Genomic DNA, 144,179 nt, shown 5'->3' with positions numbered 1-144,179 from the left:
CACTGAAGAATTGATGCTTTTGAACTGTGGTGTTGGAGATTACTCTTGAGAGTCCCTTGGACTGCAAGGAGATCCAACTAGTCCATTCTAAAGGAAATCAGTGCTGAATATTCATTGGAAGGACTGATGCTGAAGCTGAAACTCTAGCATTTTGGCCACCTGATGTGAAGAACTGACTCGTTGGAAAAGACCCTGATGCTGGGAAAGATTGAAGGCAGGAGGAGAGGGGACAACAGAGGATGATATGGCTGGATGGCGTCACCAACTCAATGGACATGAGTTGGGTAAACTCCAGGAGTTGGTCATGGATAGGGAGGCCTGGTGTGCTGCAGTCCATGGGGTCGCAAAGAGTCAGACACAACTGAGTGACTGAACTGAATTGATATATATGGAAAAGAAATGGAGTGTTTCATATATATATATATATATAATATACATGATATACATATATGTATGTAATATATGGATATATATGTATGTAGATATGGATATATATATCCAGATAAAGATAGTTCTAGGCTGAGGACCTGAGCCATTGAGGTATTAATACAGTCTCACTCTATAGTCAAAATGAAGATTCTTTCTTACTGCTGCTGCTGCTACTGCAAAGTCGTTTCAGTCATGTCCGACTCTGTGCCACCCCATAGATGGCAGCCCAACAGGCTCCCCCGTCCCTGGGATTTTCCAGGCAAGAACACTGAAGTGGGTTCTTTCTTACTAACCTAACCCTAATTAAGTACTGCTGATGATGCTTACAGCCTCAAATTCTCCTCCTGGTGCTGTGCTGTGCTTAGTTGCTCAATTCTATTGACTCTTTGTGACCCCATGGACTATAGCCCACCAAGCTCTTCTGTCCATGGGGATTCTCCAGGCAAGAAAACTGGAGTGGGTTGCCATGCCCACCTCCAGGGGATCTTCCCAATCCAGTGATAGAACCCAGCTCTCCCACGTTGCAGGTGAATTCTTTACCATCTGAGCCACCAGGGAAGCCAGTACTTGTCTCCAAATGCCTGTCCCTGTGCACATATCTTCTCAGCCCAGCATTGTGGTGAAGAAGAATATTATGGTGCTTTCTCAGAGTATTTCTCTTAGGAACCTAGGCATGCCCAAGCCCTGCCCTACCAATCTCCCTTACTTGAATACTACTCTCCTACTGTGGTAATCAACTGTCAAATCCTAACTGAAAAAAAAAATCATAGTGTGTCTTTATTAACATATCTACATATTCCTAATAACTCTCAGTATAGGTTCCAACAAATGCTATATCAAAGAACAAAACTTTGTCCTTTATATTTAAACTCCTGGGACCAGTTTGGTCAGGCTACAAGCAAGAAAGCATAAAGCAACCATATATTGAGAGTGAGATGACTTGGACTCCAGAGGATTCTCAAGTGAATATATATACCCTGGCAAATGGAACAAAACACAGAAAGAGAGAAAAGGAGAGAGAAACAACTTTTAACATTCAGTGACTATGCCTACCAATAAAAGTAATCTAATAATTCTGAAATACTTTTTGTTTTCATGTCTCTTTACTGAATTATAATCTACATATTATGAAATTCACTCATTGTAAGTATATAGTTAAAACAATTTTTAGTAAATTACACAGTAATGCAAACATCATCACAATATAATTGCAAAACAACTGCATCACTCCATGAAGTTCTCTCATGTCCATTTGCAACTTATCCCTGCTCCCACTCCCAGCTCTGGGCAGCCTCTGATCATCTTCGGTCTCTTCAGTTTTCCTTTTTCTAGAAATTTTATACAAATGGAATTATACAATATACAGTGTTTTCTATCTGGCTTCTTCCAATTTAGCACAATGTTTCAACATTTATCCATGTTGTATGTAGCAATAGTTTGATCCTTTTTTATTGTTGATTAGCATACTGTTGTACAGATATACCAATTGGTGGAGACTTACATTGCTTCCAGCTTTTGCTATTATGGATAATGCTATATAGACATTCACATACAAGTCGATGGGGATATATGTTTTTCTTCCTCGTGGATAGAGATCTAGGAGTAGGCCCAGCTGCTGCTGGGGTAGTTGCCAGAACCAGTGGCGGAATCCTAAGAGCCTTTCCCCACCTTCCCAACTGGCTCCTTTATTTCCTCTTCAGGGAAGCGCTGCCTCCCTTTGCACTTGAACCCTGGCAGGTGGAAGCAGCTTGTCTTGAACTGGACTCTGTCTTCCGCAGCACGTGTGGGGTTTGACAGACCAGCCCTAGAGCCACCACACCCTAACGGGGGCAAAGCCATCGTCACCAGAGCAGGGCAAATGCCGTGGCAGGTCGGTCCACAGAGCGCAGGAACGCAGGGCCAAGTCCCTGCCCCGGCACGCGCTCTGCCAGCACCAGCTACTGGTCAGACACCAGGTCTGCTGCTTGTGCAGGGCGCCTGCTGAGATGACAGCCCCCGTAAACAGTTACCAGGAGGCCGCTGAGAGTGACACCCTTCTCACAACCCCGCAGAGGTGACCCGGTTTCACAGGGCAGCGTTGTTTTCTTGGAAAGGTGGCATTTATGACAATGTGACGTGGTGGCCTTTGGATTCTGCCAGAGACAGCTGGGGAGAGACACTGCTGACCCCCCAGGGGTGGAGTCTGATTTCTGCCGCTCATGAAGGTCTCCTGGCAACTGGCTTTCAAGAAGAAGAACCTCAGAAATGCTGTCACTTGAGAGACAGAGGCGGTCGGACTGGGCCATCACGTGCCTGCTGACTTCCTCTGGGGTCAGAGACCATCACCAGGTCCAGCAGACGAATGGTCAGAGCGCCCCAGACCTCCGCCCTCGCCTCTGCAGACTAGCAGGTGGTCCGTGACGTAGATCAGACACAAATTTTGTGTGTATTTCAACTCGCTGCTTCCTATCCCCACTGCGGTGTGGGGGGGGGGGGCTTGATTCAGAGGACAAGTCTCCTGAGAGCAGGGGCTGGCTTAGTCAGCCTCATGCTCCTCACTGACCCGGCGCCTGGCACTCAGCATCCTCTCCCTAGATGCTGGGTTTCGAATAAATGCCCTATCAGATAGAACCCAGAAAGTCTACACAGCTAGATCCCCTGTTCATCCCAGGCCGTCGCTGATCCATATGCTTGCCTTTCTGGCAGCTTCCCTTCAGCCTGCTGACCTCGGTGTGGGGGACACTGGCGGGCTGCCTGCACCGTGCAGCGTTGTCCCCAGCTCCTGTCCTCCCAGTTCGTTCTGTCACGGCACCCTCTACTGTGAGTGTCTGTGTCTCATGGCCCCTGGCACAGGCTTAGGAACAAAATCTGTGCCCAGTAAATATGAGGGGCGGAAGCGAGTGCAAACAACTTAAATTTCAGGAAAGATGGGAAAATGCCGCACTTCACAGATTCCTTCTGCATGCCAGATATATGAAGGGCAGCAGAGTGAGCCACCCCAAAATATATCACTTTGGCATAAAGATTACTTTGAACTGCAGGCAGTTGAGAAGAGGATATAAGAAAAGCTCTCCGTTCGCTCAGTATTTACCTAAAAGTAGGACCGAAGTTCAGAAAGGTGTCCCTTTACCCTTCTCTACCAGAAAGGACTGAAGTTAATCACTGAAAATACCTCTAGACCCTTACCAGCTCAGAGATGGCACCAGAGGAATCTACTTAACAAATTTTACTAACAAGACTTTGTCTTTCATAGGTTCCCACTCTATATTTGCCTTCCCACAATTTGCTGGTGTAGAAATTTAAAGTCCTTTTCCTTTTTTTTTTTTTTTTGCCACTTCTCAAAGTGTGTTGTTCTTTTGTTAAGATGCCACAGACACTAAGTTGTAATCATCCCCTTGAGTTACCCATCACTGGTGCTCCCACATGTATGTGCAATGCATGTTACTAATTAACTTGTTTCTCAAAAAAAAAAAAAAAGAAAGAAAGAAAGAAAAGAAATCTAGGAGTAGAATTGCTGACTTATATGATAAGTACATGATTAACTTTTAAGGAAATTCCAAACTACTTTCCAAAGTGGCTGTGCCATTTTATATACCCACCAGAAATTTTTCCACATCTTGGACAATGCTTGATATTATCAACTTTTGTGACTGAAGTCATCCTAGTAGACATGATGTGGTATCTTTTTGTGATTTTAATTTGAATCTCCATACTAATTATGTTCAATATCTTGCGTTAATTATTTGAATATAATATTTGGTGAAAGGACTATTCAAATATTTGGCCAACTTCAAATTGGATTGTCTATCCTCTTAGTATTGATTTGTAAGAGTTCTTTATATGTTCTGAATATTTCCTTTATTGGATATATAATTTGCAAATATTGTCTCCAGTCTGTGGATCTTCATTTTACTGTTTGTATTTTGATAAGATTTTGGAAGAAAATTTATGATGTTCAATTTATTGTGTTCTTTTATGGATTGTGCTTTTGGTGTTGTCATACCAAAGAAATCTTTACAAAATTTTTTCTCCTATGTTTTCTTCTAGAAAGTTTATCATTTTAGATCTTATGTTTAGGTCTCTGATTCATTTTCAGTTAATTTTTGCCTATGATATAAGATAAGAGTATAGTTCACGAATATCCAGTTGTCCGAGCATCATTAATTTAGAAGACTATGCTTTACTGCATTGACTTGCTCTGGCACTTAGTTGGAGATCAGTTGACCATAGAAGTAAATTTATTTGGAGACTCTCTATTCTGATTCATCTGTCTATAAATCTAACCTCATATTAACACCAAACTGTCTTATTTACTTTAGCTTTATCATGAAATTTAAAATCATGTAGTATACAAAAGAACAAACGAACCATTTTTCCAAAAATTATTTTGGCTACTAATTCCACATATATTTTAGGATAATTTTATTTCTACAAAAAAAGTTTCATTGCATCCACAGATTAGCTTGAGAAAGACTTGAAATCTTAAGAAGATTGAATCTTCCAATCTATGCACATGGTATACCTCTCCCTTTATTTAATTCTCATTTAATTTCTTTTAGCAATGTAGTTTTCAGTGTATGTCTTGCACCCCTTTTGTTAAACTTATCTTAAATATTTTATTCTATGTGAATTTTAAAACCAGCCTGCTAACTTACACAAAATAATGCTGGTGTTTTTGAATCACAATTACGTTGAATATGTACATTGATTTAAAGATAATTACATCTTAAAAATGAGTCAACTAATACATAAAGATGCAATAAATTTTATTTATTTAGAACTTTAATTTCTTCAAGAAATATTTTGTAATTTTTTATTGAGGAGTAGTATATCTCTTATTACACTTACTAAGTATTTGTTGCTTTTTCAATGCTATGCTGCTGCTGCTAAGTTGCTTCAGTCATGTCCGACTCTGTGTGACCCCATAGACGGCAGCCCACCAGGCTCCCCTGTCCCTGGGATTCTTCCAGCCAGAACGCTGGAGTGGGTTGCCATTTCCTTCTCCGATGCATGAAAGTGAAAAGTGAGGGTCGTGTCTGACCCTCAGCGACCCCATGGACTGCAGCCTTCCAGGCTCCTCCATCCACGGGATTTTCCAGTCAGTGCTATAGTAATGTTTAAATTATTTTCGTTTTCTAGTTTCTTATTGTTAACGTATAGAAAAAGCATTAATTTTTATATGTTGGCTTTGTTTCTAACAATCTTGCAAAATTCCTTACTAATTCTTAAAGTAGGCTTATAGATTCATTTGGATTCTCTTTATTATAGCAAAGTATATAATTTTGTCACCTATGAATAATAATAGTATTACTTTTTCCTTTCTAATTTGTATGCTATTTTTTCATCTTGCCTTATTTCACTGGCTAGGACCTGCAAGAAAACGAATAGAAATGAGAGTGAAAATCCTTGTCTTAATCATGGTCTTGAGGGAATGCTCTTAGTCTCTTACCATCTAGAACAATTTTGTCTGTACCTCCTGACCAATTAGCTAAGTCATTTACTATTGCTCATGAGTCCATGTGTATCCATACCTTCTCTCTCCATGAAAAATGGATGATGTACCACTCAAAGCTCTACCTATTGAGAGGCTTTCCCCTACCCTACAAAACTGGTTTTCATTTTCTCATCACATGAACATCACAAGGTGACCCGTTGTGAATCAAGTTCAGATCTTTTTCTTCTTTGTTAGCTGGTCATACGAAACACTCCACCAGGTCAAAGGTGTGAGCTAAGGGAGCAGGAACAGTGCAACAGTGGTGAATAACATAGGAGTGAGAGACAGATGTTCTTTCAGGTTTTTAGGTCTGCTTCAGACTGATTATGGATGTATGTATCATTTCCACTGTTGGGATGAATTCATGCTAGTCCTAGCTGCAGTCTTATGACTGTATTTCAAAAAGATAATATGGAAATAAAAAAGATGGGAATCTGTATGTTGAAAAGGACCTCACTGTGCTGAACTTGGAAAACTGGTCATCTCCAAATCCTGTCTTAGTAAAACTTTTAGACATTAAAAATAAAGAAAAATCTGGACTCCATGCTTAAAGTCAACGTTCTTACAAAGGACAGAAAATCCAGCTGTCATGAGACTTCTCTACGGCAACAAAAGTGAAGAAAGAGTGGAGTGACACACACATGAAGATCACGGATAAAATGTGGGGACGTCCCAGGTAGTGCAGTGGCTAAGGCTCCATGCTCTCGGCGCAGGAGCCCCAGGTCCCAGCCCTGCTCAGGGAGCTGCATCCCACCTGCCACATCAAGGATCCCCTGTTCTGCAACTAAGACCAGGCACAGCCACATAAGTAAATAGAATAAATATAGTTTTAAATGTAAAAAAACAATAAATAAATAAAATGTGAACCAAGGAACTTTTTTTATAGCCTATCAAGTTGTCCTTTCAACATGAAGCTATAGGAAAACAGTTTAAAATATGTGCAAACTCAGGGAATACTGTATGCTCAATCTTTTCTTGAGGGGTTTACTAAAGGACTGCTGCTGCTAAGTCGCTCAGTCGTGTCCGACTCTGTGTGACCCCATAGATGGCAGCCCACCAGGCTCCCCCAGCCCTGGGATCCTCAAGGCAAGAATACTGGAGTGGGTTGCCTTTTCCTTCTTCAATGCATGAAAGTAAAAAGTGAAAGTGAAGTCGCCCAGTCATGTACGACTTCTAGCGACTCCATGGACTGCAGCCTACCAGGCTCCTCTGTCCATGGGATTTGCCAGGCAAGAGTACTAGAGTGGATTGCCATTGCCCTCTCCTTACTAAAGGACAACCTTTACTAAACCAAGATATAATTAAGGAAACATCAGTAAAAAGACTCATTATAAGATTCAATACATTTAATTATAGCTCTAACCCTAAAACAAACTGCTGACTGGGTGTAAGAATAGTATGTAAAAACATGTTATTACAAAGTAGAACTAACACCATTTTTAGAATAAGAAGAGAAGGAAGAGAGAAGGAAGAGGGAAAGTAGAATATGCTCATTTATTGCAATATAGACAATAGGTAGAATTCAAAGGATTCTGCATAGCTGATGAATCAAAGAGTAGAAATCTCAATAAAGGATCCCAAAGAGATTATATATAGTCTCAGTGTAAGGTCTTCTCTATCATAATTTTGTTGTTGTTGTTGTCATTCAGTTGCTCAGTCGTGTCTAACTCTGCACCCCATGGACTGCAGCACACCAGGCTTCCCTGTTCTTCACCATCTCCTGGAGCTTGCTCAAACTCATGTCCATTGAGTCAGTGATGTTATCCAATCATCTCACCCTCTGTTGTCCCCTTCTCCTCCTGCCTTCAATTTTTCCCATTATCAGGGTCTTTTCCAATGAGTTAATTCCTTGCATTAGGAGGCCAAAGTATTGCAGTTTCAGCTTCAGCATCAGTTCTTCCAATGAATATTCAGGGTTGATTCCCTTTAGGATTGATTGGTTTGATATCCTTGCTATCATAACTCATATTTCTTAAATACCTAAAGAAATAAACTTAGTAAATACAAAGAAATAAGGAATAATAATAAGGATATACATATATATTACATATGCATATAAATATATGTGTTGTAGCTTAATTTCTATAAAAGGAAACTCAGGAAAGATACACTTAAAAAAAATAAAAGTGGCTACTTATTGGGAGTGGTTGGGAATGGGGCTGAAGGGGTGGGAATTAGAGTGAAACATCTCCAAGTATGTCTTTTATGTAGTTTTGATATTTGAAACATTAAAATGTTTTACGTGTTTAAAACTAATGTAGATAAAAGAATCAAGCCCTAAAATTCCTACAGACAGAAACAAACAAAAAACTATGTATTACTGCTGCTGCTGCTGCTAAGTCACTTCAGTCATGTCCGACTCTGTGATCCCATAGATGGCAGCCCACCAGGCTCCTCCGTCCCTGGGATCCTCCTGGCAAGAACACTGGAGTGGATTGCCATTTCCTTCTCCAAAGAATGAAAGTGAAAAGTGAAAGTGAAGTCGCTCAGTCATGTCTGACTCCTAGTGACCCCATGGACTACAGCCTTCCAGGCTCCTCCGTCCATGGGATTTTCCAGGCAGGAGTACTGGAGTGGGGTGCCATTGCCTTCTCTGATGTATCAGTAATAAGAATTAATTCAAGAAACTTCTGAACATAACACTCTGAACATCTTTATGGAAATTTAGTTTAAGGACTGAAAAATTGCAAAGCAATCTGGAACTTAGTACATTTGTAGTTGATAGTGGTATTGGTCATGTGCGTGTACCGTAAGATAGAGAATGTGATAAATATATTGGGTTCTCATTGCGGGAGAAGAGAAATAAATACGGAACAAGAGAAGATGTGAAAGAACTCAGCACTGTTGGATATGAAATATCATTTATATATATATGTATACACACACACACACACAAACACATATATATTCCATAAGTATAGGCATCGAAGAAATGACAAGTGAGATGCAATGACTAGTACCCACTTTACTAACAGGAACCAGGTTTCTGAGAAATGACTGAGTCCAAGTCTGGGACAGAAAAAGTGACCCATTGAACCAAAATCAAAGATATGGTCAGACTGATCAGGACATGTCAAAAGTATACACAATTGGCTTCAGGGGTCTGGATTGGCCAAATCTAGGACAATCTGAGCACCAAAGAGAATAATGATGTAATATATTATGCCACATGGAATAAAAAGAGAAGCTATGAATCCACATTAATACTAAACAAAAGTGGTAGTTAGGAGGACAAGATCTTTTTTACTGAAGAAAACATCTAATATACATAGAAAGAATGGAGGAAAAATTGTGATTGTATAGCCATCAGTGTAAAATTCTTTCAGGCAATGATGCTGAAACTAGTGGGTAAAATATTGAAATGTCTAATTTTCAAAATGCCACCACTCAACTAATTTATTAATTATAATATATACATGCTCGTTGCTTATACTGGATGCTTGATTGATAGTATGTTTATCAACTTTATTCATTGTCTCCCTTCCCTAACTTACTTCCTTACTTCCCTACTGTTTTTTGGGAATCAGTTCCCAAAGATACTGCTGCTGCTAAGTCGCTTCAGTCGTGTCTGACTCTGTGTGACCCCACAGACGACAGCCCACCAGGCTCCCCCATCCATGGGATTCTCCAGGCAAGAACACTGGAGTGGGTTGCCATTTCCTTCTCCAATGCATGAAAATGAAAAGTGAAAGTGAAGTCACTCAGTGGTGTCCAACTCTTTGCGACTCCATGGTCTGCAGCCTTCCAGGCTCCTCTGTCCATGAGAGTTTCCAGGTAGGAGTACTGGAGTGGGTTGCCATTGCCTTATCCGCCCAAAGATACTACTTGTACCCAAATCATTTTGTCAAGATCTGTTTCTGGGACAATCCCAAATTAAAACATTTTCATCCATTCACCCACTCATTCACAAGCATTTATTGAGCACTTATATAGTGTTAGGGTTTCCCTGGTGGTGCAGAGGTTAAAGTGACACTGAGCTGCTCGGGTGGTACTAGTGGTAAAGAACCTGCCTGCCAATACAGGAGATGTGGAATTGCTCCTGGGGTTGGGAAGATCCCCTGGAGGAGGACATGGCAACTCCAGTATTTTTGCCTGGATAATCCCATGGACAGAGGAACCTGGTGGGCTACAGTCCATAGGATTGCACAGAGCTGGACATGACCGAAGCAACCTAGCACAAGCATGAGGCACTGACCCAACTCCTGAGCAACACACTGTATCTTAAATCATTACAATATCATCAGTTTTATAGATGAAAATTTGAAGTGTAAAGACGATAAGCAACTGGCCCCAAATCACACAACCAGGACTAAGTACTGCAAGGGAACAGGGGCAGAGCAGGCCGGCTGAGGCTTTCAGAAGCCTTGTTTGAACTGAACAGTATGGAAAAGGAGGGACAAGGAGCTTTCTGTTCAGGTAACAATTTAAGAATATTCTTCTTATAATACTTTTAGGAAGCAATGAATAAAAAGTGAAGACTGGAAAATTGAGAAAACATTTCAATGAAACATATTCTTGAAATTCTAAAAATTTATCTTTGTCTTCTGGGAAAGCAGACACACACACACACACACACCTGGATTTACACCCTAGCTCTATGAGGTTTTAGGCATGGAACATCAACATGTTACTTATTTTAAGCTCAATTATCTAATCCATGAAATGTATAATATCAAATATTGTCAGAATTATTATGATTTATTTAAGAAACTAGCATTTAATGGGTGCACAAATGAAATTTGTGGAAATAAATTCATTTCAGCAACTTTGCATTAAGTACTGAAATAACAGTTGCAATCAGTATCATGCTTAGCAGGAATTATTAGGTTGGTACAAAAGTAATTGCAGTTATGCTTTGCTGAACTTTGCTGTTTGATATTGGAATACATTCTTAAATAAATGTGGTTATACTTAGATCATTTTAATGCACATTTCTTGCTTTATGCTTTTTTGCTGATGACTTATTACTTGTTGTGTATTATATATGTATTTTAGACTTGGGAAATGTTGTTAGACAAAAAGCAAATTTGAGCAATTTTCTTATGTGAGTTCAAAATGGGTTGTAGAGCAGCAGAGACAATTTGCAACATCAACAACACATTTGGCCCAGAAACTGCTAACGAATATACAGTGCAGTGGTGGTTCAAGAAGTTTTGCAAAGTAGGTAAGGCCCTCAAAAATGAGGAGCACAGCAGCCTGCCATCAGAAGTTGACAACAACCAGTTGAGAGGATCATCAAAGCTGATCCTCTTACAACTAACTACAAGAGAAGTTGCTGAAGAACTCAATGTCAACCATTCTAAGGACATTCGGCATTTGAAGTAAATTGAAAAGGTGAAAAAGCTTGATAAATGGGTGTCTCATGAGCTGACTGGAAATCAAAAAAAGTCATCCTTTTGAAGTGTTGTTTTCTCTTATTCTATGCAACGAGAGTTTCTCAATTGGATTGTGAAGTGCGATGAAAAGTGGATTTTATATGACAGTGGTGACCAGCTCAGTAGTTGGAGTGAGAAGAAGCTCCAAAGCACTTTCTAATGCCAAAAAAATGTGGGGTTTTTGCAACCCAAAATGGTCATGGTCACTGCTTAGTGGTCTGCTGCTGGTCTAATGAACCACATCTTTCTGAATCCTGGTGAAGCCATTAGGCCTGAGAAGAATGCTCAGCAAATTAATGAGGTGCATGGAATACTGCAATGCCTGCAGCCAGCATTGGTCAACAGAAAAGGCCTAATTCTGCATGACCAATGCCCAACTGCATGTCACACAACCAACATTTCAAAGTTTGAATGAATCAGGCTATGACATTTTGCCTCATCCTCTATATTCACCTGACCTCTCTCCGACTAGTTCTTCAAACATCTTGACAACTTTTGGTAGGCAAAATGCTTCCACAACCAGCAGGAGGCAGAAAATGCTTTCCAAGAGTTTGTTAACTCTCAAAGCATGGATTTTTATGATACAGGAATAAGTTTATTTCTTGTTTGCAAAAGTGTTTGTAATGGTTCCTATTTTGTTGTGGTTCCTCATTGTAATGGTTCCTATTTTGATTACTATAATAAAGATGCATTTGAGCATATTTACAATAATTTAAATTACATACTGAAACTGCAATTACGTTTGTACTAATCTAATAAAAAAGCGATATAAAATATTTCATGTCATGAATAATATCTATATTACTCTTATAAAACTTTGTCTTTTTATAAGGATGGTTTACTGTCACAAAACAAAACTAGAAACAACAAAAAGAAGGCAAGTTTTATTTCAAGCAATACCAAAAAAAAATCCATTTTATCATTTTTATCATTTTGGTAATTTTGTATTCTGTTGTTAGTGTCAAGCAAGAATAAAAAAACATTGCTTATCAATTACAAACTATATTCATGATTCTTACCTTGCTACATATTTTTAGTTGAGGTTCTCCCCAGTAAGTACAGTTGTCTGCACTATTTTTAATAACAAAGATTTTATTTAACCAGTGTTTTCCTTTGATATAAAAAATTATTAGAGTTCCTGTAAGAATCTTTTTTGGGGGGAGGGTGTTAGTTCTAAAAGGTCTTGTAGGTCTTCATAGAACTGTTCAACTTCAGCTTCTTCAGCATTACTGGTTGGGCCATAGACTTGGATTACTGTGATATTGAATGGTTTGCCTTGGAAACGAACAGAGATCATTCTGTGGTTTATGAGATTGGATACAAGTACTGCATTTCAGACTCTTTTGTTGACCATGATGGCTACTCCATTTCTTCTGAGGGATTCCTGCCCGCAGTAGTAGATATAATGGTCATCTGAGTTAAATTCACCCATTCTAGTCCATTTTAGTTTGCTGATTCCTAGAATGTTGATGTTCACTCTTGCCATCTCTTGTTTGACCACTTCCAGTTTGCCTTGATTCATGGACCTGACATTCCAGGTTCCTATGCAATATTGCTCTTTACAGCATTGGACCTTGCTTCTATCACCAGTCACATCCACAGCTGGGTATTGCTTTTGCTTTGGCTCCATGCCTTCATTCTCTCTGGAGTTATTTCTCCAGTGATCTCCAGTAGCGTGTTGGGCACCTACTGACCTGGGGAGTTCCTCTCTCAGTATCCTATCATTTTGCCTTTTCATACTGTTCATGGGGTTCTCAAGGCAAGAATTCTGAAGTGGTTTGCCATTTTCTTCTCCAGTGGACCACATTCTTTCAGGCCTCTTCACCATGACCCGCCTGTCTTGGGTGGCCCCACAGGCATGGCTTAGTTTCATTGCATTAGACAATGCTGTGGTCCTAGTGTGATTAGATTGACTAGTTTTCTGTGATTATGGTTTCAATGTGTCTGCCCTCTGATGCCCTCTTGCAACACCCACTGTCTTACTTGGGTTTCTCTTACCTTGGACGAGTCCAAGTATCTCCTCACCGCCACCCCTCCTGACCTTGAACGTGGAATAGGTCCTCTAGGCCCTCCTGCGCCTGAGCAGCCACCACTCCTTGGATGCAGGGTTGCCCCTCCCGGCTGCTGTCCCTGGTCTCCGACGTGGGGTAGCTCCTCTCCGCTGCTCCGGCGCTGTCACAGCCTGACACTCTCGGCCACCACTTCTGACCTTGGATGTGGGGTAGCTCCTCTTGGCTTCTGCCCCTGACCGTGGACATGGGGTAATTCCTCTTGGCCGCTGCCCCTCGGAGAGGGGGTCCTCTCCGCTTCTGCCCGTGACCTCGGGTGGAGTAGCTCCTCTCAGCCACGCTATGGGCGCCAGTCGCAGCCACCAGCGCTATGGACATTGTGTTGTTCGAAGAGGGTGTTTGCTATGACCAGTGCATTTTCTTAGCAAAACTCTATTAGTCTTTGCCCTGCTTCATTCCGTATTCCAAGGTAAAATTTGCCTGTTACTCCAGGTTTTTCTTGACTTCCTATTTTTGCATTCCAGTCCCCTATAATGAAAAGGACATCTTTTTTTTATTAATAATAACTTTTTCCAGTCCCCACAGGACTGGAAAAGGTCAGTTTTCATTCCAATCCCAAAGAAAGGCAATGTCAAAGGATGCTCAAACCAGTGCATTTCCGCTTCTGTTAGGTCCATACTATTTCTGTCCTTTATCGAACCCATCTTTGCATGAAATGTTCCCTTGGTATCTCTAATTTTCTTGAATAGATTTCTAGTCTTTCCCATTCTGTTGTTTTCCTCTATTTCTTTGCATTGATTGCTGAGGAAGGCTTTCATATCTCTTCTTGCTATTCTTTGGAACTCTGCATTCAGATGCTTATATCTTTCCTTTACTCCTTTGCTTTTTGCTTCTCTTCTTTTCACAGCTATTTGTAAGGCTTCCCCAGACAGCCATTTTGCTTTTTTGCATTTCTTTTTCATGGGGATGGTCTTGATCCCTGTCTCCTGTACAATGTCACAAACCTCCCTCCATAGTTCATCAGGCACTCTATCTATCAGATCTAGTCCCTTAAATCTGGACATGGAACAACAGACTGGTTCCAAATAGGAAAAGCAGTACGTCAAGGCTATATATTGTCACCCTGCTTATTTAACTTATATGCAGAGTACATCATGAGAAATGCTGGACTGGAAGAAACACAAGCTGGAAACAAGATTGCCGGGAGAAATATCAATAACTGCAGATATGCAGATGAAATCACCCTTATGGCGGAAAGTGAAGAGAAACTCAAAAGCCTCTTGATGAAAGTGAAAGTGGAGAGTGAAAAAGTTGGCTTAAAGCTCAACATTCAGAAAACGAAGATCATGGCATCTGGTCTCATCACTTCATGGGAAATAGATGGGGATACAGTGGAAACAGTGTCAGACTTTATTTTTGGGGACTCCAAGATCACTGCAGATGGTGACTGCAGCCATGAAATTAAAAGACACTTACTCCTTGGAAGAAAAGTTATGAACAACCTAGATAGCATATTCAAAAGCAGAGACATAACTTTGCCAACAAAGGTACATCTAGTCAAGGCTATGGTTTTTCCAGTGGTTATGTATGGATGTGACAGTTGGACTGTGAAGAAGGCTGAGCACCGAAGAACTGATGCTTTTGAACTGTGGTGTTGGAGAAGACTCTTGAGAGTCCCTTGGACTGCAAGGAGATCCAACCAGTCCATTCTAAAGGAGATCAGCCCTGGGATTTCTTTGGAAGGAATGATGCTAAAGCTGAAACTCCAGTACTTTGGCCACCTCATGCGAAAAGTTGACTCATTGGAAAAGACTCTGATGCTGGGAGGGATTGGGGGCAGGAGGAGAAGGGGATGACAGAGGATGAGATGGCTGGATGGCATCACTGACTCAATGGACGTGAGTCTGAGTGAACTCCGGGAGTTGGTGATGGACAGGGAGGCCTGGTGTGCTGCGATTCATGGGGTCGCAAAGAGTTGGACACGACTGAGCAACTGAACGGAACTTTAAGAATCAGCATGATATATCTTATAAATGGCATTAAAGATAAAATTCAGCATGAATGCAGCAATCACCATTCGATCAAACTCTTTTCCAGCTACTCTCCAGTTGGGTGAGGCAGTAAAAAGACTGAAATGACGACACTCAAAGCATGATTTAATGACTTCCAGGTCCTTGCCTGAATGACTTCTTAAGTAGTCTTAGCTATATCTGCAGTTAGGGAAAATTAGTGGTTGATTAACTTACAGATTAAGAGAATTGTGTAACTTGGGATGTCCCTGGTGGTCTGGTGGCTGGGAATCTGAGCTCTCAGTACAGGCTGCCCTGGTCAGGGAACGCACATATGGTCACAGAGACCCTGCATGCAGCAACTGAAGATGGAAGAGTTGAGAGCTGCAAGTAAGACCTGATATCAGATAAATTTAAAAAAGAATTTTGTAGGTTATCTTGTTCACTATCTTATTTTTGTACGTAATATTAAGGTTCTGAAAGTTTAAAGACATATATTTTTGCTTACGTAGTTGCTGGAGTTCACAAGTTAAAACATCTTACAATAAATTTGCCTGATTTTTCTGTCCCTGCTATATTGTAGTCTATGCCCCAAACAGTAACGCTGAAGAAGCTGAAGTTGAACAGTTCTATGAAGACCTACAAGACCTTTTAGAGCTAATACCCCCAAAAGATGTCCTTTTCATTATAGGGGACTGGAATGCAAAAGTAGGAAGTCAAGAAACACCTGGAGAAACAGGCAAATTTGGCCTTGGAATGTGAAATGAAGCAGGGCAAAGAGTAATAAGAGTTTTGCCAAGAAAATGTACTGGTCATAGCAAACATCCTCTTCCAACAACACAAGAGAAGACTCTACACATGGATATCACCAGATGGTCAACACTGAAATCAGATTGATTATATTCTTTGTAGCCAAAGATGAAGAAGCTCTATACAGTCAACAAAAACAAAACCAGGAGCAAACTGTGGCTCAGATCATGAACTCCTTATTACCAGATTCAGACTTACATTGAAGAAAGTAGGGAAAACCTCTAGACCATTCAGGTATGACCTAAATCAAATCCCTTATGATTATACAGTGGAAGTGAGAAATAGATTTAAGGGCTTAGATCTGATAGAGCGCCTGATGAACTATGGAATGAGGTTTGTGACATTGTACAAGAGTCAGGGATCAAGACCATCCCCATGGAAAAGAAATGCAAAAAAGCAAAATGGCTGTCTGGGAGGCCTTACAAATAGCTGTGAAAAGAAGAGAAGCAAAAAGCAAAGGAGAAAAGGAAAGATATAAGCATCTGAATGCAGAGTTCCAAAGAATAGCAAGAAGAGATAAGAAAGCCTTCTTCAGCAATCAATGCAAAGAAATAGAGGAAAACAACAGAATGGGAAAGACTAGAAATCTCTCCGAGAAAATTAGAGATACCAAGGGAACATTTCATGCAAAGATGGGCTCGATAAAGGACAGAAATGGTATGGACCTAACAGAAGCAGAAGATATTAAGAAGAGGTGGCAAGAATACACAGAAGAACTGTACAAAAAAGATCTTCATGACCCAGATAATCACGATGGTGTGGTCACTCATCTAGAGCCAGACAACCTGGAATGTGAAGTCAAGTGGGCCTTAGAAAGCATCACTACGAACAAAGCTAGTGGAGGTGATGAAATTCCAGTTGAGTTATTTCAAAATGAAAGATGATGCTGTGAAAGTGCTGCACTCAATATGCCATTAAATTTGGAAAACTCAGCAGTGGCCACAGGACTGGAAAAGGTCAGTTTTCATTCCAATCCCAAAGAAAGGCAATGCAAAAGAATGCTCAAACTACCACACAATTGCACTCATCTCACACGCTAGTAAAGTAATTCTCAAAATTCTCCAAGCCAGGCTTCAGCAATACGTGAACCGTGTACTTCCTGATGTTCAAGCTGGTTTTAGAAAAGGCAGAGGACCTAGAAATCAAATTGCCAACATCCGCTGGATCATGGAAAAAGCAAGAGAGTTCCAGAAAAATATTTCTTTCTGCTTTATTGACTATGCCAAATCCTTTGACTGTGTGGATCACAATAAACTGTGGAAAATTCTGAAAGAGATGGCAATACCAGACCACCTGAGCTGCCTCTTGAGAAATCTGTATGCAGGTCAGGAAGCAACAGTTAGAACTGGACATGGAACAACAGACTGGTTTCAAATAGGAAAAGGAGTACATCAAGGCTGTATCTTGTCACCCTGCTTATTTAACTTCTATGCAGAGTACATCATGAGAAATGCTGGACTGGAAGAAACACAAGCTGGAATCAAGATTGTTGGGAGAAATATGAATAACTGCAGACATGCAGATGATACCACCCTTATGGCAGAAAGTGAAGAGGAACTCAAAAGCCTCTTGATGAAAGTGAAAGTGGAGAGTGAAAAAGTTGGCTGAAAGCTCAACATTCAGAAGACGAAGATCATGGCATCTGGTCCCATCACTTCATGGGAAATAGATGGGGAAACAGTGGAAAGAGTGTCAGTTTATTTTTTGGGCTTTAAAATCACTGCAGATGGTGACTGCAGCCATGAAATTAAAAAGACACTTACTCCTTGTAAGAAAAGTTATGACCAACCTAGATAGCATATTCAAAAGCAGAGACATTACTTTGCTGACTAAGGTCTGTCTAGTCAAGGCTATGGTTTTTCCAGTGGTCATGTATGGATGTGAGAGTTGGACTGTGAAGAAGGCTGAGAGCCGAAGAATTGACGCTTTTGAACTGTGGTGTTGGAGAAGACTCTTGAGAGTTCCTTGGACTGCAAGGAGATCAGCCCTGGGATTTCTTTGGAAGGAATGATGCTAAAGCTGAAACTCCAGTACTTTGGCCACCTCATGTGAAGAGTTGACTCATTGGAAAAGACTTTGATGCGGGAGGGATTGGGGGCAGGAGGAGAAGGGGACGACATAGGATGAGATGGCTGGATGGCATCACTGACTTGATTGGATGTGAGTCGGAGCAAACTCTGGGAGTTGCTGATGGACAGGGAGGCCTGGCGTGCTGTGATTCATGGGGTCACAAAGAGTCGGACACGACTGAGTGATGGAACTGAACTGAACTAAGTTGTACAGTCCGATAGCTTGTATCTGTGCTTGACACAACAGAAAGTAAAATATGCAAAGATACACTACTTTACCATATATTAGCTCATTCATTCAAACCCTTTTTGAGGACGTGCCAAGTTTCAGCTACTGAGATAGACACTGGGAACAAAAAGGACGCCAAAGGCACTCTCCACTCTCCAGGAATTTGAGTGGAGATAGCACAGCACAGATGTGAAAAATAACATGACAGGAAGAACTGGTGTGAGTACCAATCCCACCGAAAAAGGTAGAGAGGCTTCTCAGAGGAGGTTCTTGGACTTGTCTACAAGAACAAACTGCAGGCAAAATGGCTCCAAATGATTTTCTAGTTTGTATCACTTTAGGAAGTATCCATGAGGGGAGTGGAAGGAAATAGGACTAGGAGGCAGGCCCTGTCTCCAGTAGGCCTTGTTCTTGGAGTCTGAACTCTTTTCAGAAGGCTATGACGAGCCACTGATATATTAAAGCAAGGGAGCAATAAGATTCACGTTTCTTTAAAAAAACATCCTATCTACATGTATATGTATGGCTGAACCCCTTTGCTATCCATCTGAAACTATCACACATTGTGTGCTATGTATAGCTAATTGGCTATACTTCAATATAAAATAAAAGATAAAAAAAAATTCCATGATGAGGAGCTTTTTTCCCATGCAGGCAAGTACTGTATCAGCATTGTGTTAGGGCTACAATAATAGTAAGATAATATGTCCCTGCCCTTCTAACCCTTCTGAAGCTTATATCCTGATTGAAGTAAGAAACACTAAGGTTCTAAATTACGGTAGCAGCCGCCGAAGGAATTGGATGTTATAATAATAATAATGATATTATTATTGAATGAATAATGAATAACAATAACAGTGACTGCTACCATTTATTGAGTACTTCCCATATGCTAGGCACGAACACTTCACAGGTACTGTCCCTGTTCACTTTCCACAGTAGCTTGGTGAGGCTACTATCATTTTTCTTGCTTCACTGATAAGGAAAGAGAGAGATTAATGGAATATTTAATTAAAGTCTTTATATTTGGTAGGTGACAGTACTGGGATTTCCATGGAATAATAAAAAGCTCAACTTCACTGAGCTTACTAGGCACGGCCGGCTGCGACCAGCGCACAAAGAGCGGCAGAGAGGAGCTACCTCACGTGAGGTCAGGGGCAGAAGCTGGGAGGACCCCATGCCTGAAAGGTGCCGGCCAAGAGGAGTTACCCCACGTTCGAGGTCAGGGGCAGCAGCCGAGAGTGCCAGGCTGCGACGGTGCAGGAAGGCCAAGAGGAGCTACCCAAGTCCAAGGTCAGGGGCGGTGGCCAAGAGGAGCTACTCCACCTCTGAGGTCAGGGGCAGCTGGGAGGAGCCACCCCGCATCCAAAGTAAGGGGTGGCGGCCGGGAGGAGCAATCCCACGTCCAAGGAGTGGTGGCTGCTGGGTGCAGGAGGGCCTAGAGGAGCTATCCCACACTGAAGGTCAGGAAGGGCGGCGGTGAGGAGATACCCTTCCTCCAAGGTAAGGAGCACTGGCTGCGCTTTGCTGGGGCAGCCATGAAGTGATACCCCATGCCCAACGTAAGAGAAACCCAAGTAAGATGGTAGGTGTTGCAAGAGGGCATCAAAGGGCAGACACACTGAAACCATACTCACAGAAAACTAGTCAATCTAATCACACGAGGACCACTGCCTTGTCTAACTCAGTGAAACTAAGCCATGCCCGCGGGGCAACCCAAGACGGGCAGGTCATGGTGAAGAGGTCGGACAGAATGTGGTCCACTGGACAAGGGAATGGCAAACCACTTCAGTATTCTTGCCTTGAGAACCCCATGAACAGTATGAAAAGGCAAAATGAAGGATACTGAGAGAGGAACTCCCCAGGTCAGTAGGTGCCCAACATGCTACTGGAGATCACTAGAGAAATAACTCCAGAGAGAATGAAGGCATGGAGCCAAAGCAAAAACAATACCCAGCTGTGGATGTGACTGGTGATAGAAGCAAGGTCCAATGCTGTAAAGAGCAATATTGCATAGGAACCTGGAATGTCAGGTCCATGAATCAAGGCAAATTGGAAGTGGTCAAACAAGAGATGGCAAGAGTGAACATCAACATTCTAGGAATTAGCAAACTAAAATGGACTGGAATGGGTAAATTTAACTCAGATGACCATTATATCTACTACTGTGGGCAGGAATCCCTCAGAAGAAATGGAATAGCCATCATGGTCAACAAGAGTCCAAAATGCAGTACTTGGATCCAATCTCAAAAACCACAGAATGATCAAACCATTCAATATCACAGTAATCCAAGACTATGCCCCAACCAGTAATGCTGAAGAAGCTGAAGTTGAACAGTTCTATGAAGACCTACAAGGCCTTTTAGAGCTAATACCCCCCAAAGATGTCCTTTTCATTATAGGGGACTGGAATGCAAAAGTAGGAAGTCAAGAAACACCTGGAGAAACAGGCAAATTTGGCCTTGGAATGTGGAATGAAGCAGGGCAAAGACTAATAGAGTTTTCCCAAGAAAATGCACTGGTCATAGCAAACACCCTCTTCCAACAACACAAGAGAACACTCTACACATGGACATCACCAGACGGTCAACACCGAAATCAGATTGATTATATTCTTTGCAGCCAAAGATGGAGAAGCTCTATACAGTCAACAAAAACAAGACCAGGAGCTGACTGTGGCTCAGATCATGAACTCCTTATTACCAGATTCAGACTTAAATTGAAGAAAGTAGGGAAAACTGCTAGACCATTCAGGTATGACCTAAATCAAATCCCTTATGATTACACAGTGGAAGTGAGAAATAGATTTAAGGGCCTAGATCTGATAGATAGAGTGCCTGATGAACTATGGAATGAGGTTCGTGACATTGTAGAGGAAACAGGGATCAAGACCATCCCCACGGAAGAGAAATGCAAAAAAGCAAAATGGATCTCTGGGAGGCCTTACAAATAGCTATGAAAAGAAGAGAGGCAAAAAACAAAGGAGAAAAGCAAAGATATAGCCATCTGAATACAGAGTTCCAAAGAATAGCAAGAAGAGATAAGAAAGCCTTCTTCAGCAATCAATGCAAAGAAATAGAGGAAAAGAACAGAATGGGAAAGACTAGAGATCTCTTTAAGAAAATTACAGATAGCAAGGGAACATTTCATGCAAAGATGGGCTCAATAAAGGACAGAAATGGTATGGACCTAACAGAAGCAGAAGATATTAAGAGGTGGCAAGAATACACAGAAGAAGTGTACGAAAAAGATCTTCACGACCTGGAAGAAGCACAAGCTGGAATTAAGATTGCCAGGAGAAATATCAATAACTGCAGATATGCAGATGACACCACCCTTATGGCAGAAAGTAAAGAGAAACTCAAAAGCCTTTTGATGAAAGTGAAAGAGGAGAGTGAAAAAGTTGGCTTAAAGCTCAACATTCAGAAGACGAAGGTCATGGCATCTGGTCCCATCACTTCATGGGAAATAGATGGGGAAACAGTGGAAATAGTGTCAGACTTATTTTTCTGGGTTCCAAAATCACTGCAGATGGTGACTGCAGCCATGAAATTAAAAGATGCTTACTCCTTGGAAGAAAAGTTATGACCAACCTAGATAGCATATTCAAAAGTAGAGACATTACTTTGCCGACTAAGATTTGTCTAGTCAAGGCTATGGTTTTTCCAGCGGTCATGTATGGATGTGAGAGTTGGACTGTGATGAAGGCTGAGCGCTGAAGAATTGACGCTTTTGAACTGTGGTGTTGGAGAAGATTCTTGAGTCCCTTAGACTGCAAGGTGATCCAACCAATCCATTCTGAAGGAGATCAGCCCTGGGATTTCTTTGGAAGAATGATGCTAAAGCTGAAACTCCAGTACTTTGGCCACCTTATGTGAAGAGTTGACTCATTGGAGAAGACTCTGATGCTGGGAGGGATTGGGGGCAGGAGGAGAAGAGGACGACAGACGATGAGATGGCTGGATGGCATCACTGACTTGATGGATGTGAGTCTGAGTGAACTCTGGGAGTTGGTGATGGACAGGGAGGCCTGGCATGCTGGGATTCATGGGGTGGCAAAGAGTCAGAACCGACTGAGCGACTGAACTGAACTTACTTAACTTATACTACGTACCCACTCATTCTAGGTGCTTTTCTGTATATTAACATTTAATTGTCATTACAACCCCATCTTATAGATGAGAGGCCCAAATCAGAGAGGGTTTTATGATTGTAGTCAGCTATTTTGCAGTTATTAATAAATTGTGAGCCTATGCTATGCTAATTCACTTTGCTATGCTAATTCTAAAACCAATGCGTTAAGGCACATATAACTTTGCCTGCTAATTGCCTGCAGAGTGAGGAAGAGGAAGTCTAAGATTACTAATATTATGATTGGGACTACCACAGATGTTGGAGTCATCAGTCAAGTCAGGGAATGTAGGATGATTTGGTTTCATTTAACCCTAACTACAGATGCCTATATATATTCAGCTGCTTCCTTGATTTCTTCATTTGGATATAAGGATACAAAGTCAGCTGCAGTGAAAGGTATCTAGAGTAACCATGTCTTATTACAGGGTGAGGAACTGTCTCACACCAAATTTCACACTGGTATACAAGCTGTGACTCAGAAAATCCTTGGGGCCCATCCTATTGCTTGAGCTCACAACCCTACCACACTCCATCAGAAATGGACAGAGAGAAAGGAGCATCTCACTTCTTTTACAGTATGATCTTGAAGTGGCTCACATCATTTCTGCTCACATCCCATTAGCCAGCACAGTGACATGGCTACACCTAGAGAGTTTATTATAGGAAACCATGGATCTGGCCAGGTGTTCTACTATCATGGATGGAGAAGAGAATGCACTTTAGAGGCTGACTAGCAATCACTCTGTACTACAGACATACAGGCATCTCAAATTTAACATTTTAAAAAACCAATTCCTGCTTATTCTTCCAAAACCCTCTTTCCTACACAATTATCCACATCTCAGTGAATGACGGAAAATAGGGCACAGTCAGCAGTTTGATTTCAGATGTGAATGAATTTGAGGTGAATGTAGGACATTCAGTACAAATTTCCAATAAGCAGTTGAAGATACATATCTGAAGTTTCTGAGTGAGGTCAGTGTCCAAGATTCAGACTCGGATTTCTGACTGACACAAGTGATCCCTGGTGGCTCATTCAGTCAAGAATCTGCCCGCAATGCAGAGGACCTGGGTTCGATCCCTGGGTCAGGAAGATCCCTGGAAAAAGGAATGGCAACCCACTCTAGTATTCTTGCCTGGAGAATTCCATGGACAGAGGAGTCAGGTGGGCTACAATCCATGGGGTTGCACAGAGTTGGACACAACTGAGCAAGCACTCATGCTCGCACACAGAATATACATGAACAAGTTTTGTGAGCAACTGTGTAAAAATGTTGCGCCAAGAGAATCAAAAGCAGAGAAGACTAGCATTCTGTAAAGATTTGAGGAGTGATCTAAGACACAGGAGAAGAGGATGGAGGTCTCAGTGTGATGGAATCAAGGGAGCAGTTTCCAGTAGATTAGCAATGTGGAAGGCTGCAAAGAGGTCAGATACCATGAAAATTGAAAAGCTACTTTTAAATGTGGTTATTAGGCCATACTGACATAAATACAAGCAATATATATAGTAAAATGGGAGCAAATACTACATTTCAGTAGTTGAAGAGGGACTTGGAAGCAAACGATAATCTGATAGGTCTTCCAAAATGAACAGTTAAGAGGAGAATTAATGAATATGAGAAGGAATTAATAGGAGAGGGATTAAATCCTGAGACGCACCTAACTCCCATATACATTAGCTCTAGAAAGGAAGAAGAATGGCTCACACTTTAAGACAGAAGATCAAGGGGAGTGCAAATTTGGGTAATCTGTAGGAACAAAGGTGAAGGAGTGAAGGAGTTTATGCCTTGAGTCTGTAATGATAAACGATCACTACTGCTAGTACTAAGCACTACAATTTGCTGAGCACTTGTCCTGTCAGGCAATGGTCTTCACAGAATTTTGCTACAACAGTGTTTCTTAAATATGGAGAGCTACTCATACACCAAAAGCCTAGTCTTTTTCTACGGTTGTGTGTGTAACATTTTGATGTAACCTAAATATACCAACAGTAACTTTCATCCCACTGTATCTGACCATTTTTTGTTCCATTCTTTCAGCTTTCTCCTGATCCCAAAGGCATGCTAGGAAATAAAAATTGTCTATGCATTTTGATTCCTCTGTTGTGACTCACATCAAAAAGAAATTCTGAGCACCAAAACAGCCATTTAAAAACAAAAACAAACAAACAAAACACACACACACACACAAAACACAAAAAAAAACAAAAACAAAAAAACTTCATCAGCAATCTAGAGCGAACTGTTTCATAAAAACTGTTGGGTTATTTTGAAAAGTATGTCATTTTACTGGTGTGATTTCCTCTTGGACTGTGAATACTCACTCACAGTTCTTGAGGGCAAGGATAGGGATTGTTGATCTTTTATTGTTTTCAAAAGCCTGGCACAGAGCTTGGTAAACAGTAGAAGTTCAGTTTGTTAAAGGAATTAATGAGCTATGTGAAAAAAAATTAAACTGCTCCTTTAACTTTACACTGAAATGGGAAACTTAGAAACTACTGGGTCTCATTTTGCATAGAATAGTCAAACAAATTTATTACTTAACTTGGTAGGTAATAAGTTATTTTCCTGGGAAAACGTACCTGAAGGAAAATATGGGTCTTACTTGGGAAAAAATTTATTCATAAAAACTGATATATATGGAGATGGAACACTATTAGGATTCTAAGGATTCCTGACAAAGTTCATGTTGCTAATTTCTACCAGCAAAATTTTTGAAATCTGAAAATGAACAAGGCAAAGAGCACAGTGGGTTTTTGAAATAAGTCTGATACAGGTAAGAATGCCTATTTAATATTAACAAGATAAAAGGGCTATATTTCTCCAGATTCCAAGGAGGAATTGGGATCCTTTTTGATCTTAGTAAAGAATCAGCATTTAAGACATTTAACTAAGAGCAGGTTTCTCTTTAGTTTTCTTGGAACTCAGGGTTTTCTGCCATGTTTGATATTATTTTTTACTTACATTTCACTTATTTAATTTTTACTTAACAGGAAATAGAATTGCTAAAAGAATCTTCACATGCTAGATATTGTAGTAACATTTTAATAACATCTTTAAAATTTTTCTTTTGCCTATTTTGGTAACATGCAAAGATAAATCCTTGACACTAATTTTAACTAGTCTCGCCCATAAAACATAACTGAAAGTTCCCAAATGCGAATCTGTAATGGAAAGAAATGAAAAAAGAAGGAATGACGTTAAAACTGGACATGCCTTAACACTGTCATTTATCATTAGTTGTTTCAGAATGGGCTTCCCTGGTGAATTATCCCTTAATAATGTAAAATTCCACCAGATTATTTTTCTATTTTTGTTGGGAAGCAGTATGTGTGTGTGTGTCTGTGTGTGTACATTTATTTATGACAATATAAAACACATGGTCTAAGCATGACAGTTAAATTCACTACTATGTATGGCTGTTGATATACAAAGTTTGAATACTAGATAAAATGGATGTCATAGTGTTTTATGGACTTAGCAGCAAAAGCTGCAAACCTTCAGACTGAATTGTTAGTGACCCCATTATAGCTTTGCTAGTGTTTCAGAGCCCTAAATCAAGACGCACGGCTTTACATGGATTCAGTCAAATAGATCAGAATTAGCCTGTATCCAGCTAGGGTCAAGCAAGGGGCCACTTTCTCTTTATCAACAACCTACGAAATGTCAAAATTGCAAGAGACAGGCTTTTACCTTCCCGTAAGCTAGTGACACACCGTTTGCAGGCAAAAGTCCTAAGCAGATGACCTTGGTCCCTTGAAAGAAAGCTGGTCCGCACTCTCGGCCTATTACTGCAATGTTTACAAAAGCAGCTCAGAGTACAAAGGGCTCGGGGTCGGCGACCTAGAATATGAAGGGATCTGTCCCACTGCGAGCTTGGCAGCTACCAAAACCGCTTGGCGAAATTTCGGAAGCGATTTCCCAACAAAATCGGGAACGTCCAACTTCGGGCACGTTCCCTGGTTAGATAGCCCACAGGGCTCTCCAACACTCCAGAGGGCTCCAGGGGATGTCCCAAGTGTACCGCCTGCTTTCTGTCAGGGAACAGACCGCAGGGGCTTGAAAGAGGACCTGCCCTCTCTCCTCGCTGCAAAGATGGCGACCGACCCCGGTAGGACTGCGAGGAGCAGCCAGAGAGCCACTTCCCTTTCCCAGCCGCCTTTGCGCTGCGAGGACGGCAAGCAGGAGGGGGGCGGAGCCGACGATTTGGGCGGAGCAGAGCGCGGTGCCCTCCCGCGCGCGCCCCGGCCACGCCCCGCGCCCCTGCGTCCAGGCAGGAGCCCTCGCCGGGCCAGGCGGTGCGCGCTGCCTGCCGGGATACTCGGCCCGCCCAGCCAGTCCTCCCGGCTTGCGCCGCGGCCGCGAGATCCGCGTTTTTTCCAAGATGGTGGCGCTCGGCTCGGGGTGACTGCAGGAGACGATAGAGCCCGACTCGCCTTCTCGGGAGCATAGACACAGCGCCCTCCGCTCGCTCGCGCACCCCGCCTCTGCGTAGCCCTCCGCCGGCTCGGGCGCTCGCCATCAGCCGCCGCGCCGACTTGCGCTTCGCTTCTCCCGACGGGCGCTGTACCCGCGGGCGGCGGCGCCTCCCTCGGCTCCTCCGAGCCCCGCAGGCGGGCCCTGTGACCCCCGGTGCGGACGGACAGCGGCGGAGCGGCGGCGGGCGGCGGGCGACGGGCGCGGGGCTTCCTGCGGCCGCTGCGCCCCCTTTCCCGGTCTCGGACTTCGGAGAACGAAGCGCGGGTCCCGCATGAGCGCCGGCGGTGGCGGCAGCGACAGGGAACGAGGCGGTGGCGGGCGGAGGCGGCGGGCGAGGGCGACGACGACCAGAGAGGCGGCCGCTGCTGCTGGGGCCGCGGCCCAGGCGCGGGGGCGACGACAGGTCAGTGCGGCCGAGGACGGCCTGCGCCGGGGAGGACGGGCCCGGGCCGGCGGCGCCCCCTTTGTCCCCGCGGCCGCCCGAGTGCCCTGCGGGCCCGGCCCCGGCGAGGGCAGGGACGCCCGCCGCCTCCGGGGCGGGTGCGCGGGCCGCGCGGTCTGGAGAGGCCGGTGCCAGGACTAGGCCTCTGTCCGCCGCGGCGGCCGCCGTGACTGTCAGTTCTGGCTAGGCGCCGCCGGAGGGAGGGTTTCGTCGCCCGAGAGGACGCGAGCGGGCCCGGGGCGGGGCGTGCGGGCAGTCGGTAGGTGGCCCTCCTCCGAGCGGGCTCGCCCCGCTGGCCGGGTCCCCGGGCTAAGGGTCGGCTGGCCTCCTCCGCCCTAGGGGAGCTCTAATTCTCGCCGTTTTCGGGGTTTGGGCCTTACGGGTGAAGAAATGTTTAGACGTGTGCTTTGGCGGGTTGGGGTTCTTTTGGGGGTGGACTCTTGGGGAGGGAGGGCGAATGAAGTGGTAAATCAAGCCCAAGGATTGTGTCCACAGAACTCATCCGATTCTGAAATTAAACCTGAGCTACTGGGTTTGTTGGAGACATTAAATGCAAACCTGCAAGTCCCCCCGCCCCACCCCCCCGCTTTTTTTTTTCCAGTTGTGAAAATAAAAGGGACTCGTAATGGTGTTGGAGGGTTTTGCTGTTAATGCGACAGACGTTTTAGTTTTAGTCCATAAAATTGTTAAAAGTAATTTTAATATGGACGCTGTTTGGTTAGTTTTAGGATCCTTGAAAGATAATTTAGTCCGAATTTTTTTTTCAATCCTGTGAACATGTTAAAAAATAATTACAAAGCCTGTTTGGTATTATAAGTGGTTAGAGTGCTGCTGAAAAGGTAAACTAATGGCATACGGGATTTATAGTCCAAAGTTACCTTCCATCAATCAGAAGGGAATTCGGGTATGACCCATAATTTCGGATCATTCCACTGTCTGCAGTGTTGAAAAAAGGAAATTACTCCAGATTTTTGGCGGCGGCGGCGGGGGGGGGGGGGTAGCGCGCGGAGAAGGGAGGTTGAAATGGAAATGACCTAAACTTCAGAAGTGCATCTTTTAAAAAGTTACCGGTGAAATGCACTTGAAGTACCCAGTAAATCATGTCAAATAAATTGGACAAGAAGGATGAGAAGTGTTTATCTCACACCTCTTGACTAGTAAGTACCCTTACCTAAGAGATTGTTTTGTAAACCACGTGAAAAAGTTTAGAATTTAGGAAGATAAAAAGAAGTGGAAATAACTTTAGAATTAGATCCTGCTTGTAAGTCTGAGCTACTTATCACATTTTTAATGAAATGAATATTGATGATGGTGCTGATAAAGCCCTAAGAATGACCAGAACCCCGTTAAGCTGGTTATCGTGACAGAACAGAAACAAGAGGTGGCTTCAAGAAATAATGATGTCTGTTTATAAAATTACAATGTAAACTATGAAAGTCTTACTGTGTCAGTATTTGCTAACTAGCATTAATGTGGTCAGGAACATGTACACCATCCTCTGACATTGCTGGGTTACTGAGGAGTTTTAGCTTTACAGAGATAACAAATTACAGTATTGTAATTCTTTTTCACAAGTTTTATGAGCTGCTTTTCTTTCATATTTCTTAAGTTTGCAGGGTTTTTTTCCCCATGTTTTAAAAAATAACTTATGTAGTTAGTCAGAAGTGAAAGGAAGATACTTTGTTATCCCACTTGCACAGTCCATTTAACAGGATTTGTTGGGTACCTAACTGGTGTCTCTGACATGTAACATTTAATCAGTTTTATTCCCCACACTATAGATCGTTTCTAAATGACTCCTCTACTCTCCCCTCCAAAAACAGTCCTCTCTCCCCTTAAATATTTGGAATAATTTATTGTTTCTCTCAATATGCAGTCAGTGGAATAATCCAAAACTTTGGATCAAAACCTAAATTTTTTTCAACCTGAGTACTTGAAATGGTACTTACAAGTAAGTTTCTGTTTTCCTAAATGATTACTTGTAATGTTCTTCAGTCATGTTTTGCCTTTTTGTTTAGACCTGTACTTGTATAGGTCAAAATGTAGAAACATGATATTAAGTACATATGCAGCTATTAAAAAATTAATATTCTCATTTTTATGAAGACAAATTTTCAGAAGTAAGTTTTTTCAGTTAAAATGCTTGTGTAAAGTCTTAGATGCTCTTTTCATGATGATTCAGGACAACAAAGCTTTGGCTGATTTTGGCAGTCCGTGCTCTCTCTCCACTATAAATGTAAAGTATAAAAACCAAAGACAATATGGTGTGGATAGTGAAAATAGCTTTGGAATTAGATCCTACTTCTGATTCTGGCTTTTCCTAGTTGTCTGACACTTGACAAGTGACTTAATTTTGAGCTGCAAGTTTTGTCATCTGTAAAATGGGGTGGTGAAACTTAGAGTTGTGAGGATTAAAGTATGTGAAATGCCCATCACATAGGCACATTGAAATATTACCCTTTGACGTCTTCCTACTCAGTTTTTCTAAATGTTTTTAAATCACCTTATCTGTAGTGGACTCTAGCATATTATCCTCTACATTGTTTTTCTTGCTCACTGATTTTGAACTCAGGCTTTAAGGGCAAGGACTCCTGTTGTTTACCAGAGTGTGGGTGACTTAGTTATCAGTAATAGTTAGCTAACATTTATTAGGCATCTACTGTGGCTACTCTGAGCTGAGCTAGGTGTAAGGACTACAAAGACAAGACTTATGTCTCTGTTTTTTGAAAGTGCGCAGTCCTAGTGACATCCTCTGCATAACACCATGTTTTGTGAAAGTTTGTCAAACAATGGAACTACATTCTCCTGGTGCCTTTCTAATCCTTCGGCAGGTCTGTGGACTCAACGCCTCCTACTCCCAGCTGTTATTCTAAAGAATATTGCTGCACTCCTCCCTTTATATACTGTCTGTCACATGTTAGATTCTTCATATTTCAGTGGCAATCCTCCACTCCAATCTGGCACATAGTGTGTGAGTGTGTGTGTATATATATGTATAAAGAAAATAAACTTACTTTGGCCTGTATATACTCTGGTATTTTTCTGAGATGATTGTCATTCTGTCATCTGGTTATAAATTCATAGGAGTTGTAGGCCTGAAAGTGAAAGTCACTAAGTTGTATCCGACTTTTTGCGACCCCATGGACTATACAGTCCATGGAGTTCTCCAGGCCAGAATACTGGAGTGAGTAGCCTTTCCTTTCTCTAGGGGATCTTCCCAACCCAGGGATTGAACCCAGGTCTCTCCCATTGCAGGTGGTTTCTTTACCAGCTGAGCCACAAGGGAAACCCAAGAATACTGGAGTGGGTAGCCTATCCCTTCTCTAGGGGATCTTCCCGACCAAGGAATCGAACCGGGGTCTCCTGCATTGCAGGCGGATTCTTTACCAACTGAGCTATTAGGGAAGCCCATTGTAGGCCTAAGTGGGGCTATTCTTGCTTCATACGTGAGGAAATTGAATTGCAGACCTTTAAAATGATTTTCTTTAAGTCACCAGGTGGCAGAGCCAGGGCACATTTTGAGCCTCTGGACCCTAGTTAGGACTCTGCACACGATGGTACTGTTTTGTCCTATCTGTTGGGAGGAGTGTTAAACTTTGCTTTGAGAATACTCACCCCGCTTTTTGCAATTACATGCTTTCTATAATATTAGTAGGATATCATACCATTAGTAGAATATCGCTGCCCGAGTGGCATAGTGGTAAAGAATCTGCCTGCCAGTGCCGGAGGCCCAAGAAACGGGTCGGGAAGATGCCCTGGAATAGGAAGTGGCAACCCACTCCAGTATGCTTGCTCGGAGAGTTCCATGGACAGAGGAGGCTGGCTGTCTACAGTCCATGGGGTTGACAGTATGACGGCACACATACATGATGTTAGTAGAAAGCAACCTTTAACAAGATGCCTTTTCTGACCATAGCAGTTACTGGAGGAAATGGGACTTTTTCTTCTAATATAGGAAATAAAGAAAAATTATAGTAAGTGGAAGTAGTATTAATATACAAGCCTATATCCTATGTTCAAAATGTGTGATGTTTGAAATACTTAAAGATTCTATTTAAACAGATTTATAGAGATGACTTATTAATAAATACATGATAAATTTCTTTGCTAACTTTTCATTTAATCTCAGAAATGTCACTTAAAGTGCTTTGATATAAGTTATCTCTTATCTTTAACATGTAAATAGCATTATGGATAGGAAATTTAGAGAAGATCATTAAGTATAGGTCTATTTGAAAAAGAAATAAGGCTAGTATTTTCTTTTTTGACCACTACATTTTGCACATGAAATTTAGCTGACAGTTATTACTGCTTGATTCTAAGTCTTGTGACTGTGAACATCGTAAAATTATATATGAAATTCTAAGTGCTTCAGAGTCTCCACAGGTTCAGTGAGCAGAAGCCGTGGAGAACCATTGATGTGGAGGAAGAAACACTAAGTTTGGTGTCAGAAGATCGTGGTTCATTCTTCTCTAATTTCCTAGTGGGTATGAACAAGCCGTTTAGCATTCAAAGGCTTGGCTCTCCTGTCAAGTAAAGGTGTTACTTTCTTTGTCTCTGAGGGTTATGATTTTCAAATGAGATCATTCTCGAAAAAGTAGATTCATAACTACAAACTGACCTTATGACTGAGTTAGTGTTTTGCCCGAGAAAACAAGTTGACTAGTAATGGATAGGTTATTGGAACCTTGGTATATTTTCATGTTTTCTCTACTTAAATTTTTAACCTTTCCATAGAAATATTATTTGGGGAAGTACTTAGTATGTGAATTTATTTTATATTTGGTAATACTTTAGAAATAAACAGCAGATCTTAATAGTATTGTTAGTCCAAAGTCAAATCACTTCTGTAATTTGCTTTATTTTTGACCTCTCTTGTTGATGTGACAATAGCAAGTGAATTATAAGGTTGACCTGAAAGAAAAAGTTTTGGAGACAGACTCTTACTGTGCTTTGTTGAGTGGTTCTGTCCTCCTTCCTCTCAGCGACCCTTTGGACTGAAGCCTGCAAGGTTCCTCTGTCCATGGAATTTTCCAGGCAAGAATCCTGGAGTGGGTTGCCATTTCCTATTCCAATCTTCCTAGAATCTTACTAGATAAGATTATTCCTGAAGTTCAGTTTTAGGAAATCTGCTAGAATCTTCTGTCATATGTGGATTGTAGAAGATAATCCTATGTAAGATTTCATTAATTAAAGTCAGCATCTGTGCCGCAAATAAAGCACGAAGGTGGCGGTATAGGAGCTCTAAACACTTACACAAGTAGCATAGAACTCTTCTTTCAGTGAAACTCATGGCTAGCCAATGTGGAGAATACTGTGGTGACTTTTCTCTCATTGTGTTCCAGAAGTTGATCTTCTGTACCCTTTGCTATCAGTTGAGGTTAGTCAAGCACAGATCCCTTTATGTTACAGAAATAAAACATGAAACTTTTTTTTGACCTCTTTGTGGTGTGTAGGCTTGTAGCTCTTTTTTAGCTCTTAATAGGTGTGCCTTTTTACATAATTTCAGTAATTCAGAATTTCACATTTAAGAAAAGTAGTACTGCACATGAATTATGTAGCTAGAGGCTGAATGAAGATGCTGCCAGTACTTTACCCATAATTTTTCATTTGATAACTTTTGTCTCCTTGTATCAAAAGGAACAAGTTATCTATTTCAAGTTTCTAATAGACTTCGACCTCAGCAGCTTCCCTCTTTTTTTGTTTCTGGTTTGATTGTGTTGGGTCTTCATTGCTGTGTGGCTTCTCTCGTTACAATGTGTGGGCTCTGGAGTGTGCAGGCTCAGTAGTTGTGGCACGTGGACAGCAGCCTCCCTCTTGAACGTGAGAAGGTACTCTTAGAATTGCCCCTGTGACCTGTCAGAATGGCTCTCATCAAGAAATCTACAAACAGTAAATGCTACAGTGGGTATGGAGAAAACTTGCACTGTTGGTGGGAATGCAAATTGATACAGCCACTATGGGGAACAGTGTGGAGATTCCTTAAAAAACTAGGAATAAAACCGTATGACCCAGCAATCCCACTACTAGGTATATACGCTGAGGAAACTAAAATTGAAAAAAGACTCAGGTGACCCAGTGTTCATTGCAGCCCTGTCTACAGTAGCTAGGACGTGGAAGCAACCTAGATGGCCATCAACAGATAAATGGATAAAGAAGCCGTGGTGCCTATATACAATGGAATATTCAGTTCAGTTCAGTCGCTCAGTCGTGTCTGACTCTTTTGGACCCCATGAATCGCAGCACGCCAGGCCTCCCTGTCCATCACCAACTCCCGGAGTTCACTCAGACTCACGTCCATCAAGTCAGTGATGCCATCCAGCCATCTCATCGTCTGTCGTCCTCTTCTCCTCCTGCCCCCAATCCCTCCCAGCATCAGTCTTTTCCAATGAGTCAACTCTTCGCATGAGGTGGCCAAAGTACTGAATTTCAGCTTTAGCATCATTCCTTCCAAAGAAATCCCGGGGCTGATCTCCTTCAGAATGGACTGGTTGGATCTCCATGCAGTCGAAGGGACTCTCAAGAGTCTTCTTCAACACCACAGTTCAAAAGCATCAATTCTTCAGAGCTCAGCTTTCTTCACAGTCCAACTCTCACATCTATACATGACCACTGGAAAAACCATAGCCTTGACTAGATGGACCTTTGTTGGCAAAGTAATGTCTCTGCTTTTGAATATGCTATCTAGGTTGGTCATAACTTTTCTTCCAAGGAGTAAGTGTCTTTTAATTTCATGGCTGCAATCACCATCTGCAGTGATTTTGGAGCCCCCAAAAATAAAGTCTGACATTGTTTTCACTGTTTCCCCATCTATTTCCCATGAAGTGATGGGATCGGATGCCATGATCTTCGTTTTCTGAATGTTGAGCTTTAAGCCAACTTGTTCACTCTCCTCTTTCACTTTCATCAAGAGGCTTTTTAGTTCCTCTTCACTTTCTGCCATAAGGGTGGTGTCATATGCATATCTGAGGTTCTTGATATTTCTCCCAGCAATCTTGATTCCAGCTTGTGTTTCTTCCAGTCCAGTGTTTCTCAGGATGTACTCTGCATAGAAGTTAAATAAGCAGGGTGACTATACAGCCCTGATGTACTCGTTTTCCTGTTTGAAACCAGTCTGTTGTTCCATGGCCAGTTCTAACTATTGCTTCCTGACCTGCATTACTCAGCCATAAAAAGGCACACATTTGAGTCAGTCCTAATGAGGTAGATGAACCTAGAGCCTATTATACAGAGTGAAGTAAGTCAGAAAGAGAAAAACAGTTATTGTATACTAAAGCATGTATTTGAAATCTAGAAGGATGGTACTGATGACCCTGTTTGCAGAGCAGCAATGGAAACACAGATGTTGAGAACAGACTTACCCACGGGGCTCGAGGATAGGGTGGGGAAGGAAAGGGTGGGAGATGTGGCTGAGAGAGTAAGGTGGAAACGTTATTACCATACATAGTCAATGGGAATTTGCTGTGTTACTCAGGGAACTCTAAAGGAGCTCTGTAACAACCTACAGGGCTGGAATGGGGAGGTATTTAGCCCATGCAGATGAGTTTTTACCCTGTTTTAAAACATTCAAGTAGGAGGGGCATGGGTCAACCTGTGGCTGATTCGTGTTGATGTTTGATAGAAACCAGTGCAATACTGTAAAGCAACTCTTTTTCAGTTAAAAAAAAATTGCCCTTGTGAGATCTAGCCATTATGCTGACTCATTTATTTTATATTCTTTGTGATGCAGAGTAAACCCTGAATGTTCCTTCCAAATTAAACATACAGACAGTACAGAGAATAATAATAATGATTATGTGTGTAGCACTCTGTATGGACAGGTGTCACATTTTGTCACTTCTTTGTACTCTCTAGCACCCTTTTATAAAAGTGATGTTATTTTCCTCTCGGATGATTGCTCTAGCACTGCAGATGCCACTACAGGAATTTCCTCATACTTTCCAAAAAATACTTTCTTAATCTCTTATATGTAAAGCATAGTTCTGTTCTTCAGAAGGGAAAGGGTGAGACGCTCAGCATTGTTTTCGATATAGAGCTAATAGGTCACAGGGAGAAATACAGGTTAATTTCCAGCTTATTACCTTAGTATTTTTTTTTTTTAGGAATTCTGTTTATTGTGCCTTGTGTGTATTTGTCAGTATTGATAACCTTATGGTGCGCCATGAATAAGGATACTAAATATTTACCTCTGCTAATAAGTTTTTGTTTTGAGAATTAAAAACAAAAGGTGTCTTTTGAGCAGCTGTTACATTTGACATGTATACTGATTGATAAACCCTATTTCATACAAAGAGTAATTAGATAAAATTTTTCTTTCCTAGTTTTCTGAGGTGAGTTGTATTCTGTGTTGATGATGGAAAACTATGCTGTTAAAGATAATCCAAATGTAGTGCTCTTTAGAAATGAGATGCTTTCCTAATTAGTGAAGCTGCCTCATTCATATTAAATTTTTCTTACATTTTGCTGTGGTTGTGAGAGAGTTTCTGTAGCACCCCCCACCCCCCATTCATATATGGAAATCCTAACACCCCTCCTAACCTGCTGCCATTGTGATGGCATTAAGTGGTGGAGGCCTTTGGGAGGTGATAAGGTTTTCAGAATGGAGCCCTTCTGATGGAATTAGTGCCCTTTGAAAAACTCCAAAGAGCTCCTTCCCTTTTTCTGTCATGTGAGGATATAGCCAGACCATCATCTATGAAGCAGGAAGCTGATTCTCGCCAGATATCAAATCTGTTGGTGCTTTAACTTGGACTTCCTGGCTCCAGAACTGTGAGAAATAAATTTCTGTTGTTTATACACCATCCAGTCTATGATATTTTGTTAAATAAGCAGCTGAAATGGACTAGGGCATATTAAACATGTTTAAATGATAGAAAAGGAAAATAGAAAATTAAATGGATAAAATTGGTAGCTAACATAGGGGTATAGTGTGCTTGTTAAAATGGAACTGCTTCTTAAAAGTTGATATAATGTTGAAATTGAGAACACTTAAGTGTAATAGAAAAGCTGAACTGATGTTAGACTTCTATATACATAAAACTAGATTTCTGCATTTAAAGTCTTCTGTGTCTTTAAATTTAACTATTACCCAGTGTAGTATATTTCAGATTATCTTCAAAATGAAAAAGCGAAATCTTAGGTTTCACTTAACTCAATGAAGAGCCAGTCTACTCCCTCCCTCTCAAAATTCCTCTTTGATCTTTTGGATAGATGAAAGGTAGGGAGGGGTGAATTTAAAAATAGATGGTTCTCAGTTGGAAAATAGGCAGGTCACATATCTCAGCTAAAATTAAATGATTTATTTACTTATGGATTTAAAATTCGACATGAACAGTAAATACTTGCTGTCTCTGTTTTCTTCATGTAATCTTTTAGATATTTGTAAGTATTGGATAAATGAACTGCCTTATAGTTAGTTCAGGACTACTTTTAGATAGCTCTTGGGACTAATGAACTCTAGGCTTCAGAACTTTTAATACTTTTAAGTAAAGATGAGCTAGAAGTCAGCCTGGGCTTGGGCCAGAGACCCACTTCACTGCCTATGCATGCCCTGAATTGACAAGGCATTTCTAGGAAGGGGTGTGTGTGTGCGTGCACCAGATTTTGACAAATTGGAGCTGATCACTCTTTAGCCTACTAAGGTTTTCTTTCAAACAATTAAGATCTAATTCCTGTATGTGCTTGTTTAGCTACCTACTGTGTTTAAAATGGCAATAATTTACAGTAGTATTCATTTTGTTTTCTTACTCTGACATCTTTCCTTAGTTCTTTTTTATAAAGGAAACAGGTTGGATTAGGTGATCTCCCAGGTAATTTTCAGCTTGGATATTATATGTTCACTTTCTTCTTTTTAAAACATGTATGTATATTTTAATTAAAAACATTTGAAACAGAGTAAATAATATAGCAAATACTCATTTAGTCACCACTCAGAACTATAAATTATGCAAATTTTGATCCTTTGAGAAACAAATGCAGTCTTACATATTCACTTGTAGCCACCTCATGCCCAAGTCCTATTAATTCTCTTTACCTAAGGTAATAATGATTCCGGGGTTCTTGAATTTCATACCCTTGTTTATACTTTTGCTGTATATATGTACTTGTATCTGTGAATGATATATGTGGTATTGGATTTTGTGTTTTAAAATTTTTGTGAAGTGATATTGTGTGTATCTTTCAGTTTTTTTTTCTTTTTACTATTTTTTGGCATATGCATGTTGATACATGTAGCTCTAGTTTAGTTTTTAACTGCTGTATAGTACTCCATTGTACAATATATCAAATATGTGTGTCTCACTGTTAATGGATATTTGAGTTGTTTCCTTTTCTGTTGCAATGCTGCAGTGATCATTTGTACACATTTCTTTGCATGTATTTCTTTATAGAAAGACTCGTGGAAGTGAAATTGCTGGGAAATAGATTGTGAATATCTTTAACTTCACTAGATGTTGCTAAGTTCTCTAAAATGTCAGTATATGCTTATCAGCAGTGTATGGACATTACTTTTTCTAATGTCCTAGCCTATACTTGAAATTGTCAGATTTTAACATTTTTGCAGATTTGAAGGGTGTGAAATGATATCTCATTTTAATTTTCATTTGCCTGAGTTATTAATTCTGGGTGCTGGATATATGGATATGAAGTTTATTACTATGTGTTTTAAATGTTTCCTGAATTAATGTTTTAAAAGGAAAAAAGATACTGTTATACAACACTTATGTTATAAAGGATCTTGGGGATCATCTCATCCAGCATTCTTAATTTATAATGCAGCCAAGAGAGTTAAGGTTAGTCATTAGAGTAATAATAACATAGAAAATGGTACTTACTATCCATTGTGATATTCTCTTCTGGGATATAATATTTCAGTTTTTCAATTGAAGCTCATGAGTCTTATGATTTCTGTTTTTATTAGATTGTAATTTTTAAATTTAATTTAAAATTTTAATTTTAATGTCTGCTGATCATTGAGAGGTTTTTGTTATTTATCTTTTTGCATTTAGGTCAGTCTGGGGGGAAGTTAGGAATTGGGGGTTTTTTTTTTTGTATGAAAAACTAGCATCAGCATTAAGCATTGGATCCTTTCCTCATTATTTTCTTTAGTATCACCTGTATCAGCTACCAAATGTTTGGGTTTGGTTTTAATTTCTTTATTTTATTTTCTTTAAGCACTGTTACTGTATTACTTTGTTTCAAATAACTTTATATTAAGCTTTGAAATCTGTGAGTCAGAACTTACTCTTTTATTTTCAGAATTATTTTTCTTAGACTTTCATTCTTTCATAATCCATAACATACAATATATATGAAATACGTATGGAATAATATATGAAATATATATGTGGAATAATGTATATGAAATATATGGAATAATATATATGGAATAATATATGAAATATATATATGGAATAATGTATATGAAATATATATATGGAATATATATGGCATAAAATATTCCATAAGTATTTAAACCCAGTGTATCAAGTTTCTTTGGGGATATTATTGGGAAATGCATTGAGTATTAACTTGAGAATTGACATAGTATACATTGCCATTTATTTGTTATGAGTTTTACAGTTTTCTTTATAAATTCTTTTTATACTGTATTGAATTTATTCCTAGATATTTGGTCTATGCATATTTAGGATTTTTTTCTTTTATTACATTTGATCATTGGTGGTGTTGATTTTGTAGCCATTAACTTGGGGGACCTCTCATCACTACTAATAGTTTGTAACTCTTTTAGATTATTGTAAGCAACTGATTCTTTCTCCAGTGATCTTTTAAAAATACAAGTCTTATTTTGTTACTGTTTAAAATTATTTTGTGACTTTCTGCTGCTTTTAGAATAAAATGGGAATCCTTAATTGATCTATAAGGTACCGTGAGATCTGGATTCTCTCTGCTTCCTCAGGTTTGACTCACATTCTCCTTTTTTAGAACCATCTAACAGTATTGGCCTGTATTCAGTTTTTTGAGCTATCCAATCTCCTTGTTGCAAACCTTTTGCCCAGTGCATTTCGGTCTGCTTATACTGTGGGCAAGAATCCCTTAGAAGAAGTAGAGTAGCTCTCATAGTCAACAAAAAGAGTGTGAAATGCAGGACTTGGGTGCAGTCTCAAAAACGACAGAATGATCTCTGTTCATTTCCAAGGCAAATCATTCGGTTTCATAGTAATCCAACTCTATGCCCCAACCACTAATGCCAAAGAAGCTAAAGTTGAATGGTTCTATGAAAACCTACAAGACCTTCTAGAACTAACTGGAATGAAAAATTAAGACGTCAAAAGACACCTGGAGTAACAAGCAAGCTTGGCCTTGGAGTACAAAATGGAGCAGGGCAAAGGCTAACAGTTTTGCCAAGAGAACGCATTGGTTATAGCAAACACTCTCTTCAAACAACACAAGAGAAGGCTCTACACATGGACGTCAACAAATGCACAACACTGAAATCAGATTGATTATATTTTTTGCAGCCGGAGATGGAGAAGCTCTATACAGTCACCAAAACAAGACGAGGAGCTGACTGTGGCTCAGATCATGAATTCCTTACTGCAAAATTCAGATTTCAATTGAAAAAAGTAGGGAAGACCACTATACCATTCAGATATGACCTAAATCAGATCCCTTATGATTATACAGTAGAATTGACAAATAGGTTCAAGCTATTATATCTGATAGATAAGTGCCTGAAGAACTGTGGACGAAGGTTAGTGATTTGTACCGGAGGTGGTGATCAAAATCATTCCCGAGAAGAAATGCTAAAAGGCGAAATGGTTGTCCGAGGAGGCCTTACAAATAGCTGAGAAAAGAGAAGCGAAAGGCAAAGGAGAAAAAGAAAGATATACCAATCTGAATGCAGATTTCCAAAGAATAGCAAGGAGAGATAAGAGAGCCTTCCTCAGTGATCAGTGCGAAGAAATAGAGGAAAACAATAGAATGGGAAAGACTAGAGATCTCTTCAAGAAAATTAGAGATACCAAGGGAACATTTCATGCAAAGATGGGCACAATAAAGGACAGAAATGCTGTGGACCTAACAGAAGCAGAAGATATTAAGAAGAGGTGGCAAGAATACACAGAAGAACTGTACAAAAAAGATCTTCATGACCCGGATAATGACGATGGTCTGATCTCACCTAGAGCCACACATCGTGGAATGTAAAGTAAAGTTGGCCTTAGGAAGCATCACTACGAACAAAGGTAGTGGAGGTGATGAAATACTAGCTGAGCTATTTCAAATCCTCAAAGATAATGCTGTGAAAGCTCTGCACTCAATATGCCAGCAAATTTGGAAAACTCAGCAGTGGCCACAAAACTGGAAAAGGTCAGTTTTCATTCCAATCCCAAAGAAAGGCAATGCCAAAGAATGTTCAAACTACTGCATAGTTGCACTCATCTCACATGATAGCAAAGTAATGCTCAAAATTCTCCAAGCCAGGCTTCAACAATACATGAACTGAGAACTTCCAGATGTTCAAGCTGGATTTAGAAAAGGCAGAGGAACCAGATCCAATTGCCAGTATCAGTTAGATCATTGAAAAAGCAAGAGAGTTTCAGAAAAACATCCACTTCTGCTTCATTTACTATGATAAAGCCTTTGACTCTTTGGATCACAGCAAACTGTGGAAGATTCTTCAAGAGATGGGGATACCTCACCATCTTACCTGCTTCCTGAGAAACCTGTGTGCAGGTCAAGAAGCAACAGTTAGAACTGGACATGGAACAACAGCCTGGTTCCAAATAGGAAAAGGAGTACGTCAAGGCTGTATATTGTTGCCCTGCTTATTTAACTTATATGCAGAGTACATCATGTGGAATGCTGGTGTGGATGAAGCACAAGCTGGAATCAAGATTGCAGGGAGAAATATTAATAAACTCAGATATGCAGATGACACCACCCTTATGGCAGAAAGTGAAGAACTAAAGAGCCTCTTGATGAAAGAATAGGAGCGTGAAAAAGCTGGTTTAAAACTCAGCATTCAAAAATGAAGATCATGGCATCTGGTCCCATCATTTCATAGCTCATAGATGGGGAAAGAAGGGAAACAATTACAGACTTTATTTTCTTGGGCTCTAGAATCACTGCAGATGGTGACTGCAGCCATAAAATTAAAAGATGCTTGCTCTTTGGAAGAAAAGCTATGAACAACCTAGACAGCATATTAAAAAGCAGACGTTACCGACAAAGGTTCATATAAGCTGTGGTTTTTCCAGTAGTCATGTATGGATGTGAGAGTTGGACCATGAAGATACCTGAGCGCTGAAGAATTGATGCTTTGAACTGTAGTGTTGGAGAAGACTCTTGAGAGTCCCTTGCACAGCAAGAAGATCAAACCAGCCCATCCTATAGGAAATCAGTCCTGAATATTCATTGGAAAGTCTGATGCTGAAATTGACGCTTCAATATTTTGTCCACCTGAGCAAAGAGCTGACTCATTGGCAAAGATCTTGATGCTGGGAAAGACTGAAGGCAGGAGGAGAAAGGGATGATAGAGGATGAGATGGTTGCATGGCATCATTGACTCGATGGATGTGAGTTTGAACAAGCTCTGGGAGTTGGTGCTGGACAGGGAAGCCTGGCGTGTTGCAGTACATGGGGTTACAAAGAGTTGCACATGACTGAGCGACTGAATGAACTGAGTATACAGTTAGCTAGGCAGTGGCACCCTACTCCAGTACTCTTACCTGGAAAATCCCATGGATGGAGGAGCCTGGTAGGCTGCAGTCTATGGGGTTGCTAAGAGTTGGACACGACTGAATGACTTCACTTTCACTTTTCACTTTCATGCATTGGAGAAGGAAATGGCAACCCACTCCAGTGTTTTTGCCTTGAAAATCCCAGGGCCCGGGGAGCCTGGTGGGCTGCCATCTATGGGATCACACAGAGTCCGTACACAACTGAAGCAACTTAGCAGCAGAGCAGCAGCAATTTTTATCCATCCTTTTGTGCTCAGCTTAAATATTACTCAGGGAACCTTCCTTGAGAATCTTGTTGTATTTACTAGTATAGGGCTTTCTTGTATGGTACGGTGATTGAATTCTGCTTCTCCTCAGTAAGTACTTAACTCATCTGATACTAAACAATTCTTTTGAAGTGAAGATTCAGTGAGAAAAATCAATTTTTTTAAAATTGCAAATTCAGGCATTTGTGAGTGTTGGATGAATGAATGTTTGTATACTGATTGATCAAAATTGCATTTTTTCCCCTCCAATTAGAGAAATATTACAATAACTGCTCAAAAGAAAATTTGTAATTAGGCTGCAGTCAAGTATTTTACCCTACATTAATAGATGATTAAATGTGCTCAGTGTTTAATCTTACGTCCTTCAAGTAGAGATGGTCTTTAGAAATACAATGTTCTGTTTTTTTTAATAGATACAGTCTAGTTCACTTAAAATTATATTTCGTGAAATTTTGAAAGCACTTTGAAGTTAAATTAGAAGCTAATGGTCTTCTGTTATTCTTAATTTAGATATTAGGAGTTTAGTTGCTACATTTGATAAGTGAAATGTAATAAACTGAAAGTATGTGTTCATGATAATTTCAGGGAAAACCCACCTACCTTTAGTTCTTCTGGTATATTGCATTATGAATATTTTTTGTCTGTGTGCTGAATACTAATGTGATTCTTGGTTTTATTTTAGATTACGTTCTACGTAAGATTGAACTCAGTTGTGCAGATGAAGATTTCAGAATAATAAGTCATTTGCACTATGTGTGTGGCACATTTGCTTCTGTTTTCAGAATATGGAATTTTTGACTGGTATAAGTGATTTATCATTAAAAGCTAGGAAATTGAAATAATTTTGGTAATTTCTTAAGGGTCTCTGTAAATGACATTTGGCATCTACACTAAGATAAGATTCTCTCACTGCTAATAAGTCACATAATAAACACTTTGGGAAAAGATTAATGCTGGGAGGGATTGGGGGCAGGAGGAGAAGGGGACGACAGAGGATGAGATGGCTGGATGGCATCACCAACTCGATGGACATGAGTTTGAGCGAACTCCATGGTGATGGAGTTGGTGATGGACAGGGAGGCCTGGCGTGCTGCAATTCATGGGGTCACAGAGTCGGACATGTCTGAGCAACTGAACTGAAATGAAACATTGGTGAGATGGCATTTTAATGTTGGCAGATCATGAGTTTTGTTCACCTTTTATAGTTATTCAGCTAGGTAAATAAGCATAGTTTATTTACTTTTGGAAATGTTCACAGAACCCAGATGGTGGGGAGGGTCAGGGGTCACATTAGAGAGTTCAGTTCTCTTCCAGTTCTGTGATTTTGATCTGAAATTCTACTCCTGTATTATAAATGTCACTCTATAAAACTTAGATTTGCCAGCATGGCCTCAATTCTAAATAGTAGGTTATTCCTGTAAATAATAGAATCAGAACTTCTAGCACTTTAACATTTCTAGAGAGCTCTTTAATATTTCATGGTTGGTTGTGCATCCCGTCAAATATTGGTGTATAGAATTATTTTTGAGAGTAAGGAAATACAAAAAGTAATATGTAACTTTAAAAGTACAAAACAGTTAGTTTCCTCTTCCTTACTTTTTATTAGCCAGTTCCAAAACTGAACAGTTGTTAAATTTAAGTGTAGAAAAGCATCACAACACCTGGTGAATACCAAACAAATGTAACTGTAAGTACAGGTATTTGTAGTGGTTTATAAAAATAATTCCATATACCTTATGTAATTTCCAACTTTTGAGATATAATTCATGTGCCATAAAATCTACCCTTTATAGTGGGTTTTAGAATATTCAATTGGCAGCTGTCACCGTCATCTATAAGTTTTAAACATTCTAATTGTCCCCAAGAGAAGCCCTATAGCTGTCATTCGCCATTCTTTCCACCAGCCCCTGGCAGTCACGAGATGTCTTTCTTTCTTTGTGGGTTCCCTTTTCTGGATATTTCATATAAATGGAATTGTAAACACATATGTTTGTGTATGGCTTCCTTTACTTAAATGATATTCTGAAGGTTCATTAATACTGCATTGTATGAGTATACACAGTCATGGTTATTCAGTCATCTATAATTTTGGATTGTTTCCATTTTTTTATTATGAATCGTTATGAATATTCACATATAAGCTTTTATGTGGACATACATATTCATTTTCTTGAGTACATAACTAGGAGTGAAACTCTTTGGACTTAACTGTGTTTAACATTTCAAGGAACTGCCAAACTCTTTTTCCAAAGTGGCTGCACTATTTTACAGTTGCATTAGTAATGCATGAGAGTTCATTTGTAATTACTTCCCTGCCAAACCAGTTGTCTTGTGGATGTGAAGGTATCTGTGATTTTGATTCGCATTTGCTAAATGACTAGCAGAGCCTACCAAGTGACACTAGTAGTAAGGAATCTGCCTGCCAGTGTAAGAGATGTACGAGGCACAGGTTCAATCCCTGGATCGGAATGCCACCTGGAGCAGGGCATGGCAACCCACTCCAGTATTCTTGCCTGGAAAATCCCATGTCAGAGGAGCCTGGTGGGATATGGTCCATAGGGTCACAAAGAGTTGGACACGACTGAAGTGACTTAGCACGCGTGCACGCTCAGATAACTAATATTTGTACTGATTATCCATCTCTGGAGATCTGTTTAGATCCTTTGCTATTTTAAAATTGGGTCATTTTTCTTTTTATTGTTCTGGATGCATGTCCCTTATCAGATACATGATTTCTAAGTATTTCCACCCCCCCCCCAAAGTTGTTTTTTCAGTTTCATGTTTTTTTTTCCCCTCTGAGGCATACAAGTTAAGTCCAGTTTACTGTTTTTCTTTTGATGTCTTTGGTGTTATTTAAGAAACCATTGCCTAACCAAGGCCATGCAGATTTATACCTGTTTGCTTCTGAGAGTTTTGTAGTCTTAGTTCTTACATTTTTGTTTGTCATCTGTTTTGAGTTAATTTTTGTGTATGATGTTATATGAAGTAAGGGTCCAACTATATTTTTTTCTATGTAGATATCCTGTTGTCCCAAAACCATTTGTTGAAAAACCTGTTCTTTTCCACTGAATTGTCTTGGCACCCTTGTTGAAAATCAGTTGGCCATAAATGTAAGAGTGTATTTCTAGACTCTGAATTGTCTTCCATCCATTATGTCTGTTCTTAAGCCATTCACACACATTCTTGATTGCTGTAGATTTGTAGTAAATTTTAAAGTTGAAAAATGTGAATATTCACACTTGGCTCCTCTCTTGGCTATCTGCATTCTCTGAATTTCTGTGTGAATTTTAGAGTTAGGTTGTCAATTTCTGCTAAAAGGGGAGCCAGGATTTTGATAAAATTTGTGTTGAATCTCTTGATGTCTTTAAGGAGTTTTCTTGCATTAATATTTTTCAATTCATGAACATGGAATGTCTTTCTGTTTATTTAGGTCTTTAATTTTTTGTGTTTTGTAGTTTTCGTTGTACCCATTTGACACTTCTGTTCAGAAAGAAATGTATTTTGTTTATATTTCTAAGATTCATTCTTTTTGATATTGAATTACTAATGAAAGTTCTAAAATTTTATTTTCAAATTGTTGATTGCTTGTGTATTTGTTTTCTGTACAACTTGGTTCCTCCCCTGCTTCTTAGCCATTTATTATAGAAATCTTTTCCCTGTGAATGATTACATGTGCATCTCTACCTCATTTAGCAAATATTTTTTAAGCACCTGTTGTGTCATGGGCATTTTTCTAGATGCTAGTAGAGACAGCAGTGTACAAAACCCACCAAAGCTCCTGTTTTGATGGACTTTTGCTTAGTAGGGAAACAGCAAAAACAAGATATGTAGAATATATTGTATGTTGCAGTTTGTATGCAGTTGCAGTATATTGTACTTCTGAGGAGAAAAAGGAGTGGGAGATGAAATATTTGAGCATGCAGGGGGCAATGCAAACTTTAGTATGACCAGAGAAAATCTCAGTGAGATGGTGATTTGAGTAAAGAACTGAAGGGGATGAGAAAGCTAGCCATATGGATAACTGAGGGAAGAGCATTTCAGACACAGAGGGTAGTGCATAAGGGAACAGTGAGGTGGGAGAGTGCCTGGTTTGTTTGAGAAACTGCAAGGTGGCCGGTGTGGCTGTAGAAAGGTAAATGATGGCGATCAAGTCAGAAAGGGGAATGTAGGGCACATAGCATTTGGTCATAATAAGGGGTTTGAAGCTTACTTTTGAGTGAGATGGGAAGCCCTTGAAAGTTTTTGAGTAGAGTGGAAAGTTCTGACTTATGTCAGAAGATCCCTCTGGCTGCCATGGTTAGTGTAGATTGAAAGAGAAGGGCAGAATCAGGAGGCCAGTTGATAGGCTACTACAGGAATACACGTTAAGAGGTGATGATGGGGGCTTGGACAGGGTGAGGCTGATGAGGTTGGTGAGAATAGGTTGAATCACTGATACGTGTTGAAGCTCTAGTCTGTAGGATTTGGTGATGAGTCAGATTTAAGTGTGGAATAAAGGGAGAAGTAAAAGGTGACACTGAGGTTTTGGCTAGAACAACTGACAGAATGGAGTTGAACAGTACTTTTTAATAATTGCAGCAAATCTGTGTATGCTATCACATACCCACATGACTACAGATAATTGAGATGTCTCTACTTTGTATTTTATCACTGATTTTTTTTGTTAAATACAATATGGCTGTACAACGTGTATTTATTTATTTATCTAGTGAATATTTGCATATTTTCCAGTTTCAGGCTGTTGTGAATAAAGGTCCTCTTTGCACATGTGTGTCTTTTGGTACGTGAACATGTTTTCATTCCTCAGAGTTAAAGGCCTTAAACTGGAATTACTGAGTCATGTGCTTCCTAGGTGGTGCTGGTGGTAACCTGCCTGCCAGCGCAGGAGACATAAGAGATGTGGGTTCGATAGTTGGGTTGGGAAGATCCCCTGGAGGAGGTATGGCAGTCCACTCAGGTATTCTTGCCTGGGGAATTGCATGGACAGAGGAGCCTGGTAGGCCACAATCCATAAGATCGCAAAGAGTTGGACATGACTGAAGCAACTTAGTATGCTCATGTTAGTTTTATGTTTAAATTTATAAAGAACTGATGAACCTTTCCAGATGGTTATACCATTATGCATTCTCACCAGCAGCATACTAGAGTTCCATTTCTTCCAAATCCTTGTCAACATTTGATATTCTCAAATTGCAGACACTGATGGGTGTGTAGTGGTATCCCATTGCAATTTCTCTTTAACTGTAATAAAATATGCATAACATAAAATTTATAATTTTAACCATTTTAATTGTGCAGTTCAGTGGCATAAAGTACGCTCACATTGGGCGACCATCACTCTTAACCCATTTTTGAAACTTGTTTGTCATTCCGAACTGAAACTCTGTCCCCATTAAACAGTAACCAGCTAATTTCTTCCCCTCCCTCCAGCCTCTCTTCTACTTTCAGACTGAATTTGGCTGTTGTAGGTACTCGTGTAAGTGGAATCATACGATGTTCTTTTTTTTGCTTTTGGTTTATTCCAGTTAGCATGACGTTCTCAAGGTTGACCCATGTTACATCATATATCAGAATTTCTATTTCAAAGCTGAATAATATCCATTATGTCTATATACTGCATTTTGTTTAATCATTCATTCATTGAGACTTGAGTTCCTTCCTTCCTATGGCTATTGTGAATAGTGCTACTATAAACATGGGGTGTAAAAATCTCTTCAGAGTCCCTGCTTTCGTTTCTTTTGGTTATATAGCTAGGAATGGAATTGCTGCGTCATATGGTAATTCTATGTTTAATTATTTTGAAAACCAATATACCATTTTCCATAGCGGTTGTACTGTTTTACCTTCCCACAAGGATTCCAACTTCTTCACATCTTTGCTAATACCTTGCTAATGTTATTTTTAAAAAGTAATTGTCATATAATGGGTATGAAGTGTCATTGTTATTTTAATTTGCATTTCCCTGATTAATGATATTGAAGTTTTCATATATTTATTGGCCATGTGTATGTCTTTTTGTGAATATCCAACTATTTTCATTCTTTTTCTTTTCAGGCTACAAGTTCTTTTTTAGACAGGCATGTGTTCTATATCATTACTGATTTGGGGGCAGGGTACTTATTTTATTAAATTAGTGAAAATGAAGTCGCTCAGTCGTGTCCCAGTCTTTGTGACCCCGTGGACTGTAGTCTGTGGAATTCTCCAGGCCAGAATGCTGGAGCAGGTTAGCCGTTCCCTTATCCAGGGGATCTTCCCAATCCAGAGGTTGAACCCAGGTCTCCTGCATTGCAGGCAGATTCTTTACCAACTGAGCTCTCAGGGACGCCCTGATTAAGAAGAGAGTAGTGTTGAAATGTTTAACTGTGATTGTGAACCTGCTATGTTTTCTTCCAGTTCTGTTCCTTTTTGTTCCATCTGTTTTCAAGTTCTGTTGTTCGGTGCATTCACATTGAGGACTGTTACCTCTCCTTGATGGACTGATTCTTTATCACTAAGAAATGTCTCTTCTCTTGGTAATGTCCCTTGGCCTGAAGTCTGCTTTGTCTGGTGTTAATATAGCTACTCCTCCTTTCTTATGATTCGTGTTTACATGTTTCTGTTTCTTTACTTTCAACTTATATGCCATTATATTTAATATGTCTTTTATAGTTTTAAAGACATATTTAATATGTCTTTTATCATCCTTTTTGATTGTTTACAATCTCTGCTTTTTGAGTTTTTGATCCATTTATATTTATTGTAATTGTCAATATGGTTGAGTTTAAGAGTATCAGGTTACTGTTTGTTTTTTAGTTGTGTTATTTATACTACTTCCCTCCCCCACTTCCTGCTTTCTTTTGGATGAAGCATTATTTAGAAGTCTGTTTTATCTCCACTATTAGCTTGTATCTCTGTTTTTTCCCCAGTTGGTTGCACTAGTATTTACAGTATGCACCTTAGTTTATCTCAGTCTGCCATTAAAATAAGACCTCTTAGAGTACAGGAATTTGAGAACATTATAAATTCGTTTGCCTTTCTTCATCATTTTTTGCCATTTTAATCTTCTGTTTTGCTTTTATGTAAGCTATAAATTTCCACCGTAGAATTTCTGATTATTTCCTCAAATAGTCAGCTGTTACATAAAGAAGTTTAAAAACCAGGAGCAATATTCTTTGCTCTTTTGTTCATGTTTTCATTTCATTTCTTTTGTGTAGATTTTTTTCATGAACCCAAATTTCTATCTGATATTATTTTCCTTCTACTTGAAAAAATAAAAAAATTTCTAGAGCACTAAGTCTGTTGGCCAGAAAAAACCTTTCAGCTTCTATTTGTATGAAAATGTTTTTATTTCACTTGTAAAAATTTTATTAGGAAAATTTTCAAACTTACACAGGTATGAAATAATTGTAGAATGTAGTTCTATACTTAATATTTTACTTTATTTAATGTCTCATATCTATCTATCTGTTAACTTGTTTTATTTCTTTTTTTTTTTTTTGTGGATGCTTTTCAAAGTTTTGTTTTGACCAAAAAGTTAGGGATTTTCCATAACATTTTATAGAAAACTCCAAATGAACTTTTTTGCTAACTCAATAAGTTGCAGATGTTAGAATATCTCATCCTTAATTTCATAATATACAGTTAACTAGAACTTATGAAATGCATAATTATTAATTTAGTGTATTACACAACTAAATTTAGGATATTTTTCTGGTTATCTGTTGGTACATAACAGATCACCCCAAACTTAGTGTACTTCAAACATCTGCAGTTATTTATTTTGCTTATGAAGCTGTACTTTGGGCAGAGATTGGCCAGGATAGCTTGTCTTGGCTTCCCCAAATTGGTTGTTTTGTTTTACACTCTTACCAACAATTACAAATTTCCAGTTGCTCTACATTCTTATCAGCATTTGGGACTCTCAGTCTTTTTGATGTAGCCATTCTAGTCTATATATAATGGTTTATCTTAACATTTTGAAGAATATTTATCACTTGATACATAACTCTAGGTTGACATTTTTTTTTCCGCATTTGTTTCTGATGAGAAGTCTGTGGTTAGACTAAAGTTTCTTCCCCTGTTCATAAAGTCTTTTCCACCCCCTCTGGCGTCTCTTTTAAGATTTTCTCTTTATCCCTGATTTTCTTTGTGTTTATCTTGCTTAAGATTTATTGACTTTGGGTATATGTGTGTTTTTTGCTTGTCTGTTTGTTTTGGTCTGTGTGCTTATGCTTCCATCAAATTTGGAAAAGTGTCAGTCATTATTTCTTCACGAGTATTTTTTTGAAGTAACTTCTCTTCCTTCTGCATTGTTTTCCAGGGACTCTGGTTACATGTATAATGTTTGATCATTAACATTTTTACTTCTTTTTTTGTCTCTCTCTGCTTCCACTTACTTTGTCTTGTTTTTTTCCCCCTGCAGTGTCAAATACTTTGAGATGATTTATATATTTAAGTAAATATTATATATTTATATACATTATTTTGTATTTCTAAAAGTTTCATTTTCATATATCCTTTTGAATCCTTGATCGTATTTATAATATCTGTTTTAAAAGTGCTCATCTACTGATTCACTTCAGGGTCTTTTGACTGGTTTTTCTGTTGGTTATTGGTCTTGTTTTCCTGTTTGTAAATTTAGTAGTTTACTACTGGATACTGAATATTGTAGTATTCTGTTGTTGAGTGGCTGGATTTTGTTGTCTTTTCAAATGTTAAATTTTGTTTTGGCAGCCATCGAATTAACTTGTTGCTCAGCTTGATTCCTTCAAGGCTCTGTTAGAGTGTATCTAGAAAAGGCTTTACTTTTGGGCTGGTAGCTACTAGAACGGCCTTTCTTAGTTTTCTGCTACATGTCCCGTAAATGTCTATGAAATATTTTAAGTGTCAGCATGTTCTCATCATTCTGATTGGGAGGAACTTAGGGCTCTCCCAGTCTTGTATGAGCATTTGGAATATTTCAGCTCACAGCTCCTCTTTCTTCAGCTTCATGGAGTCTTTCACTTTATTCATGCCCAGTTGAGTATATAGTGACAGACTTAAAAGGACCCTCCAGTGGCAGGCTTATGGAAACTTTTCTCTGCTTAGCTCCCCTCTCTGGCACTCAGTCTTACTACATATTCTAGCCATTTTAGCCTACTCAACTCTGACCTCTTGCTTCACACCTCAGTGAGACTACTGTCTTCTGTCTGGGTTTCCCTCCATTGACTCTAGCAGAAAGTTGCCTTTGGGCAGAAATTCAAGCATTCAAAGGGTTCACCTTAACTCTTGTTTATTCTTATGGATCACAGGCTCACACTGCCTTGTACCCGGGGTCTGAAAACATTTTTTCGTGTATGTTGTCCAGTTTTCTTGTTTTTGATAAGAAGTAACTGTTAGATACTTTTTGGATCTTTCTCTGGACTTTCTGTTTCATCTACATTTATTTATCAAGTGCACAGTATTTATAGCATACTGTGCTTTTTAAAATAAATTTTAATGATTCAAGTATGATACACATACAAAAGGATATGAGTATGCACATAGGTTGTTGAACTTTCACACACTGAGCACACAGACGTAGCCTGCATTCAGATCAAGGAATAAGATCAGTTCCTCTGAAGCCCCTTGTGCTCTCTTTGTCATTAATTCTCTTTCCTCAAGAGTAACCAGTATCCTGACTGCTACTGGCATAGATGAGATTTTCCTGTTTTTATATTTTATGTAACTAGAAACAGTCACATGTAGTTGTATCTGACTTATCTCACACATCATATTTGTGTGGTTCATCCACACTGTTGGTTGTCGCTGGTTGCTCATCATGTCTGTATGGTACAGTTGACCCTTAAGAAGGTTTAGGGCTCGGGGTGCCCATCCCCTGCACAGTCAGAAAGCTGCATGTATGGCCTTACAGTAGGCCTTGCAGACTTGACACTTCTGTGACTTCAACCACCTGTAAATAGTGTTACTATATTAGTGTATTTTCTGAAGAAAAATCCACATCTAAGTGGACCTGCATAGTTCAAACTTGGGTTGTTCAAGGATCAGCTGTATTTTGTTTTTCATTCTGCTGCTGATGGACATTGTAGTCATTTTTGGTTTAGGGTGACTAAGACTTGTTACTCTCAATTTTCCACTAAATGTCTTCTGGTGAACGTGTGTTCTCATTTCTGTTTGATGTACCTAGTGGAATTTTTAAGTTATAGGATATGTATACATTTAGTTTTAGTAGATAACTGTCATTTTTTTGAAGGGGTTGTATCAGTTTTAATTATACTATTTAATATCCTACGCTTTAGTCCCTGGTACAACAAGTTCTTTGGAAAGAGAGACGTTTCTTTTAGAAAATGAAATTTTCTTGGTGATTCTTGCATCTTTGAGCTTCAGAATATACTTTCGTTAAATTGACTTGGGGTAAATTTGTGTTATTTTGGAATTAAGGGATACTCTTGTTTATTTGTCCGTGAATTGCATTCAGAACTAGTTCAGAATCCTTTGTCAGGCCATGAGCTTTACTCTTTTTTTCCCCTCCTTGTACACAGGAGGTGTGGAGGCAAGAAAACAGTCCCCAATATGATGAAAGTAAACATGAAGGATATACGCCTTCCCCTCAGCCAGCTTATAATTAGAAGCACTGTGAAATGTATACAGTTAGCTATAATATATAAAATAATAAACTTAAGATAGAAATTAATATAGTATTAGGAATATATAGTAAATGATTATTTACAGAAGAGATTAGAGAATTGTGTGGTACAGTATTTAAAATGAGTATTTTTTAACAGGGCATAATAGGTGGGTGGGAGATAAAGGTTAGTAAAAGAGAAGTATTTCGGGGTAAAGTGTCGTGAGAAACAAAAGCATTGAAGTCAGAAATACAGATGACTAGTAAGCAACAGTTAGAACTGGACATGGATCAACGGACTGGTTCCAAATAGGAAAAGCAGTACGTCAAGGCTGTATATTGTCACCCTGCTTATTTAACTTCTATGCAGAAAACATCATGAGAAACGCTGGACTGGAAGAAACACCAGCTGGAATCAAGATTGCCGGGAGAAATATCAATAACCTCAGATATGCAGATGACACCACCCTTATGGCAGAAAGTGAAGAGGATCCAAAGAGCCTCTTGATGAAAGTGAAAGAGGAGAGTGAAAAAGTTGGCTTAAAGCTCAACATTCAGAAAACGAAGATCATGGCATCCGATCCCATCACTTCATGGAAAATAGATGGGGAAACAGTGGAAACAATGTCAGACTTTATTTTTGGGGCTCCAGAATCACTGCAGATGGTGATTGCAGCCATGAAAGTAAAAGATGCTTACTCCTTGTAAGAAAAGTTATGACCAACCTAGACAGCATATTCAAAAGCAGAGACATTACTTTGCGAACAAAGATCCATCTAGTCAAGGCTATGGTTTTTCCAGTGGTCATGTATGGATGTGAGAATTGGACCATAAAGAAAGCTGAGCTCTGAAGAATTGATGCTTTTGAACTGTGGTGTTGGAGAAGACTCTTAAGAGTCCCTTGGACTGCAAAGACATCAGAACAGTCAATCCTGAAGGAAATCAATCGTGAATATTTATTGGTGCTGAAGCTAAAGCTGCAGTACTTTGGCCACCTGATGAGAAGAGCCAAATCATTGGTGAGGACCCTGATGCTGGGAAAGATTGAGGGCAAGGGAGCAACAGAGAATGAGGTGGTTGGATGGCATCACTTAATGGACATGAGCTTGAGCAAGCTCCAGGAGATATGAGGGACAGGGAAGCCTCGTGTGGGTGGGGCGCAAAGAGTTGGACACAACTTAGTGACTGAACAACAATGGAAGGAAAAAACATGTTCTTTAGAATCAGACAACTTGATCTGAACCTTATAGTTAAGTGACCTAAAGCAAGTCACCTAAAAGGAAATATTCCTCTTTTGTAAGATGTTTATCCTGAGAAGTATATTTTGTGAACATTTTCAAGCAGTGGAAGTATAAAAACAAATTATATGTGTGTTCTCTAAAAGTGTGGTCTAGTCTGAGAGAAGAGGCTGGACTGGCAGATTTTTTCCGAATCGTGTACAATTTCATCTGAAATGCTACTCTGGAACAAAACCAACAACAGAATAATTGGGGGAAGTGTTGGAGTGTGAGGGAATTTCTGAGATAGAATTGATAGCAGTGGGTGAGTTTATTGTACTGGAAAGGGCTTCTCTTTAGAATATGACTCAGTTTTCTAATTTGGATGACTGGAGTGGTAGTGGTATCATTACTTCCCCTGGTTTTTCTTAATATGTCTGGGATAAACATTATTCATGCCTCAGTGCTCAGTTTATATGTTACTTTATAAAGAACATCTTTACGTTTTTTCCCAGACTTAAGTCAGAATACTTTATCGGTGCACTTAATGTTGTGGTTTCTTCTTCACAACACTTAACTGTGCATTGCAGTTACCTACTTTATTGTGGTTTTTATTGTTTGTGCCCATTTCCCCCATTACATGGGAATAAGAGCAAGTCTAGTTTCCAGTTCTGGGGAGAGGGTCACTAAAACTTTATTTATAGACTGAATTTTGAATTTAATTTTTAAAATTACTTAATTTTAATTGGAGGCTAATTGCTTTTCAATATTCATAGTGGGTTTTGCCATACATTGACAGGAATCAGCCCTGGTGTACATGTGTCCCCATCGTGAACCGCCCCCCCCCCCCACCTCCCTCCCTGTATCATCCCTCAGGGTTGTCCTAGTGCACCGGCTTTGAGTGCCCCACTTCATGCATTGAACTTGGATTGGCAATCTATTTTACATTTGGTAATATACATGTTTCAATGCTGTTCTCAAAACCATCCCACCCTTGCCTTCTCCCACAGAGTCCAAAAGTCTGTTCTTTATATCTGTGTAAGAGCATGTCTAGTTTCCTTACCAGTATGTCTTCATCCACTTGTAGACCTTCAAACATATTTTAAAATTCAGGCTATAATTGACATATAACATTGTATTAGCTTTAGGTAGTAGACATTCTTTGAGTGATCTTTAGTATCAAATGGTACAGTGGTTGGGCTAAATAAAAATGAGGAGGGAAATAATGGCACCATTTTTTTCTCGTTTTTCACCTTTTTTTTTTTTTTTTTACCATTTTTCTTATCTGTAATTAGTAGGAAAACAAGAGTAGGAAGAGTAGGCATATCAAGATGGAGTGAGGTTTTTTTTAAATAATTGAGTTTGATTTTATATGCTAATGAAACATCCCAAGTGCATGTGTACCATTGGTAACTGAGAGTAGCAGGCTTATGACTCAAGAGATCAAGGCTTAAAAGGTGTAAAGTCTCTTAAGATGTAAGGGATCTTAAAAGATGTTGCAGCTGCTGCTAAGTCGCTTCAGTTGTATCCGACTCTCTGCGACCCCATAGACAGCAGCCCACCAGGCTCTGGCCGTCCCTGGAATTCTCCACGCAAGAATACTGGAGTGGATTGCCATTTCCTTCTCCAGTGCATGAAAGTAAAAAGCGAAAGTGAAGTCACTCAGTCCTTAGCGACCCCATGGACTGCAGCCTATAGGCTCCTCCATCCATGGGATTTGGCAGGCAAGAGTACTGTAGTGGATTGCCATTGCCTTCTCTGTAAAAGATATTAGGGATCCTAAATATATAGAGAGGTGATAGAGGAACAGGTGCTGACCTTGTCCAGAAAATTAATTTAACCTAAATTAAATAGCGCCTTTTCTTACGTTAGGAAAAGGGCTACTGATGGAAACTTAGAGGCTGTGGTTGGGGAGTAGGAAAATGAACTAGCAGGAGACTTAGTTCCAGTCAGAGGTAGAACACTGACAGGTACAGCGTTATGGAAGCCAGGAGGGTTGAGAAACGGTTAGCATTGTGAAATACTGCAGAGAAAAAGTAGGATTAAGAGGTCCTAAGATGTAGGGCATATGAGAATGATGATGACTTTAATAAGAAAACTCTCAGTATGTGAAGTTTTGTATGTTAGCATCTGAGGTAATGGTCTTTCTGGTGGTTAAAGGAAGGTAGTGGTACTGCAAAGTGTTCATGGAGTTGAGGGAATTACGATGGAAGTACTATAAGGAAGTAATAGCTAAAAATTTTAGCTTAACTGCAGAGTGAACTAGAATGAGGAGAACCTAAAGGCAGGAAGATTTATGCAAGAAAATTATTGGGAACACGCTTTTGTTGAGAAATTTACAAATGTACAAAGCTGAATGAGTTTGTCAACAAGTAGCTTTCCCATAAATTTAAGATACTGCAAACATGGCATAAATGAGAACAGGATTGCTAAGTGGACATAATGAAAAAGTGATAGAAAAAGTAGTCTGCAAATTTAGTTTGTCCCAGGGTTACATGGAGGTGAAGGAAATAGGCTATTGGAGAGGAGATAAAAGACATGACAGAAGTGAGAATAGGCAGATGGACTGTTTTAAGGATAAATGAAAATGATAGCAGGACAGGTGGATATAGATTCATATTGACGTTTCTTATTTTTAGATGCATGTCTTATTCTTTGATTAATACTGAGCCCTCTGTTGAATATAAAGAAAATAAAGGCACTAGGTATGGCGTAAGAGTGCTAATGGTTAAATGTACAGAGTGCAACTAGCATTTTTGGTGCTGACAGTTTCTGTTACTTATCCTGTATCTTCATAGATTTGGTATATTTCTTTGATGATTATGTGTTCCTAATCCTCTAAGGCAAAGTATCTCAAATTGGGGTATGCATATCACATGGAATGTGTGTTTAAAATACAGATCCCTATATCCCCATTTTACATACTGAATCACAGTCTCTGGAGGTTGAGATCAAGTAAGTATCGGCAGTTTTTGTTTTTTTTTTCACAGATTCTTTAGGTGATTGTATTATAGAAGAGAGTTTTGAGACTCAGTCTGTTAAGATCTTAACATTTGATTAATTTTAAAAACAGTAATTATATGCTGCTGCTGCTAAGTCACTTCAGTGGTATCTGACTCTGTGCGACCCCATGGACTGTAGCCCACCAGGCTTCTCTGTCCCTGGGATTCTCCAGGCAAGGACACTGGAGTGGGTTGCCATTTCCTTCTCCAATTATATGCAGTATATTCATTTTTTGACAACAACCTTTAGGATGCTGGGTGGGTTTCCTGACTTGGTGGGGAACTTGGTTTCTTCATATGTAGTAAAAGGAAATGTATTAAAAAAAAAAACTTCAGTTCTGTTCAACTGAGACGTGCTCTGATGGTGTACAAATGAGATAAGAATTTACAGTGATTATTTGGATCCATGCTGAAACTTAAAGGCTTCAAAAATTTTTTTTTGATAAGAGAGAAGTTTTGATAGATTCAATGTTTGATTTAAAAAATAATAATTGCTACCATACATTGAGGCCCTATTATGCTCCAGACAACATTGTCTTACATACTTAAAAAATATTTTCACTAATACAACAATCTGACACCTAAGACTTACAGGACACTCCCAAGCTGCTACTCTGGGAGGTGGCTGGGCAGATGCTCCTGTATGTACCTAACGTAGCAGATGCTCAGCATATAGAATTTAGTTAAAGCTTAACTGCTATAGGTATCCGAAGGAATTCGAGACACGTACTTAAACAGTTGTCATGTATTTTCAGCCGTGTTGGAGAGAGATAGGAGTAAGGAAATGGAGAGCAGTAAACTCTGTGGCTGAAAATGGGCATCACGGTTCTGCCTGCTGGAAGCACTCAGGGCCCAGGGCCTGCCTCACGACCTGTCCATACATCCTGGCAGCAGCACTTAGGGGCATTTGTCTCTTGATGTGTTTTGAATATTCACAGATATTACAAATGAGTTTGCTTCTGTAATTTTTGAGCAATTGTTTTTCTTTGAAAGTTGTCTATTCAGTTGTCTATGTAAAAAGAATTGAGTGAGGTGTTTTATGTTTTAGGTTAAAAATCTGTAAGAGCCTGATTTTAGAATTCACCAGCTCCTCAGAAGTTTGGCGAAATATGGTATGTTTCTGTTTTATTTTTTGAAAGTCAAAATTGCATGGATATCTTAATGTCATGATTAGAATAGTGATGTATTCAGCAGATTTGGATGACTGCCATTTTTAAAGGATTATTCTGCTAGGTGCTAAATCACTATGCTGCCAGGTAGACTGTGTGAGGGCTCCAAGTGGGATTCAGAAAGAAATTTAGAAGAGGTTAGTGTGCTGTCAGGGGTAAAATAATTATATAAGAAGATTGAGGGGGCAAGTTTGGCTGTTAGGCTATGAGTTAATAATAGCTTCCATTTATTGGGCTTTTTCTATGTGCCAGACACTATTTTGAACAAAATACATGTTTGTTCATCCTCATGACAGACTTCTGAAATAGGTACTACTGTTACTTTAGTTCTGTATATTGGGAAACGGGCTTGGAGAGGTTAAGAAACTTGCCCAAGATTTTCCATTGAGTAAGGGACCAAACAAGGCCTTGTATCCAGACTGACTCTGGGAGCTGTTTGCTCTGTTGAGCACTGGACTATGAAAAAGGAAGTCTAGAAGAGAAAAGTTGCCTCAATATTTTTCATAGAACATGTAGCTCTGTAATGAATTAATTCATCTCAGTTAATCAATTAAAAGGTATTTTGACTTTTTCATTTTTGTTTTACAGGTTGGAAAGTTAGACTTGGATCTTTTAAATCCACATACACTATTAGTCTTATGAAGACTCCAGAGGAAATACTGTTTGTTTCAGGGGGCGCATTACCTCTTTTCCAAATGACCTCAAGAATCTTCTAGGTTGTTATTAGGAAGCATGTAACATGACAGGAAAATCTAGGAAATTTGATATCTTCCAGGGGTTATAGATCCCACATATTTTGGCATACCTCAGAGGTATTTCAGGTTTACTTCTAGACTACTGCAGTAAGGCAAATAAAGCTAATCAATGAGTGAAGTTTCTGGCTTTCTGGTGCCTGTGAAAGTTACATTGACAGATGCTTACTACAGTCTATTAAGTGTGCTATAACATTATATCTAAAAAATAGTGTACATACCTTAATTTAAAAATACTTTGTTGATTAAAAAAAGTGCTAAACATCATCTGAGCCTTCAGCAAGTTGTTATAGTAATATCAAAAGTTACTGATAATAAATCACCATAGCAAATATAATAATGAGGAAAAAATGTGAAATATTGCAAGAATTAACCAGAATGTGACACAGAGACATGAAGTGAGCAGATGCTGTTGGAAAGATGGCACCTGTACACTTGCTAGAGGCAGGCTGCCACAAACCTTCAGTTTGTCAAAGACGACGCACATTATTTGTGAAGTGCAATAAGATGAAGTATGTCTGTATTGGAGTCCGTGAAAGTTACTTATGTATTTTTTGGCCAACTCTTACCCTTATCTGAATTTGAAGCCCAAGTTGATAGGCTGCAGAGTTATGGGTTCAAGCATTGATGTTTCATCCCTTAGTATTCTCAGATAGCTTCCTGTTTTATAAATGTCAAGGATCTTTTGTTTCTGTCTCCTAATTTTCTCATCTTTCCTTAGATCACTTTTCAGATTTGGCCTGGATATATAGTTTGGTAGGGAAATCATCCGGAGGAAAAACTAGTTGCAGGACATGAAATTGAATGTTAGTGGATTTATGACTGATAAGGAGGATATAATATTCGTGAAATACCCAAGGAGTTTTTGCTACTGTTAGATTATCCTATGGAATAAGTAGGAATAGACTTGATGTGTATGTGTGTATGTGTGTGTGTATGTTTGTGTATAACTATTTCATTAAGCATTTGACTACCTGGAAAACTCTATTACTATTAGTCCCATTTAAACTATTGTAATTGTGGATTCTCAATTTATATTTTAAATCTTTGCTTGCTTACATATATTTAAATCCTGAGACTCTAGAGCAAAACTAAACAAAATCACAAAATACTAATTCTGGTTAGGAAGTCAATATAGCTAGGTTTTAGCCCTAGGCCTGGCTTCAACACTAATACTAAAATCTTGGGCAAGTCAATTAATCACTCTAAGGCTGCTTTGTTTTTCTGTTTTTTAAAATTCTTTCTATCCTACCTACTCGTTATAGGTTAGAGCCAGAGTTGTTTTGAGATTTAAGGTGTTGACCAAAGTGCTTTTGTAAACTGTGACACTTCATAAAAATACAAGATTATTGTCATTGTTTTCTCAAGTGAAGAAATAATTTAAGGGAAAAATGCTGGAAAATAGTCCTTGAAAGCATTTCTATAATTATTCTTCTGATGAATGTTACATTGGCACCTAATTTGAACCTGTGAAGATTTTTTTTTTGAACAATGAATTGAGTTTATAAAGTGTTCTAACTAAAGATTTGTTTAATTTATTAGAGTTATTAAACCTACGCTCAGATCAAGTTAGCAGCTAGACTGGTGTGACAACCTGTTTTTAATCAGTGACTCAAAGCTGTGATCACCCTGATGTCACCGAATGGCCACAGCTTGTAAAAGGTAATTTTGAATGTTATTTTACAGCCTTTAAAAGGCTGCCATTGTAAAATACATGCTGTTTAAAAAAAAGGAAGAAAATGTATAGTTGACAGGGATACTGACTGCTAAGAATAGTGAACCTACGAGTTGACCTGCTTCTCCATTTAATCTTCCTAAAATACTTTCTGCCTTTTCCCCAGACTTATCTGTATGAATAAATAGGAAAGTATTTCTAAAAATTTCCAAGTTTTTAAATAAAGATTTTATTATGAAAATTTAAAAAAAAACTATGAAAAAAGTCTTAATATACATTTTAAGGTATGCTTTTCACGTGGTGAGAGTTTTAATAACACTGGTATACTGTTCTGTCCCAGAGAGTTACAGTGGAAGTTAAAGGAGGGGCTTGCAGTCCCAAGAAGCTGCACCTCATAAAAATCTCTCTTCTGATTTGTTTTTCTGACAAACTTTAGGTTAACCTAAGTCAGTACTTCTGGGGTTTTTTTCATTTGATTTGTGTCCTCAATTTGGTAAAATTACAGCTGACTCAGTGGATATGAGCTTGAGCAAGCTCCAGAAGATGGTGGAAGGGAAGCCTGGTGTGCTGCATGCAGTCCATGGGGTTGCAAAGAGTTGGACACGACTGAGCAGCTGAACAACCAGATCCTTACTTCCCATCATTTGACAGTAAAGAATAAAGACTCTTCAGGGGCTAAATGAAAGCTTGGAAACTATTGTTAGATCTTAGGTATTTTATTTATTTATTGGAGTTTTGGAATTTTTTTTCCCCCAAACTTTAAATTTATTTTGTATTTGGGTGTAGCCAGTTAACAGTGTGGTGGGAGTTTCAGGTGAACATCAAAAGGGCTTAGCCATACATAGACATATATCTGTTCTCCCCCCAGATCTTATGTACTGTATAATTTTGAGTGTTTGGGTCTTAACTTTAGGATACTCTTTGGTAAATCATTTAGAATATTACAGACAGAATACAATAAGCAGAATGACTAGAAATTTATACAGGCAGGTACTATTACTTATTACTCACTTAAAAAAAAGTGCTTCTTTTAGTTCAGTGTTTATTCTTAACCTTTTTCTTGATTAAAAAACAATTTCCGTTTTGAGTGAAAAACAAATGCACTATGTTTAAGAGTCTTAGGGTAGATTGTTTTAAGGTAATCTTCAATTTATATTATTTTTTTCTTCTTGAATTGGTTTAAATTACTTGGTTTGACTTTAAAGTGGTTTTGGTAGTTACATTAATATATGTTAATATTAAATGATGCTAATATTTACATATTCTCTTGTTTAGGGAGCAGACTTTGGAAATTACAGTGTAGATACCATTTGATGTATTTAATCTCTATTCCATTTCAGAATCTCAAAATTTTACAATAATTACAAATTGTGCTTCTGAGACTTGGATTTGTGTTTCCTCTTGCTTGCATCTTACCTTTTTGTAGTAGTAGTTTAATTTCCCTGTCAATGTGTCCTCAGTTTTCCCCCCCTCTCTTTCCCTGTTAATTTTGAAAAATTTTGCCGCCTACGTGTTTAAAAGCTTCTAATCTGCCTCTCTTCCCTTAGAGCCAGCAGGTTTTGTTTTTTGTTTTGCAAGCCTGCTCTGCCTCCTTACAGTATGACATCTGATGCTGGAGGGTCGGTCGCACTTTCAAAAATGAGTCAGCTGGTACATGGGGTTATCATCACTTTTTAGCTCTTCTGTCTGAGAGATACAAGTTTGGAAGCAATCTTGGGGTACTTACCCACAAGGCTGGTGGAAACCAGGTGTGTCACAAAGGTGATTTGTTTGCTCCCTGGGGGAGAGGGTGGAGTGAAATTTTTGCATTTGTGTCACTGCCAAGTCACTGCCACCGCCAGCATGCCCCAGGTTTTAGTTCTAATATCATTTTGTGCATAATTGAAAATGTGAATATACTGCAAAGAAGATCTAAAATAAATATTTGAGCTGCTGGACTCTTACATTTTTTTTGCATTCTTTCCCTTGGACCACTGCAATGAGAAATAATTCTGAAAGTGATAAAGACGTGAGTTTTTTAAACTGAGAAATATGGGAAACAGATTATTTCTTTTCTGGTGGCTCTGAGTTTAAGATTCTTTTGTTAAAAGTTGTTTGGAATTTGAAGTCTCAAGTCAGTAATAAATTTACAAATCAAGTCCTTGTAATATCAGTTTGAAAATTTAGCTTTTGACCTCTAAAAAATATTTTACCTATTCTGTGAATTGAAAGTGTTGAAATCAGTATTATGCTGATTCACCTATATGTTGACTGATGCTGGTTATAAAAGTGAATAGAGTAATAGGAATTTATTTTTTTTTAACATGTTGGGAATGGTAGGCAGAATTGGTTCATGCCCCAGAATGAAAATAAAATATTTCTTACTGTCTTAGAATTTTGAATATTTCTACTTAAAATAGCAGCAGTATATTGGAAAAAGTAGAAAAAAACTGGCAACTGTTTATAGCTGAAGTCATTCATAGTTATCCACAGCAAGATTTTTAATGCCCTGGAATACAGTTGACAGATACACACGCTGCCAGTGTATTTTCAGGGAAAGCTACTTTCGTTGAAATAATCATGATCAGAATGGTAAATCAGACTTTAGTGTCTCAAAATTCATGAGGCTGTTAGGTTTAAGTTTGTATTATCTACAGCAGAGATTGGCAGACTTTTTTTTTAAGGGCCAGGTAATAAGTATTTTAGGCTTTGTGGGCCACGTGTCTCTGTTTCTCAGCTCTGCTCTTGTAGTATAAAAGCAGCCATAGACAGTATGTAAACGAATGAGCATGCCTCTGTGCCAGAGCAAGTTCACAAAAATAGGCGGCTGACCCAGGCCTTAGTTTGTCATCCCAGGCAGTAGTTTGCTGATACTTTATCTAAAGTTTGGGACCACGAATACCAGTAACCTTTGATATTGTGAATAACTGATACTTGGCTATAGACGGTTTCAGAGTTGTATGTTTTTATTATAAATATTTGACTTTGTAAATAATTATGATTTGTTACATTGGTTTGTACGTTGGTACCTAAATAGTGTTTAATTTCCTTTCCTTAAAAAAATGAACTGAGTTTTTATTAGTCTAGCCCTTACGATAAATGTGTTGTATGGCAATCTGATCTGACCACTTTTTTCTCATGTTGAACTTTTAAAATTGTTAACCCATTAAATCTTGGTTTCAAATTTGTCTTCCAAAATAAAATGTTTGCTCCTTTTTAGAAATATGGAATATTTTGCTTAACTTTTCTCAATTGCATTTTACAGATCATCAGGAGAACCTCAATCTGACGACATTGAAGCTAGCCGAATGTAAGTGTAACTTGGTTGAGGTTGTGGTGTCTGAGTTACTCTAGATTGCTTTAAATGGTATCACATTTTTTGAAAACAATTTCCAGTTAAAGAGAGTAATACTTTAGAAAGTAAATTGGAAAATAGGAATACACATGTCTCATTTTCCCTACCAAATAAATACCTCTAAATCTTGGTAACATATTGATTTCTACTTCTAGACAGATAATTGCATACCCCTGGATTCTTACAGATTTTTGCTCCCCTAGAAGTTTTAGTCGGTTCAGTGTGAAAGACCTAGAAGTGCATCATTTCATTCATGGTGGTAGAAGGATCCCAGGATAGAACATGAACATAGAGAAGTACCAGTGTACTGAGGAACCTTGAGGCAATAGGGACCTAATCCACATGGCAGAAAACAGGGGTGATCAGGGAAGGCTAAGTTAAGTCTTGAAATGAGACTGGGAGTTAGCTAGCACATTCTAGGCAGAAGCATGAGCACTTAACAAAGCCGCATAGTAAACATAGGAAACAGTAGGCAGTTGAGGATTTTTAGATTATAGACTAACTGAAAGGTGGGAAATTAAAGGAGATGAGACTGGATAAAAAGGACTAGGTGCTTGCATGCTATGTGAACCGCCTTGACCTGTCTCTCATAGGTATTTGGGAGTTAGTAAAGAATTTGCTAAGTAGGGTAACCTTGTTAAATATATATATTTTTAGTAACTTTGCTGGCAAGGAAACGGGATTGAAGAGAAATCATATGGTAGGATGACCAAGTTTTAGTCAGTGAAAACCTAAATAAGGGCAGTAGTATATTAGGAATTAAAGATAAAGTTTTCTGGTTAAAGAAAAGTATTTAGAAAGTGAAGTAGGTAAGACTTCAGTGATTAGTTGTGAGAATATAAGTTTAAAGTAACTAGAGATGGTGATTATTGAAGCAGGGCTTTAAGGTAGTAATGGTTGGAATGAAAAATATAGGTATAGGGATTTCTCTTGAATAAGAGCAAAGACCCTTATGAATCTAGAAGAGGGAGATAAGGATGAATATGTGATATTAAATGTATTGGTAGGTAGGAATGGGGAAGTCAAAGCCATTGTACCTAAACTGTCAATTTTCTTAGTAAATTAGGTCAGCTACACCACTGTGTGCTTCTGGAAGAAGTGGTTTCATTGTTGATTAAGCTTGGGACGTACAGACTTAAACAGCAGATTTCTTTCCTGAAAATTGTGAAAAATCCTTTAGAATGATATGCATTGTGCATCTCCAAGAAGGAATTATAAAATGTATTTTTCAAACATATGTGTCCATGTAACTTAAAATTTTTTTGTGTGGTAAAATACACATTACAAAATGTCCAATTTAGTGGTAATTAGTTACATCTATATTGTTGTGCAGTGATTGCCACCATCATCTCTATAACTCTTTTCATCTTGCAAAACTGAAACTGTTGTCAGTTTAAAAAAATCACTCCCCTTTCACTCTTCTCCCCAGACCCTGGCAATCACCATTCTACTTTCTTTGGTATGGACAACAATACCTCATATACTCTTGAATGCCCACAGTATTTGTCTTTATTTTGCTTACATAGCATGATATCAAGGTTCATCCATGTTACAGTATGTCAGAATTTTCTTCCCTTCTAGAAACTGAATAATCTGTTATATGTATGTAACATTTCATTTATCCATTTATCTGCTGATGGACACTGGTTGCTTTTGTTTTAGCTACTGTGAATAATGCTGCAATGTATGAATACCTCTTCGAGACCCTGCTTTTATTTCTTTGGGTATATGCCCAGAAGTCAGGTTGCTGGATCATACAATAGTCCTATTTTTAGTTTTTTGCACAAGGAACATTCATACTGTTTTCTAGAGTGGCTGTATCACTTTAACATTTTGACCACATAATGCACAAAGGTTATAATTCCATACGTTCTCAACATTTGTAGTTACTTGTGTTTTTTTTTTTCCCTTCACTGTAAGCCATCCTAATGAAAGCATGGGTATATCTCTTTATAGTTTTTTAACCATGTAACTTTTTAAGAAACATTTTAAAGTAGTTTCTGTGGAGTTTGGTTAGGGGGTTTGAAAAGACTGAAAACTTGGAAAGTTCTTGGAGAAAATGGGTGAAGTGGACCAGATGTTGAGAGTCTCATGCTAACAGAGTACCCAGCTAAGATTAACTTATCCATACTTGCAGTTTGGTGACTTTTCTGTAATAGCCAGAAGAAGGTGCATGGTATTTCACCATTGGCTATTAGAGCAGATGGGAGTGGCATGTGTGTAGAGTGTTAACATTGGAGTAGTTGAATTTACATGTTATCGTGATGGCCACTGTTGGAAAGGTTGTGGTGCCAGATGAAGATGTTGGGTTGGTTACAAAACGCATGATGGGTCAAAAAGATAGTTTCAGTTTAAGTGAAACTCTTGCAGGCATAGATGATGATGATCAGAGCCTAAGGTAGTGATTGGGTGAAACTGAGAGGAGATGAGGGACCCTCAAGTTAAGAAAGTCAAGTATTTTGGGGGCTCAAGGGTTGGGATAGATCATGCATACAGGCATTGAGGTCACAATGCCAGTGATATAACTGGGGCAAAATAGAGGCTTTAGTATATGGGTGCGATTTACCACAAAGTTTCTAAGTATAAGTTATGTTTGTGTGTGTTTTTTTTTTTTTTTAAACGGGGGATGGGCATTATTTTTAATACAGTGAATAAGAAGGATAACGGTACATTTAGGGATTTGAGTTGTCTGTGGAAACCTCACTTAAAAGAATTATAAGAAGTGCATTTGGGGGCAAGTTAGGTTTTAGTGAAAGCTAAGAGATTGAGAAAACGTAAAGCAATTGAAGATATCATGAATGTGTTTCTGGCAGTCTTGATGGAAGAGGTTGGATGGATGCATCAAGAGTAAAGAATGAAAAGGAAAGATGAGGCTTGTGTTTTGTAGTATGGCAAGAATGTGAGGTGTGGTAGGATGTTTATTGTGAGGTTCCAGGTGAGACTCTGGTGTTAAGTTCTGGTTGAGTTTAGCAAGGTGTCATGCTGTTGCCCATTGTAAGGTGAAGTAACTACAAATTAGATCTACCAAAGATTTCTAAGCTTCTGGCCATAATTGTGAGACTATAGCTCTAAGTTTTCATGTCTGCCACAGTTTCTCAAATTTCTATAACTGTAGAAACCATAACTAGGCAGTAGTTTAGTAAGATTTCTTCTACCTTAAGCTTATGTCTTGATTTACAAAATAAGTGATGAAGGAGTCTTGTTTTTATCTAAGAATTAACTAGTGTGTTTTATTAATGGCAGCATCTTATATTTATTAAAGCATGATTCTTTTTACCACTTTGAGATATATTTGCATTTGATATCCTTTAGGGAACACCTTGAGTACACTGTAAATAACTATATAAAATTAAAGAATATGCTTGTTTTTAGAAATTCCTACTGTCACCCATTTCCTAGAGCACAGAAAAACATAGTTTTTAACAGCTGCATGCTAATTTATAGTTTAGCCTCAAAATAGAGCTGACACAATAACCCAGATCTTTTTATTCAATTATATAATATACTTGGATTTTGTTTAAAATCTGCATACCATGTAGTAGTCTTTTTTCACATACTAATTTAGACTCTTTAATTTTCTTAATGATTTCAAAGCAATTCTAGTAACTTCAGATTTCTTGTCTTTGGTAGTTACTCCGCAACCTTAACTCCTAACACTTCGGCTATGTTTTTAGGTATATAATTAAGACTGTAAAGGGAACCAAGGGTAAGTGTATCAAGTGATTTATGGTTCAGTATTTGGAAATGCTGTTTTTTTCCTAAATGTTGGCATGACCAAGGTCTTAGTCCTCAGGCCATTATTATCTATTATCTATAGGTAAGAACTTCATAGGGCTTCCCTGGTAGCTCACCTGGTAAAGTATCCACCTGCAGTGCAGGAGACCCTGGTTTGATTTCCTGAGTCAGGAAGTTCCCCTGGAAAAGGAATTGGCTACTCACTCCAGTATTCTTGGGCCTCCCTGGTGGCTCAGACAGTAAAGAATCTTCCTGTAATACAGGAGACCTGAGTTGGGAGGATCCCCTGGAGGAGGGCATTACAACCCACTCCAGTATTCTTGTCTGGAGAATCCCCATGGATGGAGGAGTCTGGCAGGCCACAGTCCATGGAGTCACAAAGAGTCGGACACCACTGAGCAACTCAGCACATAGTACACCAACCACAATGTAAATGGAAATAGCTAATTGTTACTGGATCAAAGATTGAAGTTATTAAACCCTGTTACTTATGTTCAAAACCTTTCAGAAGTCTCTTTCTCAGAGTAAAGTCCAAGGATCTACAAGGCTGTATGTGCTTCCTTTTACTTTTGTGACCTTTGTATTTTCTTTTGCCCAATTTTATCCTCACTTGCTTTATGCTCTTGCCCTTAATGATTTGGTGTTCTTAAGATGTGTGCCTGTTTCCTATGATCCTTCTCTCTGATAACCACATGGCTTCCTTTCTCATTTGCTTTAGAGCTCTCTAATGATTCTTATCAGAGAGACTTTCCTTGACCAACTTTCTTCAAAGAATGGTCATGTCCTGTTTTCCCTATTCCTTCTCCCGTGCTGTATTTATCTTCATGGGATTTAATGTCATTTGACTGCTTTCTTTGTTGTCTGGCTCATTTAATACCAGCATGGAAGTCTAATGTTCTTTAAATGTGTTATGGTGTGTTTTTTGGCCCAGAATGTGGTCTGTTCCATGTGAGTTTGAGAAGAATGTGTAATCTGTTGTTGTTGGATGAAATAGTCAAGAGATGTCAGTTGTATCCAGTTGATTGATGGTGCTCTTGAGTTCAACTGTGCCCTTGATGATTTTCTGCCTGCTCCATCTGCCCATTCCTGATAGAGAGGTATTGAAGTCTCTGACTGTAGTAGTGGATTGCTCTAGCTTACTTCGTAGCTCTATCACTTTTTGCCTGAAGTTATTTGATGCTCTGTTGTTTGGTGCATGCACAAGGATTGCGATATTATCTTGGAAAACTGACCCATTTCTCCTTGTGTAATACCCCCTTTTAGCCCTGATAACTTACTTTATTTTATTTTTAATTGGAAGATAATCGCTTTACATTGTTGTATTGGTTTCTGCCATACAAGGTGAATCAGCCCTAAGTATGTATGAGTCCCCTCCCTCTTGAACCTCCCCAGCCCCACCCCATCCCACCCCGCTGAGTTGTCATAGAGCGGCTGGGAGTTGAGCTCACTGTGTCAGGCGGCAGCTCCCCACTAGCCCCCTTGTGCATGCGGCAATATATATGTTTCAGCGCTGCTCTCTCAGTTTGTCCTACCCTCCCCTCCCTGCTGTATCCACAGATCTGCATCTCCATTCCTGCCCTGCAAATAGGTTCATTAATAACATGTTTCTAGATTTTCATATATGTGCTTTAATACATATTTGTTTTTCTCTTAGTGACCTAATATATATGTGACTTTCTCTTAATGACTTTACTCTGTAAAACAGGTTCTAGGTTCATCCACTTCACTATAACTGACTGAAATTCATTCCTTTTTATATTTGAGTAGTAATCTATTGTATGTGTACCACAACTTCTTTATCCATTCATCTGTTGATGGACATCTAGATTTCTTCCATGTGCCACCTATTATAAATACTGTTGGAATGAACATTGGCATACATGTATCTTTTTTAATTATGATTTTCTCAGGGTATATGTGCAGTAGTGGGATTGCTGAATCATGGTAGTTTTATTCCTAGTTTATTAAGAAATCCTATTCTTCATAGTAGCTGTATCAATTTAAATTCCTGCTAATTGTACAAGAGGGTTCCCTTTTCTCCACAGCCTCTCCAGCGTTGATTGTTTGAAGATGGCCATTCTGACCGCTGTGAGGTGCATTACTCTAACTAATGAGTGATGTTGAGCATTTTTTCATGTGTTTATTGGCCGTCTGTTCACCTTCTTTGGAAAAGTGTCTATTTAGATCTTCTGCGCATTTTTTGATTTGGGTTATTTGTTTTTCTGCTGTTGAGCTACATGAACTGCTTGTATATTTTGGAGATTAATCCTTTGTCAGTTATCTCATTTGCAGTTATTTTCTCCTGTTCTGAAGGTTGTCTTTTCATCTTGTTTGTGGTTTCCTTTGCTGTGCCAAAACTTTTAATTAGGTTCCATTTGTTTATTTTTGTTTTCATTTCCATTATTCTTTATTCAAGGAAGTGTGACCCTGATAACTTTTCTTTGGAGTCTACTCTGGCTGAAATTAATATAGCTACTCCTGCTTTCTTTTGATTATTATTAGCATGGTATATATTTTTCCAATTTAATTCATATGTGTCTTTATATATAAAGTACAGATAATGTATAATTGGGTCTTGTTTTTTGATCCACTCTGACAATCAGTGGTGAAGAATCCACTTTTCAGTGCAGAAGACATAGGTTCGATCCCTTAGTCAGGAAGATGCCCTAGAGAAGGAAGTGGCAACACCTTCCAGTATTCTTGACCAGGAAATCCCATGGACAGAGGATCCTGGCAGACTTCAGTCCATGGGGTTGCAAAAGGGTGAGATACAACTTCGTGACTAAACAACAACAACAACATATACACATACTTGAGTAGATACACACACACATATGTACATATACATAAGTATTCATAAACCAAATACATAGTTGATATTATATTAAACAACTTGTATGTCTTAGATTAGTTAAGATTAAGAAAAATAAAAGGTTTTCTTTTACTTTTCATTTATTTATTTATCAGTGCTTGTCCTTCTTTATGTAAATTTGAGGTCACAATCTGTATACTTTTCACGTATTTCTTTATCAGTACTCATCCTTTATGTAAATTTGAGGTTCCAGTTTGTATCATTTTCCTTCTCTTTAAGAGAATTTCTTCTAACATTCTTGGAGGGCAAGTGTGCTGACAACAAATTCCCTCAAGTTTTATTTGTCCGAGTCTTTATTTCTGCCTCACTCTTGAAGAAGAATTTCACAGGGTATAGAATTCTAGGTTGGTATTTTTTTCTTTCTCCATTCCCCCCATCCCCCTTAGTACTTAATATATTTCATTTCATTCTCATGGTTTCTGAGGAGAAGTCAGATGTAATTCCTATTTTTGATATTTTGTAGGTAAGGAATTTTCCTCCTCTGTCTTCTTTCAGATTTTTTTTCTTTATCTTTGATTATCTGTAGTTTGAAAATGATATCCCTAAGTGTAGGGTTTTAGAGTGGGAATTTTTCCTGGTTGGTGTTTTTTGAGCTTCCTGGATCTGTAGCTTGGTGTCTGATACTAATTTAGAGACATTTCTTAGTGATTGTTTCAGATATTTCTGATGGTCCTTTCTTCTTTTTCTAATATTCCCATTATGTGTGTGTTATACTTTTTATAGTGTCCCACAGTTGTTAGTCTTTGTTCTCCTTGCTTTTCAATTTTCGAAGATTCTGTGCTAAGTTCAGAGATTCTTTTCTCAGTTGTTTCCAGTCTACTATTAAGCCCTCAAAAGACATTTAAAAATTCTGTTACAGTGTTTTTGATCTCTAGGTTTGTTTGTTTTGGTTATTTCTTAGGATATCCATCTCTGCTTACATTTACATGTGTCTACCTTATTCATTGAAAAGATCATATGGTTTTTCCTTTTTAGTCTATTGATACAGTGAATTACCAAGCCAGCAGTCCTGTGATAATCCAATTTGTGTGTTAGTCACTCAGTCAGTTGGGTCAGATTCTTTGTGACTCCCATGAATTGTAGCCTGCCAGGCTCCTGTCTGTGAAATTCTCCAGGCAAGAACACTGGAGTGGATTGCCGTTCCTTCTCCAGGGGATCTTCCCCACTCAGGGCTTGAAGCTGGGTATTCTGCATTGCAGGCAGATTCTTTACTGTCTGAGACACCAGAGAAGCCCTGCTTTATTCATTAAAGCTTAGTAAATTATATATTAACTAGTTGGTTTAAATTCCTGGTATGATAATTCCAACATCTCTGTCATTTCTAATTCTTAATGCTTGCTCTGTGGTTGCAAATAGTGTTTTTTGCCTTTTAGTACGCTTTGTAATTTTTTCTTGATAGCTGGACATGATTTCCCAAGTAAAAGGAATTGTTGTAATAGGCCGTCAGTATTGTGATAGTAAGATGTAAGCGGAAAGGAAGCATTTGATAATATCCCATCAGGGTAAAGTATTTTTGCCTGAGGACAGGCCTTGATAAGAAAAGAGGCCGCTTCAGTTCAGTTCAGTTCAGTTGCTCAGCTGTGTCTGACTCTTTGTGACCCCATGAATTGCAGCACGCCAGGCCTCCCTGTCTATCACCAGCTCCTGGAGTTCACTCAAACTCTTGTCCATCGAGTCAGTGATACCATCCAGCTATCTCATCCTCCGTTGTCCCCTTCTCCTCCTGCACCCAATCTCTCCCAGCATCAGAGTCTTCCAGTGAGTTAACTCTTCGTATGAGGTGGCCAAAGTACTGGAGTTTCAGCTTTAGCATCATTCCTTCCAAAGAACACCCAGGACCGATCTTGTTTAGAATGGACTGGTTGGATCTCCACTGGTATATCTCAAGATGGTTCCTTTCTCTGCCCACCTACTAGAAGCATGAGAGGAGTTTTGTCAGTACTGGCTCTGAGAACCTGCTCAAGCTCCTTGGGGTAATTCTCATAAAAATTCTGGGGGCTCCCCTATGACTGGCCCCTCACTCCAGATTTTCTTAAGGCCGAGCCTCTAGGAATTTGTCAGTTACCGTTAAGGTTTTTCTGTCCTGTCACAGGTTCCTGCTTGTGGACCTCTGCTTCAGTAAACTATGACTCCCTATATTTGCCTTGGTGTTATGTTCTTCCCTCATTTAGGAATCCAAGAAGAGTTATGGAGTCCTTTTGTCTCTTCATCTTTTTATTTGTTACTGGATTGGAGTAATTACTTTCTAGCTTGTGGAACCAGAAATCAGAAGTTGAGATGTAGCTTAGATGCTCTTTTGTCTGTGGAGTGGAAGAAAATATTTATATACAACTCCAAATTAAATATATGTGTATAAAAACATTTTTTGATTAAATAATGTCTTGAAATACATTCTGAAGTAAAAGATACAAAATAAAGGTGGCTATTCTGTTTCCAGGATTCCCTCCTGGGTTCTGACACCGTGTTCTTGCTCTCCAGATTGAGCCTTTGTATGCACCTTTGTGTGCCTCTGGTATGCCTAAGGAACTGGGAGGTATCCTGATACCTGCTTCCCTTTATGGTTAAGTACTAGAAAAAAATAGTTAATTGACACTGCTTTCTAGCCAGTATCAGGAGAGAAAATGAAGAATCCTCACTGAGGTTCTGAAATTTGCTAGGTTCTGAGAATGTAATTGTAGATAAATGGTCAGATCATGTGTCTCAGGGAGCTTACCATGTAATTAATAGGCACTTATTATAAAGTGTACTGAAAATAGGTACAGGTTACTGTGGGAACAGCAGTCATGATCCTGAAATGATACTAAGCTGAATCTTTAAATAGAAGGAGATATGCTTCTGGTTCATGGTAGGGATGAATGCCTCTGACTGAGTCTTCTCAGAAGGCAGAGTGAGCACAGCCCTGCTATTGTGTTGAAGTATTCCAGCGAAGCAGTTTTTAGCATCAGTGCAAATTTGCGTTTTATTTATAATATTGTACATGTCCTTAAAAGATTTTAAGAAGTGTTAGTGGGAATAGTTTACAGTCCTCCTAGAATACATCAGTTTCCTTTTCTTTTCTGCTACTTCTTCAGTCTTTGTCTGGTCTCTAATAGTAGTCATTACCCAACTAGATTGTCTGCCTCCAATTTTGCCAATTTTGGTCCCAGTTTAAAACATGGAATTATCATAAAGACAGATTTGACTTAGTCATTGACTTACTTAAAGCCCTTTAATGACTCCTGCTGCAGATGTTCTTATCTAGTGGTTTATGAAAAGTGTGTGAATACTTTGGAACTTCTTGCCAGATGAAGTATATATGTATCTTTATGGGAAGAAAGTTACTGACTTTTGTCAGATTATTCCTCTGCTGGCTAAAATCTGAATTCCTTATCATATCTTAAAAATTCTCCCATAATCTGGGCTCTCCCTGCCTTTGCTTAGTCCTTGAGTCCTTCCTTGAACTTTATGCTATTGAAGTGCATCCTGTGGTCTTAAGACCATGTTCTCAGGCTCTTCTGCCTTCACTCACTCATTTCTCTCTTATCGGAAACAATCTTCCCACCCTCTTTGTCATCTGTTCCCCAGTCATCCTTTGCAATTCATCTTGGCTAAATTGCCTCTTTTTATATTGCCATACCTCCTGAGTCCTTGTGATGTTAAAAATCTCCTGGGTTCCCCCCCACCCCCTACCCTTTAAACAGTTCCCTGAAGAAAGAGCTCATAAAAAATAGCCATAAGACCTGAAATAGAAGTTCTGTTTTCTCAGGCAGAGTTTGAAATATACTGAAGACATTTGGATGTCATCAGGTATTGCTGAAACCTTGAAAGATGAAAGTCTCCAAAGAGAAATAGAACAGAGAAAATGTCTAATGGCTTGTCCCTGGGGAGTATAGTGAAAGTGAAGTCGCTCAGTCGTGTCCGACTCTTTGCAACCCACCAAGCTGTAGCCCACCAAGCTCCTCTGTCCTGGGATTCTCCAGGCAAGAATACTGGAGTGGGTTGCCGTTTCCTTCTCCAGGGGATCTTCCCGACCCAGGGATTGAACCCAGGTCTCCCACATTGCAGGCAGACGCTTTAACCTCTGCTCCACCAGGAAAGCATTTCTAGATTAGGAAGGGAAGTATCTGAAGAACAGCCAGAGAGAAAGGAAGTCAGGAAATAGTGTCCTGAAAGCCCAGAGTTAGTAAATTCCAAAAGACCTACATTTCTTAGCAAGGTTACATAAATTTTATACACAATTTTAAGTTTGATATAGCCCCATTTGGCTACTGTTGCCTATACCTTTGGTGTCATATCAAAGAATTCACTGTCCAAATCTCATGTCCTTTTACTATTCCCTTATGTTTTCTTTTAGCAGTTTTGTAGTTTCAGCTTGTATATTTAGGTTAATCCATTTTGAGTTAACTTGTATATTATATGGTATAAACTAAGGGTCCAGCTTCATTCTTTGTGTGGGGATATTCAGTTTTCCCAGCACCACTTGAAGAGACTATTCTTTCCACAGTGCATACCTTTGGTACCTTTGTTGAAGATCATTTGACTGTTACGTTTTAAGGGTTTATTTCTGGATTCTCTGTTATGTTCCATTGGTTTGTATGTCTTGTCTTTATACCAGAACCATGCTGATGTGATTACTGTAGCTTTGTAAAGATGTTTTGAAATCAGGAATTGGGAGCCTCTGGCATTGTTTTCTTTCTCAAGATTATTTTTGCTATTTGGCATACTTTGAGCTTCCATATGAATTTTAGGATTGTTCTTCCCCATTTCTGAGAAAATATCATTGAGATTTTGATAGGAATTGAACTGAATCTTTAGATTTCTTCGGGCAGCATGGACCTTTGAACAGCACTCACAGTGTTGCAGTCGATGATCGCGGGGTATTTGTGTCTCTAGCTTCTTGCAGCAGTGTGTTGTCATTTTCAGTGTACTAGTCTTTTGCCTCCTTCAGTAAGTCTGTCCATAAGAATTTTATTTTTGATGCTGATATGGAGGGGGATATTCTCTTAATTTCCTTTTCAAGTTGATCATTGTTAGTTCATAGAAACAAAACTGATTTTTGCATCCTGCAACTTTACCAAATTCATTTTTTCTAACAGTTTGTGTGTCTGTGTGTGTGTGTGATCTTTATGGTTTCCTTTGGGCAGAGATAATTTTGTTTCTTCTGTCCTATTTGGATGCTTTCACTGATTTTACTTACCTGAATGTGCTGACTAGGATTGCCAGGAATCCTGTGTTGAAAACAAATGATGAGTGTAGGCGTCCTTGCCTTGTGCGTGATCTTAGAGGGAAAGCTGTCAGTTTTTCACCATTGGGCATGATACTGACTGGACTTTTTATATGGCCTTTATTATGTTGAGGTAATTTCTTTTGTGTCTAGTTTGACTTTTTCTTATGATAGGGTGTTTGTCAAATGCTTTTTCTGTATCAGTTGAGATGATCATGTTATTGTTGTCCTTCATTTGGGCAGTAGTTTGGTATATGACATTGACTGATTTTCATATGATGAAACATCTTAACATTCCAGAAATCCCACCTGGTGGTGGTGTATAACTTGAAAGTGTTGTCAGATTTTACTTCCTAGTCATTTATTGATTTTTGCATCCATATTCATCAGGGTTATTGGTGTATATTTTTCTTGTCTTATATGTCTCTCGTTTTGGCATCAGGATTATGCTTCCCTCATAGGTAAATTTGGAAGGGTATCCTTCTCTCCATTTTTGGGGACGAGTTTGAGAAGGATTGGTGTTAATTCTTCTTTAAATCTTTGGTAGAATTCTCCAGTGAAACTTTCTTGTCCTGGACTTTTGTAGAAATATATACTTATTTTTTTAAGGTTATTCAGCTCATTGGTGTATCTTGTTGTTAGTGGTCTCTTATGATGTTTTCTGTTTTTGTGGCATCATTATAATTTATCTTCTTTTATTTCTGATTTTGAAAATTTGAGTTTTTTCTTGGTTTAACAAATGATTTGATGATTTTCTTGAAATCCCCCCCAAACAACTGTCATTGGTTAGTTTTTCTCTTTGTCTGTGCTCTATTTCATTTCTTTGTAATCTTTATTGTTTCCTTCCTTCTAACTTTGAATTAGTTTGTTTTTTTGGTTACTTGAGGTCTAAAATTAAGTTTTTGATTTGAGGTCTTTTCTCGTTTTTAATGTGGGTGTTGACCTCTGTGAACTTCCCATGTTTCCTCTGCATCCCATACATTTTGATATGCTTTATTTCATAGTTGTCTTTCAAGGAATTCTGTAATTTTTTTTTTTTCCTGATTTCTTCTTTGACCCATTGGTTGTTCAGACTATGTTTTTTAATTTTCATAGTGGCTAGTTTCAAGTTTTCCTTTTAATTGTGATTTTTTTATTTCATTCTGTTGCAGTTGGGAAGGACACAGTATGATCACCATCTTCTGAAATTTTGCTAAGATTGTTTTGTGGCGTGGCATGTGCTCTTCCCTGGAAAACGTCTCATGTGCAGTTGAGGAAATGTAGGTTCTGCTGTTGTTTTGTGCAACGTTTTTTATTCGATTGTTAGGTCCATTTGTTCTATTATAGTGTTCAAGTCCTTTGTCTCCCAAATGATTTTGTCAGGTAGATACATACACTATGGGAAGTGAGGTACTAAAATGTCATACCATAATTGTTACTGTCTGTTTCTTCCTTCCATCTGTCAATGTTTCCTCAATTTATTTCAGTGCTCTGCACATATATTTTTAGTTGTATCTTTCTGGTGAATTGATCATTTTTTAAAAATTATATGTTATGTTTGTTGTTTCTTAATGACAATTTTTAACTTATAGGTCTTTATTTTCTCATATATTATCTGCCTTCTTTCAGTTATCACTTGCATAGTATGTTGTTTTCTTTATTTCACTTTCAGCTTGTGTATGTATGTCCTTGTATCTGTAAAGGAACTCTTTTGTATACAGCATTTAGTTAGTGTCTTGCTGATCCTGCTCTTGACGCCAGTTGTCCCACTGTATCTCACTGCACACTGCTCATTGAACCCATGGTAGACAAAGCACAAGTGGGGAAGCTGGAAGAAAACTCAAGGAGCCGTGGGAATTGCAGACCCACTTATTCTTTCGTCTCATCTGGCTGGCACAGCAGCCATAGCAGCAGAACTGCTGTACTCTCTCCTCTCACGGCTGGCCTCACGGGCACAGCCATGATGCAGCAGTAATGCCGCCGCTTTCTAGGCGGAGCTCACAAGCGCCAACAGCACAGAGTAGCCTGTGGCCAAGCAGTGCCTCATGACACACATGCATAGTGTGATCAGTGATCTCAGCTGCTGCATGCTCACTATTTACAAAACCTGGGGCAAGAGAGCCTGAACATGCCGTCTTGGCTCATTTACTCTCTTCCCCATGGTTGGGTTTTTCTTTTTTTTAAATTCATTATCCCATTTAGCCATTCTGTATCTTTTGATTAGGAGTTTAATCCATTAATATTTAAAGTAAGTGCTGATGGGAAAGGACTTACTGTTGCCATCTTGCTAATTGTGTTTTGTATATCTTATAATTATTTTTTTCCCTTTTTTCCTGTGAGATGTCTTCCTTTGTGTTCTTTTTTTCTTTTCTTATAGTGACATGCTTTGATTCCTTTCTTTGTGCATCTTTTATAAGTATTTTCTTTGTGTTTATGTGCTAAGTCATTTTGGTCGTGTCTAACTCTTTGTGACCCTGTGGACTGTAGCCCGCCAGGCTCCTCTGCATGGAATTCTCCAGGCAAGAATACTGAAGTGGGTAGCCATTCCTTTCTCCAGGGGATCTTCCCAACCCAGGGATTGAACCTGTGTTTCCTGTGGCTGCTATTACAGGCAGCTTCTTTATAACTGAGTCACTGGGGAAGCTGGTGTTTACCATTGTGTTCACCATGGTGATTACATAAAATCTTAAAATACTAGTGATGTATTTTAAACAAATAATTATTTCAGTTGCATACAAAAACTTTACAGGTTTCTTCTTTTTGTTATGACATAAATCGCACCTTTTTGTGTTTCATATCCATTAACATATAGCAGAGTTTTTAAAAAATGCTCAATTTATTTGACTGTGTCAAGCGCTAGCTGGAGCACTCAGAATGTTTGCTGCATCGTATCAGATCTTTTCTTGTGGTTCATGGACTCTAGTTGTGATGCATGGGCTTAGTAGTTGCAGCACAAGAACTTAGTTGCTTGGCAACAGCTGGAATCTTAGTTTCCTAACCAGGGTTGAACCTGCGTCCTCTGTCTTGTCAGGTGGTTTCCTAACCATTGGACCGCCAGAGGAGTCCTTATAGTTGAGTTGGTTTTTTTAAATGTTGCTCTGATTTAACTCTACCTGAATATAAAGTGACACACTCATCGCCATTGCAGTATTGCAGGATTCTATGTTTGCCTATAAATTTACCTTTACCAGAAGGCTTTATGTTTTCAGATGCTGTTTTGTTGTGTGTCCTTTTGCATTTCTTGTAAGGCAGGTTTAATGGTGATGAACTAGCTCAGCTTTTTTTTAATGCTAGGAGGTCTTTATATCTCCTTTGCATTTAAAGTCAGTTTTGCCAAATAATATTGCTTTTGGTTGGAAGTTACTTATCTCCAGCACTGTGAATGTCATCCTACTCTTTTCTGGCCTGCAAGATTTCTGCTGATAAGTCTATTTATAGTCTTATGATAGCTTCCTTGTGTGTCACCAGTTGTTTCTGTTTGGCTGCTTTCAGGATTCTCTCTTTTGCATCTTACTATGTGTCTCTTTGCTGCTGCTGCTAAGTCGCTTCAGTTGTGTCCGACTCTGTGCGACCGCATAGATGGCCACCCACCAGGCTCCCCCGTCCCTGGGATTCTCCAGGCAAGAACACTGGAGTGGGTTGCCATTTCCTTCTCCAATGCGTAAAAGTGAAATCGCTCAGTTGTGTCTGACTCTTCATCCTAATTGGAGTCCTTTGAGCCTCTTAAGATTGGATGTCCATTTTCTTCCTCAGATTTGGGAGGCATTTGGCTGTTAATTTTTCATTTAGCTTGCTTCATTCTCTCTCCTCTAGCTGGTATTCCCCAGTGCATATGTTGGTCAGCTTGATGATATTTCATCCCGGAAGTCCCTTTGACTTTCTTCACTTTTCTTCTTTTTTTTTTTTTTTTTTTTGCTTTTTTCCATTCTGATTCAAGAATTTCAAAGACTCACCCATCAAGTTCATTGATTTTTTTTTTTTTTTTTTACTTCTGCTTGATCAAATCTGAAATTGATCCCCTCTTGTGAATTTTTCAATTCAGTTATTGTATACTTCAGCTCTAGAATTTTTGTTTGGTTCCTTTTTTGTCTCTTCTTTTTGTTGGTGTTCTCATTTTGTTCATGCCTCATAATTTCATCCAGTTGTTTATTTATGTTCTGTTGTACTTTGTTTCCTTATGGCAATTATACTGGTTTTTTGTGTGTGTGTGTCATTTTAATTTGTAGAACCCTTATTTGTTTAAGGTCATTTTCTAGAACTTTATTTTGTTCATTTGACTGGATTGTGATTCTGTTTTTTATGTGTCTTCTTGTTGTGGATTTTGCATTTGGAAAACACTTTCTCTTCCATTCTTCATGGACTGGCTTCATAGAGGGGAGGATCACATCATTCAGCGTAGCTAGAGAATATTGGTACCTCTAAAATCTTTCAGGGGGTGCATCTTCTCTGGATTTCTCCTTGTAGTTTCCCAATTGAAAGGGTTTATTATTGGTTGTTTTTTTCAAGAGTGTATAGTCTTTTGCCCTCTCTTGTGTCTTTCTGTCTCACTTACAGTTCTCTGGGTCTACAGCAAGCCAGAGACCTGCCTTTTGTCTTCCCTCGGCATCCAGTGTATTCTGGGTCCAGTTCTCTGAGTTAGGCTAGACAGAAACTAGTCCCTTGTGCAGCCCCTTGAAAAACTGGAATGTTGGATGTAATTCTTCTCTCTGTCTCTTTTTTTTCCGCTTATCAAGGGTGTTGCTGCAAATTAGGCTTTTCATCACTATTGTGAACTGTGCTACTTGGGGAGAGGTTGAGGCAGTTGATATGGAATAACTTTTCTTACACATTTCTGACTGGTTTAGTCTTTGAGTTTGCTGGGGGTACCTGCAGCTTTCTGCAGGTTTTGGAGCTCTCAAAAAAGTTTTGGCATCACATTTAAGTCAGTTTCTGTGGAAGAATCTGTCTGGAGAAGGAAATGGCAACCCACTCTAGTACTCTTGCCTGGAGAATCCCATGGAGGGAGGAGCCTGGTGGGCCCATGGGGTCGCAAAAAGTGGGACACGACTGAGCAACAAACTACTAATCTGTCTGGTGCTTCCTTTTTCTCTATCCTGCTGACTCAGTTCTGGTTAGCTGGTTAGTTTTTTATCTTTTCTCAAATAATTTAGTCATTGTACAGTTCAGTTAATGGAGGAATATACCTATGGGTTCATTTATCATCTATATAAAACTAACTTTGATATATATTAAATAATCTTTAGTATAAATTAAAAGATCTGTCTTAATAATTTTTTCACCCTAACTGAAAGAACTCTAGGTGTTTTCTCAGCAGTGTATATTAAATCTATTAAGTTTTTAAATAACTCCAAGTTTTTCTGAGCTCCCTAACAAAAAGATTATTTTATAGGTGATCCAGCTATTTAGAATTGCAAAATAGTGAGCCAGCCAGATCTTTATCACAGAAATTACAGCATATTGCCTGATCCATGGTAGACATTCAAGTGTATAATCAGTCATGGGACAAGTTTTGTCTTGATTGTCTTTGAATCAGAAACAGAAATCAAAGACCATATTTCATGATCATCACAGAGAATTAGTAGTTGCTCTGCAGTAATGCCAACATGTGCTTTGCATTCCTTTCCCTTTCAGATCTCAGTTGGAGGGAGGTGGATGGATATATTTTATTGTTTGTTTATTATACTTCACTCTAAAATGTCACGCTGTTTAAAAAACCGAAAGGTTTTTTAAGATGAGTAATTTTATATAAGTTTTTTCTACAGTTTCTGTGTATACTGTGTAAGAAACTATTTAGGCAGTGAGATTATAAACCTCAGTAAAAGAGTACTCAGGAGTTATTGTTAAACATATTTCTAAAGTAAAATGTACCAATTTAAGTAAAAATCTTTTGGTGGAAACTATATCGTATTCTGTAGTTAATGGTTCATTGTTTGGATCATGGTAATAATGAGTTCACAATTCAGATAATTTAATAATTCATTTTGGTCCATTGTAACAGACACTACCTTAAATCTGATCATAGCTGTGTCACAGATGTTTTTTCATTGGATCTGTGTCTATAAGGCCTACTAATATCTAGGATAACATTGGTAATTCTTAAAATTTTCTTATGTTAAGTAAAACTTTGGGAAAGGGGATGGCACATTTACAGAGGTAACATTCTAAAAGAAACAAAGGTGTTCTGCTTACTTTGAGGCTAGTAAACAGTGGTTATTAGCTTTATAGACTGATGATACAAGTCTTGGGCCCTTTGTGTTTTATCTCTGACGTCTTGATTCCTCACATCATCATTTGACTTTATTTTCAGTTAAAGTCCTTATACTTAACATTCACATGTTCTTTTGATCTTTGCCTTTTTTATCTCCTTTCATTATTGTATACTTTGTCCACCAGTAGTTTTTACATTGCAGTCACAGTTTCTGATTCTTTTAAGTTCTATCATTCTTTTAAATTTTAATTCCAGTCTTGTTTGCTCATTGTTCACTGATACATCTTCACTTTCTGACAGTTGCTTTTTTTTTTTTTTTTTTTTTTCCCGGTCACACCATGCAGCATGCTGAATCTTAGTTCCACAACCAGGGATCAAATACATGCCCCCTGCATTGGGAGTGTGGAGTCTTAACCACTTAGGGACGTCCTCTGATAGTTGCTGTTTATTTCATCTTCTTTGTTCTTGTATTTATTGTTTATTTTCCAGCTTCCTATTAAGTTCAGTTTAAGATCATTTTCAACTTCCATGCTATATTGCCGACAGTTGTTTCAGTGGTTCTGACTTCAGTGGTTTGCTGTTGGTACAGGAACGTTAGCATACTTTTCTCGTATTTGTTTCCTTACTAGACAAATTAAGTTGTGGTACCTAATGTGATCAGAGTATAACTCTTATTATTACAGGGTTTTTTGAGTTTTTTTGTTTCTGATAAGTACTGGACTGTTCCAGAAACTGAGTCAGCAAATGTGGTATTTGTGTCATTGATGATGATGGTTTTCCTTTTCCTTCATTGATGACTAAAACCATTCCCTCTGCCATTTATTTGATCTGTTCTCTAAAAAAGTTGCAATATGACAACAGTATTTTCCCCACATGATTTATTTTAAATATTTACAAACAAGCAGATAAGTTGATGCCATGTGCCTGTCATCTTTTTGTTGCTCAGCCATGGCTGACTCTTTGCAACCCCATGAACTGCAGCACGCCAGGTTTCCCTGTCCTTTACCATTTCCCAGAGGTTGTTCAAATTCACGTCCATTGAGTCAGTGATGCCATCCAACCATCTCATCCTCTGTCGTCCCCTTCTCCTCCTGCCTTCAGTCTTTTCCAGCATCAGGGTCTTTTCCAGTGAGTCAGTTCTTCACATCAGGTGGCCAAAGTATTGGAGCTTCAGCATCAGTCTTTGCAATGAATATTCAGGACTGATTTCCTTTAGGATTGACTGGTTGGATCTCCTTGCAGTCCTTTCTCCATCACCACAGTTCAAAAGCATCAATTTTTTGTTGCTCAGGTTTCTTTATAGTCCAACTCTCACATCCATACATGACTACTGGAAAAACCATAGCTTTGACTATATGGACCTTTGTTGGCAAAGTAATATCTTTGCTTTTTAATATGCTGTCTAGGTTGGTTATAGCTTTCCTTCCAAGGAGCAAGAGTCTTTCAATTTCATGGCCGCAGTCACCATCTGCAGTGATTTTGGAGCCCAGAAAAATAAAGTCAGCCACTGTTTCCACTGTTTCCCCATCTATTTGCCATGAAGTGATGGGACCAGATGCCATGATCTTAGTGTTTGGAATGTTGAACTTTAAGCCAACTTTTTCACTCTCCTCTTTCACTTTCATCAAGAGGCTCTTTAGTTCCTCTTTGCTTTCTTCCATAAGGGTGGTGTCATCTGCTTATCTGAGGTTATTGATATTTCTTCCTGCAATCTTGTTTCCGGCTTGTGCTTCATCCAGCCCAGCATTTCACATGATGTACTCTGCATATAAGTTAAATAAACATGGTAACAATATACAGTCTTGATGTACTTCTTTGCCTATTTGTAACCAATCTGTTGTTCCCTGTCTGGTTCTAACTGTTGCTTCTTGATGTGCATACAGGTTTCTCAGGAGGCAGGTAAGGTGATCTGCTATTCCCATCTCTCGAAGAATTTTCCACAGTTTGCTGTGATTCACATAGTCAAAGGCTTTAGCATAGTCAGTGAAGCAGAAGTAGATGTTTTTCTGGAACTCTGTTGCTTTTTCTGTGATCCAACAGATGCTGGCAATTGGATCTCTGGTTCCTCTGCGTTTTCTAAATCCAGCTTGAACATCTGCAAGTTCTTGGTTCATGTACTGTTGAAGCCTTGCTTGGAGCATTTTGAGCACTGCTTTGCTAGCATGTGAGATGAGTGTAGTTGTGTGGTAGTTTGAACATTCTTTGGTTTTGCCTTTCTTTGCAATTTGGAATGGAAACTGACCTTTTCCAGTCCCGTGGCCACTGCTGAGTTGTCCAGATTTGCTGGCATGTTGAGTGCAGCATTTTCACAGCATCATCTTTTAGGATTTGAAGTAACTCAGCTGGAATTGCATCACCTCTACTAGATTTTTTCATCTCATTTGTCATCTGGATTCTGCTTTTATTATTTACATTGCTTTGTCACATACCTACCCTTCTACTTTTATTCGTCAATCCATCTTTTTTATCCCCATACATTTCAAAGTCACTGACATCCCTTTCCCTGAAGGTGAAACCATTCTTAAAAAGATTTCTGCCAAGTTTTCTAGAGTAACTTGCCCTCCACATATGATTTATTCCATAGAACATATGATTGATTCCATGTCTTAATGATTCATAGAAATAAAACAAGTCAGTGGAAAGTACTGTTCGTTTTAAATGTGTAAGTAATGTCAAGAGTCACGATCATTGAGAGCACTCTCACTAGATGGTTTCACAGGATTTGATAAGAAAAAGTACCTTTTATAAAAAGTCAGTATGTTATAAAGTACTGGTTTGTTTTTCACATAGAATAAAAGTAAGATAGAAGGAAATTATGGAAAGTAAGCCAGAACCCATCTTGGGATAGTTTTGAATGACCCATAATATGTCACTGAAGGAACCAGTAGGGAAAAGACCTTTCTTCATATCTTTCCTGTTTTCTCATTTTCTTCCTCCTCTTTGTCTCTCTTTGTCCCTTCTTTACCTTTCCTCCTTCCCTTCTTTCTTCACATTTGAGGGAGTTACACATTTTATTGCACTGATTTGCTGATTGAAAAGAGTGAGGAGGCCACGTGATTGGATGGAAGCATCACTGGAGGGCACAGTGTCTAAATTAAGAGTTGGGAAATTGTTTCTGTCACGGCCTGGTGGTATTTATTTTAGGCTCTGCAGGCTAGACTGTACAATCTCTGAAAACTACTCAACTGTGCTGCTTTAGTGTGAAAACAGCAGTAAGCAGCATGTAAATGAATGAGCATGGTTATGTTCTAAGTAAGACTGGATGCTAAAATTTAAATTTCATGTAATTTTTACATGTCGCAAGATATACTACTTTTCTTAACTGACTTTCTCAACCATTTAAAATTTAAGAACAATTCTTAGCCTGCAAAGCTTTTAAAAAAACAGGTAACAGATTGGTCCATGATCTTTGAATTGGTAACTCTTAGTGTACAGGGATTAATCTTGTACAGGTTATTTACCAAAATGTCATTATTAACATACACATTTCCCAATGTCTAGACCTTTTAATATGCTCTTAATTAGATGGGGATACAGAATTGTGTACAGGTAATTCCAGGTGTCAGTGAAGTGAGGGAAGAAGAAAAATATTTGGTATGGTTGATCCCACTGATAACATGGAGATTCTGGCTTGGCCTTTCAGTCTTGTCTCATCAGTCTAGCTGCTGTTTCTAAGTCTTGGGGCAGAGAAGTGGATCAAATAGAGGGGCCTACTCTTAAATCTATTCTTAATGGTATTAAAGGCCCAAGGTTTGGAGTCAAACCTGGGTTCAGATCTCTTATAAGATGTGTGATTAGGTATATAACTCCTCTGAGCATAATATAGACTTTTAGGATGGTAGTAACAATTATAACAAGAACGGTGGCTAACATGTGCTTAAACTGTGTGCTGTGCAGTGTTCTAAGGACTTTTTATATATATAGTAACTCATTTAGTTCTCTCACAGCCATAATAATTCTATATACCATCATTTTTAAGATGAGAAAACTGAGACATAGGAGATTTAAGTAAACGTATTCAGGGTCACATAGTTACTAAGTGGCAGAGCCAGCATGTGAACTTGGACATTCTGGCCTGAGTGTGAGGTTTTAACTTACAGGGTTTACCATCTTCCAAAGTGAGAGTATCTGTAAAATGCCTATTAGGTCTTCAAAAAATAGATATGTTTACTTTGCTGAATAGAGTGCTTGCTACCTGTTCCTCAAGAAGCTTGTATTCTTGTGTGATGCCAGATATTCCATAAATATGAGATTCATATTATGGTTTTTCAGAATGCATTTTACTTTTTTCAGTTACATACTATTTATGGGATTTTTTTTTTCCATAAAAGTTTTTTAGTAAGAATTGGAATTGAAATGTATCACCTTCTGTAAGACAGTATAGTCGACTTAGACTCTGAAGCTGGAAGGTCTCTTGGACTCCTGTTTTTATCCGAGTTGTTCTGCAGTTACCTTTGTGTGACCTTGGATGCATGGTTTGACTCTGTGTCCCTTTTTGGCTGTAGACTGACGATAATCCTCAGAGTCATGGAACTCAGATGAGATAACCTGTGTTATGGTGCCTAGCAGTATGTCCAGTATGTTACCAGCTATTCCATAAATGCTAGTACTTTGCTCACCTCCCTGTTACAGATTTAGAACTGAAAGGAGCCTTAAAGATTGGAAACTGAGGGCCCGATAGTACAGCTACTTTGAGACTTAGAGCCAGTTTTCTGATTTCTCAGTCTTGTTCTGTTTTTGGTGTTCACACTTGTTTATGCATTGCATTCAAAAGCATTATGTATATGACTTTTTTTTTTTTTTTTTTAAAGAACAAAACCCAACATTCTAAAATAGCTAAATTATTTTTGGTATTTTGAACTTTGAAACTAATCTTTTAAAAATCATATTGATAATTTAGTAAACCTGGAAGCCATTCAAATCACATATATGAAGTTTTAAAATCACTAACAGTTCCTCTTTCATATTCATTAATTTTAATAAAGTACTGTTACAGAAAAAATAACTTACAAGCAACATGATAGAATAATTTTAAAAACCCATCCAACAACATTCAGAGAAATGGCTATTAACACTTTGAAATAAAAAAGGCTAATTATGACAGTACTTTGTAACTGACTTTTACAATTAAAAGATCAACTAATGATCTATGCTAAATTCAAATCTTGATAATTTTTATTTGTTCCATTGTGTGGATGGTTATCAGTTCCTTTTAGTAATCTCCTGTTTTTATGGCATGTCAGTTTTTTCCCAGGCTTTATATAAACATCGTATTTTGCAAAACTGCCCTATTTCACCAAAAATGGGATCTTTGGTTCATATGGTTGATCCTCGTATTCATTTTTAAGACTTTTGATGCATGTTAATAATTTTCCGCCAGAAATAAAATTCATATTTGTTTATCTTCTCACTAGGGAAAGCTATTGCATTTTTGAAGAAGCAGCAATGTGTGGCATAAATCTTATAGATCCTTTATATCTCTTTACATGTTGTCATTTTAATATTTAGCACAGTGATATATTTGGAATAATATATTTTAATTTTCAGGAGTGGAGTAATTTATAACTGCATATAATAAGATATCTCAAGTCATGTTCATGCAGTTTTTAAGAGCATTTTGTGGGTTTTTCTTTTTTCCTCTATTTGCATGTAGTGAGTGGTAAATTTGCATGGAACATCTGAAAAACAGAGCGGCAGAATGAATTGAATGTGTTTATTACTGTTTGTCACTTACCTTGATAGTTTAGGGACAAAGTCCTACTTTTGAGACAAAATTGAACTTACTAATGTGTCCCTTATTTGTCTTCTTGTGAGTTGTTCCGTTTCTCATGATTAACAAGATGTATCTCATGATTAACAAGATGTAAACTCTAATACTGTTTGCCATTTAGTCCTACATGTTTGTGAGATAATTGTAAGAACATCTTAAGAATTAAATTAGGTAAATTATTTTTTCTAGTTATGATTATTTGATATTTTTATTCCTACATGTGTATTTGGAACCAAAAGGAATAGCTATGAATTATGGGTTTTTTTAATCAGTAGACTACTCAAAGTTATGGTCATCTTATCACATCAATAGTAGGAGAAGTATATAGATCTTAAGATTTGAATAAACTGTAAAGATAGAAATCTAGTCCAGCTTCTTACTTGACGAAATAACCCCTTCTTCAGTATTCTTGCTGGGCTTCCCTGGGTGGCTCAAATGGTAAAGTTTGCCTGTAATACAGGAGACCCAGGTTAAATCCCTAGATCGGAAATATCCCCTGGAGAAGGAAATGGCAACCCATTCCAGTTTTCTTGCCTGGAGAATTCCATGGACAGAGGAGCCTGGTGGGCTACAGTCTCAGTTCAGTTAGTTCAGTTCAGTCGCTCAGTCGGGTTCAGTGTTTGGTGACTCCATGGACTGCAGCATGCCAGGCCTCCCTGTCCATCACCAGTTCCCAGAGCTGCTCAAACTCAACGTCTGTCAAGTTGGTGATGCCATCCAACCATCTCATCCTCTGTCGTCCCCTTCTCCTCCTGCCTTCAATCTTTCCAAGCACCAGGGTCTTTTCCAATGAGTCGGTTCTGCAGTCTACAGTGAGTCATCCTGCAATGAGTCTGTGAGTTGCAAAGAGTCAGACATTACTAAGGGACTAACACTTTCACTTTCACTGACCTTGCTAGGTCTTCTGGAACAGCAGTAATGAAACATTCATTCACATACATTAAGCTCACAACGTAAGAGGGATATAAGATTTTGCTCTAAAGAGAATTTAAGATATTTGATATTCCCATGGCATAGTATTAATGAGGTATTAATGGTACTATGGTAAGGTTTAATGACACCTTTTGGGTTCAGGGTAGTATGTTTTGAGCCTCTTTCTTGTAATATAATAACAAGCTTGGAATATTTTATTTATAAATATCTTTTTAAATTCTCCATATAGTGAAAGGGGGGAGTCTTTTTTGTTCCACATAGAAGTTCTGTGTTACCTGTCAATCAAGTATTTACAGATGTTGAAACAAAATGGGGATTATAGAAAAGAAAGCTGGAATGGTACTTTGGACTCTTCATTTTCTTAGTGTTAATTTTAAAGTGATAACATACTAAAACTCTTACCCACAAAACTTTTCAGCTATTGTGCTAAACAGTTAAAACACATCAAACAAGCCCCACTCACCAAACCAAAGGAAAGCACAGTCTATGAAAACAGTATTTTGACAAGCATTGATATTCATAGGTCTTAAGAAATAGCTATCAAATATTTCTCCGGATAAAGGTTTTGTGTAAGTAGTGCATCTCCATTTTCTGTACTTCATCTTAATATGCAAGTTTATTACTTCAGTGCCTGACTAACTTTCGCCTTGCTGATGATCTGTTGAGCTTTGTACCTGAGAGCTGTACTAATCACTGTGCTTATCGTTTGAATGTCTGGTACAGGAAGCGAGCAGCTGCAAAACATCTAATAGAACGCTACTACCACCAGTTAACTGAGGGCTGTGGAAATGAGGCCTGCACGAATGAGTTTTGTGCTTCCTGTCCAACTTTTCGTCGTATGGATAACAATGCAGCAGCTATTAAAGCCCTCGAGCTTTATAAGATTAATGCAAAACTCTGTGATCCTCATCCCTCCAAGAAAGGAGCAAGCTCAGCTTACCTTGAAAACTCTAAAGGTGCCTCTAACAACTGCTCTGACATAAAAATGAACAAGAAGGACGGGCAAGGAGCAAGAGATGATTTTAAAGGTAAGCTGTTCTATTTTTAATTGAGAATTTTTGACTGAAAACCAAATTAGAGATTTTCAAAATGTGTGAGGTGTTAACTGTTGTCATTTGCTTAGGACATGTCTATAGTGGAATTGATTTTTATGTGGAAAAGGGCAGACCTAAATAATAATTGAGTTAATGATTTAACTCTTTCACTATTCTTATGGTCTCTAATTAGAAGCAGATTATATTTCCAAAAGTTCCTTTCTTAATGGATTGATTAGAAATATTAAATGTTTTCCACTAGGAAAAACGTATTACATAGTAGTTAATGACACAGACTGGCCATGAAGTCAGTTAGCTTAGACTAGCTGGCTTAAGTATCTGGAATTTATTTTGGAACCTGAACACTATATAGCAGACGGAGCAGAAAGAGGAGCTTCTATTTCTGAAGACACAGCAAATGTTGTAACAATTACCTGAAGAATACTGGTTTTCCTTCTGATCTATTCTTTGCGTATCATGCTCACCTTCTCCCAGGCATTTAGCACACTCATACTGCCAAGAATCATTACCTAACAATGGTAGACTCTACCCAAGCCTTACTTGGCTGTCTAAATAATCCTGTATTCCAAAACTGTTAAATTTTTTTTTCTTTTAATCACCCAAGCTTTCTTTCTCCCAGTGAAGGCAAATCAGTATTAGAAACAAGCTAATTGAATTTCTGAATGAATGACAGCCCTGCCAGAGGTAATTCTGTTTTAAAGAGAAGGCTTTTTGTTTAAGATGTATATAAGTTAAATTTCTATAAAATTTTTAGTACCGTCCGTCATTTGAATCAAGTTTAAATTAATTAGTGAAATGTAGTTGTGTTATAGCCTCTGTTTGTTTCCACAATAAAGTAATTCTTATAACTTTATACAACTTTATTGTGTGAATATTTCTAATTCTATGAATTAGCACACACCCTAGATAAATAAGGGAATGTTATTAATATGTATAATGTAAAAGTAGGGCTTCCCACAGAGCTCAGTCAGTAAAGAATCTGCCTGCAAAGCAGGAGACCCGGATTTGATTCCTGGGTGGGAAAGATCCCCTGGAGAAGGAAATGGCTACCCACTCCAGTATTCTTGCCTGGAGAATCCCATGGACAGAGCAGCCTGGCGGGTTACAGTCTGTGGGGTTGCAAGAGTCAGACACGACTGAGCGACTGAACCACCAGCACATTATGTGCATTTTCCCAGTAAGTGTGTATCACGAGAACAACAGTTACTGTGAATGTAGGGTGTGCTGTCACAGTTGAATGCAGCAAGCCATTGGGGGTTATAATACAGGATGGGTGTACCTATCTTCTTTTTGGCTATGTGCTTTTTCTGGATTAGAGGTACTTACTGAGTGGTTATTCCCAGTCTTCGTGTACTGTTTAAGCTCAAATCTGTATAATTTAGCAGTTTGTTCTTCCAGTCTGCAACACTCTTCTTCCCGCCCCCTTTTTCAGGTAGCATCTGTATTCACTGTCGTATGTTTCCACTAGGAATCATGAATGTATCAACGCCACTAGTACTTTTGAGTGCTAATTATATTTGCTGGCTCTAGTTTCAGTTTTGGATATTGAATAGTCTGCCCTAAACTCTGATTTTGCATGAGAATTTAAGTATAAAATGGTATAGATTAAGAGTATTATTCACATATACATATATCATAAAATATATAGGTATATCATACAAAAATGTCTCAATTATTGTTTTCTCAGTAGAATGCCTCATTTTATGGATACCCAAATGTTAGAATGTTTATATCTCAAAATGCAGTGTCTTTTTAGCTAATTTATACTTATGTCTGAAAGATTCAGCTTAACATTTTAAGCAAAACACTATGTGGATAAAATATTAGTACTTTTTATGTAGAATTAGTAGAATGTCAGAAACACTTGAAGATGTTCTGAAGGGCATGACCTGTTACCAAAAGGGTGTGTGGGTCTAGAACGTTGCTGTCCATAACATAAGCCATGTTTACGGCATGCAAAGTGTTAACAACTTTATGATTTGATGATTAGGAAGCACAGTGTCCTATGTCTTCACTGAATAGTTATTTATAATAGCTACTTACCATGGATTGGTTGCATATTAAGAAATTAGGATTTTTTTGCATTATCTTAAAAGAACCTGTTGTAATTTTTTTCCCATTAAAATAATGGGAAATACGCTCCAGTTAGCAGTTTCACACTTTCCAGGAAGAGATTACTGAAGTTTAGAAGATGCCTATGTGTTTTTAATAGAACAAACCTAAGGATTTTTTCTTAAAGGATTGTGGCCATAAAAGAATTGTGTTGCCAGTCTGATATCAAGGACCGAAGATTAGATTTGTGGTGTGATAAAATGTTGTATTTTGGTGGTTCAGCATTTGGAAGCTGTTCATTCACGAATTATTTGCATTTTAAAATGTCTTTTACTCTAAAGCAAATATAAAAGTAGAGGTAGGAATCATATTAAGAAATTTTATTTGTTGGACAGTACAAGGGTCCATTTGTTATAATGACGATAATTATCTACATCACTAAAATTATGATCTGTGTAAGTGTTTGATGACAAAGCTGTCATTCTTTTGATTAAAGGGATATATTAAGATTTTTGTCAATAACATTGTTTTAACCAATATATTTTCTTAAAGTTAATAGACAAAATATATCACTTGTTCTCTTTGCTATAAACATATCTGAATAATTTATTCAAAATTACGAAAACTATTTGGAGTGCGTCATTTTTATTTCTTCCGCAGTTTGGTAATTTTTACTAGCCAGTATGAAAAGTGGTCTTGACATGTCCCCAGGTGGTGCAGTGGTAGAGCATCTGCCTGCCAGTGCAGAAGACTTAAGGGACATGCGTTGGATCCCTGGGTCAGAAGATCCCCTGGAGTAGGAAGTGGCAATCTATTCCCGTATTCTTGCCTGGAAAGTTTCATGGACAGAGGGGCCTGATGGGCTACTGTCCATGGGTCCCAAAGAGTTGGACACGACTGAGCACAGCACATTGGTTTTTAAATTTGTCAAAGAACAGTTTTATGATGTGCAGATACCTCTATAATCTTTGTTTTCATAATTTGAAATGGTGATACTAGTTAGCTTATTTTATCTACTAATAAAAAGTAAATGATTTTTTTCTACTCAAAATATGAATTAGTCATGTTTGCTTCATTTATCAGGAAAGCAAACCTTCAGAAGTCTACTGATAGACTTCCACTGAGGTCTGCATACGTGTTTCATAAATCGGTACCCCAAGTGCAAGAGGATTGGAATACTAGTGTTTAGTTTTTGCAGTTTCTTTCATAATGGCATGTCATGATGAAGATTGGTGAATGAATTTGGAGTTAGCCAACATAAAGTATCTGCCCGGATGTATTAGAGAGCTGGAGGGAAGAGAGCAGTTTCAGAGGATCACATTTCAGATATGAAGTGATTTTAGTCCTTCTTTTGGAGTTGAGGTAATTACAGTAGAAAATGTAAGTTAATATAGCCATGCAAACTAAATTGATATGTCTCAAGACACAAAAGTCTTGGGGTATTAGCCAGCATTAAACATAGACCTTCTTCTGTTAGTTTAGAATGAGATATTGTGTTTGGTCATTAAATATTTCATATCCTTTTAGTAATTGGTTAATCTTACCTGTCAAACATTTGAGTACTTTGAGTAATGCCAGACATGTTTGATAATAATTAAGGATCAGAGTACACACACACAAATACATGGAACTTTCAGATTTTTTGATTATCTTTTCCCAGAGTATTTATTCTTCTCTTTGCTATTGATTTGTAAAGTGAAATTTGGTTTTTTACTGTTGTAAAGGCTATTTTCACTCACTCCTTTTTGTTTAATGTAGTTATTTGACTATAGCATTGAAACACTTTTGCTTATTGTACTTTCATTTAAAATACATTTATTATTGTACCGCATAATTTGTTCTTAAGTTTTATTTTATTGAAGTACTTATAATATGCAGTAAATTATTGACTATTAAAACATTTTCTTTTATCCCTTGGGGCTTTCCCAGTGGCACAGTAGTAAAGAATCTGCCTGCCAGAGCAGGAGATGTGGGTTCAATCCCTGGGTCAGGGAGAATTTCTGGAGTAGGCAGTAGCAAACCACTCCAGTTTTCTTGCCTGGAAAATTCCATGGACAGAGGCTGATGGCCTACAGCCCATGGGATCACAAAGAGTCAGACATGACTGAGCACACATTGTTTGATATTCATGCAGGTCATAACAGAAAACGCGCTGTTACTGAGGTATATTTCTCAGCTTTGGTAGTGAAAATTTGTAATTATATAGGCTTATTTCAGATAATAGGATGGATTTTTCTGATTTTTTTTTTCTTAGTTGATAATCAATTATGGAATGAGTGCATTATAGTTAATTTTAAAGTTGTTTTTTTTTTTTTTCTTAGTTGAATTTCATGGGAGTTTTATGAGGTGTTAAGTCAACACATTGCTTATTGTATGATGTTCCCAAGCATTGGGGTTTGCTACTTTTTGAGTTTGAATGTTTTACATTGTTTTCCACTTCAGTCACTCAATACCTTCTTTGAAAAGGTCAAACACTATAAAAGCTCAGATTAAGTTGCACAAAATAAACCAGCATTTGAGTGAGATGAGAACTCGGAGTTTTAGAAAATAGTGTGTTAAGATTCATTTTTGTGTGTGGGCTTGTATTTTTTTCTTGAGTAAGAAAAGTGTGAGAGAAGGAACACATGGAGGTTTTCTTTTTCTAACGTATCTCATGCAGTGGCACTCCTCTTAGGTACTCATGCATTCCATAACCTTGCATATTGACTCTGTTCCTCTCAAGGGAATATACATACAGATTTAAACTTTGTCATTAAAGATAACGAGAGTCGTAGGGTTGTCTGTTTTTTCTGAAAGAGGATAATGGCAGATAACAAAAAAGTCTGATAGCAAAAGCTGATAAGTAGGCCTAAGCTACATTATTTAAAGACAGATATGAGAGGGAAGTAAAATGAATTCCAGCAAACTGCAATACACTTTTTCATGTCTGTAACAATCCATTGCTCCAGATATTTTTATCTCAAAAAATCCTTGAAGTGTTCTCTTCTTTTTTATTTCTTTTGTGATTTCATTAGCATTTCACCTTGTTAGCATTATTGTAACTGTGAAAATATGTAGTAAGTTGAATTCAGTCTGGCCATTCATGACCTCCTGTCATTTTTGCCTTAGGATATTATTTCTTGATAGGGAAGAATGGATATAATAGAAAATCTTAATGAACTCCTATGGATTTAAATATTACAAGCTGAAGAAACAGTGGTAACATCAGTTTAGGGGAGATAATCATTACTTGTATTTTAAAGACACTGAAGTCAAGGTGGGGGAAATGAAAGGTGGCTTGTAAGGATCAGCTAGACTGCAATATTAAGTAGACTCCAGAAAGAATGCTGTCTTATTACAAACAGTGGGAATTTATTTCTAGCTTGTCCACCAATCATAATATCCTGGATTGGCAGAGAGTTCTGATTCACGCAGTCATTCAAAGATGGAGCTTTATTGGCAGCTGTTATCCTCAACACGATTTTCAGAACCATCTTAGGAGTGTCATCCCATTAGCCAGAAGGAGAAAAACCTTGGCTTGAAAGTAGCACTTCTCAGAAAGCTGGGAAAGAAGGAGAATGTGTCCAACTCTGTACCCAGAAAGGAGAGGAAGTAAATTTTGGTGACTACTAGTGGTATGTTTTGGAGAAGGAAATGGCAACCCACTCCAGTGTTTTTGCCTAGAGAATCCTGTGTATGGAGGAGCCTGGTGGGCTGCTTGCTATCCATGGGGTCGCACAGAGTCGGACACGGCTGAAGCGACTTAGCAGCAGCAGCAGTGGTGTTTCTCTTGTCTGTTTGTAAGTTGTCTTCTTCCCACTCTATTTTTTAATTACTATGTAACTATTTCCTGTTCCTGTGTAAGATTTATTCCAGCCTATTACTTGGCTGCATATGGCAGTATCTGTCAACTTCAGAGTGTATGGTTAGTGATATATTAATTCTTCTCCGTCACCCACAGAATGATCACCCTGAAAAAAACAAAAACAAAACTATAAAGGAAGACTCAGAAAGGAACTGGTTTGGTTTTAGGACATGGGATGTTTCCAAAAGAAGACTCTGAAGAAACCTTTCTGAAAACATTGCCTCAGTCCTAGTCTTTTGAAAACAGTAGTGAAATGAGAAACCTCTCAGAAATAGCTGTTGTTTCTGGTCTACAGTGAGAAATGTGATGAATCAGCACATGATATCCTTGATTCATATTTACAGTTAATGGTGCATGTTAATATATGTCATCATTGTGAAAAGAGTTTGAGCTCATTAAAAGCTGTGTATAAGAATGTATATAGAATATGAAAGAATGAGTAAGGTTGTACTGCTATTACTAGTACATTGGGGAAAAAAGATAAGCATGTTTTGTTTGTTGAAACAAAGATACTTTTTAAAAATAGTTGTAAATCACAAGTGGTATTTAGTGTAAAATACTTGGCTATTTTGTTTTTCACTGGAATTTATTAAAGCAAATGTGCGTGTATGTTATGAAAATAAATGTTCTCTCTTCTCCTGATTTTCTAGATGTGACTTACCTAACCGAAGAGATGGTGTATGAAATTCTTGAATTATGTAGAGAGAGAGAGGATTATTCCCCTTTAATTCGTGTTATTGGAAGAGTTTTTTCTAGTGCTGAAGCATTGGTACAAAGCTTTCGGAAAGTCAAGCAACATACCAAGGAAGAACTGAAATCTCTTCAAGGAAAGGACGAAGATAAAGATGAAGATGAAAAGGAAAAGGCTGCATGTTCTGCAGCAGCTATGGAGGAGGATTCAGAAGCATCTTCCTCAAGGATAAGTGATAGCTCACAAGGAGATAACAACTTACAAAAGTTAGGCCCTGATGATGTGTCTGTGGATATTGAGGCTATTAGAAGGGTCTACACCAGATTGCTCTCTAATGAAAAAATAGAAACTGCTTTTCTCAACGCACTTGTGTATTTGTCACCTAATGTGGAATGTGACTTGACGTATCACAATGTATACTCCCGAGATCCTAATTATCTGAATTTATTCATTATTGTCATGGAGAATAGAAATCTCCACAGTCCTGAATATCTGGAAATGGCTTTGCCTCTGTTTTGCAAAGCAATGAGTAAGCTACCCCTTGCAGCCCAAGGGAAACTGGTCAGACTGTGGTCTAAATACAGTGCAGACCAGATTCGGAGAATGATGGAAACATTTCAGCAGCTTATTACATACAAAGTCATAAGCACTGACTTTAACAATCGAAATCTAGTGAACGACGATGATGCTATTGTTGCTGCTTCCAAGTGCTTAAAAATGGTTTACTATGCAAATGTAGTAGGAGGGGAGGTAGACACAAACCATAATGAAGAAGATGATGAAGAGCCCCTTCCTGAGTCCAGTGAATTGACACTTCAGGAGTTACTGGGAGAAGAAAGAAGGAACAAGAAAGGTCCTCGAGTGGACCCACTGGAAACTGAACTTGCTGTTAAAACTCTGGATTGTCGAAAACCACTTATCCCTTTTGAAGAGTTTATTAATGAACCACTGAATGATGTTCTAGAAATGGATAAAGATTATACTTTTTTCAAAGTAGAAACCGAGAACAAGTTCTCTTTTATGACATGTCCCTTTATACTGAATGCTGTCACAAAGAATTTGGGATTATATTATGACAATAGAATTCGCATGTACAGTGAACGAAGAATTACTGTTCTCTACAGTTTAGTTCAAGGACAGCAGTTGAATCCATATTTGAGACTCAAAGTCAGACGTGACCATATCATAGATGATGCACTTGTCCGGGTAAGTTGGGCTACTGTTTAAAAATTAGTTCTAGATCCAGTACTTAATGATGGGCATGCTGTAATACAGTTCAGTGAATTCATTTTATAAGTGACTTTTTGGGGAGGTGGGTGAATGTATATGATACTATATAGTATAGGAACGCATTGACTTTTTATTGTAAGTACTATACTTATATTGTTGCCCCGTCCAAGTTTATAAATGTTCCACAAAATATTGATTGTCTTGTATCATGGTTAACTCTCTCTTTGAAAAGAATAAATTTTCTAAATTTGACAACTAACCCCCGAAGTTTTTTCATTCAGAAGAGAAGTGGATGTTTTAGAGCACAGAACAAGGGGACTTGGGAGATAGCCGATAAGAAGTGTGAATGTTAAGTCTTAATGGGGAGAAGTGGTAGGATAATACCACACCATAAAATAGAAGTGGTGTCTAAAAACTCCATCGTGTACAGTTTGTGAGGTAGATGAAGTGACCCAGCCTGGAGCACGCTGCTAGTGAGCGTCCCGCTGGGTCACCCTCAGTGTTTCTATAAAGCACTGCTGGGCTGTGGGTTTCAACCCACTTCAGCATACGTACGGACTGTGCAGGGCCTTAGAGTCGGTTGGAACTTGTGGGAAAACAGCTATTCCAGGGATCTTATAATTAATGGTACCTGTGTAATCATTCCAGTCTAGAGAGATTAAACTAGGAGAATGCTGAGAATACATGTACCCTCTTTCAGATAACGTTGCTTTTTGTTCATTCTTTACCTCCACAGAAAGTAAAAATTTACTGTCCTCATTTAAGAATATAAGCCTGACTAGAAGACAGAATCCAGTTGCCAATCACATGTACCAACATTTACATTTGTCAGAGGGTTCTAGATCACAGAGTGTTGTTGTATTTATAATATTAGGTATACCTGGTATTGCTAGTTGTATTTCATCAACTTCAAGTAAAATTTAATGGCAACTAAAATGAAGATATAGTCAGTCTTATATACTTATAAAGGAAAAGAGCCCATGGCACAGATAACTAGAAAGTAATGATACTTATTTCAAAATGTACTTTAGTTTTAGAATTAGATTTGTCTAAAACTGAGAATTTATAAAACTAAATCATTGGGGAAAGTTGTTGGACATCTTGGAAATTTAAAAGGTGTGGAATTCTGTACTTCTCTGTTACTGTTTGTGTGTGTGTGTTGTTTAATACAAAATATTTTTCTAGTGTTGAAGATTGTACATTATTTAAGAAACTCAGGCAGTTTTTCACCGGAGACAAGAAAGGGTGGTGGTTGCTTGAAGTAATTACCATTGCTGCTTTCTGGTGCCCTTTTCGTTTTATTTTAGTGGTTTTGCGCTGCATGAATAACTAATAATGTACTATACTTAATAACTGATCTTCAGGCAACTAGTAACTTACTTTCTGTAGTTTAGCAGAATGATAGGATATTGTATAAGGAAGTGATGATGTTTTATAGAAAGCATGTTGAGGTCTTTCGGTGAATTTCCATTGTTAGAACAGAAGAGCAAATCCTTGAACTACACGTCTTACCTTTGTCTTTTTGGAGTTTGGGATCCTTTCATCTGCTTCCAGCAAAAGCTATACCTGACCTTTAAAAGCAATGAAATTAACTCTGTAAGACTCAATTCAGAGTTTCAAAAAATTTTCTCCCTTACGTAACTGCCTTCTCCTCTGAGATTTCTGAGAGCCTTACTCTCTCCCTCTGCCCCTGTCCCATTCTTCGATAAGCCAGTAAAGCAAGATGAAGAACCTACAAAAGTTTAGATGCTTATTGTATAATTATTTTATTCTATTTAAAAAATTAACCTCCAGAATTTTGAGCAAATAACCATTTTGGTTTATAAGGACTTCCTTTGAGCAAGTGTTAGGGTAAAGTTAACTGTGAGCTTTTAAATTATGCCAGCAAATTTTTTCCCCCCATATGTTTGGCTTGTTATATCAAAGCTAATTAGTGTTCACTGGGTAACATCTGTACTTGAATATTACCACTTCAGAAACCCTCTATGTGAGGCACTTTGCTAAGCAGTAGAGATGTAAAGATGAATCATGATTGCTGAGGAGCTTAGGGGCACACATTAAACAGATTCAGTCTCATTTTCTTCCACTCTTCACTTCTCTCCCTCCCTTCTTTCCATCTTTTATAACAGTGTGAAAAGATTTTTTTTTTATATTTTTTAAAGCATCAAAATAGATCATGGAAGTCAAGTTGATAATCTGCAAATGTTGAGGGAACATTCCTAGCAGGTGATGTAACAACAAGTAGTGTAAGGTGATCCTCTCAGGGTACACTGTAGAAAATACTGATGGATTTTCAACATCTCGTTCCCCAAAGATCTACTTTGCCTTTTTTAAGCCTCATCTTTTTATATCACAATTTGATAAGCAAAATAAACCTATTGACCACTGTCTTGTGTGCATGTATGCTAAGTTGCTTCAGTTGTGTCTGACTCTTTGTGACCCTATGGACTATAGCCCACCAAGCTCCTCTGTCCATGGGACTCTCCAGACTAGAATACTGGAGTGGGCTGCCATGCCCTCCGGGGGATCCTCCTGACCCAGGAATTGAACCTGTGTCTCTTATGTCTCCTGCATTGGTAGGAGACACTTTACCACTACTAGTACCACCTTGGAAGCCCAACCACTTTCTTACCACCTGCTAATTTTGAACTACAGAGTACGGCCAGGGAAAGAAGAAGAGATGAGAAACTTTGTGGTGGGTTCAATATTAGTAGTAAAATAATTAAGGTTATAGAGTCTTAGTCTTTTAAGAGCTAAAAGAAGCCTTAAAACCTGTCTACTCATTACTTTATAAATGAGTCCTGGAAATTATACATATATGGCACTCTTGAGTGTGTTTTCTGTTGAATCTTATTAATTGTAAGACTGACTAACTTGAAGGGAGAGTTAGTAACTTCACTTACTGATTACAGACTTTTTATTTTAAAAGAAAAATAGTATTCAGTGGTTTCATGTCCTATGTAATTCAAAGCAGAGTAGCAGATTGTTCCCTAACTGGAGTTTTTGGAGGAATGTTTTCGATGACAATAGGAGTATTATTAGTGTTTACAGTATTTTTATCAAACTTAACATATCATTCACTGGTTGTAGGGCACACTTGTTATTACCATTAAAAAGAAAAAATGCCAGTTTAGTTTTGAGATGCTATCAATTTTATGTTATATCCTGATTTCAGATAAATAAAAGTATAAAAACAGAAAAGCAGATTTTAAGAATCAGTGAAATATAATGTATCAGTTGTCTTTCCACAAATAGATATCAGGATTCTTTAAGAACTACCCCTACACCCTTAAATTAGTGGAATATTTCTCCCTGGAACTTTCACTATTTTTTGTTCCTTAAGAAAGAGTACAGTGTTGATGCTCCTTAGTTACCAAGTCATGTCTAACTCTTCTGGGACCCCATGGACTGTACCCCACCTGGCTCCACAGTCCCTGGGATTTCCCAGACAAGAATGGAGTGGGTTATCATTTTCTTCTCCAGGGCATCTTCCTAACCCATTATCGAACTCAGCGTCTCCTGCATTGCAGGCAGATTCTTTACCACTGGGCCACCAGGGAAGTCCCAGTACAGTGACAGATAGGCTCAGAAGTCAGCTTTCAATCTGAATGAGAACATTTCTAATGTGATGAGGTTATTTACCTCTTTGTGCGCCTCACATCTGAGCAGGAGATATAGAATTGCATAGGAGAGTCCAAAAAAGATGAAAGTTGATGAGGACAAATGACTGGACTGCCAAGAGATCATGCTCAATCTCTTCTAAAAATCACTCACCCATTTTTTTTGTTTTTTTTTCTTTTGACTTTGCTGGTACTACCTAATCTAGTCCCCAGCATTTTCCTTGTTAGAAACCCTTAGTTATTGTTGAAACAAAACTTGATTCTTTATTTGTCAACTGACCTACTTTTAGGTAGTTCTTTAGGAGTAAGATTAATCTGTGGCCCTTTGGTATGCTTGAGTATATCTTCTACATTCACTGTATTGTGCTTAGTGCAGTGGCCATTCTAGTTTCTTAAGATTGATTCTAGTTGAAGAACTTTATGCTTGGTTTATGTCCTTTAAGTAGAACAAGAGAATGAAGTAGATCTACATAGATTCTCAGCACCAAACAATAGTTTAAAGCAGTGAAACTTGTCAGACTCCTTAGTATTTACATGTGAGGAAAATGAGACTCAGATTCTGACTTATAGAAATTAATGGCAGAATTATAAGTAGAACTAACGATTCCTGGTCTCAGGGAGATGTGATTATATATTTGGCTCTTACCCAAACATTTATAGTTAAGATAAAGCAACTTCATCTCTATAATTTATAGAGAAATGAAAAAACTAAATGTGTCTGATAATCTAAAAATCTTATTCCAGTCAATAATTTGATGTGGTAAAGAATCTAATACAAGAGACGCAGGTTTGATCCCTGAGTCGGGAAGATCTTCTAGAAAAGGAAATGGCTACCCACTCTAATATTCTTGCTTGGGAAATCCCTTGGACAGGAGCCAGGTGGGCTGCAGTTCATGGGGTTGCAGAAGAGTTGGACACAACTTAGTAACTAGACAACAAGAAAACCTGTATATAAAAATAAATGAAAAAAAAAAAGAAAAGAAAAAAAATAAATGAAGGATGCATATAAATTCCCTTCTCAGAATGTTCATTGACATATTCTTCCAATTATCCTACTTCAAGATAGCGTTTGATTTTAAAAATTCAACTTTAAATGGTGTCTACTACATTAAGTAATTTACCTTTGCCATTTAGTTCTTAAGTCTTTTGTAATTGAATAATGAACTAGAAGTGCTTATTTTAAGAGAAATAAACATAAATGCAGTCCCTTAATAATGACCTTTGTCAAAATAGTTATTGCTGAATTTTATGCTTTGTGTTTGTTACCACAATCAAACATAGTTTTTGTAAAAGATAGACTTCGTGTCATAAATGATACCATATTTTACAGGACCACGTTAGATATCTGATAATCTAAATAATAATAGGAAATTTTTACCCAATAAATTCAGATCCTTCTTTTTATGAATATTTGCATTTGAATGTATTAATTCATAATATATATTTATTGTGATATATACTTAAAGAGAAATACAGAAGTGCATAAGGGAGAGAAAATCACTCAATATTTTTAAAAAGGTTGTTGCTAATCATTGAGGAGGAATAGAGCATAGTAAAGAGCTTGCTGCCTCAACTAGAATCTCTGTTCTACCACTTACTGACTAACGAGCAAGTTTATGAATCTCATTTCTTCAGGTTATGCACCTGTAAAATGGGGTTAATAACATTAGCAACCTGATAAGGTTCTTGTGAAAATTAAGTAAGTTGATACATGTAAAGCGTGCTGACATATTAAGTGCTGTATGTCATTTTGTTGTTAAAGCCGTGATAGTTTTGTTCTTTAATGGCTGAGTTGTTAAGTTTTTAGCCAAGCCTGAAAAAAAATCTGAGAACTAATAAAATACAAGTAATAATTTTACAGGGAATTCATATAAGTGTTTCTTATACATTTACTTACATATTAGTATATTTGTATGCTTATTTTTACAAATAAAACTGAAACAGATAAAGTGACCTTACTTTAAAATTACCATAATAATAGAACATATTGCATTAAATTCTTTTGGCATTCAGGGTGGGGGATGGAGAGTGATGATTGGTGGAAATGGAGAGACGTGTAATATGTTATTAAGAGTGAAGTTTAATTTGCTTCACTTGTCTATATGAAGTGTCTTGGGTAGAGCTAAGACTGGAAAATAGGGACCTCAAGTATCAGTCACATTGATTATGGAGTTACCTCTCAGTCATAAATGCTAGTGAGGAAGAGACAGAGGACACATAATTAAATAACAGGTAATTATATTTTTCCACATTGAAATACCTTATAATTGATAAAAGCCCATTTGTCTTTGTATTAAAGGTGTACATAAACGTTGATAGAGATTTCTATAATGTAGGCAGGTGGAGATGAGCAGTGGATTTCATGGCAGTATGGAATATTGGCCTGGTGGGTAATCCACATTTAAACTAAAATGATAATTCTAACTTAGTCCTTAGAATTCTTTATAGCCAGTGACTTGAAACAGATTTCCAACTGGAGCTATTTTTTTCCCCTAAGTTATTTCCAAAATTTGAGACTACGGCTATAAAATGAAGTTGAGAATCTTTTGTTAAAAGAGTAAAATTGTTTTAAAAGTTAAAAACATGTGCATTATCTTAAAAATATCACCCACCCTAGAACTCTTTCTCATGCATTGTTTCTTATTAAGCCTTCACAGCTTTGCAGTAGGAATAGTACTAGCGTGTTATTTTTTTTCTTTGCAGATGAGGAAACAGGCTTGGCTGAGTTCTTTGTGAAAGTTTAAAGGTTAAAACTTAACATTAAGTGACAGTTGGGACGAATACAGAGTATTTAACTTAATCTTTCCACAACAACACTGTCTCAAAAATTATCTTAATGCAACTTGGCATAAAAATGATTTTGCATGTGTTATAGACCACTGTTGTACAGAACAGACATTCCTTAAAGATTCTAAATTCACAGAATCAGAATCCTGCAGTTGAAGATTTCCAGGAGATCATTTTGGCCTTTGTTCAGATGTTTTTGATTGCAACCCCTAAGATACGTTTCACTCCTGTGCATATTTGCCTGTATGTATAATTGAAACAGAAGTTTCACAGAACAGTAGATGCCAGTACTGTGTAATGCATTCTGATTTTTTTCACTTATTTGGTTTGCATTGAATGGATTGTGCTACCCACTAATGAATTGCAGTAGGCAGCTTGAAAAACATTTACCTAGGGCAACTGACCTGAATCTTGAATTTATGAGATTTTATTTTTTATAGACACATTAGAATGTCCCAGATAGTGATGTTATCTAAACTAATTACTTTAGGACTGACTGTAGTATACTTACTCTGATGATGTTTGCCTTGCTCAAAACCATTTTAAAGATTCTTGTTGTAATAGTTGCAAAAATCTGAATACCCTTATTCTGTTTTGACAAATTTAAAATCACTTTGCAAATAAGATGGATGATGAGTCAGGCATGCTATTAGTAAATTACAGATACATAAGACAAATTGCAGTGTAAATGTTTCATATTAGAATATGGTGTTGATTTTATGATTAACTTCATAATAACAGAGAGCAATCACTATTATTTGATAGATACAAAAGGCACTTGATAAAGATTTATAGTTGAAGAAATGTTGAAACTAGGATTTGATAACTGTTAGTAAGAAGAGTAAGGATATCAGCAAAAGTATGCCTCATCTGCTTTCAAAAAAGTGAATATAAAATGTTTCTAATCCATTAAAATGGTAATTTATACTAAAGTATTATTAAGAGACCATAAACTGCTTCCCTAAATGTATTTTTCTGATTGAAATTATTTTATTTATGATTTAATAGATAGACTTAATTCTTGAGTTTCTATTCTAATAAAGAATTAAAAGTCAACAGTTTTGAAGTCAACTTCTACGCGCCTTTGTTTCTCCTGAAATAATTTGAGGCATTTTTGCTATCTTGACTTCTTTCCCCATTTCCTAATCTTAAAACCCAGGTTTGTTATATACATAATTAACAGGAAATCTAATTCTAATTTCATATCAAATCACTAGTTAAAAAGTAACCCTTTTAGAAGTCTATGCCAGTTTCTTTTGTATCCTATTTTTCCATTATCTGTGAGACTAAATCTTTGCCTTACTGGCTTTTTACCAATTTGCTTCCTGTTTCCATTTAAAATATATCAAAAGCGTTATCTTTTATTTGCTCCTGCCCCTACAGTTTATTTTGTTTTCATCCTAATACTGGCTTTCATCTTCTTTCCACTTTTTCCGCTCACTAGCTAGAGATGATCGCTATGGAAAATCCTGCAGACTTGAAGAAACAGTTGTATGTGGAATTTGAAGGAGAACAAGGAGTTGATGAGGGAGGTGTTTCCAAAGAATTTTTTCAGCTGGTTGTGGAGGAAATCTTCAATCCAGATATTGGTAAATATTTTGGTGATGTGATCATGGTATCATATCTTTTTGAATTAAGAATTTATTCACTAGGTTTACAGATATTTTCAGTTATGAAGAGCAACAGAAGATTTTGGTATGAGGTAACTAGAATCACAGATAATGACTGAATTTGTGGGCTTTGGGGATTGATCCTGCATCGCTCATTCATTCAAGTTCTTATTTAGATTACTTAGTAACATATTTTAATATAGGAAATTATCTCTTAGATAAAAGAAATTGACATTGTAGAATGAAACATTAGAACAGTTGAAGAAATGTTTTGCTCTTTTTCAGTCTAAAATACTCATCACCCATAGCATTTCTGAGACAAGAGTTTTATAGAATAATGGTCTGAAGACTTGAGAATGTCTCACAAGTGTATCGTGCTCAAAACTTGGGTGTACTGATTGATAGCAGATTAATTTGGTTTATTTCCTACAGCATTTCTTGGGTTTAATATTATAATATTTTCCCACACGGAACTCCAGAACCCTTTTTCCATCCCACACCTAGTAGCTTTTGCTTTCCAGAAGAGTTTTCATTGAACATGATTTGGGAGAGATTGAGCTATAGTATGTCAGTCTGAAAATGAATTTGGGTTTCACTGATAGACAAAATAATTTGGATAATTCTGATCTGATTTAATTTCTACAGTATAAACCTTGGTTACTGGGGTTGCTTACTTTTAAAATCGAATGCATGACAATTAGAGGAAAAGAAGTCCTCTAAAGGTACCATCATAATTGTGAAGAACGTGGCATAGAATAATGCACATCATTTCCTGTTGATTCTCAGTGTGTACACTGAATTGACTTTTCTATATTTGTTGTTAGTCTGCTTATAAATGGAAGTAGACATTTTGACTTCATGACATAAACATAGTTAAGGTAAGACTTAGTATTTTAGCTAATGTTTTTTAATAATCTGAAGACTATGTCATTTATATATAATTTGCTCAAAGTAAACTTAGATGTAAAAATCTGTGCTGTTTCTGAGATAGAAAATTAATTTATAAGCTTCATTAAAAACCATGGTGTTTTTGAGATATGAAGCTTTTAAATTAATTTTCTATCTTTGGTGAACTTTAGCTCTAGGTCTTTATGTATCTAAAAATGTTAAACATTAGTTATAAAGTATATTTACATTATATGCAGAAATACTTTAAGAAAAAACATACATTAAACAATTTTGCTTGATAGTAAATCAGTTAAAATGATGACAATAGAAATACCAAAAAGGAATATTTTAGAAGAGCCACCCTTTATGGAGCTTTTCTTAACTGTTCTGATCCAGTTAATACCATATTTATAATTAAATGAAGTTTTTAGCACTTCACTAGATTTGTAATTTCAGCCTGTAAAAAAAAGTTGGATATAAACTGAGATTCAAGTATAAATTAGGTAATTTATAAAATTTTATTTCGTGAACATTAAGTTGCATTAGAAAAATGTCTTAAATTCATGTTCTTAGGATCAAGGGGACCCTTTAAACTTCCCTTTATATTTAAATTCAACTAAATGTGAAAATTAAGAAACATTTTTAAAACTGTTTTAAAAACTTAAAAACTGGTTGATTTCTTTAAAAAATGTTGATTTTTAAAGTTTATTCTATTGGAACTTCCCTCTCTTTCCTAGATCTAATTCTTGAAATATTTTCATTTAGTTTCACAGTAGCAACTGAAAAACATTTTATAGTAAAATGAAATTGTTAAGTCAATTAAAATATCATTTTACATTTATCTTAGATATTTCTTTACAAGGAAAGAGATAAGTCTACCATGGTAATGGCTATTTAGATCACTATTTATATCACTCATTTAAAAATAGTAAAGACCATGTGAAATTAAAAGAAGACTACAAATTAGTTTTGTTTTACTTTTTGGCTCACAGTTAATGTGTATATTAAATGGCTTTGGTTTTGGACATAAGTTTATCAAGTTTGCCTGAGTTTAAGTACTTGGTATCTTTGTTAAAAAGGTGCTTGAAAAACTTCATGGAACCATTATGCAATTTGGAGGAAAAAGACTTTTTCTTAATGAAATTCAAAATTGTTTTTTAAAGCAATGCATGTGGATTAAATATGTTTTAATAAGTGAAACATTTTCAAAATATGATTTTTTTCTTTTGCGTTTTTCAACCATTCAGTGGTAAAAATCTGAATGCAAGTTAACTTCTGATTCGTGTTAATAGAAGATTAGAGAACTTGAATTTAATGAACAGTTTTCCTAACTTAGAAAATGCCAACAGAATGGCTTATTACTTTAAATATATGCTATACAATTTGTAGCATTCATATGTACTGGAACTTTGTTTTCGTAAGTCCTGATATAACAGAAAAAAAGCCCTAATGCAAATAAGTTTACATGTGTAATTATTTTATATTTATTTTTGTATTTTATATGTATAATTATTTGTTCATCTGTCTAATAAAATATGAAAGTAATGCATTTAAAAAAATCATTTCTTACAGGTATGTTCACATATGATGAATCTACAAAGTTGTTTTGGTTTAATCCATCCTCTTTTGAAACTGAGGGTCAGTTCACTCTGATTGGCATAGTACTGGGTTTGGCTATTTACAATAACTGTATACTGGATGTACATTTTCCCATGGTTGTCTACAGGAAGCTAATGGGGAAAAAAGGAACTTTTCTTGACTTGGGAGACTCTCATCCTGTAAGTCTTGTCATTTTTTATTCTTTTAGATTTTATTTAAAAGCAAATACAGAATTTAATTTATATAAAATTTTTAAAGCTTTGATTTGAAATCTTTGTTAATATTTATACCTAGTAAGATAAACTTGTTTTATTATCTATCTGAAATGCCATAAACACTTAAAAACTTGAAGGAGAACTTGTTACAAGCAAGTCAGCTTTACAAGGTTGATTCTGTAGAAAAGTGTTTCTATTTTTTTTTTTTTTAATGGAATCATGAGATTGCTGGGTTGAGTCAGAGCTGCCCTTAGTCAGGGGCTCTGGTGGCTGCAGCTAGCCCCCCCTTACCCTTGAGATGCCTCTAAGGGTCTCGGTAGAGCACAGTGTGAGACCCATAGCTAAGTAGCTGGTGTGGGCTTTCTCAGCAGAGGGAGGCGTTAACCACTGACTGACTGACTTTCTTTATGTCTGCATAGAAACTACTAGAAGAGGGGTACTGTTTGTGCTTTAATTCTTACTGTTAGTTTGTTTTTTGAATCTTTTCCCAAGAAGAGTGATACAGATTGTTGTATTTTATAGTTGTGTAGTAACCTTAATTTTTCCTTTTCTGATTGGTAGGTTCTGTATCAGAGTTTAAAAGACTTACTGGAGTATGAAGGGAATGTGGAAGATGATATGATGATCACTTTCCAGATATCTCAGACAGATCTTTTTGGTAATCCGATGATGTATGATCTAAAGGAAAATGGTGATAAAATTCCAATTACCAATGAAAACAGAAAGGTAATAAATGTTTTTATGTCATCCTTGTCTTTGTCTCTTTAATAACAGAATTTTAAAGCATATATGTGTGCGTTTGTGCGTGCACTGCTTCAGTTGTGTCCCACTCTGTGAGACCCTATGGACTGCAGCTCACCAGGCTCCTCTGTCCATGGGATTCTCCAAGCAGGAATACTGGAGTGGGTTGCCATACCCTCCTCCAGGGAAAGCGCATACACTTTAGTTTTTAAGGAAGTTTCTAATGTCAGCTCTACAAAGAAATCAAGTAACTAAGTTCTTTTTCATTAAATGAAATAGCCACAGTCCTTTAAACCTTGACTAAAGGCTGGTATGAGAGCACGTGGTTGGGCACTGAACTCCTCCTAGAGAGAGAGGCCCCGAGTGGGCGACAGTGCACGGATGTGGGTGGCTGTGGGTAAAGCAGGAAGAAGGCTGTCTCTCATATTAAGCTTTAGAGGGGTAGGAAACAAGGAAGGTCCTTATAACCAAATGGTCAATAATTGCTTCTAATGACACACAAATACACGTGCCTTAAATAAACATCTGAAAAGTACTAAAGAATAAGTATTTTAAAGAAATCAGTTTTGTGTTTTTTGTTGACTAGAAAAGTATGCATCTGGAAACGGGAATTATGATATATATAAAATCTTTAAAAACAATGTTTATATTAATACAATTTTCGATAAAATATATTAATTAAGTTGGGATACAGAGTTTATCTTCCTTTTTTTATTTGGTACAATAGCTTGCTCACCAAGTGAAATACTGATATTTTTGTTGAAACAGATAACGGTAGGCAGCTTCCCAAATATTCTAGAATAGGAAACATGAAAGACTTCCTTATTTGCTCATTTCCAGTACATTGCACTCTATTAAAAATGTCAGCTTTTATAAATTGATGTATAAATGGTTTAAATGTTTTTGCGTTTGCATAACCTAATTGAGAGAACTTTAAAATTGTATCAAGGCCCAGCTTTTATATTCAGTTTTGTTTAATATCGAAGTTGAAACTTATATGTATGTGGTCTCTTTGGTGGCTCAGAGTGTAAAGAATCTGCCTGCATTGCGGGAGACCTAGGTTCAGTTTCTGGGTCAGGAAGATCCCCTGGAGAAGGGAATGGTGACCCACTTCAGTATTCCTGCTGGAGAATCCCATGGACAGAGGAGCCTGGCCAGATACAGTCCATGGGATCACAGAGTTGAACATGACTGAGTAACTAACACTTTGTCTATCATAGAGAGCTGTGAAATCGTTAAAGGTATTTTCCTTTGTGTGTGTAAAATATTTTTTAAAATATTCTTGATTGTGTTTTCTTTGGGAAAATAAAAATATCATGCAGTTCAGTAGCTTGTATTTTGTTGTATTACACATCATAAGACCTTCTTGTGGTTAATGTTTTCTGCAGGAATTTGTCAATCTGTATTCTGACTACATTCTCAATAAATCAGTAGAAAAACAGTTCAAGGCTTTTCGGAGAGGTTTTCATATGGTGACCAATGAATCTCCTTTAAAGTACTTATTCAGACCAGAGGAAATTGAATTGCTTATATGTGGAAGCCGGGTAAGAAAGCAAGGGTTTCCAGAAAAATCTTCTGTTGATCTTTTGTTTGTAATGGTGTGGTGTAGATGTTAAGACGTGTTTTCTTGAATTTGCAGAATCTAGATTTCCAAGCACTAGAAGAAACTACAGAATATGACGGTGGCTATACCAGGGACTCTGTTGTGATTAGGTGAGGTTCTTAATTCTTAAAAGGAAGAATTAAAATTCACCAAAGGGGTGTAGGCTTTATGCTTTAGACTGCCTCCAGGTTTTATTTCCCAAATAAGCAAACTCACAAATTCTCAATGTATAAAATTAAAAGTATATTTGTAATATAATCACCAATCCCTATTGTTAATCTTGTGATTTATTTCCTGAATAATGTTTTATGTAAGTGGCATGTTTTCTTCTGCATTAGGGGTATAAAGTATCTAATATTCCTAGTAATTCTGGTTACAGTGTGCTTAGTGCCAGTTAGATGATGATGAAAATAGAACTACCTCTTCTGAATATTTCTCCTTTCTTTTGAACTCTGGGGAATGTTACCTACCTACCCTATATGAGGCACCTTTTGTGTAAAATGGTATATTCTTTGATTTAATCCTTATTACATAGCAAGGTACATACTAGAATTTTTATTTTATTTTGAAGACCTTGGCTCCAAATTCTCACAGCAAGGAGAGATTCCTAGTCTTAACTGTTCTCAAGGAGTTGCTCTTGCTATGTACCGTCTGCTTCTCTTTGCTACTGTCCAGTCCTGAGAGACACAGGCTTCTTCCTCTCCTGCTGAGATGGGTTAAAAAGAGACAAATGCCCCTTTGGCTGTCACTGGTAGAGTGTGGTGGGGAAGCATTCCTGGAGGTTGTCTCTGAAAGTTATCCCTCTAAGAATCAAGTATAGGAAGTCTGTAATGAGTATCACTTGTATCAAGAAATGAATATTTTATGTTCTATTATTTTCCTTTGTTTTATTCTTCACTTTGGTTTGTGTGAGGTTATTGATGTTTCTTCTGTTGGGCATACCTTTGGTCATTCCTAGTGGCAGTGGTGGTTATTTACTTTTCGCAATTACTGTTCTGCTATTTACTTGAAGTTCAAAGGTGACCCATAAAAGAGTTGAAATAACATGGATAACAACAACAAAGGGTAGCCTCACTTGTGAGTATTATCACAGCACTCTCTCTGTTAGTGATAGTATTGATCACAGATAGTTATGACTTTGTGGTGTCTTAATGTTTCTCTGAGAATAGCTGAAGGTATCTTGTGCTGCTCTTTATGGAGAAATTGCTTTTTAAGTTAAGGTGTTATGTTATTCTTTTAGAATAACATAATTCCTACTTGATATATTATCTTAACATCATATGTGAATGTTTTTTAAATGTTTTTAATTGAATTATAGTTGATTTGCAATATTGTGTTAGTTTCAGGTATACAGCATATTGTTTTTTTGCAGATTATATTTCATTATGTTATAAGATTGGGTATAATTCCTTGTGCAGTACAGTAAATCCTTGTTGCTTGTCTAGTTTGCATGTAGTTGTTTGTAGTTAATCCCATACTCCTAATTTGGCTCCCCTTCCCTATCCCTCCACCATTATATAAGGTCTCTCTTTATGTCTTGTAATGTTCTTTGCTCTGAATATGATATGATGTAACCATTCCTGATTTGTTTTGCTTTGTTCACATGATATATCTTTTCCTTTTTTCTTTCAACCTATGGATGTTCTGAATTTGAAATGAGTTTCCTACAAATAGCTGAGTCATGTTTTTTCACTCTGTCAGTCTTTGCCTTTAATTGTTGTATTTAGACCATTTGTATTGAGGGTAATTATTGATATGGTAGGACTCAAGTCTGCTATTTTATTTGTTTTCTGTTTCTTTGTTCCTCATGGTTCCTTGTTGTCTTTTTGCCTTCTGTGAGTTACTTAGTTACTTGAACATTTTTAAGGATTTCTTCTTGATTTTGGTGTTCTGCTTTTGTGTGTGTGGCTTAGTGTAGTGTTCTTCATGGTTGCTGTTTGTATTTGTATCAACATTTCTTCCAGTGAGGTATGGAAACCTTGTTTCCATTTGAGTCTCTTACTTTCCCCACATTTAAATACAATTGTCTTGAGTATTAGTGATGTTGTAATTTTTGTATCAGTCATCAAATCTGATTTATAAAATTCATAAGGAGAATTATAGTCTGTTGTATGTCCCTTCATTTCTGCTTTTTCTGTTCCATCTGCCTCAGAATCCGTCTTTTATCACTTCCTTTAGTTAGTATTCAAAGGCAGATCTGCTAATGACTAATTCTTTTCGTTTTCCTTTGTCAGGGTGATTTCCACTTTATTTCTGAACAGTTCTGTATATACCGTTTGAAGTTTCTTATCTTCTTAAATCTGTGTGCTTCTGTCTTTCTTGGAGTGTTCTTTGTCATTATTTCTCGAAATGCTTTCTCAGTCACACTCTCTCTCCTTTCTTCCTCCGCCTCTGCTGACACAGTGCTCAGTCATCTGTCGCTGTCCCGTGTGCACCTAAGGCTCTTAGTCCGCTCAGTCTGTTCTCTCGCTCGCTCAGGTTTTGATCCTCGGTCATCTTGCCTCTACTATTGAATCCATCCAGTAGTTTTCTCTTATTGTGTTTTTCAGTTCTGTAGTTTGCATTTGGCTCTTTTTTAAATTGTAACTTAAATATTTTGCCAAGACTTAGTTTCTGATGTTTCAGTTTTGAAATACTAGAACTTATAATTGCTTATAGAATAATTTTTATGATGATCTCATTAAAATCCTTGTCAGTTGCAGTATGTTATTTATCCCATTGTTTGACATTGGTTGATTTTCTTTCTTTCATGTAATTTTCATAGTTCTTGGCTTGACAAGTGGTTTTGGATTGTATGCTGGATATTTTGGCTGTTTTATTAGGAGACCCTGGGTCCTGTTTACGTCTTTTACTTTAGTAGTAAAAAATAAATGGGTCAATACTGTCGTGTTGTGTAGATAGACACAGTAGTTACTTCCAGCTCTTTGCTGTTAGAAGTCACAGTGGATGATTTCACTGAGTATTCCATACATAACATCAAACATCATCAAATTGGGAATTGCTGCTAAAAGTGGGGTTGTTGAACTAAATGGTAGATATGTATGTAATCTTGCCAGGTATTGCCAAATTCTCCACAGAAATTGTGACATTTTGCACTCCCACCAGTAATATACATGCATATCTCATTTCCTACAATTTTCCCAACCCAGTGTGTTCTTCAGTTCAGCTGTTTGCATGTTAGTTGAGAAATGGCATTGTGACATAGAAAATGTCACAATTTCTGTGGAGAATTTGGCAATATTTAGCAGAATATTTAACTCGGGCCGTTTTTTTTGTCAGCTGCTTTTATCCCTTTACAGCCAGAGGCTAATTTCAAGGGATACTTCCGTCTCCCAGGGTGCCTCCTGCCCCTGTCAGGCATGAAGTCTTTGTGAGATTGCCATTTTTGGTCCAATATGCTGTCCTGTTGCCAGTGCTCTTACCTGCCCTTTTGGGGTGACCCTCAGCCCATGTTGTTCTGCATACCCCACTTTTCCACATAGCTCTTCCTGGACTCTGCTAGTGTGGGCTCAGGTGTATATAAACAGTTTTAATGTAGAACATGACACTTAATAGGAAGAGAATTTTGCTCAGTATTTTCATTATAAAAACTGATAGTAACCCTAATGTTTTAAGTTCTAATTTTTTAGAAAGAACCAAAGGAACAGCTGAATTTGTCTCGACGACCACTGCTGGTCTGCTACTGCCTTTAGGATCTGCCTCCTCTATTTAAGGGCACCTGTTGGTCTGCCTCTTCAGATGGGGCTGATTCATTTAGGCTTTAGAACACTCCTGAGGAGTGAGGAGATTTTTTTGCCCTGACAGAGGGCTCTGGGTTACTGCATACTTACGTTTCCTTGCCAGCCACCCAAAAAGGAATAGCCTAAAACTGTGGTATGGTTTGTTTCCTTCCTGACGGAAAGATGTGCTTGTATGATCCATGTTCAGTTTCCTGTTGTATTTTTTGTATTCTCTAGATGGGTGGGAGGTTCTTAAGAACTAAAGGATGGGGAGGATATTAGAATGTCAGGGAAGAGAAATGGCAAAGACTTTGAAGAGAGCCAAGGATTCTAATAAAGCTGCTAATCTATGTTAGAAATAATGGCATTGCACCAACAGAAATACCAACATTTTGGTAAGAGAAATTGTATACTGGAATACTAGGGTATCAAAAACTAGAATTGTAACTGTGTGTAGGAAGTGTGACATTTTCTGTCAGATTCTGGAAAGCACTTTCAAATAAATATTAAAATGCATTTCTCCAAAAACTACTAGAGTTCATCAGTGAATTTGGTAGAGTTGCAGGATACAAAATTAATATACAGGAATCTTTTGCATGTTTATATATAAACAAAGACAAGAAAGACAAATTAATGAAATAATCACTTTTACTGTTGCATCAGAAAGAGTAACATGCCTAGTACTAAACCTATCTAAGGAGACACCTGTACTCTAAAAACTGTAAGATCTTGATGATAGAAATTGAAGATGACACAAACAGGTAGGAATACTACACTCTTAGACTGAAAGATTCAGTGTTGTCAAAATAACTATACTACCCAAGGTAATCTGCAGATTCAGTGCAGTCCTACCTATCAGATTACTAGTGGCATTTTTCACAGAACTAGAACAAAAATTTTTAACTTTGTATGGAAACACAGAAACCCTGAATAGCCAAAGCAGTCCTGAGAAACAAAACTGCAGCTAAAGGAATCAGGCTTCCTGATCTCAGACTATACTCTAAAGCTTTTGTAATCAAAACAGTTGGTATTGGGACAGAAACAGAAATACAGGTCAATGAATCAGAAAGCCCAGAGACAGACACCTGTGGTTGGCTAATCTGTGTCAGGGGGCAGGAGTGTAATGCAGAAAAGACGATCTCTTCAATAAGTGGTACTGGGAGAATGGGACGGCTACATGTAAAAGAATGAAGTTAAAATATTCTCTAACTATACACAAAAATAAACTCAGTGGATTAAAGACTTAAGCTATGTACTATAAAAATCTGAGAGGAAACCATAAGCAGAACACTCTTTGACATAACTTTCAGCAGGATCTTTTTGAGATAATGAAAATATAGCCAAAAAGAAGCAAATGAGACCTAATTAAACCCAAAAAAAACCCTTTCCTCAGCAAAGGAAACCATAAGCAAAACAAAAATACAACCCACATAATGGGAGAAAATATTTGCAAATAGAAAAGACTAATAAAGGTTTAATCTCCAGAATATCCACACAGCTCATGCAGCTCAATATCAAAAAAGCAAACAGTCTAATCAGAAAATGGACAGAACCTGAATAGACATTTCTCCAAAGAAGACATACAGATGGGCAAAAATCACATGACAAATGGTCAACATCACTAATTATTAGAGAAGTGCAAATCGGAACTACAATAAGGTATCACATCATACAGATTAGAATAGCAGTCATCAAACAATCTACAAAAGATAAATGCTAGGGGAGTATGTGGAGAAAAAGGAACCCTCCTGTACTATGAATAGGAATGCAAACAGTTATAGCCCCTTTGGAGGACAGCATGGAGGTTCCTTAAAAAAGTAAGAGTAGAGCTGCCATACGATCCAGCAACCACACTCCTGGGCATATATCCAGAGATAACCATAATTCAAAAGGATGTGTGCACCGTAGTGTTCTCTGCAGCACTATTTACAATAGCCAGGAAATAGAAGCAGCCTCTATATCCATTGAAAGAGGAAATGGATGAAGAAGATATGATACAAAAGAATATTACTCAGCCATAGAAAGGATGAAATGATGTCATTAGCAGCAACATGGATGGACCTGGAGATGATCACACCAAGTGAAGTAAATCAGAGAAAGATACATCATGTATCATTTATATATGGAATCTAAAAAATAAAATGATACAAATGAACTTATTTATAAAACAGAAACATACCAACTGAAACAAACTTAATGGTTACCAAGGAGGAAAGGTGGGGAAGGGATAATTTAGGAGTTTGGGATTAACATACACAAACTATATATTAAAGAGAATCAACAGGGACCTACCATATGACACAGGGAACTCCACTCAGTATTTCATAGTATCATGAGAAAAGAATCTGAGGAAAGATGGATATATGCATATGTACACCTGAAACTGTATACGTTAAATTTATGGATACTTTATTATTGAAAGTATAGATTTCAGTTGCTCTTTTTCAAGACTGCTTTTAATGAACTTGCATTTTGTTTTTAAAGTCATTTTAACAAGCATCATTATAATGTGACTTCTATCACACAGGTTTTAGGAATGCCAGGGATTAAATTATTCTCACTATAATTGCATATGATACATATATCAGAATAACTCGCAACTCCCCTTCCACAGCACACATACTATTGATAAAAGTATCCTCGTTTATATAAACACTGTGTCCTTCTGTGTTAGTATTTTAGGTATGAGGGTATTTGTGTTTTCTTTTGTCCCTGCTCTGTGCCTGACCTCCCCTTGAAGTTATTGCGTAAGGCATGAGTAGACAGGGACATAGCTGTCATCTTCAGTTCACAGGACTTTGATTTTGCCTTTTGTTTGTTACTGACTATATTTACAGTTGATGTAATTGTTTCCTTTTGTTGTTGCCAGTTTTTACTGTTGCAGATAATGTAGCAATGAACAAAAGCTTTTATATTTTTGAAAATAGTTTTCTTAAATTTGCATGAGTGGAAGTCCTAGATCCCCAGAAAAGAACCTTCAGGCTCTTGATATTGACCTCCAAGTTATCTCCTATTACGGTTTTAATGAAAATCACAGATTTAAATTAGTGGTAGCAATAATGAATGCCAAACTAAAATCGGTATTTTTATCTTTTCTCATTAGGGAGTTCTGGGAAATTGTTCATTCATTTACAGATGAGCAGAAAAGACTCTTCTTGCAGTTTACAACAGGCACAGACAGGGCACCTGTGGGCGGACTAGGAAAATTGAAGATGATAATAGCCAAAAATGGTCCAGACACAGAAAGGTAATTATTAAATTGTGACTAAAGCTTCTGAGCACATTTGCAGTTTTTAATAGAAATTTCCAAGTCACATAAAATGTTAGTTTAGCCAGTGCTTTGCTGCTAATGTTCAAGAAAATCTTTACACACTGGGCAGGTTAAAAATTACAGAGTTCACTTGATTTGAAATTTTATAAATTGGTATGATTCTTAAAGTTTTTGGTTGAGAATATTTTAATTGAAAGCCATATTAAGTCATGTATTTAGAATAGTCAAGTTGAAGTTCACAAGATTGTTGAGCCCTAGATTATGCTAGTACCACCAATTTCAGTGTCCTTACATTAGTCGTGTTTCCTCTATTGTGTGAGTTAACATTTGGTGTGTAGTGGCCATATATGAGCAGTAGTATACTTAATAATTTAAATGTATAGAAACATTTCTTTTAGTGTTCTACATGATTTGATATTAATGTAAATTTATTTATTATCAAATCAATTACATAGTCATCCAGGAATATTTCAAATAAGCACTAAAGAGCCCAGACTGAAATTTTAGAACTGAGATTTGAATATTGTCTCCACTTAATGTTACTACTTAGTGATTTCAACTCTACAGTGGGGAAACTGACCATCTGTAGGTTTACTGTGAGAAAGGTTAGTTAAATGAGCTCTCTGGATTAAGAACCTATTAAAACAGTATCTGGTATGTGGTAATAACTTTGTGGATGGAATATGTTATTGTCAGCCATCATCATTATTAGCACTGAGTAATTTATGAGGTAAAGACAAACTGCTGTTTGGTAGCTGTATGGCAAAATCAAAGTTTATGACTTGCATTAATGTGTAGTGTGCTTTGCAAACCATCTCAATGTATATACCATCTAAAGTAGGATCATGCAGTACTGAGCGTATTTCCCATGACTTATTTTCCTATTTTTCCCCTTTCTCTCTATATAGGTTACCTACATCTCATACTTGCTTTAATGTCCTTTTACTTCCGGAATATTCAAGCAAAGAAAAACTTAAAGAGAGATTGTTGAAGGCCATCACTTATGCCAAAGGATTTGGCATGCTGTAAAAAAACAAAAAATGGAAAGAAAAAGAAAAGAAAAAGAAATTTAAAATTTTAATAAATATAACGAGAGGGATAAAATTGGTGGTGATAGTGTCCCAGTACAAAAAGGCTGTTAAATAGTGAACCACAGTAGTCACCTATGTCTGTGCCTCCCTTCTTTATTGGGGATATATGGGCTGGAACAGCAGATTTCAGCTACTTATATGAACAAATCCTTTATTATTATTATTATTTTTTTTTGCGTGAAAGTGTTACTTATTCTTTCACTTGTATGTACAGAGAGGTTTTTCTGAATATTTATTTTAAGGGTTAAATCACTTTTGCTTGTGTTTATTACTGCTTGAGGTTGAGCCTTTTTGCATATTTAAAAATATATACCAACAAACTACCCTCCCAAGGAAAATATTGCCACCATTTGTAGACCATGTAACCTTCAAGTATGTGCTATTTTTTTTGGTCCCTGTATCTAACTCAAATCAGGAGCTGTATTTTTTTTTTTTTAAACAATTTGCTTTTGAAACTTGGAAGTCTTGAAAACAGTGTGATGCAATTGCTGCTGTTCTAGTCCCCAGAGAGTCTTCTGTGCAAAAATCTTAAAATCAATAAAGATGGAAGGGAGAACTTGGAATGTTTAACTGCAGCCCTCAGAACTTTACTTTAGTAACAGCACAACAAATTAAAAACGACTCATGCCACAGTATGTTGTCTTCATGTGTCTTGCAATGAACTGTTTCAGTAGCTAATCCTCCTTCTTAGTATATGGAAGGACAGGGATTTGTTGTTGTTGTTGTTTTAAGTTTATTGGGGAAAAGTGCATTTGGCCAAAAGAAATGATAGTCAAACCCTTTGCAAGAAAGATAAGTTTGTTGTTTATTATAAGCGTAAAGCATGTGAAAGTGCACTTAAATTTTTTATTCTTTGCTTATTAACCACATTTTAGACAATCCAAAGTCTTCCCTTCTTGTCGCCATCATCTTATCCAGTCAGCCATTTTATCAAGGCACATGATCAGTGTTGGAACATAGTGGAAAGAATGGCTATTGTGCCTTGTTTTACTTAATCATACAGTAAGCAGAGACTTGGAAATGAATGGAACTGTCTTTTAAGTCCTATTTACATCGTCTGTCCCCAAAGATTAAAGTTTATTTCAAAAAGTGTTAAATACTACTTTCACGTACTGTGGAAAAGTGCAGGTAGATTGAAATTACTAGACCTTCAGAAGTGAGTAGTTCCCCCTTTCTAGTCTTCTGTGTCTGTGATGTTTGTTTCTTTTATTGCGATATAAAATAAAAGGATTATGTATTTTTAACTGAGGAGAGACATATTGATATATCATTTTACTACAAGTTACAGCTCATGTGCTGAGCTTGTACCTCGATTGTTTTACCTGACCATGACAGATTAGCTTGATGATTTGTTTGAAATTGGCAGGAAAAATACAGCTTTCAATCATTGGAAGGGGAAAGAGGATGTCTTTCAGAATTATTTTAGTTCTTTTAGTAATTGAGACTTAACTGTTATGTACCATAATGCTAAATAAAACAGTGACATTTTTCACGATAATTTAGTGGGAAAAGAAAACATTACTTTCCATATTGTGATAAGGTAACATGGGGTTTTTCTGGGCCAGCCTCGAGAACACTGTTAAAAATATGTACACTACCTTGATTCAAGGGACCCTCATGCTACTACAGTCACCTTAAAAGGCCTCTCATTCCTGTGCTTCTTGTGTATAATGAAAGTGAGAATACGAGAAATCAAATACTCTGGGGGCTTTTTGTATAATAAATTCGTGAAGAAATTTGTGTTCTTCAGTTCTCAAGTTTTATTATCACTACAGTATTGAAGTTATCCAATTGTAATCACATCTGTGTGAAGTTTTTGAATGGTCATTGAGTACAGATCATCAGGTATAGAATTCATATCAAATAGACTTCTAACAAACAGTTAAAAATAAACCTACCCTTGAAAATATTCTAAGAGAAAAGTTCATTGGTTGTCCAGACTACTTGCTCTCACTTGCTCAGTATCTGTTTGTCCTGGGCATTTTACCACTTCTTTTCTCATTGCCTCCTTTCCCCTACTGTCTACAAAATGTTCCCTGAACAGTATCTTAAGAGGGAACAAATAGAAATTTTGACTATAGTGGTTACTCCCTCTATCCCAGATGTCGTGTTATAAAGTACTCTTTTCTCCCAGATGACCAGGAAACTCTGGAGGAAATAAACTGAAAACTAGTTGGTGTTCCAGGTGAAATACACAGTTTCTCCTACATATCATTGTTACAGAATATCTCAAGCATACAGTAAAGACAGGGACTGTGACCAAACTTTTATGGAGCCTGGTAGCTTTGGCCAATGAATTGGATTTCCTACCCTATACAACTTTACTGGGCTCTGCTTAATTGTGTGATAAAATCCAACGACAATTTCTGTAGCTTTACTTTGGGATACATACTAACTAAGGAGGGAGATACGTGAAATCAAGCTTCAAACAAACCTTGCTGATGGTATTCATTCCCCTATCGGTACACATCCATCTTACTAGAAAGGAAGGATGAGTGTAACCTGGCACCATCGCTCACTGTAACAGCAAGACTGTGCTGGGATTTCAGGCCCTTTCAAGGGCTTTTCTCAAGACTTTCATGCAGACTCAGGAAGGGTAGTCTTCCTAAGTGAAAGTGAAGTCGCTCAGTCGTGTCCGACTCTTTGCGACCCCATGAACTAGTAGCCTACCAGGCTCCTCCCTCCATGGGATTCTCCAGGCAAGAGTACTGGAGTGGGTTGCCATTTCCTTCTCCAGGGGATCTTCCCGACCCAGGGATCTAACCCTGGTCTCCCGCATTCCAGGCAGACGCTTTAACCTCTGAGCCACCAGGGAAACGCCAGTGTTCCTAAGGCTACTCCATCTGTAGTCATGATCCCCTTAACCCGTTTACCTCAGGTATCTTTTTTTGACCTTCCACCAACCTCTAAGGACCATCTCTTAAACTCCTGCCCCTTCCCTGAGCCAATAGAGGATTCAAAATGCAACTTCTTTCTCTTTCCTTCTTTTACCCACAGTGTTAGTGTATGGAGAATTTCCTGGGGGAGTCTAGAGAAAGTGCAGAGTCTCAGTCTTTTACTTCTTTACTGTTCATATCCAGTAGTTGGCATTTGTTAACCAATTGCAGGACGATTTTGGTGCAGATATGCCCCTGTGAGAAATGCTGCTTAAAACTTTTGCTATGCCACTGAAATAGCTCTCCTGAAAGATTCTTAGAGCCTTCTCTGTTGCCAGTGAGAATTCTAACCTTGGCAGCACCCTGAACTTGGTTCAGCTGCTACCCTGTTTCTTTTTCAGTAGGGTGGATACTACTGTAATTCTAAAATTCTGACCTGTACTTGCCCAGTTCTGTCTGGTAAACCTCAACCACTCAAAAAGGTGGTTCTCCAAATCCGTGTCTTCTGCTCAGACTCTACCCCCAGAATACCTCTGGTATCTTAAAATCAATACACTTCAAAATGGAACTTTTGTCTCCACCTATCATTTATTGTTTGTTCCTTAAAAACATCCCTTTCGACCCAGTCTTCAGAATCCCTCACCTTTCAATTGTCACAGCTTGTATCAATTGTTTTCCCCTCTCTGTCATACTTCCTTTCGGCCTCTGATCCCCTAACTCACCTTGGCAGTATTTGCCAATCTTTCTCATTCTTCTAGAACACAGTTTTGTTAATTTAAATATTCTTTGCTTCAAAACTTGTTCCCCTTTGAGGAAATCTGCAAGCATGGTATCCGCAGCCCTCCGTAGGCTCAGCCCCACCTACTTTTCCAATTCTACCATCAGTTACAGGCATCTTTCCCTGCGTCCTGACCCACATCATCATGCTGTGCTTAATCGTTTCATATTTCTCAAGTAACCTTAAAGGCCAAAATGTTAAAAAAGCCCCTCACCCATGAATTCATCAAACTTCAAAATGTCTCTGTAACCTAATAGCAACTTCATGGTAGTACATGCACATTGAGCAATGAGGAGTCACTGGGATTTTTGGTTTTTTCCCATAACCATTACGTGGCATGTGGGCAGGTTCATGGGGAAGATTGTTTATCTTTGTTCCTGTCCCATAGAGTAGTTGCATAATAACTGTTGAAAGAACGAGCGCTGTTTTTTCCAGGACCTCAGTCACCACCTGAATGATTGAAAATGACAGCTTGCCATTCAATGCAGCATCTGTTTTCACCAAAGATAGCCTCTGTCTCCTGTCTCCTTATCCTACCCCAAAAACGTTTTATTTTAAAATATTTGAGTATTTAGTGGCTAAAGAACTTGTTCCCGGAGGAAGTGAGTAACTGGTTCTGTCATTTCAGCCTGTGAAAAGAAAATTACTAAAAGGGAAAGGATGAAATGGACCAAGTCCTTGGAAGCAAGATTTCTGTGTGACTTCCCCAGTCCTTTTCGGGATGTGCTCTGGCAATCTGTAACCTCTGTGTGGTCAGCCTCTGTGGCTACACTCCTCTCCTGTTGGAGATGGGAGCAGGTGTCTTAAGTCATCCTGCTGTTGCCAAACCCTCACATGTCAAGGAGCTGCTGCTAAAAGTCACTTCAGTTGTGTCTGACTCTGTGCGACCCCAGAGACGGCAGCCCGCCAGGCTCCCCCGTCTCTGGGATTCTCCAGGCAAGAACACGAGTAGGTTGCTATTTCCTTCTCCAATGCATGAAAGTGAAAAGTGAAAGTGAAGTCGCTGAGTCGTGTCTGACTCTTAGCAACCTTATGGACTGCAGCCTACTAGGCTCCTCCGTCCATGGGATTTTCCTGAATGCTCTGTTTTCTGTAGTAAATGAAGCACTCACCATGATGAATGCCTGGTTTGCCAGAACCTTGTATTTACTGCTACAAATCAACCCTTAAGTTGGGATTCTTAGATCCAGCTGAACAGGACCATAGGACGGGAGTGATTGTCCTGGCTATCTTTCAGTCCTCAGAAAACCACAGAAAATGCAATGGGCATGTGTCAGTGAGCAGGGCACGGTGACTGAGAGCACAGCCTTCAGAGTTGGGTGATGGTCTCAGTTCTGTCTGGCCCTGCCCATCCTTTGGCTTGGATTAGCATATCCAAGCCTGTGTATGTCACTGATGGTTATCAAGACTCAGTGAAGTTGAGACACAGGTGCTACCTGTTGCAAGACAGAAGAAGGAATTCATTGAGAGGTTGAAGATGTTTGTAATGATTTCTTTTGCAGGATTTGACCCTCATCTATCTAAAAATGCCAGAGGGATGCTTTCTTTGATTTTTTTTATTAGGATAATTCATGTAACGAAATTCACTCCTTTAAAGTGTACAATTAGTGGCTTTTAGAAGAGCCACAAAATTGTGTGTCACATTATATAATTCCAGGGCATCGTCACAACTGCAAAAAAAAGAAAAACGCTTGTATCCATTAGAAGTGATTATTTTTCCCCACCTTCCAAGACCTAACCACTGATCTCTTACTCGTCTGTAGATTTCCCTATTTTGGACAGTCCATATAAATAGAATCACACACAAGGTGCATCTGTGTTGTAGCATGTATCAGTACTTCATTTTATGAATAATATTTCAGTATATCAGTTACCATATTTTTATTCATTTGATAGATGGTTGTATTGTTTTCACTTTCTATTATAAATACTACTACCATGAACACTGTACAAGTTATGTGCACATAAGCTTTCATTTCTTTTGGTAATGTACGTAGTGAATTCCTGGGTCATATGCCCAGGCTTTTCAAGGAACTGCCAACTGTTTTCTGAAGTGGTTGCACTTTCTTGCAAGCATCTTGTGAATTCTAATTTCTCCACATCCTGGCCAACATTTTGAGTCTAGCCTTCCTATTGGGAGTGAAGTAGTATCTCATGGTTTTGATTTGCATTTTCCTAATGACTAATGATGTTGAATATCTTTTCATGTGCTTTTGGCCATTTGGCCATTTATTCAGAAACTTTCCCTATATTTTGATTCAGTTATTTGTCCTTATTATTCAGTTCCTTATTCTGATACAAATCTGTTACCAGATAAGTCATTTGCAAATAGTTTATTCCATTCTTTGGATAGTATTTTTACTTTATAGATGGTGTTGTTTGAAATACAACTTTTGAATTAGGGATGTTGAGTCTTCCAACTTTGTTCTTTTTCAAGGTCATTTTGGCTATTGAGGGTCCCTTGCAGTTCTATGTGAATATTAGAGTCAGCTTATCATTTTCTTCAAAATAAGCATCTAGAATTTTGACAGGCATTTGTGCTGAATCTATAAATCAATTTGGAGAATATCACTAATTTGACAATATAGAGTTTTCCAAGTGATGAACGTGGATGTCTTTGGATTTATTCAGGACTTTGATTTTTTTATTGTTATTTTAGATTTCAGTGTACAAGTCTTGATTTCTTTGGTTAAATATTTTCCCAAGTATTTTATTCTTTTTTTGATGCTCTTATAAACATAATTGTTTTTTAATTTCATTTTTGGATCATTCATTGCTAGCATGTAGAAATGCAATGGAAAAAAATGCAATGGAGTTTTTTATATTGATCTTACGTGGCTTTCCCTAACTAAATGTGTTTTACTTTTGATTCTTTTGTATATTCTATATACAAGATCACACATCTGCAAATAGAAAGTTTTACTTTTTCCCTTTTGTTCTGGATACTTTTTTTCTTTCCTAAGTGCACCTCTAGCACAATATTGAATAGAAGCGGCAAGAACATACATTTTTATCTTAGTGCTGATTTGTAAGGAAGGCATTTGATTTTTCACCATTGAGTGTCATGCTAACAGTAAGTTCTTCGTAGATGCTTCAGGTTGAGGAAAATTTCCTTCTATTCCTAGTCTGAGTGTTTTTATCAGGAAAGGATATTGGATTTTGTCAGATGCTTCTGCTTCTATTGGGGCTCAGTTGGTAAAGAATCCGTCTTCAATGCAGGAGACCCTGGTCCAATTCCTAGGTCAGGAAGATCCCCTTAAGAAGGGATAGGCTACCCACTCCAGTATTCTTGGGCTTCCCTGGTGACTCAGCTGGTAAAGAATCCACCTGCAATGTAGGATCTTAATCTGCTTCTATTAAGATGGTTGTGAGTTTTTGTCCTTTATTCTATTAGGGCTATATCAATGGATTTTGGTATGCTCTACCAACCCTCCATTCCTGGGGTGGTCCTACACGTTCATGGTACACAAACCGTTTAATATGCTGCTGAGTTTGGTTTGCTAGAATTCTGTTTAGAATATTGCTGAATAAAGGGCACATCTACCAGTGATGAGGCTGAAATGTATATTTCCCGTAGGCCACGTGGTCACTGTAAGAGATAGGTCATGGGCCATCTGACCCTGCACAAGTGGGCTTCCTGTTCTGGAGCCAGACACCCAATATCTGAATACCCTCAGACGGAAGCTGTGAGAAGAGGAGAAACTGGAAGGGACCAGCCAAGCCAGAGGCTCTCATCTGGGGTTCCCTGAAGAGTTTACTTCGTGAAAGAAAGCCATTAACTCCCACCTCTCTCTGAAGGCTCAATATCTTATGACAGTTACACCAGCTGGATGAGGCAGGATATTTTTCTTTAGATTTCCTCCCTTCCAAAAGGGCCAGAAACAGCTTTTGAGTGAGAAAGAAGGTAATGTGACGAAGAGCCTGTCTTCAGGCCTCCCACCCAGAAGCAGCTCTGAGCAAGAGCTGCATTTTCAGTTAGGAGAGAGAGTGGCATTTTTGATGTTTCACTAATACCCAGAAAATAGATGCTTTGCTTATTATCTGAAAGTGACCAGAAAAACTACATACCTGAGGTTTCATTCCTGGAAAAACAAATCCAGAGCCAGAGCAGACCAGCAAAAAAAACTTGTGTTCAGCTGCACCATCACCCTTACTCGCTTCCTTCCTGTCACACACGTGCCTTATTATTTAGTAAATTTCATTACTAAATTAGTAGATCCATAGGAAGGACGTAGGTACTCTTTGGATGGGTGCTATGGAAAGATCTCCAAGGGAGATCTCAAACCTGCTTCTAGTCCTATTCCAACTGAAGTGTGAAGATTTTCTGTTTACTAACATTTACCAGGTAAATAGAATTCAATACAAATTGAATGCTAATTCAATACCAATTGAAAACTGAATGCTAAGCAGTCCTGAGTGTTCATTGGAAGGACTGATGTTGAGGCTGAAACTCCAATACTTTGGCCACATGATGCGAAGAACTGACTGATTGGAAAAGACCCTGATGCTGCAAAAGATTGAGGGCAGGAGGGAGAAGGGGACGACAGAGGATGAGATGGTTGGATGGCATCACCAACTCGATGGACGAGAGTTCGGGTAAACTCCGGGAGTTGGTGATGGACAGGGAGGCCTGGCGTGCTGTGGTCCATGGGGTCACAGAGTCGGACACAACTGAGCAACTAAACTGAACTGAACATACCAACTGAATGCTAATCATGCTGCAGGTTTGCTGGAGGTTTCAGGTTGGTTTCACAGCCACTTTGTTCAATCAAGGAGTCTTTTTATGGGGAGACTGAATCTAATGGACCAGATATACATAGAAACCACTAAGGGTTATAGAAGTACATAAAAATACAATTTGGACAGAGAATTCAAATCCAAAAATTGTCCAAATAGGAGGTGAAAGATTAGTTGATAGGCAGACAAGACGGTGTTCAGTATGCCTGAGTGTCAGATTCAAAGATATCAAGATTGGATTGGAATGGAAGGCAGGTCAGAGCATGAAAGGCCTTGTAGACTGTACCAAGAACTTTGAACTTTGTTTTGCACATATTGAAATACAAAGATAATTCATTTTACATTTTTTTGTATCTTATAACATGGAATTGGAGAAACATAAGTGTCATGCAATCTTTGTACTTAGGAGATTTTGCCAAGTCATTCAGTCATATCTGACTCGTTGTGACACCATGAACTGTAGCCCACCAGGCTCCTCTGTCCATGTGATTCTCCAGGCAAGAACACTGGAGGTGGATTCTTTACTGTCTGAGCCATCAGGGAAGCCCAGTTAGGAGATGATTGCCATAATTCTAGTTATATCCTCAGATATATAAGCCTGAGGATAGAAGGGAGGGGACGTTCTAAGACATGTTTGGGACTGGGACTGGGTGACTGATTCTATATTCCAGGGAGAGAGAGGAGTCAACCCACATTTCTGATTTGCATGACTGGGTTGGTGGTGTGGTGGTGTGGGATCTACAGGGAAACAGATTTTGGGCATGTTTCAGTTGAAGTGTCTAAGAAATATACAAGTGGAATTGTACAGAGGCAGTTAAAAAAATACAAATTTAAAGAAAAGCCTACAAAGAAGATTTAAATGTATGGTTTTTCAGCATAGACGGAGGTAGTCACCAGGGAAAGGTAATAAAGGGAGGAAGAAAAAACATGGACAGAGTCCCTGGAAAATGTTAGCATTTCAGCATTAAGTAAAGAAAAATGAAAAGCAATTCCCTAATTTGCTCATTTTTGTCTGTGCTTCACTAGAAGCCAAGCGTGATGAGGGCAGGAACTTTGTCTTACTCATGGCTGTGCCCCTTAGTACCAAGAGGAGAATGTGAACAAAGTTCATTAAGCTGCACAACAAGCCAGGGTGTCTCAGAAACTCCTTCCCATCCTCTTCCCTGCTATCTTTTGCGCCTTGCTGACACCCTTCCCCACCTTAATTCTTACCACAGTTTTTAAAGGCCCACATTGTGTGTGTGTTTATTTACTGTCATCTCAGGAAGATATATCAGCTGAGTGAAAGTATTTCATAACTATTGAGATGTGATATATATTAACTTGCAAATCTGCCTAGCTCTGCTGGGTTTGGTCCCCTTACCAGTGAATCAAGAAGTTCACAGTAAGTGCGATCAGATCTGTTTCCTGAGGCAACTGAGAAGGCAGCCTTGCGCTGGAAATAATCACCAAGGGCAGGAAATAACCTCAAATGCTTCCAGCTGAGACTGAGCAGGAGAATCCCAGCTCATCATAACTACAAGTGTATTCTTGGGACTGTCAAGTGGAAGTTAGCCCATTACCTAAAAATGCATTTCAGAATTGTCCCTATGTGCTTGCATCTTGTACCCAAACCCAAAGAAAATACCATTTGCCTTAAATATGTCTTTTTAATAGGATTGAAGTATTTTTCAAATTTAAACTGTAGTCTCCAAAATAATCATACTTCCAAAACGCTTTTCACAGGGTATTGTTTTGCTTACTTCATTATTGCCTAACTCATTCCTTAAATTATATTCCATGAGAGTAGAAATATATCTGTTCTCCTCACCCTGGTGTTCAGAACATATTTTTCAAATGAATGTATGAATGAAATTATGCTTATAAAACCAAAGAGCCTGATTTATCAGTTGGACTTCCAAATCTCCACAGAAGCTGACCAGTAAAAGTAGTGTAACAGTTGTTCCTGCATGTGAAGAGCTTTTCTGACATTCACACACTCCTCCCACCTTCCCACTGTTCAGCAACAGTACCACCTTATACTGCTCTTATGAATGGAACTAGTTTTGGAAAACAGTTGAGGGAAACCAGTTTGCCATGTATCCCTAAGAAGTGGTGAGTAAACAATCACGTTTTCCTAAGCACCTTTAGTTTTAAGAGAACCTCTTTCTCTCCACTGTAGGACCTCATCCCCGCCCCCACTCTAAAATTACACTTATAATCTCATAATTCATATAAGGGTGGCTTTTTTTTTTCTTCTCATCACCACAACCACCTATGTGCTTTCAGTATTTCTATGCCAGTAACCCATAGAGGAAATTAGTAAAATTCATATTGAACCCCCATGAAGTGGTTGCAATCATTTGGGGCAGTGCAGATCACTGTAGTGATCCCTCTGACTGCAGATCTGATTTCAGAGACATTAAGCCTGCAATTATTTAGCCACATGCTGTACAACATGAATTCCACTTACTTAGGTTGCTGGCATAATGGGATTTAACTACTTATGAAATACAGAGAAAATATTTAAAGAATATGAACTATGAAATACAGAGAAAAAATGTTTTAAAAATATTTACCATTATTCATTTAAATGTAAAAGTGCCACTTCTCTATACATTTGCCTCATGACCATCTAATTGATAATGAAGACTTTAACTTCCTTATATTACCTCAGAAAAGTTTGAAATGTTAACCAACCACTGGACTGACCACTGGAAGGACAAAAGACTGAAGATGTTTTATTTTGCTCAAGGGCAGCCATCCAACATCTGCTTTTGTGACAAGTTAAAAGAATTGTATTGTAGAGGTATAGGGGTAAGTATGACCTGAAAGATCATCTTCTCCAACCCTCATTTTATAGATGAGGAAACTAAGGTCTCAAGCTGTGAAGCATTTTGCCCAAGATTACTCTGATCATTGCATTCATATGAATTCATGAAGCTAGAATACAGAACCTCTTGTCTCCCACTTGGTGTTCTTATCACACCTTCAGTCCTCTTTCTTGTTTCAACATTTTTTGGTTCACTAAATGTAGGGAGTCTCCCAGTAGGGCCTGCCTGCTGGGGAACGGGGCGCCAAGGAAGAGTGAGAGAGAGATCTCCTAGTTTTCAAGTCGACTAGTTTACACTGGTTTGATTTTATTGAAGAAGATCAAAAGTCAGACCAAGGTTCCTATTCCCTTTCCCTCCCCAAGCTACCGAAGAAACAGATTTGCTAACTTTCCGCAAATCATTGTCTTTCACTCTTTTTTTTTTTTTTTTTTTTTTTTTTACAGTAAGAGTATTACTGGCAGAAAGTTTCTCAGCAGCATGTGCCCCCTAGATACTGCTCCTGGACGCGGCCCCCTTGCCCTTCCTCTGCGCGCGTCTCCGTGTCTCCGCATGAAGGGCTGCAGGACCAGGCGTCACCCAAGTCCACGTTCTTACTGTTAGATCCTGCTTTGGTTGTCCCAGTTTTATATAAGAGGAGAAACATTTTCTCCGTGAGTTCCGGAGCAGTCTTGAGGTCAGGGGTAAGAGTTTTCTTCGTAAGTATTAAGTAGAAGTTGCTGAATGGCAGAGGGGTAGAAAGGGGAAGGGTGCCTTAGGAAAAAAGCTTTTTGTTCTTGGTGATGGACTTGCTTCCAGTTTGTTTTCCGATCTCTTCAGGAATGATTTTCGGCCCTCTTCCTGCACCCTCTGTTCTGATTCCTGGAGCAGGCACTACTCCTTCAGTTCCTTTCTCCCAGGGTCTGTTAGAAGAGTGACCTTGAAAATATATGGGCTGTGGTAGACTTTGGATTCTGGCCTCCAGATACTTGGCTCTTTCACTCGTGAGAAACTCCTGCCTTAGGTTGACTTGAACCTGGGTCGGCAGTGCCTGGTCCATTTGCACACCGTCTGGGACAGGTGGGTTCTTCCTGGGCCGTGATCTTTTCTTCTTGGGGTGCTCTCCACTCCTGTCTCCATAGATTATGTATTTAAGAAACTTGCCTTTCGATTTCCTGCCGATGGTTGAATCCTGGAGATGACTCTGCCCAGTGCTCGATGGCCGACTAGGGATGTCTCTTACGATCCCTTCTCCCCCTACTGACGGCCTGCTGTCAACAGGGAGCTTTCTCTGTTTTTCTACCTGCTCTGGATTATCCAAAGACTCTAAAGATAAAACCAGAGCTGGTTTCCCCTCCCCTCTGGAGAGAGACCCTCTTATGTTTACAGTTGCCCTCTCACTTTCATCCTTGGAGTCTGCCTTTAAGGTTGCCCTGGAAGCTGTGGTTGGGTAGAGTCTGTCCCTGTCTAGGCTAAGTCTGAAGGGCATTTTGTTCTTCTCCCCTTCTCTTCTGTTCTGGATTATCGCCTTCACAGCAGCCTCGCTCTCATCCACAAAGGTGGTGGTGTAGTTGGACAACATATTCTTGGAGGTAAGCCGGTTGACCAAGTCCTTGTTGCCTAGCAACCGAGCATGCGCCAGTTCTGACTTTCGGAGCTTTGAGTGGCATCGTTTATAAAAGGCTTTCTGCTCCATTAGCCAGGCATTAGCTTCATATTTCTTAATGGAGTCTAGAAAACTTAGTTTCTTTTTCAGCAAATTCTCTTCTTTCCAGTTGAAGGACAGAATTGAGTAGGACTTCTCTGTTTCCATAAGCTTTATGTTCTCTCCAAATATGGAATAGCACCTGTTTCCCTTATTTTTGGTGTTGCCCAGTAAGCTCTTACGGTCACTCTGTTGGGGGCTTTTCCAGGAGCTGCCCAGGTGGATCTGGGGATCTGACATTTCTCTACCCACCAGAGACCTGGCAGCTTGTGTTCTGTCAGCAGACCTGTGAGGGTGCTTAGTGATGTGTGGGCACTATGACAAGAAGGTTCTATTCCAGGCTCCAGTGTTTGTTGTTAGGAACTCTATGGATCATCAAAGACTGAGGTCCTGGGAGGCTTCTTCACTGGCCTGTTTACCACAGGCCCAGCTGCTACCTGGAAACTGTCCCCAATCCAAGGGGAAAGAGGCTTGAAGGTCATCCCCCTGATCTCTCAGTAATAGAAGCTGAATTAGCTAGGGTAGTGATGAAAGGTCCGTGTGATTACTTTTCAATCATTTATAGGTGTTTGGGGATTTCTTAAATATGGTTCCTTCTATCTCCCTGGTAGATGGTAATGGGGAAGTATTTAATAAGATTAATAACAGAGATATGAGATTTAGGAGTATAATCTAGTAGGAGAACATTTATGCTTTTTACAGTTTTACTGTATGAACCTCTCTAGGATGGAGTTGGTCAACTGGTTTAAAGTTGGGCCCTTTCTTTAACTGTGTTATATAAGAATTTTGTTCAAAAATGAGACTTACCAAAGTTTTCTTAAAAGGGTGGCATTTGGGAGAAGGGGGTTAGAAAGGGGAAAAAGAGAAGATAATAAATCTAAAGGAGTTTTCATGAATTCAGGTTTCCCCCCAAATATCCAGGCCATCCTTCTCCAGCTGAATGGCTATCATTCAGTTTGGAGGGCAGGCCCAGCAACAGGGGGAGATGGATACATCTAAGCCAGTCGAGATAATGCCACCTGCCTTGCACAGTGACTGGCTTGGGTTGTGGCCTGGCCAAAACCACCAAGGGCCTATGAGATATGACAGAATGTTTGCTATGGCTTGAGGAAAAAAGCATGCTTCTCTTATGTAAGTTTTAAGAGGCAAAAGGCTACCTGAACAAGGAAGAATGTTTTTCCAGGTGCTGTTGATTCCAGGTCCTGTCATCAGCCTCCCTACCACCATGTACATGCAGCCTTGAGATGCTGCTGACCCATGGATAGTTGCACAGAGGGAAAACACTCAGATTGTAAGTTGCATGGCTGAGCAGTTTCATCAAATCATTCCAGAAGTCTTCAGCTAACAGCATCTTAAATGACATGAGAAAATTGTACTTCACGCCTCTGTAGGAGGACATGGCTTTGTGAGAATGATGACCCATGGCACACTGTACAGGATTGTCCCTCTTTCACGTCACTGATCTTAAATAGCAGAACAGCCATACAATGGTTTGGGTAGTTGGATTGTTTATTGCAACTGATGAAGGGACTAAATTTACCCAGTTATTCACTTATTGACTGTCTTTTCCTTCTCCTTCAAGGTTGTTTACCCTAGCCCGAGTCCCTAAGAGTTAGAAGTGTTTATTTTACAGTCAACAGAGCACATCCAGGGATAATCTTCAAATATTTAACAATGCAGCACCAACCAACTGGAATAGGTGCCAGCTGTAAACAACTGTTGAAGCTGAGAACACATCTGTACCTGATACACTACTGCCTTTAATTATAAATGTTTTATAAGCAGTATAAAGTATTATAAGGCTTTTGAAGGCAGACTGTAATAAAGAGGTATACAATAAATCCTAAAGCAACCAATAAATTAATAAAGCATAGTTGTAATCAATAAGCCAACAAAGGAGAGAGAGTCATATAAAATACTTCTTATGGGTGAATACTGTCCCCCAAAAGGATATGTTGAAATCCTAACCCCTGATATCTGTGAATGTGACCATATTTGGAAATAAGATCTTTCACATGTAATCAACTGAAGCTCAGATTATTAGGATGAGACCTCATTCAATATTACAGATGTCCTTATTTGAGGACAAGAACAGGACACACAGGGTGAAGATGACCATGTGATGGTAGAGGCAAAGATTGGAGAAATGAATCTAAAAGCCAAGGATTGCTGAAAAATATCAGCACGCTAGTAAAGGAACGCTCAAAACTCCCCAGGCAGGCTTCAGCAGTACGTGAACTGTGAACTTCCAGGTGTTCAAGCTGGTTTTAGAAAAGGCAGAGGAACCAGAGATCAAATTGCCAACATCCGCTGGATCATCAAAAAAGCAAGAGAGTTCCAGAAAAACGTCTATTTCTGCTTTATTGACTATGCCAAAGCCTTTGACTGTGAGGATCACAATAAACTATGGAAAATTCTGAAAGAGATGGGAATACCAGACCACCTGACCTTCCTCTTGAGAAACCTATATGCAGGTCAGGAAGCAACAGTTAGAACTGGACATGGAACAACAGACTGGTTCCAAATAGGAAAAGGAGTACGTCAAGGCTATATATTGTCACCCTGCTTATTTAACTTCTATGCAGCGTACATCATGAGAAACGCTGGGCTGGAAGAAACACAAGCTGGAATCAAGATTGCTGGGAGAAATATCAATAACCTCAGATATGCAGATGACACCACCCTTGTGGCAGAAAGTGAAGAGAAACTAAAAAGCCTATTGATAAAAGTGAAAGTGGAGAGTGAAAAAGTTGGCTTAAAGCTCAGCATTCAGAAAACGAAGATCATGGCATCTGGTCCCATCGCTTCATGGGAAATAGATGGGGAAACAGTGGAAAAGCATCAGACTTTATTTTTTTGGGCTCCAAAATCACTGCAGGTAGTGATTGCAGCCATGAAATTAAAAGACGCTTACTCCTTGGAAGAAAAGTTATGACCAACCTAGATAGCATATTCAAAAGCAGAGACATTACTTTGCTGACTAAGGTCCATCTAGTCAAGGCTATGGTTTTTCCAGTGGTCATGTATGGATGTGAGAGTTGGACTGTGAAGAAAGCTGAGCACCGAAGAATTAATGCTTTTGAACTGTGGTGTTGGAGAAGACTCTCGAGAGTCCCTTGGACTGCAAGGAGATCCAACCAGTCCATTCTGAAGGAGATCAGCCCTGGGATTTCTTTGGAAGGAATGATGGTAAAGCTGAAGCTGCAGTACTTTGGCCACCTCATGCGTTGACTCATTGGAAAAGACTTTGATGCTGGGAGGGATTGCGGGCAGGAGGAGAAGGGGACGACCGAGGATGAGACGGCTGGATGACATCACTGACTCGATGGACGTGAGTCTGAGTGAACTCCAGGAGTTGGTGATGGACAGGGAGGCCTGGCGTGCTGCGATTCATGGGGTTATAAAGAGTCGGACACGACTGAATGACTGAACTGAACTGAACTGAGAAGATGCAAGGATTCTCTCCTACAGATTTCATAAAGAACATGACCTTGTTGACACCTTGATTTTGGATGACTAGACTTCAAAACTGAGACCAAAAAATTCTATTACTTTAAGTAACCTGATGTGTAGTACTTTCTACAGTAGCCCTAGGAAATGAATACAATACTCAATCCAAAAGAAGGCAGAAAAGGGGGAAAGAAAAAAAACACTGATAAGACAAATGCAAATCAAATAAGATGATAGACTTAATATTAGCCATAAAAATAATCATATTAAATATAAAGCATATAAAAACTGCAATGAAAAGGTAGAGAATATCAGATTGGAATTTTTAAAAAGACTCAAATAAATATATTACCAGGGATAATAAAGTTTTACTTCATAGTCATAAAGAAATCAATTTAATTAGAGGATATAACAGGCCTTCAAAATACTTGAAATAAAAGTTGTTAGAAATGCAAGTAAAAATAGATAAATCCACAATTAAAGTAGATATTTTAATACATATCTTTCTATTATTGATAGAATAAATGGACAGAAAGCAAAGTTATAGACTTTACCACTACTATTAATCACCTTGACTTACCTGACATTTCTAGAACACTCTGCACAATAGCAGCAGAATGTACATAATTTCAAGCGAATAGAATATTCACCAAGGTAGACCATATTCTGGGTCATAAAATAAGTATCAATAGCAAAATGGTGAACCAGGAAGCTCAGAACTGTTGTTCTCGCATAGAGACATAAGAGAAGAACCAGAAAACTGGCTAAAATAAGCTTGCAGGAACCTTGGAAGGCATACAGAAGTCTATAGCAACCAAGCAAATGCTCAGTCAAGGATAAAAACACATTCAAAATGGTATTATAGAAGGTTTTACTGGTGTTTTACTCCAAGGTGCCCCACCAACTCCTGGTTTGGTATGTTCTTGCTTTGGATAAGGTGAAAACTCAGTTCTTAATTCCCTCCTTTAAACTAGAGGTAGCAGAACAGACCTTATTTGCAACTTTCTAACCTGCCTGGGGGCTACTTGAAGGACTGGTCTTTGTCTCACCCAACAGATCTCAGATTGGGAAAAGTGGCGGTCACTGATGGTGAAATTTGCAATAATACTACCGATGTGCAGACCTCCAGAGCAAGATATTATTTGTGGAGACATACAATAGACCATTTAAAATCACAGGGAGAAGCTGAGGTGAAACTCTTGAGAAATTAAAACGAGAACTGCGCAAGTATGTAAGCAAGATGCATGCTCCAAGAAGATCTTCAGCTTCTATCTCAGCTGATTCCCAGATTCAGAGCGTGCCCAGCTAGTCGGTGGCAGACTGCTCTGGCAACAAAGCAGTTTACAAAGACTGGGAAAGCTGTATGTTTTTACAAATGCAAATTTTCAACCAGGAGAACTTACATGGCGTACAAAGAAGCATGACCAGTTCAATAAAAGAAAATAAATTAGCAGAAGCCACCTCTGAAGAAGCACAGACATTGGGCTTACTAGGAAAAGGCCTGAAAGGAATTGTCTTAAATATGCTCAAGTAGCTAAAGGAAAACACCAAAAACTTTTTTGAAAAATAGGAAATTATATATGAACAAAATGAGAATACCAATAGAGAGACAGAATTATAAACAGGGATCAAAAAGAAATTCTGGATCTGAAAAATACAATATCTGAATTGAAAATTTTTTCAGATAAACTCAACAGCAGATTTAATAAGGAAAAAGAAGAAATTGGCAAACTTGATGGCAGGGCAGTTGAAATGAGTTAAATCTGTCAGACAGAAAGAAAAAAGATTAAAGTGAATAGAGTCTAAACCACTTGTGAGCCATCATCAAACAAACCAATATAGGCATTACAGGAATCCCATATGAAAAAGGAAAATTTGAAGAAATAATGGTTGAAACCTACCCAAATTTATTGAAATACATGACTATAAATCTAATAATCCTGACAATCTCTGTAGGATAAATTCAAAGAGACTTATGCCAAGACACTTTATAATATGTCAAAAGACAAAGAATTTTGAAAGTAGCAAGAGAGAAGTAAGTCATCATGTACAGGGATCTTCAATATAATTATCAGTTTAATTATTTCAGCAGTAATTTTGGTGGCCAGAAAGCAATGGATTGATATATTTAAAAAACTGAAAGGGAAAACAAAAAATGGAAAGCCTGTTAACCAAGATTTATATACCCGGCAAAACTGTGCTTCCAAAAAAAGGAGAAATTAAGACATTTGCAAATAAACAAAAGCTGAAGGAATTCATTATCATAATACTTGCTCTGTAAGAAATGCTAAAGGCAGTCCATCAGGTTGAAATGAAAGGATGCAAATAATTCAAAGCCATATAAAAATCTAAAGATCTCTGGTAAGAATAGATACATGGACAAATATAAAAATGTCTACTCAGAATATCTAAAGAACTCTTAACAATTCCACAATAAGGATAACTCAGTTATATAATGAATAAAGTACTTAAATAGACATTTTTCCAAATAGTGTATGCAAATGGCTACCAAATGTATGAATAAATGTTCACCATCATTATTCATTACAGAAATACAAATCGAAACCATGACATAACACCTCACACCCACAAGATGGCTATAATTTTTTTAAAAAATTAACAAATTTTGGTGAGAATGTGGAGAAACTGCAACCCTCACCATTGCAAGTGGGAATATAAAATGATGCATCCACTGAGGAGAACAGTTTGGTAGTTCCAAAATAAACTAGATATAAAATTACCATCAATTCCTATGATAATGCCTGAAGTAATTGAAGTTTTAAGTAGAAACTTATACACCAATGTTTATAGCAGCACTATTCACAATATTTAAAATGTGGGGAAAATCCCAAATGTTTATCAATTATTGAATGGTTAAACAAAGTATGGTATATCCATACAATGTAATGTTATTCCCTCATAAAAAGGAATGAAGTATGGATACATGCTACAACATGGAAGAACCTCAAAAACATTATGCTACATGAAAGAAGTTATATGTAAAATGCCACGCTTTATATCATTCATATGAGTTGGCAAATCTATGAAGACAGATTATTGGTTGTCAGGGGCAGTGAGGATGAGGAATGAAGATTAATTACTTAATGGGTATATGGGGTTTCCTTTTAGAGTAATAAAAATATTTGGTGACTAGATAAAGGTGATAGTTGCAAAAAGTTGTGACTGTACTAAATGCCACAGGATGGTGAATCACATGTTTTAAAATAGTTTGTATGGGGAATTCCCTGATGGTCTAGTGGTTAAGACTCTACACTCACTGCCAAAGGCTTGAGTTCAGTCTCTGGTCAGGGAATAAGATCCCACAAGCTATGCATTGCTCCCTCACCCACTGCCCCTGCCCCACAGCTAAAAAGAGATTCATTTTATGTGACTCTTAACCACAGTAATAAAAATTAATACTGAAGGCATACAAAGCATGTTTCCAAGCCACAGTGGAATTAAATTTAAAAATTGGTAAATAAAAATCTCTGGAAAATCATGGATATTTGAAATTGGTTATCAAACACCCACATACACAAAAATCAAGAACAAAATTAAGATAAATTTTGAATTAAATGAAAATGAACATGTAAAAGTAAATAAAAACTTTTGAAAATCAAGTAATTATTAGGGCAAAATTTATAGCACTAAGCATCTATATTAGAAAAGGAAGGTCTCAAATGGATGACATTAGCTTCCCACCTCAACAAACTATAAAAAGAAGAACAAATTAAGTGCAAAATAAGCAGAAGAAAGGAAATAAAAAAAGAATAGAGCAGAAATAAATGAAATATAAAACAAAATAATAAAGTAAAATCAATATAACTAAAAGCTAGTTCTTTGAGAAAAATCAGTAAAGTTGACAAACTTCAAGTCAGATTGATCAGGACAAAAAAAGGGAGAAGACAAAAAATAACTATTTTAAAGACTAAAAGTGTTGATCTCACTTCAGATTCTATTGATGCTGAAAGGAGAGCAAATGAATATTGTGAACATTTTGTCAGTGAGTTTGACAACTTAGATGAAATGGTCAAACTCATTCAAGAAGAAACAGATAAACTTGAAGAGCCCTATGTCTATTAAAGTAACTGAATATGTAGCTGGAAAATTATCCACAAAGAAAACTTCAGACACAGATAACTTCCTTGCTGAATTCTACTCAACATTTAAGGAAGAAGTAATACCAATTCTACACAAAAATCTTCCAGAAAATTGAAGAGGTAGAATACTTTCCAAATCATTCTGAGTCCAGTGTTAGCTTGATAGAAAATGCAGACAGATATTTTTTAAAAGAGAAAATTATAGACCTATAACCCTCATGAACATAGATACAAAAATTGTTAGCAAAATTATAGCAAATCATACCCCAACAAAATATTAAAGAGGTAATATTACAAGACCAAGTGAAGTTTATCTCAGGAAAGCAAGTTTACTTTACCATTTGAATGTCAATCAATGCTGCTGCTGCTGCTGCTGCTAAGTCGCTTCAGTCGTGTCCGACTCTGTGCGATCCCATAGACCGCAGCCCCCCAGGCTCCCCGTCCCTGGGATTCTCCAGGCAAGAACACTGGAGTGGGTTGCCATTTCCTTTTCTCATGCATGGAAGTGAAAAGGGAAAGGGAAGTCGCTCAGTCGTGTCCGACTCTTAGCGACCCCATGGATTGCAGCCCACCAGGCTCCTCCACCCATGGGATTTTCCAGGCAAGAGTACTGGAGTGGGATGCCATTGCCTTCTCCTATTCACCACATTAATAAACTAAAAAGGAACCCACATATTCATTTCAGTAAATGCAGAAAAAGCATTTCAACAAAAATCCAACTTTCAATCCTCAGTAAGCTAGGAATAGAATGGAACTTCTTCAACCTGGTAAAGGTAACCTAACCTATAAAAATCCACAGCTAACATCACACTTACAAGTGAAAGATTGAATTATTTCTAAGATTGAGAATAAGGCAATTATATCCAATCTGTCAACTTTGATTTAACATTTGTACCAGATGTTCTGGCCAGTCAAATAAAGAAATCAAGCCATTTAGATAAGAAAGTAAGAAATATTATATCATTATTCACAGATGACATGATCATCTCTGTAGGTATTAATTGCTATTAGAACGAATGAGTTTAGCAAGGTTTCAGGATACAAGATCAATATAATAAAAAATTATATTTTATATACCAGCAATGAACAATCACAAATTAAAATAAAAGCTATCTTTTACAATACCATCAAAAATCTGAAATACTTACTCATAAATTTGACAAAAGTTGTGAAAAACATGTATACTAAAAGCTAAAATCACCACTGAATGAAATTTAAGAACAGCTAATATATTGGACTGAGAAGGCAATGGCACCCCACTCCAGTACTCTTGCCTGGAAAATCCCATGGACGGAGGAGCCTGGTGGGCTGAAGACCATGGGGTCGCTAAGAGTCAGAAACGACTGAGCGACTTCACTTTCACTTTTCTCTTTCATGCATTGGAGAAGGAAATGGCAACCCACTCCAGTGTTCTTGCCTGGAGAATCCCAGGGACGCGGAACCTGGTGTGCTGCCATCTACGGGGTTGCGCAGAGTCGGACACGACTGAAGTGACTTAGCAACAGCTACAACAATACATTGGACATGGGGAGATATGCCTTGTTTATGGGTTGGAAGATTCAATATTGTTAAAATGTCAGTTCTCCCCAGACTGATCTAGAGATTCAATGAAATCCCAATAAAAATTGCCAGGAGGTTTTTTCTTGTAGATATTAATAAGGTGGTTCTAAAATTTATATAGAAGTGCAACGGACCTAGAATAGTCAAAATAGCTAAAAATAACAAACTGAGTTAACTAAAACTGGGTTTGAGACTAACTATAAAGCTACAGGGAAGAGTGCCTGGAGAAGGGAATGGCTACCCACTCCACAAATTTGGCCTGGAGAATTACATGGACTGTATAGTCCATGGGGTCACAAAGAGTTGGACATGACTGAGCAACTTTCACATTCACAGAACGCTACAGTAATCAAAGATGTGCTTTCAGCATAAGCATAGCAAATATAGATAGTCTAGACACAGACCTAAACTTATGTGGACAGTTGATTTTTAACAAAGATTCAGACTCTTCAATGAAGAAAGGTTAATCTTTTCAACAAATTATCCTGGAACTATTGAATATCTATATGCCAAAAGAAGAAGGAAGGAGAAATATTTATAACCTGGAGCTAAGCAAAGACTTAAACACAACACCAAAACTCCATTGCATAAAAGAAAAAAATGACAAATTGGAATTCATAAAAATTAAGAACTTCTGCCCTTTGAATACACAAGAGAATGAAAAGACAAGAAATAAAGTAGAAGAAAATATTTGTGTATCACATATCTAATAAAGGGTTCTATCAAAAGTATATAAATTAAATGTCCTCCATAGGAAAACAAACAACCCAATTGAAAAAATAGGCAAAAGATGAAAAAACACTTCACCAAAGAAGATATATGAATGGCAAATAAGCACATTTAAACCCCTCAACATTATTAATCATTCAGGAAATGTGCAATAAAGTCACAGTGAAAAACCACTGCACATCCATCCAAATACTGAAAATAAAAAGACTGACCAATAGCAAGTATTGACAAGGATGAGAGAAACTAGTTCTCTCATACACTGCTGGTGGAAATTTAAAATGATATAATTTCAGAAAACAGTTTATCAGATTCTTAAAAAATTTACTCATATAGCTACTACCATATATATAATCCAGCCATTCCCACTCCTAGGTATTTACCTAAGAAAAGTAAAATCAGTTGTCTTTACAAAATATATGAATGTACACAGCAGCTTAACTTGTATAGCTCCAAACTGAAACAAACCAGATACCCATCAACAGATGAATGAATAAACAAACTGTGGTATATCTTCACATAAAAGATGGTTGGATGGCATCACAGCCTCAATGGACATGCGTTTGGGTGGAGTTCAGGAGTTGGTGATGGATAGGGAGGCCTGGCGTGCTGCAGTCCATGGGGTCGCAACTAAGCGACTGAACGGAACTAAACTAAGTTATGCCTCAATGTCTTAAAATGTTGAAGTGTTTCTTGGCCTGTGGTACAGCTGCATGCAAGGCTTTCCTAAGGTCTTCAGAACTTTATTACTCAGGGTTTTTTCCCACATGGTGGGTAGGGCTGCCAGCAGCCCAAGATTTACATCCGGAGAAAAAGGGTTTCTTCCCTGATGGTTTTTTTGAAGAAAAAAATCCCAGTGAAGACACCAGATGCTCTACATTGTGTCCTGAGCCTGACCCTACACCAGTCCCTGGAGCAGACCTAGCAGCCTACCCACTTCCCCTGGGTAAGGCTATGAAAGTGACTTGTCTGCTTTTCTCCTGGTACACACCTATATCCAACAGAGTAAGTTTGTCTGGGGATCATGAAGAGGCTCAGAACATAGCATAGGCAGCAGTCTTCCCTTCATAACACTCATTCATTCAGAAGCTGTGGACATGCTGCCACATGGCAACAAGAGTGGATTCTTTCTAGGTATTTGTTCCTGACAAAGGAACTATGCTCCGGTACTGAGTCCTGAAGGTGTACGAGAATGAGATAATCTCATGAGCCAAAAGTACCAGAAGTTCATGGTCTAGTCAGTTATAAGTGACTTTGATTAGGCCACCATTAAAGATTGTCTGCATTCCCATCAGGGAAGCTGTCTGAATACTGACTCCACCTAGCAATTTTATGTTTATGTCCTTAACACAATGAGGTCTGGGTCTTAACTGAGAATCGTTTTTCCTATAAATAGGCAAATAAATAGGTCTGCTCAATCAGAATTCTTGCAGTAGACGCTTAATCTTTTGCTTGCAGGTGAGTGGGATTAACATCCCTCAGTATTTACAGAACTCAGCTTGATCTCCATCTTCTCTGAATTCCGGGGTAAGGTCAGCATCTGAAAGTGAGTGAGAACGTTGTCAGTCCCCCTTCCAGGGCCTTCAGTGGCATCTCTGTTGCCAGTGGGAAGTATGAAAGCAGGGAAGAGAACTGGCAGCTCTCCTTGGAAATGATATCCTTTTTCTCAGCTCCGCCTTGCGCCAGTGTAACTGGAGGCCCTAACCCTGAAGAGTATATCTTCAGTATGGCTCTGAAGAATATTTGCAAGATAATAGCACATGAAGGTCATATGGGCCTGGGCTGTGGGTTAAGAACTGTACATACATTTTAATTCCAGATCTACCCTTCAGATTGGCGTGACTTCTATAAAGTTACTTTAACTTTTCAGAGCCTAACATATATCATCATAGATCATAGATGGATCATAGATGCATTTTATTCAGCAAATAAATTTTTAGAAAATATTCATTAATGTCTTACTATGACCACACTGTACTACATGCTGGGGACATACATATTGTATTTGCTCTCTAGGTGCCTAAAGTGAAGCTGAGGACAATGTGCCCGTTTATAATTACACACTTGAATGTGGCAAGGTGGCCCGTCAAGTGTGCTTACATGAGGCGATGAAAGCATAAGAGGGGCGATCAAATCTGCCTCCCATAGTGGGTGTCTAGGGGAAAGCAATGTCTGCCCGAGTTGTGAGAGTAGGGAGGAGTTGCAGAAAAGTCACTCTAGGCAAGGGCTTCCCTGGTGACTCAGCTGGTAAAGAATCCACCTGCAGTGCGGGAGACCTGGGTTCAATCCCTGGGTTGGAAAGGTCCCCTGGAGAAGGGAAAGGCTACCCACTCCAGTATTCTGGCCTGGAGAATTCCGTGGACTGTCTAGTCCATGGGTTCACAAAGAGGTGGAAATGACTGAGTGACTTTCAATTCACTTCACTTCACTTCTACTCTAGGCAAAGATCCTCATAGATGATCTTGGAAGGGCAGTTGGTTCAAGGCCTGGAAAGGACAGTGTATGTCAGGAGGTATGATATATGAAAGGTAGGCAGAAGCAGATGAGAGTTCATATATTCTGCAGGATTCAGTTTTACTTGGAAGC

The 144,179-nt window shown here is 38.1% G+C and overlaps 1 protein-coding gene across 5 annotated transcripts; it reads left to right on the top strand.

Annotated features, from left to right (window-relative positions):
- Nucleotides 27,141-120,608, top strand: UBE3A (ubiquitin protein ligase E3A). Of its 5 annotated transcripts, XM_018066088.1 has the most exons (15): nt 27,141-27,418; nt 58,275-58,338; nt 60,690-60,809; nt 62,370-62,570; nt 64,067-64,111; nt 77,118-77,225; nt 89,580-89,884; nt 96,458-97,704; nt 105,580-105,724; nt 108,206-108,411; nt 109,009-109,173; nt 110,577-110,732; nt 110,828-110,901; nt 117,614-117,757; nt 118,690-120,608. In XM_018066088.1, exons 6-15 carry the CDS (start codon nt 77,182-77,184, stop codon nt 118,808-118,810), a joined length of 2,607 nt encoding a protein of 868 aa, XP_017921577.1. In that variant the 5' UTR covers nt 27,141-27,418; nt 58,275-58,338; nt 60,690-60,809; nt 62,370-62,570; nt 64,067-64,111; nt 77,118-77,181; the 3' UTR covers nt 118,811-120,608. The 5 variants fall into 5 exon arrangements, with proteins under 5 accessions (XP_017921577.1, XP_017921580.1, XP_017921576.1 ...); XM_018066091.1 differs by lacking the exon at nt 77,118-77,225 and having other exon boundaries at nt 118,690-119,507; XM_018066087.1 differs by lacking the exons at nt 62,370-62,570; nt 77,118-77,225.

The sequence above is a fragment of the Capra hircus genome, chromosome 21, assembly GCF_001704415.2.
Source record: "Capra hircus breed San Clemente chromosome 21, ASM170441v1, whole genome shotgun sequence".
NCBI lineage: Eukaryota > Metazoa > Chordata > Mammalia > Artiodactyla > Bovidae > Capra > Capra hircus.
Note: the sequence above shows the minus strand (reverse complement) of the source record. Positions and strands in the feature narration are given on the sequence as shown.

Coding starts and splice junctions, on each gene's coding strand:
- UBE3A (XM_018066087.1), top strand. CDS start 60,790: ATGGCCACAGCTTGTAAAAG. Junction 108,412..109,008: donor ACTTGGGAGACTCTCATCCT/GTAAGTCTTGTC, acceptor TCTGATTGGTAG/GTTCTGTATCAGAGTTTAAA. Junction 117,758..118,689: donor AATGGTCCAGACACAGAAAG/GTAATTATTAAA, acceptor CTCTCTATATAG/GTTACCTACATCTCATACTT.